The sequence below is a fragment of the Myodes glareolus genome, chromosome 17, assembly GCF_982192425.1.
Source record: "Myodes glareolus chromosome 17, mMyoGla1.1, whole genome shotgun sequence".
NCBI lineage: Eukaryota > Metazoa > Chordata > Mammalia > Rodentia > Cricetidae > Myodes > Myodes glareolus.
The window spans coordinates 55,647,939-55,791,000 of NC_142042.1; the positions used below are offsets into that span (position 1 = coordinate 55,647,939).

Genomic DNA, 143,062 nt, shown 5'->3' on the forward strand with positions numbered 1-143,062 from the left:
ACCTGAGACTAGGTAGGTCAAAGGCCTAGGGGCAACCTAATACTATCATTCTGTTATAGGAATATAATGATAAAATGATCCCTAATGACATGCCCATAGAGTGGTGCCTGGCTCTGACCTCATCAGAGAAGCTTCTTCTTGCAGTACATTGAAATTAACACAGAGCCTGCAACTGGACCATGTGCATAGAGTAAGAGACATCGGAGCACTCAATCCGAAGTGTGATGTCTTCAACAAAGACCTCCCTTCAGAGCTCAGGGATCCATGCACAAGAGGAGGCAGAAAGATTTTAAGAACCCAAGGTGATGGTTGACTCCAAGGATACAGTGTATTCCAGACAACAGGGCTGATGCACACATGAACTCACAAAGACTGGGGACACCTACAAGGCCTGCACAGACTCAAGACAGATAGGGTCCCAGCACTGAGAATGGGGTATACCCGATGGCAAAGGAAAAATCAGTTGCCTCCAGTTGAGTCTCACTGAGTATATTAAACATATTCTGGGCAGGCCTCACACCCAGGCATAGTTGGCCAACCCCAAACAAACTCAATAGTATTTTTGTAGACTTTTTGTTTCATTTTGCTTTGCTTAGACATTTTTTTTTGTATTATTGGTCTTTTGCTTGTTTGATTCCCATTTTTGTGGGGTCTGTGTATGTGTTTTTGTTTGTTTGTTTAAAAGAGAGGGGTGAGGAAAAATATGAAGTTGGGTGGATAGAAAGGTAAGAAGGATCTGGGAGGATTTGGGGGAGGGAAAATCATAATCAAAATATACTATATAGAAAGAATTCAATAAAGAAAGAATGTTGGCTATGGCAGGTTATCTGTGGGACTGAAAAATGGCACTGCAAATATTCAAAGTTGTTGGTTGGAGGAGAGAAGTTACAGGAGATTTGATTTGCTCCCTTTGGTTGAGAGCAAGTTGCCCTTCTTATGTAAATGAAGACTGAGAAAGACAATGAGTTTGTATTATTTAAAATACAATATGATCTTTTGGCTCAAATTTACTGTAAGGCAGTAAATTAAGGATTAATTTGGTTCGGAAAATCATGTAAATTCTCTTTGTGAATTTGTGTATTAATATAACTTTATAGTACAACTTCCACCATAGGGGGAACTTCATTCTTCTGTGGCAGATAACCCTAGGGAACAGAGCCATTGGACCAAAGAGGACTTAATGGGTACCATCCTTTTTTACAATCTGCTTTGGCTGCTGTTTTGATTTAGGATTGATTTCATGTTCAGATAACAGAGAAACTCTGTAGTTCTCCTAAGCTACAACTTCTTCTTCCTCCTCCTTGCTCTCAACCCTCTATCCCATTCAGCACTGCCAGGAAGAGGAGGTCCTAACCAGGAGTCTAAGTGAGCTCTGTAGTCAGAGACTGCTCATTTGTTTCCTGGCCTCCCAGACCCAAACAGTCACACAGAAACTATATTAATTGCAATGCTGCTTGGTCAATGAATGTCTCAGGTGTATTTCTTGTTAGCTCTTATATCTTTAATTAGCCCATTTCTATTAATCTGTGTATCGCCATGAGGCTGTGGCCTACCGGTAAGTTTCTGGCGTTCCAGCATCTTTCTCCCTCAGCTGCTACATGGTGTCTCCTTGACTCCACCTACTCTATCTATCTATCTATCTATCTATCTATCTATCTATCTATCTATCTATCTATCTTTCTATCTATCTCTGTTTAAGATTTCCTGCCTGGCTTTACTCTGCTAAGCCACTGGCTGAAACAGCTTCTTTATTAACCGATGGTCATAAGGCATATTCACAGCCTACAGAGGGGAATCCCACATCAGAGCTCAACAAGATAAGGATTTTACCTGGTTGAACACTTTTGTTACTACCAGAGCAGACCAGCTTTTACTGAGTGGGCCATCAGCAAGGCTGCAATGATGGGAAAACGTGGGAGATTTTCAGAATCATGACACTTTATTTCTGATCCTGAGTAGACCAAGCATATTAAACTCCATCCTCTGAAACCTACAGAAAGTTCTGTTTCCCAAAAGCATTAACATTGCTGTTCTCGATTTATAAACCGAGGGTGGTCAGCTCAGTGACAGGTGGGTTATTTTCACCCTTGTGCCATACTCCACCAGCTGTGCTGGCTTGGGGTAATTCCAGTAAGTCTCCACATTTGATACTGAGAAACTGTGAAGCATTTACTTCTATACGGGGCAAATTTTTCATCCATCCAATTGAATCATAGCCTCAATTTATGGAGCCCATGAGTATAACAAATTCGTCATTTCAGTCTCTTTCCCCTAGTTATAGAACTCTTCGATGCAAGAAACAGCAGCAGCAGCAGCAGTAACAGAAACAGCAGCAACTCTGACGTTCTCGTTAAAGATGGGCACTCAGGGATGAATCTGGTGAATTAAATGAATACCCTATTATCTGGGCTCCGTGCCTCTTGGACAACATGTAAAATTAGACTCTTAGCAAGCAAAACACTCTACTATCTAAATTCAAGCATAATTAATGACTAATTTCTCTCATATTTCATCTCTCTCCCGTAACCTCCTGGATCTCAGCATAGCTCTGTTTACACTCTGATTTTACTGCTAAGGCTAGAGACCCAGAAATGGCCAGATTCTCCATATTAATTGGGGGGGTCTGTTTTAAGGTTTTTCACCCATTGGACAGTGGCTTGTGAATGAAGGCTGCTGCTTCAAGAGCCTAGACAACAGAGGCACCCATCCCACTGGAAATCCTGCTTTCTTCTTTTTCCCTTGTTTTCCTGCCTTTTCCTCGTAGACATCCTAGACATCTATCTGGGAATACTATGACTCCCTTGTGGCCTGTTCCCTTCTATCATTTATGCTATATGGATTTTGGGGGTCAGTTTACTGCTGACACAGATATGTGTAGACTCACTGTCTTTATCAAGGTAAGTTGCTACGGCATACTGCTCACAATACAGTGTTATCTCCGCGTGAATGAAGGTTTGGTCCCCCACCTCCCCAGAGGAAAATGTTCTTCAGATGAAAGACAGACAGTTGTACCCCTGGGTATATGTAGCTCGCTTGGAATACTCACCATACACTAAATCTGTTATCTCATAGACCAAACTTCAGTAGTCATCTGGGACACCAAATTGCCACTGAGACAAAAGGCAGGCCAGTGTTTAGCAGCACAGGTTCACAACTGAAGAAGCCAATGATAGATTACATTTGCTTCAAAGCTGATCTCTTTCTTTCCTCTCATGAACCAAAGGGTATTTAATAGACACTATATTCCAAACACTGTTCAAATTTTTTAATTATTAAAAAAAACCACATTGTGTATTGTTCCTGATTTATAAACAGAAGATACAGGTATTATAAAATGATGGTAGAAAAAGAAAGACTTACGGAAAATCAAAATGAGATGGGGGACTGAAGGTCAGAGGGGGAAAATGTGTGCTCAAAATGGAACTCATCGCTGAGAGCCACAGATGCAATACCTTGAACCTCAGGAGAGCGTTAATTAGTCTGGCTCTTTCCTGGGCGCATGCGCAGAAGCTCTTCCGCTAACTGTAAATTAGGGCATGGAAACACAGCAGGGGCCTGGCTGGGTTAAGGGGGGGGGAGGGCAGCATCTTAAAGGGACAACATTCATTTAACAGAGCATTGGCCTTTGGTCCTACCGACTGCCAGAAACCTACCCCGCAGTTTGGGTTCCTCCCTCAGTTGACAGCACCCCAATCTTTGAGTCTGGCTTTCAGGGCCCAGTGTGGAGGTGATGTGTGGTCTCACCCGGGCTGAATTTGCAAATGTCATCTCTATCGGTTTTGGCTGACCACTTTAGGTTTGACTTTGTTTCTCCATTCTGTCCTTCTGCACAGCTAAGATCTCCAATGGGTCTTGCTTTCATTTTCCCATTGCTCTTACATGTATTCTCCAGCTCACTGCTGCCAAATTTAGATTACTGAAATCAGGTCTCTCCAATGTAGAGCAGTACCACAACCGGCTTCACAGGTAGGGCAGTGCCCAGCTTCTGAGCTCTGACTGTTGGCCTTTCATCAGCCCAGGAAGTCTTGCTGCTACTGTTTTCAGAAGACTTTTTCTTCTTCTGGCCTGTGTGTCCATATATATATGATTTAAAACAGGGACTCTACAGAACAGGCTTTAGTCAATTTAAAATGTTTCAATATTTGGGTATAGGATACAAGAGTCCACCTTCTACATAAAAATATAGTAATTTAACTATATGTCATATATAATGTTAATTTTAATTTTTTTAACTTAAACATTTCATGATGTCAGAGAAAAAGGATTTAAAGTTAAATGCACATTACTTCTGGATTTCTGAGTCTGAGGCTAGCCTGGTCTACAGAGCTAGTTCCAGGACAGACCCAGCTACACAGAGAAACCCTGTCTTGAAAATCCATCCCCTCTGAGAGAGAGAGAGAGAGAGAGAGAGAGAGAGAGAGAGGATGTCTTGTTAAGACTTCGTGTAACTTGAGCACGGATGAGGGAACAGGAGGGAGACAAAGATGGCCCCGCAGCATTTGAATGAACGCTTGCACACAAAGCATGAACGTCAGAGAGCTGTTGCTAGATTAGACACCGCGTGAATTAATATCCCACAGGGCAACACAATCACAGATCATCTTTCCTGTTAAGTATAATCATTCTCCTCTCTCCACACACACACAATCTGTAAGCCGGCCCATCGCTTCCTGGTTTGTTATTAAGAGAGTGTGGGCTAGGCCTGTTAAGTAACACACCATCATTACAATGAAAAAATAGTTGTTTTTCCCTTATTATTTCTATGTTAAGGATAATTAGTAATAAAAATTCCTGTTTTTCCTAACCTAAACCCTTCACATAAACCTTGAGTCACTGGGTTAGAGATTCAGGAGTAGAGAGACGGAGACTATTACACAATGCTCTCTGCTCTCCCTCCATCCTGAGGCGGAGCCCACATTGGCTAAACATGGTGTTCTCTGCTCTCCCTCCATCCTGAGGTGGAGCCCACATTCGCTAAACATTCACTTCTGTTAAGTCTTCCTAGAAATAACCTCACAGATATATCCAGAAGGTTGTCTCCTAGGTAATTTTAAAACTTGTCAAGCTGAGAATATTTATCAAACATTTCCAGAACCTGACATGGTTATGTTCTCCAGAGTTTTCTCAGACACAGATTCCTGAAGCCTTGTATAGTTTTTAGTCACTTTGCAAAGAGGATATACAGATTCTATCTATATAGAATGTATAGATATAAACATTGTGGAAAAGTGCACGGTTATGTAGGTGTTAAAAATGTAGATGTAACTTCCAAAACATTAACAGTGATGTGACCCATAACTCCCAGAGTAGCAAAAGGAAGATGGATTACAAAAGTAGATATAATCCCAGCACTCAGGAGGCAGAAACAGGTGCATTTCTGAGTTGAAATCCATCCTGGTCTACAAAGTGAGTTCTACACCAGCCAGGGATACATAGTGAGACCTTGTCTTAAATATAATAATCCAACCGATGGTAGAGAAAGTTAAAAAGAAACACAGAATGGAATGGCAGAAATAATTTTGACTATATACTTCACAATAAATATAGAGGATTTATTCTCCTACTAAAAGGCCAGCAGCAGTGGTATATGTCTTTAATCCCAGCACTCAGGAGGCAGAGGTAGGCGGGTCTGATCTACATCTCAAGTTTCAGGTCAGCAAAGGCTAAATAGGAAGACCCTGTCTTCCTATTACTAGCTGCTAAAGTTCCTGGTGCCTTGACTTCCCCTCAACAATAGACTGTAACTGGAAATGTAAGCCAAATAAACTTTCTTCCCTTGGTTGCATCTGTCACGGTATTTTATAGCATCAACAGGCAAGTTGAGTTATGGTTTTGATCAGTGGTTCTCAACATTCTTAATGCTGCGACCCTTTAACACAGTTCCTTCGCGTTGTGGTGACCCCCAACCATACAACTATTTCGTTGCAACTTCACAACTGTAATTTTACTACAGCTATGAACTGCAATGCAAATATCTGATACGTGATCCTTGTCCAAGGGCCTTTCAACCCTTGAAGGTTGTGACCCACAGGTTGAGAACGGATTGTTTAGCTACTTTGACTAGTAAACAATTGCTAAAAACAAAACAGGATTAGGAGTAGGGGCATGAGGGGACAAACACTGGTAATCTGTCCCCACACCTCTCCATCCAAACTCCACTGACAGACCTTGGCGACCGTGACCACCTGCCCTGTCTGTCCCTTGTCCGTGGCCTTCCTCTGCTTCGTGCGAAAGGGCGAACCCCGCGGGACGCGGCGTGGAGCTCCCAGCCCCTCCCGTGAATCCCCGTGGCCGCCCGCGCCGCACCCACTTCCTCTTTCCCTTCCGCGCGCCAGCCAACCGCTCGCCCCAAAAATTCCTGTCACTTCTGACAGGAAGCGGGGAGGCCGCGCCCGAGAAACCAGTCGAGCATCTCCGGGGCGCCCCGGGACGGGACGTGGTCGGTCGGCGGCAGCGTCCGGCCTGGCCTTGGGCCTGGACCTGAACCCCGCCGGGTCCTCCACGCCAGTCGGCCCGGTCCTCGGTCACCACTTGGGCACCGGTTGATCCGGTGCTCCCTCCCTCCCTCTTGGCCAGGTCCTCCCGCCCCTATCCTCCCTCCCTCTCTCCCCTCCTGGCCCGGTCCTCCCTCCCTCCCCGCCCGGCCTGGTTCTCGGCCCCCTCCCTGCCAGGTCCTCCGGCGCGGTGGCGGCCCTGTCTTCAGCCGCCAGCCCGTCATGGAGGTGGAGGAGGCGTTCCAAGCGGTGGGCGAGATGGGCCTCTACCAGATGTACTTGTGCTTCTTGCTGGCCGTGCTGCTGCAGGTGAGTACCCGGCTCCCCAAGGCCCACCGGGCGTTCCGGCTGGGGCCCAGGTATGGCGGGAGAGTGGGGCGGGAGGGGTCGGGCGCCCCACACTGGCGGGCCAGCCACTATGTTCTCCCAGCCTGTCACTCCGAGCTTCTGTGTCACTAGTGCTGACACACAGGCGCCAGAGCTAGTTAAGGGACAAAAAACATTACCTGCGATCTGCTGCAAAAATGAAAGGGGGTCGATACCCTAAACCATGGCTCTATCACCTTGCAGTCTAAGACAGACGGTGCAGATCCACAAAAGATCGCATCTTGGAGGTCCTCTCTGAGCTGGAGGGGATTTACCACGGGATTCATTTCTCTGTGGTTTAAAGTTCTACTGGGTTATTCAGCGCTGAGGCCAGCTTTGGCCCGATGCTCTAGGGATATAATACCATCTACATATAGTGTGGTTTATCGTATAGAATTCTCACAACCCAATTGCACACCTCAACCTAAAACTTGATTCTAGGGGGCCTTAGAGGTTCTCTCTTGTCATCCCAACACTGTGGAAACTGAGGCAGGAGGATGCCTCTCCTTTCAGGCATATTCAAGGCCAGCATGAGCTATTTAGTCCCTGGGATGCAGGTCATTGGTAAATCCCTAGCATGTGCATGGTTCTGGATTTGATCCCTAGCGCCAGGGCTGAAAGGTGAAGCTAGCTAGCTCCCTGCCCAGGAATCTTGCATTCCTGGCATGAAGTGGGGGTACGATGAGGAAGGCTGATAGCTATGCCAGTGTTAAGGTGTGATGGTGTTGTTCCAAGGGAAGTGCTGGCTGAACACGGATCTAAGCAGAGCCTACCAGTTGCCTTAGAATTTAAGTGATGCTGCTGCAGGAAGGGAGGCAGCGAGGTAAAAGCTGACTTACTCATTCTCTTTTCCCATTGAAGCTCCAAAAACTCAGTCGATTTCACCACCAGCCAGAAAAATGGTTCCAGTGATGATATATGGAAAGCCTTCTCTGAGCAGAATAAAAATTAGTTAATACAGAGAAATAGACTTGTAACTGTGATGTCTGATCTCTGTGTAATGGTTTCTTTGACAATAGTCTGTCTAACCAGGAATTCCAAGTATATACACCCTCTCTGGGCAACCCCTTCGGACCACCTCTCTATCTACCCTCCACTTCCTGTACTAGTATTCTCACCAGCTTAGTCAGGTGTCCACCAACTTAGAACAAAATTTTCTTGAGTGTGGTACTGAAAAGACAGCATTCTGGGTCAGGATCTGTTAACTTTCCAGCACGCTTTACTCCCCAACTGCCAGCTGGAGATCCAACCCCAGAGCCTTGTGCTTTCTATACCAGAGTTTTACTGCTGATCTCTAGCCCACCCCATTCCTCCCATACATACATTAATGATCGACCTAGTTCATTGTAGTTTGTTAAGGAAGAGTTCCAAACCCATGATCTTGATAGCTCACTAACCCATGATTGGCATATAGTCATTATTTGCCAGGTTTCAGAGTGTTACTGGCAGTGGGTGATTGTCTTGTAGGTGTGGGCTGTCTCTGTCACCATGTCCCTTCCTCCAGTTGAGATAACTGGTTCTTCTGAAGTCCTGTTATAAACAGGTGATGAGGGGCATACCATAAGCATCAATGAAACCGTTACTGAACCAGTCTGCAGCAACACAGGGCTTCAGATATGAAGAGAATCTGTTCATAACTAGGGGGTCAGCCATGAAGAAAACCTATTTGTACCTAGCAAGAGCTTTCTAATGGTGACTCCGAAACATAATGGCTCACCAGGGTTCTCTGTGAGTTGGAATAAGTTTTAGGTTGCTTCTGGACTTAGAACTTGGTTGACCCTTGTATTAGTCTGGGTTCTGTAGAGGAACCAAACTTAGAGAATAAATACCTATCTTTATATGTATGATCTTTATGTGTATGTTCAGTTCCTGAGGCTAGATGTCTCAGCTGGCCTTCAGAAGCTCAAAGAAATAGGCTCTAAAGCCAGTAAAGGAATGGACTTGCCAGCAAAAGCAAGAGCAAACAGGCAAAAAGCAAAAACTTCCTCCTTCCGAGTCTTTTATATAGGCTGCTAACAGAAGGTGTGGCCCAGACTAAAGGTGGATCGTCCCAGTTCAAAAGATCTGGATTAAAAGAGGCTCTTTCCACTTCAAATGACTTAATTAAGAGGAAATATGCCTTACCAATGTACCCAGCCACGTGGGTTTTAATTAATTCCAGATGTAGTCAAGTTGACAGCCAAGGATGGCCATTACAGGCCTCCTGAAGGTCATGATGACCTGGGGACTTTTGGCCGATTGTTTATACCTGTTTAAGTGTGTGTGTGTGGGGGGGGTGAACCATACTTGCCTCAGTTACATTCTCAGGAACAATGGTTGCCTTGGCCTGCCCACGCGTGTAGCACAGAAAAAGTTGCAAGTGCTTTAGATACTTTCCTCTTGGGGAGGCAGTGGAGATACAAGAGGCTCCAGGCAGTATAGCGGGCTTCTTAAGAGTCTGGGATATTTCAGGAAGTGGAGTGTGATTTGGAAAGCGTCTAGTCTGATGCTTCCACAGCATTTAGATCTCAAGAGCATGCTTGGCAAGGCCACCCACAGCTCTTGGACAGCGCCCTGCCAGAGCAGGTGTCACCTTCCAGGGAAGCACAGAAGAAGTCATTGCAAATGGGAAAGCAGATGATGTGACTGGAGCAGAAGGAACTCTGGCCCTGGCGTGCTGTCTCTGCTGCAGCAGGGCTGAGTGAGCTTATGCAAATGACCCTCAGTCCACACCCTGCCTTTGGAGGTGGCTGTCCGCAAAAGTTCGCTTTGCAGATTTGGAGGGTATTTCTCTAGTCTTTAGCAGTCAATACTTTATTTGATCAACATGACTATGAGTCCAGTGTAGACCGAATGAATTCATTAAAGAAGAATTTATAGCTGTCCCTGTGGACTCCAGTTTGAAGGTTTTCTTAAAGATGCCCCACACCTAGTAGTAATAATTGGCATAATTCGTAGAGCTCGAGGCTTTTAGAACACTAGACTGTGTCCTCACGACAGTTGGAAGCTATTTTGTGACCAGTAGGTGATCAAACTGAAAGACACACAGGTTGGGGGAAAAAGAGAGGTTGTAGGTAAAAGAAAGAAAAACAAAACAGTTCTTCCAAAGGCCTACCAGGGTCACAGTTTGGTGTATATCCCTTTAGAATTTTTATTAAGTAAATATGCGTATAGCCCTTCTTTTGTAGAAATGTTTATTACCACCAAGTTTTGTCTCTTGGCAATGTTTAGACGCATTACTAGTTTTGAGAGGTAATGCCACCAGGGAACACACACAGACACCCTTAAAACCCAATAGAAAGTCTATATTGCCAGTCGGCAGCTGCACAGGGCACTTACCCAAATCATGACACCCCAAGCCTCAGTGCCCTTTTCCCTTTATGCACAAACCATCACATCCTAGCTGACACACTTTGGTTACCAAGAACAGTTAGCAAGAAGCTCAAAGGCAAGGTTGATACACTTAGGGACTCTACTGGGTCCTGAAACTATGAACTAGGTCTTTGGTGGATTTGGTCTTTGTTCCTGTTTTGGCAGGTGTAGGGGGCCTGGCTGCTGGATTCTAAGGTCAGATGGTGCTTTCCACATGGCGTCGGTTGTGCTAAGGTTGGAAATCTGTTGCAGTAGTCACAAGTCAACAGCTTCCTATTTTATTGTTAACAACTGCAGCATACGATCCTTGTTATAGGACCATACCTTAGCCTGCTTATCAGTTTCTCGCTTTCAGTTCAGAACCACACCCTGTGGTGCTGGGCCCTTCTTTGTTCTGGACTTTACCTCTTGCTTGTTGGTGGACACCCTTCTTCTCAAACAGGGAGAAAACATCACCTAATAATACTCCTTTATTTCACCGTATTTGTTATTCATTCTGTTTAAATATTTTAAAATAATTTTAAAGCACTTCAAATAATGTAGAGAGTAATTCACAAACACCCATGGACTTATTTTCAGGTTGAATGTTACTAATATTCTTCCATATTTGTTTAAGATTGTACTGTAGTTTAGCATGTAAGGCAGGACAAATAACACCTAAGATGAGAAAGCATGCACTAACTAATGAATGCCTGCCCTGTTGGGATCTGACCATGCATTGTTATAGGAGCTGGTGTGTGTGGTGTTGGGGCTCAGACTTGGCAGGGCAGGCTGTAGGGAATGGAGGAGATGGTGAGAAGCCCGTCAGAACTGATGGGAGTCTGTGCCATTCCCACTGCCTGCCTTCTCAATGAAAAGGATGCCTCTGCTCATAGACGTAAACATTTGCCTGGCCAGGAAATCAGCACAGGTAAAGGCAGATCTGGGTGAAGGAGTGCTTGCAGGCCCAGCTGCTGTGCTGGGCGACTTGAACCAACTAACGCATGACAGTGAATGTGAAACACAGAAGCACCCACACCCAATTCAGCACAAAAACAAAAAATAGCTGCCCTTCACATCCATACCTCCTCCCTCGATCTTGCTTGTAATATCTCTTTGCCGTCATCCTCGACAAGAACATCCTAGACAGCACTTGGCTTTGTGACACTGTCTGTGTCTTTGGGAGTTCCGTCTGTCAAATGACAGCTGTATTGATAACAAATTGTGCTTTTATGTTGATTTACTTGCAAACACATTTGAATTGAGGGCTGGTAAGTTAGCTCAGTCAGGTGAGGTGCCTAGTACCAAGCCTGAAGCCCCGAGTTCGAGTCCCTGGACTCACACGGTAAGAAGAAGAGAACCAAATTGCCTAACAGCTTGTCCTCTGACCTCCATACTCATACTCTTCCCGCAGAATAAATACAAATGGGGTAAAATTGTAGAAATTGAATTGATGTAGAAGAAACTTATGAATATAGCACATAGAAAACAGACCAAGGGCACTTGCAGGGACATCGCATGATGGAGTCTGGAAGAAACTTGAGTTAGCTCTAGGATGTTTTCCTGGAAGATAAGCAGTGTTCTCTTAGCTCTCCCTCCTCTGATTGGCCTAGTGCCTTTGCCAAGGATTCCTTCCCCCAAGCTTTAATTCACCCTGCAGCAGTCCAATCCTTATACACTACGGCATACACTTTCTCTGACCACCATCATTTGACTTGAAAGAGAGAAATAGTTACCGATAAGAGAATTTCCCCAGAATCTTAGTAAGTAGTAGGATAAAAAAACGAAATGTTGGGACCAGTTTTGTTGAATTGTTTTAATCTATTCGGTTTTTTTATGCTTATTTTTCAGACAAGGTCTCAGTATGTAGCCTTGGCTGACCTCAAACTCACAGAGATCCTCCTGCCTCTGCCCCACCTAGTGTTGTGATTAAAGGCATGTGCCAACACGCCTGGCCCAGATCACTGGGTTTGATTACTTTTCTGCCATACCATTCTGTAAGGAATTAGTTTGAACATATATATGTATGCTTTTCTACGCAGAGTGTTTAGAGGGATACAGATGGGCATGAATGTTACAGTTTTTGGGTTTTTTGTTTGTTTGTTTGTTTGTTTGTTTTCCTGGTTTTTCAAGACAGGGTTTCTCTGTAGCTTTGGAGCCTGTCCTGGAACTAGCTCTTGTAGACCAGGCTGGCCTTGAACTCACAGAGATCTGCCTGCCTCCGCCTCCCAAGTGCTGGGATTAAAGGCGTACGTCACCACTGCCTGGTGAATGTTACTTTCTTTACAGGTCTTTAAAACATTTACACTTAATCTATACACATGGTCATGCAGAACACCAATTCCCCAGTAAGTAATGCAACGAGCCATTGACAGGAGGAGACTGAGCTTTACCGCAGCCTTCAGAAGGACAAAGCTTAGGTTTAGAGAGAAATGTGAAGGTCATTTTAGATGGAAAGACACCATTGCAGAAGTGGAGAATACCTCATACCCGTGCTGCAGTGCATCTCGGATGGAGCTGGAGAGGTGGCTCAAAAGTTAGGAGCCCTCGCTGTTCCTCCAGGGAAAAGTTGTGTATGTCACTCTGGGAGAGGTACAGGCCGGCTGCTGGGGAGTTAGTTAAAGCCTGGAGGGGGGAACTCTTGGCACAAGCAATAGTCCAGTCAGAGGAGGGTAAGCAGATAGCACACTTCCTAGCAATCCTTGAAAATATCCTAGAATAAACTCAGTTTCTTCCAAACTCTGTCATGTGTTGTCCCTGCAAGTGTTGAACCTAAGTTTGCTTCTCAGCACCCATATCAGACAGCTCACAGCTACCTCTTCTGGTCTCCACTGACACCTACCTGCACACACACACACACACACACACACACACACACACACACACACACCACGTGGCATACATTCACAAAGACGCGTGTACACATACACTCCATTAAAACAAACAAATAACCAAGTGACACAGAGTCTATTTTTGGAGCTGGTAAGAGACTGTTTGTCTTCGCCCTGACCAGGCAGTCTCTGCTGATTAAAGTCTGGGAAGTCCTGGGTCGCACTGCTGACATAGTACTGTACTGCTTTGCTGTTCAGAAGAGAAGCATCCCGTCGGACCCTCCGGAGAGGCTGGTTAGATGGGAGTGCATGGGCAAAGACATACCATTAAGATCCAGTTGTCCTTCAGAAAGTCATGAAGTTTAGAGAGCGTGACTGTGGCTAAGCCTCAGGCTCAGGTTAAGACCTGTGTGCTCTCACGGCACACGGTAAGTCACGCCTGGGAGTGAGTAGGCCAGTGCAGACCACTTGTGTGTGAGATAGTTAGCAAGTGGGTCATAGGAAGATAATCCTGCACCCATTGATTTGAGCAGAGCAGTTTGCTGAGGAGTCTGGGGAATCTGAGCTAGTGATGCAGTGTAGATGGATGAGAGGAGAGAGGAGAGGCACCGGTGATCTAGGATGTGTGCATTCCACACTTTAAACCTCTCAAATACATCCCCTCAGCAAGTCCCTCAGTCAATAGCTAATAATGCTCTCTGCTCCAGACACCGGGCATGTGGTCTTGCTTTCACAAGTAGGGGCTTATCCACACAGTGCTTCTGACTGACCAGTTAAACAACCGAGTCCTAAGTGCATAAAATGCCAGCAATGAAATCAACTTTGATTTTTGTCTTTTCTGCTCCCCTGAAAAGGATCTGCCACTAAAGTTAGGTGAAGCCACTCTCATCTTGGTTTTGTGGCTAGAGGAACCCTTGAATGGTTTTTAATTGCCCTGTCTCTTGTTCCGACTCACAAAGTAAATGCCAGACATAACTATGACTTCACAGTCTAGTGTTGGGATGGTTTCCTGAGAGATATTATGAAAGTCCATAATGGTGTTGCTACAAAATTACTTTAGAAACCTTCACTTTGAGAAACTTAAATTTTCAATGCCCTTGAGTCATTTTTGTAGTTGTAATTACACTGGGGTGAGGGGCAGGATGGGAGGAATCCAGCCATCTGTGGCACTTGTTCTTCCCCGGAGCTGGAGCCGGAGGAGATAATGATTTATGTGAGATGTTATTCGTCCCACATGGAAGGAGAATAGATGGCGGTTTCTTTACTGCGGCTTTAAAGCACCTTCACAGATAGGTGTGATTTCATTAGACAAAAATGTCGGTGAGTCTGCACGTGGTAGTGGCCGAGTGATAGTAAAGAACCAGAGATGGCTTTTGTTCTGGGGTGGTGGGGCAGAGTCAGATGTGTGAACTGTGGGAAAGTGTCACAGTCAAAAATGGTAAACCGAGGAAAGGCATCCTCAACGTTCCGTGTGGGTGATACACCTCAGGGCTGCTTATGTCACCTTTGACTTCCTATGACCATGTAACCCCAGGATGTACCGCAGGATGGAAGACCAACATTAATATAGCTATGGGTTTGGGACTTCACTTCGCTGACCTAATCTCATGGTGCTCTTGTATCATGTCTATCACACAGCATGGCTGCCACCCTGCCTGCTGTGTCTCCCTGGTGAATAACAAAACCAAGCATGACCACCGACTGCCACTGCGTAGAAGAGCTGCATAGATTTTTAACATAAGATGATGAACCCATGTATTAAGGACCGTGAACATATATGTCTGCATGTATGCATGCACACTCGTGCTTGTTCATAAAAGGGGCCAAGACAACATTGTGAGTCGTGGGAGGAGGGCAGAGAGGATGAGAAAGATAGAAAGTGCTTATTCTGCTTACAGACAGCTAGGAATGAGGTGGGGGTCACAGTACTTCAGACATGCTGACTAGCTGGTTTCCATGGTTCCCTGTTACTAAAGCAATATAATAGCACCCCTTCATTTTGAACTGCTTTCCCCAAATTGTAGTATATACCCTGAACAGTGACCTTCATAATGAGGCACACCTCAGATGAGCGATCCCTTTAGAACATTTTCTCTTTTCTCTAGAATATTGCTTATCCTAGAACAATCCAGATAAAAATATTATGTGCTAATATATACTCAGCAGAGACCTATCTTAGGAATGGAACATAGCCAGCATTATAAAAGCGCATGCTGGTGTCCTTCTTGGTCACTTCTGCATCCTCCTGTTGAATATGGGGACCCTGGATTATTTACTTTGGAGGCCAAAAGGTGAATCCGACAGAACAAATGTGCGTGAGCACAGCTTCTGGGCCACTGGAGAGGAAGCTGAGTTGGTGAGGAAACCAGTCAATGAGGCTGACTTTCAGAGGATGGGAAGCATTTTAGCATTGCTGACAGGAGATGGTGCCTCCAGGGAGAAGAGCGGAATCCACAGCCATAGAAGGGGGCACAGGAGAGAGGGAACGTGGCTAGTTTGTTTTGCCTGATGAAAGGCTGCACTTTGAGTCATCTCTTGTGTTCCCCTGGCCCATGTTTTTCATTTCTTTATACCCATCAATTAGATTTCAGCAGAGTGTAATCAGAGGGGCAGTCACTAAATGGATGAAAGTGGCTTTGTAATTATAGCTACTGCTAGATGTGCAATCTATTTGTTCTTGTGATTATTAAGGTTTTTATTTTTATAAGCTGATTGCCTCCTCTTCTAAAATGTCCTTAATAGTATGCAAATAAGGTCCAGGAAGCATGGAAGCCTAGGAACATATTTTCCTTTGCGCTTTGTAATAATCTCACAGTGTATGGACCCATGGAAGCTTTGCCCTTCTCCCAAAACATCCACAGTCCATCCACTCAGAATAGTTTGGGACTGCTTTATGTCCCCTCAGCCTTACCAGGAGGGGAAGAGTCATAACCCTGACTTTGCATTAGCTTCTAAGAAATGCACAAAATGTCATAACTCCTTTTCTCTTCTGGACTAATTCCATTGCCTACCACTGATACATGACTCCACTGTGGCCTTCTCTTTGTCTACTGAGCAGAACATGCCCCTGACAAACAATGTGCAAAAAGCCCCCAGCTAGAGTTTTCGGTGAACTCAACAGGAATCTTCTGACGGACTGACTGTCTTCATGTGCCTCGGTAGCTCTTACAGTGAGTTGACTCATGGCTGTACCCTGATACACTGATAGGAGTCACATACTTTGTATTCTTTAGACACTCTGTTTAGTAGTATTTTAAGACCAAGTTCAAAGTTCAAAGTTATCAGTAATCTTTTGTTTTTTCTTCCTTCCTTCCTTCCTTCCTTTTTTTTGTTTTTTTTTTTTGTTTTTTGGTTTTTTTTGTTGTTTTTTTTTTTTTCAAGGCAAGGTTTCTCTGTAGCTTTGGGCTCTATCCTGGAAATCACTCTGTAGACCATGCTGGCCTCTAACTCACAGAGATCCGCCTGTCTCTGCCTTTTAAGTGCTGGGATTAAAGGTGTGCACCACCACTGCCCGGCTTTGAAGAATCTTATTTTCTTAGAATAAGATTGTCGTAATTTCCACACTAACTGTGTATTTTCTTAGTGAATTTTAAATCTGAAACAATCATCCAACAGTGAGAGCTAAATAAACAAATATCCATATCAGTAAAGTAAAAAATGGCCTCAACACTCCACAAACCCAACTGTGAGAAGTCCCCAGATCTATAGCAATTGGTAGATGGCTTATGTAGTCAATAAATATTTCTTAAATGAATTGGTGCTTTATTTTTTCTGCTAGTGAAAGTTATGGTTAGATTAAACCAAGATTATACAGCTACAAGCTGTAATCTGAATATGCCTGAGATTCTGAATCCTTCTATATGAGTTGCATGTAACATTTTAACACATGTCCTGTTTCGGTTATGAGTCCAAAGCCAAGAGCTCCAGGTAAGTGATTATTTGAGCAGAAAACACTGTGCTGAGAAGGAAATAACTGGAATATCAGTCTTGTAAACCAGAGCCAGTGATGCGGCCTTTGCTGCCAGTGTTTACAGTATCACACAGAGCCTGCAGCATCAGACACATCCCAGACGTGGAAGGAAAACTGACTGAAGAAAGACAAAGTGCTCCCCAGTGGACTGCTGATGACCTCTCGTAGCATGGGATGCTGCTTCTTCACGCTTTTCTTCCTGGCTTCTTCTATAGTCCATTTCTAGCTAACACAAAACAAAACACAGAAGCAAGACATCCCTCTTTCCTCCTCCTCTCCTCTCTCTTCCCCCTCTCTTCTTTCTCTTCCTCCTCATCTTCTTCAGTTACTTATTTCTACTTTATGTGTGTGCATGTTTTGCCTGCATGTGTTTTTGTATACTACATGCATGTCTGATGCCTGTGGAAGTCAGAAAGGGGCATAGGATTCTGTAACATGAGGGCCAGCTTGTTGGGGTTTCTGTCCCACCCAGTACCCCAACTAGCCGGCAAGTCCCAAGGAAAATCACACGGAGCCTACATTAGATTATGAACTGATTGGCCCATTAGGTCAGGCTACTTATTAGTTCTTATAACTTATGTTACCCCATTATCCTTATCTACATTAGCCGCATGGCTCAGTACCTTTCTCAGCTGGGCAGCTTACATCTTTCCTCTCTGGTGGTCTGGGCAGAACTGCAGAGGGAGCTTCCTGCTTTCCAGAATACTCCCAGTCTCTTTGTTCCACCTCTACTTCCTGTCTGGCTTTTCTGCCCGTACTGCCTGCCTGGCCAATCAGTGTTTTATTAAAATATGATTGACAGAATACAGACAATTCTCCCACACCAGGATTCCCTGGAACTGGGGTTGTGGATGTTTCTGAGCTGCCCTGTGGGTGCTGGGAATGATATCTGGGTCCTCTGGAAGAAGACCTAGCACTCTTAACTGCTGAGCTACCTCTCCATCCATTTCCCCCTCTTCCTCTGTCTTCTTCCTTTTCTTCTCTGCCTATCTAAGTTAGGGTATCATGTATTTTAAGCTTTCTTGGACACACTGTGTAACTGGATGAACTTGGACTTTGGATCCTTCTGCTTCCACCTCCTAAGTTCTGGAATACAGAAGTGATGTACCAGGCATGGTTTATGCAGCGGTAGGCAAGCACTCTATCAACTAAGCTACATCCCTAGCCCAATCACTGTATCTTTCAAGGTTTACAGGCTTCCCAAGTTTTTCACACAAATGCCCAGCATTGGATTCTATGTGTTTACTTTCAGCTCTATGTGGCCACAGAAGCCATCCTCATTGCCCTGATTGGAGCTACACCATCGTATCACTGGGACATGGCCGAGCTCCTGCCCAACCAGAGCCACGGCAATCAGTCGGCTAGCAAAGAACAGGCCTTTGGGGACTGGCTCCTGACCGCCAACGGCAGTGAGATCCATAAGCATGTGCATTTCAGCAGCAGCTTCACCTCCATCGCCTCCGAGGTAAGCAGGCCACCAGCAGGCTGGCGCACTAGCCAGGTGACGTGGGGAAAAGTTCCCAAGAATCCTCTTTTGGTTGTAGAAGTCCTTTAAAAGTGAATTAAAACGTGTGTCTCTCCTACTACAAAGCAAGAGGGCTACAAGTGACCGGGCTGTGCCTCCAGAATGTGTGTTTCGGTCCCGTACTGTATGTAGACACCTTGACCACGGAAGAGAAAGTACAGATGGCTCCCCAGGTATATGCAGGAAACCCTGCTCTGGGGGACCACTGCTGACCAAGAGACTCTGGTGCAGCATAGCCAACCAGAGATGAAGCAGTTGAGAACAGTCTGCTGAGGGTAGCCTTAAGAAATCCTGCTTTGAGCTTTTTGTCTCCATGGCCCAGTAGCAACTGGTAGCCACCCCGCCACTGGCCTCTTAAAAAGACAAGTAGCATCATTGATTGTTTACTATAGAGCAGGCATTGTGACAATTTTTAGGTTTGTCCTATTTACTCAGAGTAATTTTATGGGGTGGGCCGTTTTCTCCATTTTGCAAATAGAGAAACCAAGGCTGAGGTCAAGCTTGAATCATAAGGACAGTGTTGGTATTTAAATGTAGGTTTGTGCTGAGAAGCCTGTGTTCTTCCTTCCGTTTCCAAGAAAGAACATGCCGTCTGCACCCAGACTGGGTACACGTCGCTTAGGTTCTTTTCAACTGGTAACAGCAGCCAAATATTTTTTCTTCTTACCTGAGAATAATTTCAAACTGACAGAGCCGAGAATGTAGCTCAGTGGTAACACGCTTGCCTGTCATTTGTGAAGCCCTAGGTTCTATTTTTAGAACTCTTCTCTTCTTGGGGGAGATTCAGGAAGACATAACAGGCCTCTTCTGCCTTACATTTTCAGCATGGTATTGCTTATTTTTCCCAAAGACTCTGCGTCTGCCCTGTGTACGCTGTCTCCTCATCCAGAGTGCGTGAGTCACACGTGAGCTGTCAGGCTGCTCCTGCCTGGCACCTCCGAGGTCTGTCAGGGTTGTTTGAATTGGTCGGTAGAGATGTCTTCCAGCCTCCCTGTTGTTCTGCAAAGCACCATTCAGCCAAGAACTGGCAACAGAGCAGATTAATGCTTGGTGAATAAGGCTGGGAGCAGGGCTGGGAGCACAGGTGGAAGGCATGCTGGCCACTCACAGGTTTGTGCATCACATTGGATTCATCCTAATTGCAGTTGAAATGCAGCTCCCAGCCAACCCCCACTCCACTTCTTAGCACGGATTCATTTTTGGTTCCCCCTCCACTTTTCAATTGTTTCCACAGTCTTCATTTTGGCAGTGTTGGTATATGCATAGTCCACGACATGACTCTTGTTGAAATTATTTAGTCTAAAAGTCAAAGTTTAAAAGCAAGGTCTTGGGCCAGCATGGTAATGACTCGGAGGGTAAAGGCACTTGTTGCCTCGCCTGATGGCCTGAGCTTGAGACCCCAGCCCACATGGTAGAATGAGAAAGCCAACTCCTGCCAACTGTCCTCTGACTTTGGCAAATGCTGTGTGGCATACATGTCCCCCACCCCACTAAATAAATGCAAATAAAATAAAATAAGAACTCTCATTTGCCTGTGCAGAGAGATACCAAGCTAGTGTTTATAGAACTCTACAGACAAGGATAATGTGTTAAAACCCATAGGTTATAGCTTCTACCAACATTTTATTGTACTTGATCTTAAGGAACTGTTTTATGGGGGGCTTGCGAAGGGTGAATAAAGGGTTATGTGATTAACACGGTATTTAATTTTTTAAAATTCCTCTAATCCAGGAGTCTTGACTATTCTCAAATGAGCTAATAGCCATTGGGGTGGATTTATGTAGCAAATTGCTGTCTGCTGTATTCAAATTATTCCCTGAGCTCTGAATCCTACAGAAAACACCAAATATCATGGAGACACACAATTATCATGCTTAATTAATGTTTGCAACCAAAAAGCGCAAGGTTGGAATCTTTAATATCATTGTGGATATTGAAGAGCTGAAGTTGACTGACTATTATCTTGAGATTAATATATTTTTCCTCAAGCAGGACCCTGGGGTCAAAAGACAGAGTATTAAAACTATTTGAAAAATTCACTGCAATTAATTGCTGCAGGGGCTAATTTTTTTTTAATGTCTTGCTTCCTTACGCCTGTGCCACTGATTGTTCTCGCCTGCACACTTCACCCATTAAGTGGTAATTCAGAGTGACAACTACATGGAAATGAGGCGAGTTAGTTAATCACCATGAAACTGCTCTGGAAATGCCCTGTCCAAGTACTCTCCAGTCGCGGGAGCGCTCACTGCCTGATTGGCTCCCGGAGGGAGGCTCCCTGTGCAAGGCCATTTGTGATTTTTTTTTTATTATTATGGAGAAGACAAGGGCAAAGGGTTTGGTAAGGATGTTTGTGTGGACTTGTTATCAGTGCCCGCTCAAGGTCCTGTAGAGCCCTCAAGGTCATTCTTCGGGGTGTTAGGGAGCTGCTGTTGGTTCCAGCAATGCAGTCTTGAGAAACCCACAAGATAGGAGTCTGACCTGCAAACGGGGTCGCTGTAGTTTGGTTTTTCCCAAAGTGTGACTTCACGCCGCAGGGAGCTGGATCAGTGGGCATAGGCCAGTCTGGTTTATTCTTGCTTAGGTGGCCTGCCATAGCAACCAGGGACATAGCTACCTTTGTCTTCCTTTGCGTTTTTGACCTGGTGGGCTGAACAGCCATGGCTCTGCCCCCATTTCTTGGAATGCTGACGTGGTGCTTGTGAAATATACTGGGCCCCAGCACAATCCACCAGAGAGCCATGCCACCATCAGCTGAGGGGTGGCATGGCTTGTGGCCTGCTGGAGTCACTGCCTGTCTCACAGATTCACTGATTCAGTGTGTACCACACATTGCTTGTTACATGCCCATGGGCATTGTTCTTAGTAGAAATCCTTGTTCGCTAACAAACAGGCTTTCATCAGCTAACCTTCAAACACAGTGTTCTTTAGGTGTCAGATCGGCTATTGAAAGGATAGCCCCTTGAATTCTAAACGTCCCCCATACTTCGTTTGGTGAAAATGCCACCCAGTGGTTCTGAAGTAAAGATAGTCAGGTAGTCTCTGGGTACTCATAAACCCTAGCGTAAGGCTTGACGTAATGACACCACAGTGCTGTCGGTGTGAGGCCGGGTAGCACAGGTTGGAATCCCAGCAGTCAGGGAGCAGAGGCAGGAGGAGCACCGCTGGTTCAAGGTCAGCCAGAAACAAGAATCTACTGTTTGTGAAGATGCTCATTCATTGCATCCATAATTCAGTGAGTGTTAATTAGTGCTGGCAGGCGCTGTAAGATTAGCACGTGGGTTACAAATGTGCCCTCAGGAAGTGCAGTGTCACTTGGGAGAGACCAGGGAACACATGGCTCACTGCGCATCATGCAGAAGACAGTGTCGGACGGCATGGCAGGGAGGAGAGAGGGTCAGCTCCACCGAGGAGTGTCCGACCAAGTCGGGATGTGGACATGTGTTACAGAGGATGAGCAGAAGTTCAGCGGGAGGAAGCTGGGTCGGTGGGGAGAGGGAGGCGGGGGGCCTGCCCATGTACAAGTAAAGGAGTCAGACTTCCTGGCAAAAAATAGAAATGTTTGCTTCCCTCTGGATGGCCATACTCTCACCTGGGCGCCTGCTAAGCAGGTCATGCATCATTCATATGTGGGTGATAGAGTCATTACCTGCCCTGGGCCAAAACAAGGAGAACAAGAGAGAGCCAGGCCTCCTTGGGGGAGGGAAATGACTTAATACTTGTAAAAACCTACTATGCATAGCTTTTACTTACCACATACGGCTCCTGTGTTGAGATCCTGAAATGTCACCATAAACTAGGAGGATAAGTAGGAGAGAATAGGTAATTTAGGCCGCAAGGGGAACACTAAGCAGATGGACCTGTGACTTTCCTGATTGGCTGAGAGTCAGGCTGCCCACACTGAAGTTCTCAAAGCTAGCAGAGAGGTCCTTCTGCTCCCCCAGATCTCTAGGAGTATTCTCGCTGGAGGGGCATGTGCTGCTGTGTCTGTGCTCTGGGGCGGTCCGGGAGCATGGGGTGGTTGGGGACCGTGGGATGGTCGGGAAGCGTGGAGTGGTTCGAGAGTGTGGGGTGGTCCAGGAGCATGGGGCAGTCGGGGAGGATGGGGCAGCCCAGCCATATGCAATGTGGAAGGAAAAGCCGGCATCTGGGGCTGGTGTCATGTGGGGGCCGTGGCACACAGACTGCAAGTCAGTGACACAAACCCAGCTTAAAACCAGAAACTGTATTGGGCATTTGCATTTAAGACATACACACCATGGACTGAGACACACCCTGGGGCATAATCCTAGCCGAATATGAAAACTTACAGTAACAACTGCTATGGAATGTGACTCTAAACCATTGTCATCTTTGCCCCCCATCAGTCTTCTGTTTTCTAAGCACAGACAGCACAGAGAATTTACTTCCTTTTCTCTCTCTTCCTTTCCAGCAATACTTGATACTTTTCCTCTAAGTCAATGGTTCTCAGCCTGTAGGTCGCGACCCCTTTGAGGTCAACTGACCCTTTTACAGGGGTCATCTAAGATCACCAGGAAACACAAATATTTGCATCATGATTCATAACAGTAGCAAAATTACAGTTATGAAGTAGCAATTAAAACAATTTTATGGTTGGGGGTCACCGCAACATGAGGAACTGTATATTGAAGGATCGCGGCCCTAGGGAGGTGGAGACCACTGCTCTGAGTTAAAGGATCTGCTTATTCCTACTTCCCTTCCAAGGGCTGATTTTCCTGCATGTTTCCTGAGTAGAACAAACGCTGAGGGCTAAAAATAGAAAGTCTTTCCCCAGTATATTGTCGTGTCTGTGCAAAGGGTGGCTGTGGGGACAGGAGGAGAATAATGTGTAAAGTCGGTTGGTTAATTATCTAGCTGTAAAGTGTGCAGCCTGCCCGTTTGACAGCTCTTTGATGTCTGTATTTCTCATTACTTGGCTGCTGGCTTTGCTTTTAGAATCATGCCTTAGCGCAGAGTCCATTTTAGGGAAGTGCATTGCTTTTTTTCCCCCAGATGATCATATTTCTGCCATGTCAGAGAAATCATTGATTCAACTTGACACCCCCATAAAGATGAAGGCTTGATGAATTGAGGACATGTTGAAGACACAACTTATGGCTCCCTTTAAAACTCACCTCTAAGCTTTCTTCCATGTTTGGTTGGCGTAATCCGTTCCAGTAGGCATCAGTAATTCCTATTCCGATAACACAGCCTCTCTGGACACCAGGTCTCCATGGCTAACTTGAGTCTGTTCTCGTCTAGAAGCCCCCATTCTGCCCAGGTCAGCCTGGCTCGCTTGTAGCCTTGGATGAGCCTTCCCACTGTCCGCTGACCATCTCCATTCCACACTTGGTTGCAGCCAGGGCAGGTTTGTCCTCCATGTGTCCGTACTTCAGTCCCGTATTGGGCCATCCCATTTATTCTCAGCCTTTGAACAAGTAAGACTGAAGTCTGAACAAAAACCTCCCTCAAATATGTCAGTGATAGCCGGCCAAGAGCCAGTCTGTCTTCATTCTCATCACCTTTCCTCCCCTTTAAAGAGCTGGACGGCTCTGCTGAGCACCTGTGCTGGGCTCGCACCTGTGCTGGGCTCGCACCTGTGCTGGGCTCGCACCTGTGCTGGGCTCGCACCTGTGCTGGCCATATTTATTTTCCTTTCAGCTTTTATGGTGGAGGCACCTGCTCTTGTTTCTGCCCTGAATTGTGCTGATTTCCTCTCAGACCCGTTTTCCATAGAGTGAAAGATGATATCTGTTTTTACCGCTAGGCCCTTCCAGTCCGTTTTGAAATAGAATATAATAAATACTCATAGGGTCTAGTTAGTGATTCGAGAAGACATATCTATAAAAGTAGATGTCTGTTTGCTTAGTCAGGTAACTTGAGAGGCTAAAAAGATTTGTCTTTATAGTCTTCCTTTCCTACTAACATATGTGGAAAGAAAGTGGGATTTTGCATTTTGATTTGCAAGTGATTTTTTCAATTTGAAATGAATTAGTATAAAAAGAACATTCACTCTGATTGCTTTAGAATTTGGCCTACAACTAACAAAGAATAATAGGAGAATCACCACTTTATAATCTCTAGCCAATAAGAATTTGAGTGACTTACACATTTTGATTTTTCAAATCTGAAGATTCATGAAAATGTTTCTTGAGAATGTCAGAGTCACAATTATATTTTGATTGTTATAGTTTAATTTCTTACGTCCTGGCGATTTCCTGATTTGAATATTACCTTGGCACTAAATAACAACCACAGGGTAAAAAAATGAGCTAGCAACTGATGGTCTTCCAAGCCACTCCTCGCATTGTGTTAAGATACAAGGACCATGTCTTACTGCATCTTAGATGAGTTTGGACAAAGTAAACCTTCTAATCACATGATATCTAAGTAATAAGAAGTTAAGTGATGCTTTAGAGGAGTTGAAAACAAAAAAATGTAAAACAGAGTCAGGGTAGAGCTGTGGAAAACTTCCTGTCAGCTGATGTTCCTAAACACTCACGCCCCCGTGCCTCAGCACTGAATTCATGCAGCTCTGCTCGGGAGAGACCCCAGACTCTAGCTCGCCATTCTTGAGTTAGCTTTGCAAAAATCTGCTTTTCCGTTTTAATGCTCGTTCCTGAATGTATTCCAGGAGAAATGGGAGGGTGCGTTAGCCTAACCAGCATTGACTTGAAGAAAAATTAATAGAAATTACTTTGACGCTTGGAACGGGCAGCCTGAGAAACAAGATTTGGAATTTGCTGGTTAGCCATCCCTTGGGCCATTTCTTCCTAAATCCTTGTCCAAGCTGACAGCTATTCAGTTGCGGAGGGATGCCACTGCAGCCTTCTTAGTGGCTATGAGAAGTTTGGTAAATACAGTCAGTCGGCTAGTCATTGCCTCCTGACTGACAGGCCTGACTCGCTGCCCAGCTGAGTATCTTGACCGTGGAAACAGACTGGAATTCCTAAAGCACAGAGAAATTAAGACTAAACTTTCAGGCCAGTTTTTAAAAGCGTGTAAGCATTAAGAGCAGGATGGACACAGCAAGTGTTTGAATTAAGAGGTTAACTGTCCTTAAGAGCAATTCCATTCGGTCCTATTTCGCCTGTCACGGGAGCAGGGCTGTCCCTGAGACGGATGCTGAGCTGGCTTCCCTAGGACAACATGGCAGCTAACATCTCATTTTTCCACTTCAGAATATGTCACCATAGTTATTCCTTCTGCATTAAACATTCGTCTACAGAACTGCCAGTGTATCCAAAACGAATTAACTTTCCACAAAACAAAATTCTTCTTCAAATGCCAGCCAGAGCTCTCTTCATCTCTCTTATATGAAATTCTAGCACGTATTATAACCCTGTCTGTCATGATCCTTAGAATGGACTTGTCGAGACCTTCATCAACCCAGGCTTAGAGGAGACACAGAGCTAGGAGAGAGATTAGATGTGCTTCTGAGGCCCCAGAGAGTCATCAAAGCCGGGGGAAGGGGTAAAGTAAAAAACACAGGCACCCAGAAAAGTGCCACCTTGAGCCTTCTCAGTGAGAAGGGCTCTTGGGTGGCTCGGCAAGGGGGCTAGGAAGAGAAAAGGCACATCTCTGTGTCCTCTGAGGTCCACCTCGGTGACAGGCCTTCCTGCTCTTCACTGGCGAGCATCACTGGACAGGATGTCAGAAAATGGTGCTGGGCAGAGTGAGTTTGCCTTGTGCTGAAGTAGATCATAGCCCTCTAGGAAGTTTTCACTGTGCTAAATCAAGATGCATGGCACAAAGGTTGCCATTTTAGTGTTTAAGTGTGCAATTCTGTGGCCTTAATATAGTCACATCACCATGGTCTGTCTCCAGAATGTTTCCCTCATTCTACATGGAAAGTCTGTTCTCATTAAACAGTGACTCCCTTGCCCCTCCTCCCCTAGCCCCTGGAGCCACTATTCTCTGTGAAGCTAACTCTTGCAGATACCTCAGATGGCTGAAGTCATGCAATGCTTATTCCTTCTGGTCTGGCTTGTTTCTGTAACGTCTGAAGTTCATCCAGGCTGTAGCACGAATCAGATTGCATTATTTTTAAAGGTTGAGTAATATTTTATTTACATGAGTAGGGCATTCTACTGGTCTATTGATCTGTTGATTGACACCGGTTACTTTCACTTTGATTATTGGAAAGATGATGTGTTAACCTGGGTGTTGACAGAGGACCTGAATTTAGAATATGCTGCTCATGGATACTCACCCATAAGAGAATTGCAGGATCTAAATTTGTATTATTTTCTGTGCCTGAATGTTTTGTCTGCATTCATGTCTGTGCAGAGCCCTCAGAAACAGAAGACGGCATTGGATCCCCTGGAACTAGAGATACAGACAGTTGTCAGCCATCGCGTAGGCCCTGGGAAGCAAACCTCTGTCCTCTGCAAGAGTAACCAAGTGCTCTTAACCTTTGAGTCATCTCTCCACCTCTCTCTCCCATTTTAATATTTTGAGGAATGTGTTCAAGGAATTTTAAATATACTAATCTGCTAAACAAAAGATTTATTTGTTGACTACTTCATATGTGCCATGTGATGTGTAGGCATCAGAAAAATGGAAATAGAACAAGGCTTCTCCTCTCTGGACACTGCCAAGGAGGACTCAGGATAAGGCCATAGTCAGCAGTCACATGTGTAATTAGCACCTGTGTGCTTTGTTTAGTTCTGTTAGGAGTATATGAAGAATATTCTGGAAGTATACTGTAGCATCAGTGGTTCCCAGTGTTTCTGAAGCTGTCTCCTTGGATGTTGTCTATGGTGAATACTGGCTAACGGTGACGGATGCAGTGGAGTTCCAGTGTCCGAGTCTGTGTTGGATACTAGGCTTATTTAGTTCAGTGTATATATTGTTCTCTGTGGCCTAAATGGACCCCTCATGTTTTTTTTTCTTCTAGTGGTTTTTAATTGCCAACCGATCTTATAAAGTCAGTGCGGCCAGCTCGTTTTTCTTCAGTGGTGTGTTTGTTGGCGTTATCTCCTTTGGTCAGCTTTCAGATCGCTTCGGGAGGAAAAAGGTCTATCTCACAGGTAACCTGCCACCACGTCCTACACTGAATAAGAGGTTTCGCTTCCCTGATACTCTTAGGATACTTCTTAGAGTTAGGAAAACTCTAAGGTTTCCTTCAAGTTCTCTGAGGCCGCAGGTGGACAGAGCTTCTGTTAATACACTGGCGAGAGGCCACACTGCGGCTAGCCATGGCTCTGGCCAAGTGGTTTTCCTGAACGACCTTATTTCTGTTAAAATACACTTTTTTGACAGTGCTTTCTACAACCCCCAAATCTAAGCACTGCCCTGCTTCTAAGGAGAGCAGTGGAAGATTGCCGCAGCTCCCCTTCCTTTGCTCTGCATCTCCCTGTGTTGGTTTTATTTCAAATGAGCTCTATAGGATTTGACGTAGCGGTCTTGACGGGCCGAGTATGAGTGAGGATTTTCACTTTCTAGCATTATTATGAATAACCGAAGAGGGTGTGTGATTGACAGAAATTGTAAAACAAAGAAAGCAAGCCTTGGTTTTTCTTCATAGTTTTCAGGGCAAATTGTTAGGGAGGAAATGAACAACCTAGCTCAGGACATTTACGTTTGCGAAGGTTTGTTTTACAAACTGATGAATAGAATTTATTTTTTTTTTTCAAATGCTGCTTTGCTTCTGGGTCACTGAATATTGTTCCTCTCTCCCCAGGTTTTGCCCTTGACATCTTATTTGCTATCGCAAATGGATTTTCCCCCTCATATGAATTTTTTGCAGTGACTCGCTTCTTGGTGGGCATGATGAATGGAGGAATGTCCCTGGTGGCCTTTGTCTTGCTAAATGAATGCGTGGGCACCGCCTACTGGGCACTTGCAGGTACTGCGTCACTTGGTGCCGCTCTGGGTGTGAGTGCCTCTGGGAAGCCATGCTGGGAACCAGCTTAACCCAAGTCTGAAAACACACTTGGACTTGAGGCATTTCATATCTACAGGTTGAGTATTCCTTACCCTAATGCTGGGAGCCAGAAGTGTTCCACATTCCACATTTTTATGCATAACGAAATACCTTGGAGATGTGGCCCAATTCTAAACACAAAATGCATTTACAATTCATAGCTGCTTTATGCACATAGCCTGAAGGTGATGTGGTGCAGTATTTTTAGGTCTCTATTTTGGGTTCAGACCATCGCAACCAAGGTAAAGTATGGATTTTTCCACTTGAGGGATGGTGTTGACTCTCAAAATGTTTCAGATTTTGTATCATTTGGAATTTGGGTTTTTTGCGCTAGGGATGCGCAACCCGTTGAGACTTGCTTTCTCCAGTGGGTTCTCAGGATGCCAGCAATCATGTTCACATTCACTGGGCCTGCCTCACAGACAGTTTGGTGGCTACCACCTCACAGCCTGTCTACAGATGACTGTGGGTGTGTCCCATTTCTCCTTCCCCTGGGAAACAGTGCAGGGCAGGAAACACTGGGTGTTTTCCGCATCCTGCTCTTTATTTCATGGATTTCCTCGTTTTCACGCCTCTCTCCGGTCACTAGAGGGCATTGGTGTAGCATTTCTTATTGAGGCTAAGTTTCTAAATTGAGGCCATATTCTGTATTATTTCTAACAATTCCAGCATACTCTCAACAGCACACATACACCAAAAAGAATTATTTGAAATTTTTATATTTATTTATTTTACATGTGTATATGTGTTCACTCGCACGCATGTGTGAGCACATGGACTCGTGTGCACATGGTCAGAGAACAACTTCAGGAGTCAGTTCTCTCTCTCCACCCCGTGTGGGACTTGGGATTGAACTCAGATCCTCAAGCCTGGACAGCAAGCGCCTTTACCCACTGAGCCATCTCACTAGCCCCAGTAATTGCTCTGAGAGGTCGTCTTAGGTAGAGTTTCTATTCCTGTGATAAAACACCATGACCAAAATCAACTTGGGGAGGAAAGGGTTTTTCTTTCACCTTATTACTTATAATCTATCATCCAGGGAAGCCAGGGCTGGAACTCAAGGCAGGAAGGAACTGAGGAAGAGCCCATGGAGGAATGATGCTTATTGGCTTGCTTTTCATAGCTTGCTCAAGCTGCTTGCTCACAGCACCCAAGACCACCGGCCTGGGGGGTGGATGTCATGTCCCACGGTGAGCTGGGACTCCTCATATCAATCATCAATCAAGAAAATGCACCGCAGGCTTGCCCATAGTCTTTTGGGATATTTTCATTGTTGAGGTTCCCTCTTTCAAAATGACTCTAATCTGTGTCAGGTTGACATAACAACTGGCAAGAATAGAGGTTGGGGACTGGAGAGATGGCCCAGTGAGTAAAATGTTTGCTGACTTCAGATTCCCCAGCCAGGTATGACAGAGTCTGTCCCCTCTTCTAGAGAAATGGGAACAGTAGATCCCTGGGGCTCGCTGACCGAGACTAACAGAAATGCCAAGGTCCTGATTTAGTGAGAGCCCCTGTTCTGGATGATAATGTGGAGAGCAGTAGAGGAAGACATGTCAGCCTCTGACCTCCACATGCACAGGGACATGCACCTGCACACACACATCCCTGCACTACACACACACTCACACATATGCACACAGACACACATGTTATGTGACTTCAAATATTGTCTTATGAGAGTGCCTGTCTAAACATCTACATTTTAGATTGTAGATTTGCACTGATAATTTTTTGAGACTTCTTTTTTTAAAAAAAAAAACTTTCATTGACTTGACAATCATTAGTACAAACAATATTTTTGTACCATTATAGGAACAAAATTGGCCTTATGATCAATAAAAATGTATCTAAATGACAATATTATGAGAAAATACCATTGTCACTCTTTAGAACTAATTCACTTATTTAAAAAAATTTCAGATTATAATTACATTTTTTCCTTCCCTCCAAACTGTTTCATGTGTTCCTCCTTACCCTTCTTCAAATTCATGCCCTCTATTTTATTAGTTGTTATTGTATGCGTGTGTGTGTGTGCGTGTGTATGCATGCATATATATTGGATTTTTATTCAAAATGCAGAGGAAGGTCTTGGAGCCTATGTTGCAAAGAGGAAAGTTGGGACCTCATACAGAAAGATTATTCTCATGGGTCTGTGACACCGGAGAAGAGAAATAAACACTGGAGGGGTCTTTCGGGGGCTGTGTGAGCCCAGTGGTGCTTCAGGCAAGGTGGGGGCTGTAGCAGAGAAGGAGGAGGAAGACTGAGTTGGATTTGGGTGGCCATGACCTGGAGAGGAGTCGGCAGAGAGAGGGAGAGAGGCCTAAGGGAGACTTTAGGGTTTGGGTCTGGAAACTGGGACAGTCACTGGTGCCTTTCACACAGTAAAGTGAGAACTAAACAGTATTTTCTCATCTGCCGACATTTAGCCAGGTTCTCACTGAGCAGGGACAGGAGACTTGAAATGCATAAGAAGTAAGTGCAAACCAATGTGAATGGAAGCATAAAGGCCCCGAGGTACATAACATGGCATTCCAGAATTATAATAAAGGACTTGAAATACCAAATTTTTCATGGTTTTCTCCAAATTTCCCAGGAGGCACTTCTTAGCTGCAGCTCTTTGCCTTGTGCCTGCATTGACGCCACCGTCGGGACCCCTCCCTCTGTTGTCATCACACTGTGTAAGGTCGCCAAGCGACAACATGTCTATGAGTCATCTGCTCTTGTCCACCGTGTCCTTCTGGTGGTACCTTCTTCCAATAGCTGTGGCAGAGTTTAAAGAGTGCAGATACAGGGCAAGCATTTGCTCAACATCTCACGACAGCGCAGCTGTGCTCCGGAGGTTTCTGAAAACCGGGAAGTCTGGTGTTTCTCACCTCTGCTCTTCATTCTCTCCGAAAACTTTCTCAGCCAGAGATGAGACCCAGCAGTTCCAAGGCAGTGTTTGAAATTACAAGTTCTGATTGGTCAAGCTAAGGTTACTCTTACAGCTAAGGGAACTGTGATTGGTTCCCTTGAGCTACACAGTCAGTTCTCCAGGATAGTGTGGTTGAGATGTTCTTGACAGAAAGGAAAGGAAAGCAGAACATCTTCTAAAGTGGATGCTCATAACCAGAGGCTTCCAGATGTCCTCCCTGCCCCCGCCCTGATTAATGGAGAGAGCGTGTAAACCCAAGCCCACACTGTGATAAGATGCTGTGGTAGCTAATGCAATTGTCAGCTTGGTGTGTCAGGAAATACTTTAGTGAGCACACTCTGGGGCACGTCAGAGACTAACTGAGGAGCTATGACCCACCCTGAAGAAGGTGGCACCAGCCCATGGGCAAAGGGTGCAGGCTGAATAAAGAGAAAAGCAAAAAAGAAATGAATGCCAGCATTCACCTCTCTGTTTCCTGCCGTGCCCAGCTGTGAGCAAACAGCCTTACATTCCCAGGGCCATGCTTCTCCACGTGACGGACTCCAACCCTCTCAGAGTTACTGCTTCCTGTCAAACCCATCACCACAGTGAGGAGAAAGGCAGAGAGACCACAAGTATACCATTGTGTAACAAGCATTAATTTGAGGAAATATTGGTAACGAAAACTACCTTTTGAGATCACTATTGTACCATTTCAGTGATGGGAAGATGGAAGTTCAGGAAGACAGCAGCTTGTTCAAAACCACACTGCTGCACAGTGAATCTCAACCTTCAGAACAGTTCCTCACGCTGTGATGCCCTCCAACCATAAAATTGTCTTTGTTGCTACTGACTGACTAATTCATGACTGAAATTTTGCTACTTTACGAGTCATAATGTAGATATCTGATAATGCAGGATATGTGACCCTTGTGAAAGGGTCGTTCGACCCTAAAGGGGTCTTGACCCATAGGTTGAGAACCACTGCTGTAGTATTTGGTAAAGCTCAGGTTTAAACTTGATCCCTCTGAAACCAGCCTATCCTGTCCCCTGACTGTGTTCCTTTTGTGTGTGTGTCATCATAGGTGAATACTGCGTGGCTGGGAAGCCTTGTCCTTGGAAACCAGCCAGGTGCTATTTGATGCAGTATAATGAATCCAAACAGCTATTGATTGTCTTAAATCTCCAGAGGACTCCATACTGTCTCTATTCCCTTACCTGCTGACTCGTGCTCTCAGAATGCTAAACACACACACACACACACACACACACACATACACACACACACACACACACACACACACACACACAAACACACCTTTGGCTCTTTCTTTTCCTAGATAGGGCAAACAGTATATTAGTCATCTTGCTGTGTCATAAAGTGATAAGCTCTGAGCGGTGATCAAAGAAAACATTTGTTTATAAGATTGTCATAGAAAAATTAAGACGAAGACAAGCAAAGCCCATCTGAAAGCTGCCTTTCCACAGAAACAAGAGAGGAGAAGGGAGTGGCTCAGAATGCCAGTGGACCTTGCACAGAGCCGGGCTTTGCCACTTACAGCACACTGTGTCGCAGGCACCTGCCCTAACCCTCACGCTGTTCTATTGCTTGCTCTGACTCTCAGAGTTTGAGCTGTGGAACCCACATGGTGGGAAGAAGGAGCCAGCTACCACAAGTTGTCTTCTGACCTACTGAAGTCACCGTGGAAGCATGGCGCACCGTGGAAGCCTGACACACATAAGCCACACACAGAGAGACACACGTACAATACATACAAATAGAATAAAACCTTTAAAAAATAAAAAAAGAATAAGACCAGCATTGCCAGAACTGCATGACTTGAAAGTCCCATCACCCACACTGAAAAATACCTTCAGCTTCAGCCACAGATGCAGGCAGAAGTCAGGGCAGCAACCAGTCCAGACAGCATCTGACAGAAGCCTTGCTCCATCCTGTCCACACCAGCTGCCCTTCCTCCAGTTCATAGGTTTCTGGCCCCTCTTGGTGTTATAAATTGAAGCTGGGCGCTTGCATAGCCTTTCCCTGTGTTCTGCCCCACACATTAGTAGGGCAGGGCTGATGACTCATAGGAAGGCCTGCACACTGATCAGGGCGGGAAAGGGTGCTGTTGGTGGTCTTCGCCAGTGACAATTCTCTTTCCCTGCTTTAGGATCCATCGGCGGTCTCTTCTTCGCTGTTGGCATCGCGCAATATGCCCTGTTAGGATACTTCATCCGCTCCTGGAGGGCCCTAGCTGTTCTGGTCAACCTTCAGGGAACAGTCGTCTTCCTCTTATCTTTGTAAGTAGACTTTTCTCCTGGAATTCTGGAGTTTTTGTCCCACAAACTGAAGTATCTTAGAAGGATATGAGCAAGCAAGTATGCAGCGTCACTCCTTTCCAGACTTTGTCCGCAGTGAATTCTGGGAAGAGCTAAACTGCAAATGCTCAGTTCTTGTCAGCTCCTTGGAAGAGAGAGATGCTATTTAGTTATCTTAAGATGCAGGTGTCTCGTGTTTAGAGTCATCACCTGCATTTGGCCTTCAGGTGATGGACATTTCTTTCTTTTCTCCTTCCTTTCTTCCTTTCTCCCTTTCTCCCTCTCTCTTTCTCTCGCTCTCTCTTTTTTTCTCCCCCTCCCCTTTCTCTCATTCTCCCAGTGTCTTAATCTTAAAGCTCTTCCATCCGGATCTGGCCATGTGTGCAGCCAAGGTCTGACGCTGCTGTGGAGCTGAACATGTGGCAACAGCTGTTGTTGCTCTTATAGGAGTCTCAGTTCAGGGCCTCTAATGTAAAGTCCACATGAGATCCCTTGTCTGCAGGAGAGTTCAGAGCAGTACCAGAATAATTCCCAAGCCAGGGTGGGTGCCATAAACAATCACCCAAGTGTCACATCATGGTGCTTGACCCCACCTTCAGCCTATCTAACCAGCTTTAATGTGGCCAGTGAGAGCTGTTTCTTCCCTAAGATATCAGACTGAAATCTTTTGTGTAAACAAGAATTTCATTCAGTGGTATCTGGGGTTTCTTTCTTTTGTGACTTAAAGTAAAACAGACCCGTGGTAGTATCTTAATTTCAGTTGCTCTGCAATTTAATAGCTCTTCATTCAGTTTCTAAATTGAGGTTTGGTGGACTCTGAACTGAAATTCGCTTCCACGGTGTCTTGGAAAACATCGCTTCCATGATGTCTTGGAAAACAAGAGAACAGTTAAATGCAGAAATGAACATATCAGAATAGTTAACCTGTATTAAAGAAAAAAAATCCATTAAAGAATTAAGTTGTGTGAGCTGTGGTGAGGGAGTTTTATTATTATAAAGGGAAATAACAACATTTTATTAGCTTGCACACTGAGCATTTTTGAAAGTAATAAAAGTGTGCTTCACATAGTACATGAAGTTAATAAGCAGTCATGTAAATATTGGTGAGTAAATGAGTTTTCTTTTCAAATATTTAACAAAGCTCATGCTCCTGCTCCTAGCCTGGCTCTCACGACTACTTCAGTCCAGGCAAATTCAATGCATGATGTGAGCCATTGGGCCTTTCTCTCTGAGTCTGCAGTCTAAGTTAGTTACTGCTTAGTGCTAGATGAGGAAGTGTTCTCACTGAGAGATGAGTTCAGGACGTGAATAATAGAAAGGAGGGAAATGGACTCATGAGTTCTAAAAGTATTCTCACTCTCAAATATCTTTTCAGTGTGATTGGTGAAGTCTTGGGTATTTATTGCTAATTAATATGCTGAAAACACAAAGGCCGGGGAGTATAGGACCACTGTTAGCCACAGACAGTCATGTCAGGATTTTGATATGCTTCCTGCTGGTTCTTTTTCACTTCTTCCAGTTCTGCCCCATTTAAATTTTGTTTTCATATGTTTCTGTATATAGGCAGGTCAGCTGACTTCTTCAAATCCTTTTTATTTATATTTAGACTAAATTAAATTACTGTACACGGTAGCTCTATATTGTATACAGTAGCTCTATATTGTACACAGTAGCTCTATATTATATACAGTGGCTCTATATTGTACACATAGCTCTACATTATATACAGTGACTCTGTATTGTACACAGTGGCTCTATATTGTGCACAGTTGCTCTGTATTGTACACAGTGGTTCTATATTGTATACAGTGGCTCTATATTGTGCACAGTAGCTCTATATTATGCACAGTAGTTCTATATTGTGTACAGTAGATTCCAAAAGAACAGTGTAGACTTGGTTGTGTACTTACTAGTCAATAACAGTAATTAAATGGCAACAAGGTGACTAAAGGATTTTACAAGACATTGTAGATGACTTTGATTAACAGTCCAGTGTTTTGCATGAGTGTCCTTGTCCCCAGTGGATAAGCTCCTTTTTGTCCCAGCACCTTTCCTCTCAGCACCTATTACTGCTCTGTATAAAATGGAAATGCTCACTGAGTGGCTATTGACAGAACAGCTGTCTAATAAGCTTCTGGATCCTGCAGTTTTATTGCTCACTATCCTTTTTGAGAAGTATCAGGAATTTGATAAAACAACAATCTTTTTCTTCAGATTTTTACTTAAGACGGAGTGTCAGATTAGACTTTTTAAAAATAATGTGATTTGGTTTTGTGTTTAGTGAGGAAGAAAGACTTGTAGGCTGCAAAGATGGCTCAGTAAGTAAGAGTGCTTGCTTTGCAAACTTGAAGACAAGTTCAGATCCTAGTACCACGTAAAAAGCTGAATGTGGCCACATGCCCTGGTAACCCAGCACTGAGGAAGGCAGAGAAAGGAGAAACCACACTAATTCTGGGTTCGATGAGAGACTCTGTCTTAAAGGAATAAGACAAAGAATGAACAGATTAGGGAACCTGACATCCTCCTCTGGCCTCTAAGAGCACAGCATATTAACTAGCATGCATGCACAGGCACACACATGCACACAGGTGCACACATGCACACTCTAATTTTTTTTTTAAAAAAAGGTTTCATTCTGTCATGGTTTTGTCTTTGGGACTAAACCTCTTTAAATGCCTGCAGAATGGTGAAGCAAACTCTACGTAATATCTAAATTTTGAAACTGTGAAGACGCTAATGGCATACCACAAAGTGGTTGAACACTTGGTGGCTGTGTTAAGAAACCCCTGTTGTTCTGTAACTAGAAGTTACCCTGGAAGTAATTTTATTCTTTACAGTCTTGGTGAGACAGAAAAGGTCCTCAGGACACTCTGAAGTTGGCACATTGGATTACAGAAGTGGCAAAGATATGTTATGCCGTTTCGTGCTTCTTTGTAGTCTTAAACTAACATCTCCCTCCTAAATAACATGCCATTAGGTTAAAAATACCTTTGAAATGTTTTGTTTGATTAGATAATAAAAATTTCTTTCTTTGTTTTTTGGGGTTTTTTGTTTTTTGTTTGCTTTTGGTTTATCAAGACAGGGTTTCTCTGTGTATATTTGACTGTCCTGGAACTCACTCTGTAGAGTAGACTGGCCTCGAACTCACAGAGAGCTGCCTGCCCCAGCCTCATGAGTGCTGGGTTTAAAGGCGTGCGCCATCATGCCTGGCTGATAATGAAGACTTCTGTCTCAGTGTGAGGTTTTCCAGAGTTTAAGAACCCAGTTGATTAGGCATGGTGGTGCATGTCTGTAATCCCAGCGCTCTGGAATGTCTTAAATTCAGGACTACCCTGGGCTATGTAGCTAAGACAAAACTGTTCTACATAGTGAGACCATCTCAGGAAAAGAAAAAGACAAAAACATAAAGCAAGGCTGTGCTTACTGCTGTGTAGCATGAGGGCTGGCTTGTTGGGGTTTCTGTCCCAGCCGGTACCCCACAACCGGCATACCCCAAAGAAAATCACTCACAAGACTCCATAAGATTATAAGCTGATTGGCCCTTAGCTCTGGCTACTTATTAGCTCTTATAACATATATTACACCATTATCCTTACCTATGTTAGCCACATGGCTCAGTACCTTATTCAGCTGAGCAGGTTACATGCTGCCTCTTCGGTGGTCTGGGCAGGAATGGAGGAATGCGCTTCCTCCTTCCTAGCCTTCTCCTGTTCTCATCGCCCCGCCTCTACTTCCTGTCTGGTTGACCTGCCTATACTTCCTGCCTGGCCAATCAGCGTTTTATTAAAATACATGATTGACAGAATACAGACAATTCTCCCTCACCACTGCTGTATTGTCTACCAGCATGTAATGGGGACTCAGAGTGTGCCTGACCTCTGACCTATGCACTGTAGAGGCAGGTAGATCTCTGTGAGTTCGAGGCCAGCCTGGTCTATGAGAGCTAGTTCCAGGACAGCCAGGACTGTTACACAGAGAAACCCTGTCTCGAAAAAACAACAAGAACAAAACAAAAACAAACAAAGGTTTGCCATTCACTTACTGAAACTTAATTAAACAGAAATGGAAACTATTTACTGTAGTGATATTTTGTTTGTGTTGTAACAAACAAAGCTTGCGTGAAGATCAGAGTGCAACAGTAAGCCACTAGAGGCCAGGGAGTGGTGGCTCACACCTTTAATCCCAGCGCTTGGGAGCCCCACACATTTAACACTATCACGAGGAAGGTGGAGACAGTAGTGATATGGCTGGGTGGAGAGAGAAATATAAGGCAAGAGGAGACAGGAGCTCATTGAGTCTCAGGTTTGGTGGAGACAGTCGCAGTCTGAGGATGGAGTCTGAGGTGGCAGTCTGAGGATGCGGTAGAGGTAAAAGGTCTCTAGTGGGTGGCTGCGCTGCTTCTCTGATCTCTCAGCTTTCACCCCCGATAGCTGACAATTAGAATTGTTCTTAATAATAAAATTTACCTTTATTAAAGTAATATTTGAAATGCATGTTCTCAGTTCCAACTAATAAAAGGAGCCACCATTTACCACCGTCCCCCTTGTTCTCCCTCCTGTGTCCCTGGGGAAGCCATACTTCAGGCTTGTGATGGAACTGAGCTGTGTGAGAGACGCCACCTACAGAGGGGGGCTTTGTCTCCTTCCTCTGCATGCACACCTGTATGAATATCCAGCCTTTAATGACGTCTCTTTCAGATTCATTCCTGAATCACCTCGTTGGTTATACTCCCAGGGTCGACTGAGAGAGGCAGAAGAGGCTCTCTACCTCATCGCCAAGAGGAACCGCAAGCTCAAGTGCACGTTCTCACTCACATGCCCGGCCAACAGGAGCTGCAGGGAAACCGGAAGCCTCCTGGATCTCTTCCGTTACCGGGTCCTCCTGGGACACACTCTGATCCTGATGTTCATCTGGTAATTCTGGGAGATGTTGGGGAACCTTCAGTTTGAATGCTAACGGGTTCCTGACAGCCTGGTTCTTCCACCAGGCTGTGGGAGGAGTGACCTCTTGTCACTATGAGGCTTGTCTTGTTAAAACCCAAAGCAGACAAGGCCCCTATGCCTCAGTGCTTTCTGGGAAATGTTATCTCTGACACTGATAGGCTTACAGGCGGTTGAAGGAATGGACAGAACCACACATCAAATCAGTTGATGAAGGGTTGCCACTCTGAGCCTGATACTCAGTTGCTTAGCGTCTTCCAGCCTGCCTCTCAGAATGCTTCTGAGTTGGATAAGCTGCATCCAGGATTATGGGTAACTCCTTTTAAAGAATGAAGTTTCAGGGAGACAGTTGAGAATGTTCGTGTCCCAGGGTATAAGTGCACCATGAATGTCAAACATGGAGCTTAAGAGAACCTCTGAAAAGCAAACCCGCAGTATAGTGTAGATGTCACTAACTGGAGGTTCTTACTAGTTAGCAGCAGATGCCAAGTGCACAGGAACCCGGAGCTCTAGCCAGCTCTGAGTCCACTCATCACATGGCCCGTCAGTTGCTTTGGAGGAAGTACTCACTTGTAAAGCTCCCTTTTGTGGTCTAAGGGAGTGAACCTAGCGTGTTATACATGTCAGGCCAGATGTTCTACGGCTTTGTCTCTGAACTGTGTCCGTAGTCCACCATAGCCCGTCCTTCACAGCCCAGGACACTTGGCCCACTGCTGTATTTTCAAGCCGAGGGAAAAATAGTGTTCCCTTTGCCATTTGACCCCGAAGCAGCCACAACATGCCAGGAGTTTTCCAGCAAGAACAAAATAGAAGCAGACGAGGAACCTCTTTAGCAGGCAATGGCCACGGTCAACTGCAAAAGACGAACTAGTGGAAAGCCGAGGTAGGAACCTGTGGGCTATCAGCTGGCTGCCTTTACTAGTCAAGACCAGGCTTATGGTCCTAGAACCAACTCTTGCTGTGACTTTAACACAGCGGCTGATGCTCCTCTTACCACCGCACTGAGATTTGGAGCTTCAGGTTGGTACACAGTTGAACTGAACTTTTTGGCACATCATTCCCCACTGCAGGACACAGACATGTGCCTGGCACAATGCCAGAGCTAGGAGGTGCTTCCTAAGTGTGAATTTCGATGATGGTGTGCAGAAATGAGTTACCATCTCTTAAGAGCCTCGCTCCCTGTTGATCTTCCCCAAAGGTCCTGGTCTTCCGTGACAGTGGCCATTTCTTCTCGCTCTGGTTTCTGTAGTACGTGGGCCTGTTGAAGATCTTGGATGGGAAGTGACTAAGATCCTAGAGGCACAGAGAGCTTGGCATCTGTGGCCTGCAGTTGACCTACCTGAGGATCCAGCCCATTCTCTAGACGTCCCCTGTTGGCTTTCCCCATAGGAGGCTTAGTCCAGCCCTCCTGATAATATCAAAAGACACAAGCCAGTGTTCCCTAGATTGTTGAACCCAATAAAGTAAGAATAGGGCCATTGTTTCCACTTCAGTGCAGAAATGCTTGAGGAGGCAAGAACAATGTCTTTCCTCCAGCAGGAACTGTCCATTCATTTGTTTTATATAACACACGGACATAAATCACTCCCAAAGCCCCATTATGCCTTTGTTTCTTAATAGGATGAAAGTTTAGATCAAGACAGAAAAGGAAGCTCAGTGGGAGAGTAAAACTCATTACTCGCAGCAGAGGGTTTTATATTGAACGGGACTGTTTAATCTCCTGGAAAATCTTGTTTCTGCCCCGTGGACTTTTCTCTCACCTCTCAGTCCTTCTATCCCCAATGCAGGTTTGTGTGCAGCTTGGTGTACTACGGCCTCACCCTGAGTGCCGGTGACCTAGGGGGCAGTATTTATGCCAACCTGGCCTTATCTGGTCTCATAGAGATTCCATCCTACCCTCTCTGCATCTACCTGATTAACCAAAGATGGTGAGTATGGGTGGCAACGAGGCAGACCTAGGGATTCTGCACTGTAGCACACACACCGTCCTCCGTATGTGCTTACCTACTTGTTATGCTCTCTGGCAGTAGACAGGGGGTACCCAGCACTGTTCATCGGTTTCTCTCAGGCTAAATGCAGCTAAGCTCACATTTTATTGGAGTTGCTCTTGAGTTTTGTGTGTGTAAATCTTCGTGTAGGCTTGAACTCAGTGTAAAAGGCACTACCATCTGGGGGGTGTTGAGTAGTCTACGCAGATTCATAGGCCTGAACAATGTGGTTGTTACTCCATGTAGATAGAATCCCATCAACTCAGAATCCAGAAGACCTTATAAGCAGGAAGACAAAACTTGACAGGACTAGAAAGACTTCCTTCCTCCTGAGAACTACTTAGAAGGGGCAGAGTAAACCCTGCTTTTGCTGCTTGTGAGCAAGGGAGTGAAATTTCAACTGTTATTTTGCAGCGACCTGCATCCTGGTCTGTTTATCCCTCCTGTTGTTTAGTGAGCTAAGGAACCAGTAGATTTGGGCCATTTCATACTCCTAGACATTGCACATCACGATTAATGAGGAAACCAAGGTTCTTTTAGGGTTATGTAAACTCATTAATAAAAGAGTTTAGGAACAGATTTGGAGTTTGAGGACAATTTTCATAGAGTTTAAAAGAAAAATAACAGCCCAGGCAGGCTGGAAATCCAGGCAGAAGGGAGAAGATAGAGAGAATGCAACACCTTTTGAGGATAGGGAAACAGTGCTATCCGGAGTGTCAAGGAAAGTGTGCTTAGCCTTAGCCTCAGTATCTGAGGGAGAGATGAAGAGAAGAATCAAGAAACAAATGCTACTGGGCGGTGGTGGCGCACGTCTTTAATCCCAGCACTCAGGAAGCAGACGCATGCAGATCTCTGTGAGTTAGAGGCCAGCCTGGTCTACAAGAGCTAGTTCCAATACAGCCACCAAAGCTACAGAGAAACCCTGTCTCTAAAAACCCAAATAAAATAAAATAAAAAAGAAACAAATGCTAAGTGCCAGGTCAGGTTGCTGTTTATTTTATTTTTAAAAAGCAGAGAGTAAAGCATTACTGAGTATAGGAGTGGGCTAGTGAGCAGAAGGAAGAAACCAGGGAAGCACTGGGCCGTGAGCTGTAATATCCCGACTCTCCTGCCACATCTGCCAGCATGTTCCAGCTGAGAGTCCTGCAGCCCAAATGCAGGACTCTGTTCAGTTGGAGGTTTTTCTCCTAGACAGCATTGCAGTTGCCTTGTCTGAGTCTTCTGCTAGTGACCATCACTTACTCTCATCACGGTCCCAGAAGCAGATGAGCCATCACACCCAGCATCCCTCTAAGAGTGCATCTACCTCTTTTGCAGCTAGCTACAGGCTCCTCTGTGTGCCTCTGGTGGCCACTTCAAGCATCGCCAGGAAACTGTTCACCAATAGCCTTTGCCTGGGGTCTGCCTCTCATGTCCATTCCATGCTGGATGCTAAACATAGCCTGGAAATAGCTGTCAAAAAGACACCAGACCTTTCCTGCTTTCCAGCAGCTGCTGCCTCAAGGCGGGGCTGGAATACGCAGGGGACAAGGTCGGTGCCTCTGGGGTCAAGCAGACCTAGGCTTCATTCTAGTCTGAGCCATGTGTTAGCTTTCCGACTGCAGTAAGCTCCCCCACTAGGCTTCCATTTATAATTATTCTAAAACCAGCCATCCTAAAGTTACCCTGACAGATTAGCTACCAGAAGTACAACACTGAAGTTTCTAGCAAAGGACCTGACCTTTTGCGGTCCCTTGGAAAGTGGAGATGAACGTAGCATCTTTCTTCTAAGCCTGAACCTCTTACTTGGAAATTAAAGTGTGTAGTACACTTTACTTAAATAGAAGCCACAAACAAGAATTTTTTTCCTGTTTATATTTCTAAACGATTGGAACAAATACAGACAAACAAAAAAGGCTCCCCAAACCCTGTATTTAAGATTTCCAACCCCATAAGAGTTGGGTAACCAGAGACTAAACAAACTAGAGGACTCCATTCTCTTCATCGGTCTCCATCTCTAAAAGATGGGGTGTGGAACAGCTCATGCTGCACGGTTGTTATTGGGACTGAGGGAGGTAACGGGTGGTGTGCGGTAAGATAGTCCGCCGCAGCCTGCACTCTGGGAATACAATGGTTCTTTCCCTGTGGACAGGATCTGACCCGCCATGTACCGGATTCCCTTTTTGTGCTCATGTCTATGCTGGTCTGTCTCCTGACCAGCTGCATTTGCCACCTACTCAAAAAAAAAAAAAAAAAAAAAAAAAAAAGATTAAGTCAAGAAGGACACTTAAATAGGAAGTTGGAGGATGGAGAAAAGGGAAGATGAGTTTCTAAGATTCTTTAGAGAACTATGCGATTTCCTTCTATTATTTAGGTTTGGTCGGAAGCGGACACTAGCAGCGTTTCTGTGCCTCGGAGGACTGGCCTGTCTTATTGTGATGTTTCTTCCCGAAAAGAAAGGTATGCCTCTCACATTTCCATGAAGACTTTGAACAGCACTTTTATTACAATGAATCTCAATGTAGTAAAGAGATTACCATATGCCATGCTTCATTTCTATGATTGCATATTATTTAGCAATTGTATGGGCTATAATGGGCCAGATTCTTTGCATTGCCTGAACCATTCTCTGGGTGAATAATGTGCTTAGAGGTGTGCTATTAATTCTTTCAGGCTATTAAGCTACCATCTGGGGTGTCTGGGATGCAGCACTGGGGACGTTAGAGTTGTCTAGTTTATGATAGGGAAGCCAAAGCCTCTTGTGCACTGAAACTCCTTCCTGGCTGCAAACGAAACTCACACGCCAGCCGATCTCAAGACTGGAGATTGGACACTGATTCTCAAAGGCAGCTTTGGAACCCCTACATGTCTCCATCTGGTACCCCAAGGTTGATAAGTGTAACAGCAACACCATAAGAGTAGCATTCCTTATCCATCACAGTGGTTGTGCTCTTGGCCATTTTAAAGTGTGAATGAGGGCTGCCGAAATGACGCGGGTGGTAACGGCCCTTGCCACCGAGCCCTGTGACCTGATCTGACCATGAGTGCCTGTATAATGAAGGTGAGAACAGTGTCCACAAGTTGTTATCTGACTTCCACACACGTGCTGTGGTACACACATGTGCAGACACACACACACACAGAGAGAGAGGGGGGGGAGGGAGGGGGAGGGAGGGAGAAAGAGGGAAACAAACGGGTGGACATAATTTTAAAAATCAAGTGCAAATCAAGTATATTTGTATGAAGCTTTGGTATTTTTCTAACTCTAGCTTTACTGCACGACACAGCTTTAGATGCTCCTCTGGGAGGTCATGTAGGTCAGTTTGGTAGAGCGCTCATCTAGAAGCCCTAGGTTCAGTCCTCAGGACCAAATAAAATGTAGGCACGGTAACAACTCTGTAATCCTGGCACTGTGGAGATGTAGGCAGGAGGCTCAGAAGTTCAAGACCATCCTTGGCTACATAACAAATTTGAGATCAGCCTGGGATACATAAGACCATCCATTTAACATTGTTACCCCTAAATAGGAGCTCTGTAAACCCAGATATGGCGGAGTGTGCTAGCAGTTCCAGCACTCAAGAAACTGAAGCAGCAGGATCCCAAATTTAAGGTCAACCTGGGTTATGTTGCAAATCAGAGGCAGGCCCGGGCTACATAGCAAGATGCTCTCTCCACAATAACAAAGAAAGAGATTCTGCAGATACATAGGTACTTGCAAGTTTCCAAGCTTTTTTGCTTCGTGTTCCTTTTTTGGTACTTGCACATTGGCAGCATGACTGTTCCTGCACAGGGGGGTGTGGTTTTCAGTGAGGGGGGTCCTAACAGCTTTGCTACAAGGGCACATGGACCGGTAGCACCCTGCGCTTTGTTTGAGAATGTGATTGCTGTCGTGTGACTCTTGTGCTCCGGGTGAGAGTCATGGAGCTAGTCTGGCATAGCTTGGTAACTTCTGGAAAGCATTGTTATTTCCCCATCAGAGTGGCCTGCATGCTAAGAGCCCCTCACCGAGTTGCTACTTCCTGGAGTTTCAGCTGCTCCAGGGTCTTCTCCGGAGCCTTCCAGGGTGTCTGTCCTCACTTCCTGACCCTGCAGTGGCCTGCTCCACTGTCACCCGCCTGCTGAAGTTCTGTGCTGGGAGCCCAGAGACTGCGCCTCAGCTTTAGCAGTGATCTAGGCCGGGATGTACCGCAGCTGGACAGGGAGCTTTACCAGTTCATGGAAACTAGAGAATTCAGAATGTTTGCCCATCTCTTACCATTTGCCAGCGTCAGCATCCTTGTGCTGTTTGTCAAGGGGAAAGATAAAGGGCTTCCAATTGTGGTGGCTTTATGCTCGGCGGAGCTTCTTTTGTATAGGCAACTTGGGAATGTCATGTTCTACCCACACAGTCCTGGTCTACACATCATCTCAAAGAGCAAAGTTGTGGTCTGTTACCATAAACATTGCTGTGTCCCATCCCACCTCTGGAAGCCAGGCCAAAGATATCTTTTCCCCCTTACTTCTTTGCACATTCAGGTAGCCCACCTGTAGGACTCTACACATGACCCTCCCTAACACACACAAGTGATCTCCTATCTAGATCAGCCACACGTCTTCATCTCCATCTGTCCGGAAAGTTGCTAGATCCCTGCGTAGCTTGTGGGAAGGAGTAACATGAATGGGGAGGACCGCCAGACAGGAGTGAGGGAGGTCATGAGATAGGACTGGGTAGCATGGCCAAACAGGCAGGGAGGACCACCAGAAAGGAATGGGGAGGACTGAGAACCATGAATGGGGAGGATCATGAGATAGAACTGAGTAGAACCACCAGATAGGAGTAGGGAAAATCAGACAGTAGCAGGCAGAGCCATCCCTAGAACCCAAGGCCAGCAATGATTTGTGCATTCTTTAGCTAGACATTAAGCATTAGAGGAGACAGCCCGGACCAAAATAGCCCTAAGTAAAAGGCTGTTATCCCTAAAAGTGCTCAACACAAACACTGCAGGATCAGCTGGTTCTGAGTAGCTGAGCTGTATCACAGAGCAAAATCAGGGCAGCATTCAGAAGACACTAACGGAACGCAACACCTGGCCAGGGAACGGTCACACATGGCTTTCAGTCAGAATTTCCAGCCACACATGTAAGTGGGAGAAAACCTCAACACAAGGAGATAGATAAACAGAAATAGTCCAGAGGTGCACAACGAGGTGCTGTAACTATGCCCTGTGTGCTTAAGTAGGTGAGTGTCAGAGCAGCTACTGTAACTATGTTCCATGTGCCTAGGTAGTCAAAAGTCCAAACAGTTAATATAACTATGTTCCATGTGCCTAAGTAGCCAAAAGTCCAAACAGCTACTGTAACTATGTTTCATGTGCTTAAGTAGACAAATGTATTCTTGGAATGAGTAGAAAAATAAGGCTATAAAGAAGACATGCATAGAAAATCTAAAGAGGAAGCATGCAGCATGCAAAAGCAATAGTGATGGGACCCACAACAGGCTGGATACCATGGAAAAAGAGATCCATGAATTGCAGACATAGCAAAGAAACTGTTCACCATGAAATATAATTCAAATAAAAACAAAATAAAATCTAATGAGCACCAGTGAATTGTGGGAAAATATCAGGCAACCTGACATGTAACTCTTGTCTCATGGGAAAAAATATTATCTGCAGAAACAATGACTAAAAGCTTCATAAATTGATAAAACTTTAAACACAAAACTGAAGAGTAGCCAACTAATGACCATGTAAGTATGTTGAAATAAGGCCACATTGTTGGTTCTTGGCTGCTCAGCCCCAAAATAATCACACAGAAATTGTGTTAATTAAATCACTCCTTGGCCCACTAGCTGTAGCTTCTTATTGGCTAACTCTTACATCTTAATTTATCCCATCTCCATTAATCTGTGTATCTTACCGTAAAAGTTCTGGCATCTGTCTCTAGTGGGTCTCCATGGCTTCTCTCTGACTCCACCTTCTTTCTCCCAGCATTCAGTTTAGTTTTCCCTGCCTACCTAAGTTCTGCTCTATCAACAGGCCAAGGCAGTTTCTTTATTCACCAATGGTATTCACAGCATACAGAGGGGAATCCCATGTCATAAGTATCCTAAATGTGTGTGTCTCTCATAAACCATTCAGAGAACCCAAAGCAACTGTGCAGAACGAGTCTTGATCCTTCAATAGCGGACACAGTGACTGACTGAAAAAGGAGAAAATGAAGACACAGCCAGCATGACACAGCTGATTTGTCCACACCTTACCCTACTGCAGGGGAACAGGACTTTTATTTGAAGAGCCACAGAACATCTGTGGTGAGATGCTGTATGTAGTCTGGGCTATAAAACATAAATAAATAGAATTAAAAGGATTGAAAACTTATAAAAGTATTACCTGACCAGAATGGAATTAAACTAGAAATTACTAACAAAAAGATATCTTGAATACTAAACAAGAAAGCACATAGGTCAAATAAAGTAACAAAAAGTAGTTAAAAGATATTTTAATTAATCCATAAATTAACTATTCAGTATTATGTTTAGGAGGCCACTTGTTTGTTCCCAGCTGCTCAGCCCTGAAATAATCACACAGAAACCATATTATTTGCAATACTGTTTGGCCAATAGCTTAAGCGTATTTCTGTCTCACTCACATCTTAAATTAACCCATCTCCATTAGTCTATTTATTGCCATGAGGCTGTGGCTTACCAGGTAAAGTTCCAGTGTCTGTCTCTGGCAGGGCTACATGACTTCTCTCCGACTCTGCCTTCTTTCTCCCAGCATTCAGTTTAGTTTTCCCAGCCTAGCTAAGTTCTACCTTGCTATAGGCCAAAGCAGTTTCTTTATTCATTAACCAATAAAAGCAACACATAGACAGAAGGACCTCCCTCACCAATATTAAAACTCAATGTGTAGAAAAAGTGAGGCTTAAGTATCAACATTTACATAATTATCAATGATCAAGAGAACAGATTAGTAATCTCAACTTCTGTCTCTAAAAGATAAACTTTAAAAATGAAAGCCAAGTTAAATAAAGCAATCAGATGAATGAAAATTAAAAGAAATATAAGAAAAAATGAGGAATGAAAACAGAAAAATGATCAATAAAATCAAGAAAACCAAAAACCTGGTGTTTAGAACCAACTAAAATTATTAATAAACTTCCAAACTAATAAAAAATAAGGAGACATGGATCACAAATATCAGAACCACCGTTAAAGAAATTTTAGGCATTAATGGGAAAATGTGGTGAATATTCTTATACTAGTAAATCCAATTTAGGTACAGTCTTTATAGAAACAAACTAAGAAGGCTTATGTGAAAGCAAGCAGATGAGGTTTGTAGCCCTTTGTCTGCTAGAGAAACTGAATGTGTGGTTAGAAACGTTCCCACAGAGGACTGCAAGCCCTGTTGGCTTTGCTCCTGGGTTCTATAAAGCACATGATTTCTGAGCAGGTCCCATTAGGCCAGCCATTACCCTGAGGCCTACGCCAAACAAAAGCAGGCTTTGCCCCTCAAATGCAGCACCCACCAATGTCATTCACCATATTAAAATATCCAGAAAGAAAAATAAAAGTTACATGATAATTCAGTAGAAGCAGAAAAGACACTTTTTAGAGTTTATCAATATAGGCAATGTAGTGGTAAACCATTCACTATAAGCAATATTAGCAGCTGGAAGCAGAGGGAATTTCTTTAACTTGGCAAGCAGAGTCAAGGGAGGATCTAACCAATGCTTCGTTTCCCACTAAAAGAGTGACTAATACTCTCTTGATCAGGATGCCCTTTCTCCGTGGCACATTGTCAAGAACATACCAGTAAATGCAAACACAGCAGCGGGAAGAAGGAAAAGGGACCCCTGCTGAGACAGAGTGAAACAAAAGAGAAGTCTGAACAGTAAGCAAGATACCTACTAGAGTTAACAAATGAGGGCTGGCAAGATGGTTCGGCAGGTAAAAGTGATTTGAGCTTAGTCCTTGGGACCTACATGATCAAAGGGGAGAACCAAATCCACAGAGATATCCTCTGACTACCACACGCGTGCCATGCTATACATACGCGTAAATTTTAAACATAGAATTAATCAATGAGCTTGTCAGAATAATGTGACACACAGTTTTATTTCTATATATTATTAGCAAGTAATCTAACATGCAATTAAATAATGGTACTGGTAATGAAATTTAAAATTGTTTAAAGATAAAATTTCTATAACATTTGCAACATAAAAACCATGAAAGTTTGCTAGGAAGAACTAAAGAGGGCTAAATAACTGAATTGCCAATAGTAATATTCACTGATAAGGGGGTCACCATGCTCAAAGGTCAGGGCTTACTTAAGCTGTCATCTCTTACTACACTAATTTATCGTCAACATAATATCAAATGTCCAGGAAGATTATTTTAGTCATAGGATAAATTTGTGCAATAAACATGAATGCTCAAAGGATTCTAGAGCAGCCAAAATAATTAATATCAAGAAAAGCATAGTTGTAGATCTGCTTTTACATATTCTACAGTCATAGTAATCAAGGTCATGTGTTATTGATGGGATAGATCAGAGAAAAGAATTGAATATTAAAAATAACCACAACTATGAACAACAGAGTGCAATATTGTATGCAGAAATATGCTCGAAATGGATGCCAGGCCTCGGTGCTGAAACTACACAACTTCTCAAAGAGCAGACAGGGGAGCAGAGTAGTGACTAGGTTAGTCAAAATTTCTTTGTATTTTTTTTAAAGATACTTTTAGTCCTTTTAAAAATGAATTCATTTACTTATTTTATGTGTATGGATGTTTTATCTGTATGTATTTCTGTATACCATGTGCATGCCTAGTGCCCAGAGAGACCAGAAATAGGTTTTGGATCCCTCAGGACAGTAATTACAGACTGTTGTGAGCTACCATGTGCTGCTGGGAATAGAACCTGGGTCCTCTGGAATGGCAGCCAGTGCTCTTAACCAAAGAGCCACCTCTCCAACCAGGCAAAGATTTACTAACTAGTACATTAAAGGCACTAAAAGAGAAAAGAAATATAACTTAGACTTGATCAAATCACAGACTTTGGCTTTATAAAAAATTCTACTGACCCGTGATTATGGTGTACGTCTTTAATCCCAGCACTTGGGAAGCAGAGCCAGATGGATCTCTGGGTTTGAGGCCAGCCTGGTCTACAGAGTGAGTTCGAGGACAGCCAAGGTTACATGGTGAGCTGTCTCAAAAACAAAAGAGACTTTGTTGGGCCTGAGATGTAGCTCAGTGGTTAGAGTCTTTGCCCAGCACACACAAAACCCTGGGTTTAATCCCCCAAACCCAGCACCACATAAAAACCAAGTGCGGAGGCAAGGCACACACCTGTAATCGCGGCACTTGGGGGGTAGAGGCAGGAGGACCAGAAGGTCAGTGTCCTCTTCAGCTGTATAGTAAGTTCAAGGTTAGCCCTAGAGTACATGACATCTTGTCATAAACAAACAAAATAAACAAATAACCACAAAAGTTTCTGTTGCCAGGTATGATGGTGTGTGCCTGCAGTCACACCTATTTAGAGGCTGAGGAGGTCAGGGCCGACTAAGGCAATATAGGGAGACAGGTCTCTTCAAACAAAGGAAAAGTATCCTTAAAGAGATGAAAAGTAATGCACGGGCCAAAAGAAAACACTCTTAAAATAATGCATAATTAAGGATCAAATCCAAAATAAGGAAAGGAATCTTAAAACTCAATAATAATAATAATAATAACTTATGACAAAATATTTAATGAGATAATTCTACACAAAGTCGTTAGAATGGCAATTGAGTATGGAAAGAGATTCTTAGACCCATCTGACATTAGGAAAATGACAAATCTGTGCTGAGATACCAGTGTACACATCAGAACAGCCAGAAATGGAAAACCTGGTCACACACAGCGAGGGCGGTGAGGGACAGACAGTGCCACCGTCTCGTGTTCGAAGTGAAGCAGGGAAAGCAAAGGCTCCGCTGTAAGTACTCGTGGTGTGACTGACACTAGACCCAGGCTGGAAGGAGCCCAGATGCCCACCAGTTGATGAACAAATAAGCAACCGTTACCCACCCACATTGGACATTACTCAACAAGAAGACATGACCTGTGACCTACACGACATGAGTGCCTCTCATTATGCCAAGTGAAAGAAGTCAGACACAAAAGTCCACAGACTGTTAGTTTGTTCAGGTGGAATTCTAGAAAAGCTGAGACTGTGATGACAGAACTATGTTGTTGCTTTTAAGAAGCAAATTGGGGCTAACAAGATGGCTCTGCAAGATAAAGGCACTTGCTACAGAGCCTGGTAACCCCAAGTTCAGTCCCCACGACCCATATTGTAGAAGAAGGAGAGAACCAACTCCCAACAGTTTTCTTCCAACCTCCGCACGTACCCAGGCACTGTGTACACACACTAAATAAATGTAATCAAACAACAAATGGGCTTGCTGCGTGACTCTGTAGCAGAGTACATTCCTGAGACCCCAGGTTCAGTGTTCAGTACCTGAAAAAGAAGAGGCAAAGGTAAAGCAGAGGAGCTGTGTCTCCTGTGGTGCTATACTACCATGTCCTGGATGTGCACGTAGTGTTGTACTGTTCGTACTGTATGTACTGTTTATAAACATGAGCAGCCAAAAGTCTGCATGCAGAGATACCTGCAATCCCAGCAGTCAGGAGGAGGAGGGGGATACCACCAGGAGTTCAAGGTCAGCCTTGACCACACAGCAAGTTCAAGGACAGCCTGGGCTCCCTGTAACCACATCTGTCTCACAACACAGCAAAGCAAAACAAATTTGCTTACCACCATCCCGTGAAAGAAGAGAACGCCTGAGGACTGAGCTGGGGTTCTGTATTAGGAACCAAAAAACTCCTGGTTCGGGGCCAACCTGGGCAGCCAAGGGAGCATGCGTCGCTGAAAACACCCTTAAAGAAAAAACATAGGGCACAGAGTAGAAGAAAATATTCATAAAATATATACACGATGAAAGATTGAATCAGAAATAGAGAATGGGATCTTACAACCCAGTAATAAATGGACAAAAGAGCCATTTATTCCGATGGCCACAAAAGGACTTCTGAAAAGTTTGGTACATGGAAAGATACATGTGTTATGCAAATCCACTTTTTTAAAATCATAATTTCATTTTGATTTTCCTTTTAAATCACTTGCTTTTTTTCCCCACACATACTTTGATCACTCATCGGTAATGACTGGCAATGTAGGTCAGGAAGGCAGGAGACTGGCTCAGTGGCTGCAGAGCCTTCCGGAACAAAGCCAGCAGAGCAGCAGCTGCACAGGCAGGAATCCTAACAAAGAAAGCTGTCTGCTGTTGACATACGCCGTCTTGGGGGAGAGGTGGAGTCCCCGCAAGAGGTGACTGCAGGTGTGTTGGCAGGAGCAGAGGAGAGAAGGTTCAAGCAGCAGATGGGGTTGCTTTGGCCTGTGGCCAGAGCCAGTCTCCCCAGATGAGCTATGGCTGGAGGTGTCTTCCACCTCACGTGGGAATCCTCTTGCAGCTTTGGACCCTGTGGGGTTTAGATGACAGTCTCTGTGTCCTCTGTGTGAATTTAAATTTCCAGATGGCAATCTTCAGTCCTGTTAGTAAAGATGTAGGGTGTCTCCATGTGGTTTTGAAAGATGCCACTGTGCCTGGGGCAGGGTGTGAGGGAATTCCATCCCTATCAAAAGCCATTTGCACGTCAAAAGGAATAAGAGATATTTTATTCTTGAGCCAAATATAAATGACCATGGTCCAGGAACCTATGTAGATGCAGGGTGCCCAGGATAACATGTTCTATTAAGGAAGCAGTTGCATAGGCTTTTCTTAGTCACAGAATAAAAGAAGTAGTAAATATATCTACCATTTGAATTTGTGGGGACCACAGGAAGATGGGTTATAGCAGAGCAATTAAAACAACAGCAATTCTGTTACAGGATTAGCTCCCTGGTGGCATTCTTGTCCTTGGAGTTGGTAGGAGACATTGGTCCACTGGAATACGTTTCAGAGACTTTTCTTTATAGTCAGGAGGTGTTGCATCAAACACAGGGGTGGGGATCCGTGACTAGTAAAGGCACCGAAGGAAGCCTGATGATTGGACTGCGCACCTGCACCATTCTAACCCATTGCTCCTAACGTGTAGAGTCTACATGGGTGTCTTGTTTGTTTTCTGTGAACTTCGGTTTACACAAACAATTAGACATGTGTGTTTTGGTCAGTGCTTCTCAGTACCTTTTCCTGACTCCGTTTTCTAGAAAATAGCGATGAGGCTCATAATCCTCATTATTGGTTTACATGAAGTATATAATCTCTTTAAATTGTTACCAGAAGTGAGATCTGGTGATCTCAGAATCCCAGACACATGTCTTGGAGCAAAGGCTTATCTTTCTAGAAAGACCTTGTAGCTTAAATATATACTGCTTACACTAGCAAAAATCATTCTCAAATATCTTGGCAGCATTGAATGCAGCCCACATGGTTAAGGTGCCTGGTCGTGGTCTGATGGCGCCATGTTAAAGTAGATGAAGCTTGGTCTCACAGTTAAGCAGGAGAGGAGCCTGGTTTTGAATGAGGTATGTGATAGGCCCTCCTCGCTGGCCACCGAGGCAGCATAGACACAAACTATTCCCACAACATTCACGCCAGCTAGAGTCCCAGTGTCTTTTAGCTCAACAGACGCTTAGTAATCAGCTCTGTGGCCTATTCTACAGGGAATTCTGGAGTCAGACCAGTATAAATAAGATGCCAACTTTGGCATGAAATATTGTGAGATATCTTTTTGGCAAACAGAAAGATGGAAAGTGAGTAACAAGAGGAGTGCCTGAGGCATGTTGGTCTGTGGACTGGCAAGTAGAGGCAGCGGTAGGCGCAGGAGGAGTGGCTGTCTCATTGAGTTAGTGAGGGAAGAGGGGCTCACATGAGCCACGGAGTCACAAGGAAGGGACAAGCTCTTGTGTTTGGCAGGAATGTCAAGAAGAGAGAGGTGACGACATTGGTAATCAGGACAGTGTGCTGGGGAGAGGAGGGCGGCAGGCCAGAGGCTGCAGCTAGGGAGGAAGTGCAGGGGCAAGGTTGACAGTGACAGAGGAAATGCAAAGGGCATGAACATTGCTTTCTTTCACAAGGAGAAAACTGCACTTTGAAGGCAGAGTTGCGTGGATTTTTGAAAGGGAGACATTCGGTATGTTAGGTAACAACTGTAGAATCCAGTTAATAAAGGAAAGAATCAGGATACTAATATTTTAGTAAAGAAGTGAAACTGAATTAATTTTTGCATTTTTTATAAATAGATTAAGGAATTCAAATCTAATTACCAGTTAATAACCCAAGCAAGAAATTGAGGAGAAAAGAAAATTAGGAGTTTTTCCAAATTTCTTTTATCTTTGTTTCCTCTACAGTATACTGTTATATCTCTCAAAACTCTAATGAGATATTCCTCACCTCAATGGAATATTTGCATATTTTAGATTTTGAATATCCCACAAAACCCACAAGAACAGTGTGCTCACAGTTTGATCTCCATGTACAGAGGTCTCTCAGGAGGTCCTCACCATTGGGAGGAAGTGAGGTCTCTGGAAAACAAACCCTTGAAGGGGATCTCTAGACCCCACTGCCTTTCCCTCTCCTGCTTCCTGGCCACCACGAGGTGAACAAGTCTATCATACATTTCCACCGCCATGTTTTCGCCGCCTCAGGGTTAAAGCAGCAAGGCCAGCCAGCCATGGAGAAACCCCTAAAATCTTGAACCCAAATAAATCTTCCCTCTCAAGCTGACCACTTTAGCTGTTGTTGTAATGAGTAAAGCTAACAAACACAAATAGCCGGGTAGAAGAACTGCGGACAAAGGTGCTCAGGCTTCCTGAGTATGAGGTCAGGGGCAATAGCACCTGTGGCAAGTACGCTTACTTCCCGTCGGCACAGACGTATTCGGGGCTTCTCGTGAATAAGTGAACCTCACATGCTCCTGAATGACAGTCAGTGTGTCAAATCACAGGGGTAGCACTGTGTGTGAGCATGAGTGCCTGTGTGTGTGCGTGTGCACACATGCATGCATGCATGTATGCGAGTGTGTGTGTTGGGTAAAACCTTGCGGGTAGGCCTGTGGAGATGAATCTGAATGTTTCATGCTCCTTCACAGTAAAATGTGTCGTTTGAAAGGCCTGTTCTTATTGTCGTCTTCACAAGCGTTATCCGTCCTCCTCAGACACAGGTGTGTTTGCCGTGATCAACAGCCACTCCTTGTCCTTGCTGGGGAAGCTGACCATCAGTGCTGCCTTCAACATTGTTTACATCTACACCTCTGAGCTGTACCCCACTGTCATCAGGTACGGGGCTCGTGTTGCCGCATCCCATTCATGCCTTCTTGGCTTTGTTGACTGTGCTTCTGTGGGCAGAGATGGCCTTCCTGACCTTCGCATGGGCATCTGTCAGTCATGAGAATATTTAATCACCCATTGTCTAGTCACTGTTCTAACACTGTGAGAGACACCGTGACCAAGGCAACTCTTACAAAAGAACACATTTACTGGGGAGCTTGTTTACAGTTTCAGAGGGTCAGTTGTTTTAGATGGGCAATGTATGCTTATATAAGAAAGAACATCTTCTATCCTAATGTCCCAGATTCAAGATGAGGCTGTAGCCTCAGCTCTGCTCCCTGTGCCCTGGGCTGGTCCTCCCTCTGCCAGTCCTGTGCCAGTCTCCTGAGGGATCATTTGAACGAGCCCCTTCTGTTTCCTCATTCAAGAGCCCTAGGGTGCTTTCCACCTGTTGACTTGAGGTCTCTTGCCAGAAACAGCTGGGTCTGCAGTTGTCTGCTTGTTCCTGATGGTTTCTGCAGCCTGTCGTGGAACTTGGGTACCACGCGGTCCTCAAAGGCGCACCTTTCATGCTGGCAGTGGGCTGAGACAGAAGTGGGTGGCCACCCTAGCTGGAAACAGTTCCCTTCTCTCTGCTCCCTCTCTACCTTTTCCGCCTAAACGGTCCGTGATAATCTGGGTTACCTGACAGTGTGCACACATCATTTTCTGTTTACACACCTGGCTTCCAATAGTTAGCTGGGTTTTTAACAAATGGGCTGAGTTTTTGGATCACAGAGCCCTGGTCCTCTGGCCGTATTATCTGATGGAACTAAAGTCTGTCTTTATCATGAGACATGCTCAGGTGCTCATTCCATGTCATGTTCTGTCTAATATGGCAGTTACTATCCTTGTGACTATTTCAGTCCGTTAAAATTGCAGAAATCAGAAGATTTCTATGGTTAAGAGTCCTGGCTGCTCTTGCAGAGGACCCAGGTTCAATCCCCATCACCCACATGGTGGCTCACCACTGTCTGTAAGTCTAGTTTCAGGGGATCCAACACTTTCTTCCACCTGCCAGGAGTACCAGGCATGCACGTGGACCGCATACGTTCAGTCAAAACATTCATACACATAAAAATAAATATAAATCTTTTAAAAATAAATCAGTTTCTGCTGAATATGGTGGTTCATATCTTGAATTCCAAAAGTTGGGGGCAGAGGCAAAAGGATTGTCACAGTTCAAGACCAACCAGGGTCACCATAGCAAGACTTGTTTTTTAAACAAAACTTCATTTCCTTATCCTCATGAGTCACATTTCAAGGCCTGAGAGGCCTCGTATGTCTAGTGAGCTCATCCTGGTGGTGACCCCACAACTCTTTGGCCTCAGAGCAAGGTCCAGCAGGCGGCACTGTACCCTCTATTTAGGAATTATTTATGATTTTGAGCTCATTGTATTCTTCCAATCCATAATATTTAAACTATCCCCCTGACACTTAAAGATTTTATTTAATTAGTTAATTTGTTTTTTGTTTCTTATGCCTCCCAGGAATGTTGGCCTTGGAGCGTGTTCCATGTTCTCCCGAGTGGGCGGGATCATTGCCCCCTTCATACCCTCACTGGTTGGTTTGTACCTCCTGGTTCTGCTCTTCCTGGTTCTCTGCTTTGGAACGCATGTGTGCTTTTGTGTAGAGAGAGGTAGTGAACAGGTTCAACCAAGAGCAGCTGCACAAACGTGAATCTTGTGCCTTTCCCGTGAAGAGCCCAGTATTCTGTCAGGCAGATGGACTGGGACATTTCCCCACATGGGTCTGGCTTTTTGTTCCTCTGGACTCACTGTAGGATCTGATGAGACCAGCAAGCCCCTTCCCATAGACATTCAGAACTAGTTAATCAATACTTACGACGTTCTGCGGTGTGCTGGGCTCTCTGTGAAATACTCCACACATGTTACTGCTTGTAACCCGCACAGCAGCTGTGAGAGGTAGGCGTTGCCATCCGCTCTAAAGATGAGACGTGCTTTAAAAGCAGGTTGAATATATGCTCACCACTGGGAAAGAAAACTGGAGGAGAGACATGCCTAGCAGCACGTGTGCCCCTATCTTCTTTGGCATTTGGGGATCAGGAGAAACAGTGACCACTTTAAAATCCTCACAGCCTTAAAATGCTCAAGTTCTGTGAAAGCCCTGGGGCCCCTGCCGGTCTCTTCTTGGTTTTGCTAGGTAGAGGATAGACATGATCAGTGGAGCTGGGAAAGCATCCTACAGGGTCCTGTTTGTGAAGGGGAGCTGGGAAAGGGTCCTACAGGGTCCTGTTTGTGAAGGGGAGCTGGGAAAGGGTCCTACAGGGTCCTGTTTGTGAAGGGGAGCTGGGAAGGGATCCTACAGGGTCCTGTTTGTGAAGGGGAGCTGGGAAGGGGTCCTACAGGGTCCTGTTTGTGAAGGGGAGCTGGGAAAGGGTCCTACAGGGTCCTGTTTGTGAAGGGGAACTAGGAAAAGCATCCTACAAATAATCCAAGCCCTGTTTGTGACGCCTGACCAGCTGTTATAGAACCCAGCTTTCATGATAAAGACTTAAAAAAAAAATAACAGACTCTCTTCGTCCTGGAACAATAAATGTCTTAACTGATAGACGGTCATGAGATCAATCACGGGCCCTTGAGCTGTCTCAGGAAGGACTCAGACACGTGATAACCAAGAACACTACCACTGCCTCCCGGAATTGTGTCTTCTGAGGGTCAGAATGGCCCTTTGCTATTAAATGTCCTTGGGGCTGCAGTTCAGGTTTTCCTGTCACAGAAATGACTAAAGGCCCAGACCATTTCCTCACTTATACTAACAAAGACCCTGAATCCTAAACCGTTTATACAAGGGACTGGAGAAGTGACTCAGTGGTTTAAAGCAAGCTTGCTGTTCACCCGTGTCAGGTCGCTCCAACTTCCCATAACTTCAGGGACCCAACACTGCCATGGGCGCTCGCACACCCACATCTGCTCACACACCCACATACACAGAGTTAAAAATCCAGAAATATTTTTAAAATATATCACAATGTTATTATATAATAAAATACCATTAAAACATTACTTACACTATGGTTTTGACACCACCTTTGAGGGATTTTCTAGAGGATCTTGATAAGAAATAAACTAAAAGGTAGAGCCAGCCCATTGTTGGGAGCCTGTGCATTGAGAGAAAACATTAACTTGCCCTAAGAATACCTGTGAATCTCTGAAGCAATTGCTGGTAGCACCATATTCAACTCAAATAGTTTAAAACTCTGTGTACCGTAGGGCTTTTTCTTTCAGTTTGTGTTCCTTTAATCTTGGGCCTGTCAGTGGTAATGTTACCACCCACTTGACAACTTCCAAGTTCATTTACAGCACATAGTTCAGGGTCATCTTACTATGAAGAGAACATGGAGCTCACTGAGGAGCAGACTTCTCCTTCAGGTGGCACCTGGACTCAAGTTCCTATGAACTCTGCCTGTGAGGGCCTCTCAAGCTCACAGAGAGCCATGGCTGTGCCTGTGATGTCTGGTCCAAGGCTGCTAGTCCATATTCTCATGCAGCCCTTTGGCTCACTCTGATCCATCTCTGCGTGCCTGAGGAAATATTCACTGACTCCTGGGGATAATTGTTTTAGAGTACTAAAAAGCAAAACCATGGTGCATGGTGTTGTCTAGCTGGAAGGTGCTGACTAGGCAGTAAGCATGGCAGTCCCCGTCACAAGACTGCTGATGTCACCGACCGAAAGACTGATAGGTTTGTTTGTTTTTATTCCACTCCCTGTGCCCACAGAAGGACGTGCAGTGGTCTCTGCCCTTCGTCGTGTTTGGAGCCACCGGCCTGACCTCAGGCCTCCTGAGCCTGCTGTTGCCAGAGACTCTGAACAGCCCTTTGCTGGAGACGTTTTCTGACCTTCAGATGTACTCCTATAGGAGGTTAGGGGAGGAAGCCTTGTCTCTGCAGACCTTGGACCCTCCACAGGTAGAGAGACACTTGCTGTAACCATCCAGGTCTTCCACTTGGGCAAAAAGAGTTTCTGAAAAAAGGCAAAACAAAACATAAAGTTTAGATTGAAAATAGACGAAAAATCGAAGGTGAACTCAACAGCAGATGTTTTAATAAATAAAGATGGTAATGGATTCATTAGCTTTCTTAGAACCCTCTATGGATAATTCCTTAGGAAAATAGCTGTCATCAAGATACATTTGTCGGGGCGGGTGTATAGTTCAGCTGGAAGAGTTTTTGTGCTGAATGCATAAGGTGCTCTGGGGTTTGACCCCTGGAACTGGGAGTGGCGGTTCAGACCTGTAAACCCAGCCCTGGGGAGGTAGAGGCAGAAGGGTGAGAACTGAAGGCTAGCTAACTTCATCTATGTGAGACCCTGTCCTAAAACAAGGGCGACAACAAAGCTGTCACGTGAGCACACGGGTGTAATTCTCATTTAGGCATGTCATGACATCATTTCACTGCCTCTCCAAGATCTGCTTTGCCATTTCAGGCCCTGGACAAGGCCAGCCCCCTGGGGAGCGAGAGCGAGGAGGAGGAAGAGTTCTATGATGCGGATGAGGAGACCCAGATGATCAAGTGAAGAGCCCCACATTCCTGCGCAGAAGCCAAGCATCATCATCACGAGTGCCTCGGGGTCGGCTTCGACACCAGTGAGATCCTCAGCCCACTGACGCCTTCCAGACACAGAGGAGGCTGGAGGAGAGAGTCTAAAAGGGAGAACCTTGGCACACCGAGAGAATCATTGCTAACTGTTGAGAATTGAGGCTGAGCTCACTCAGCACCATGCCTCTGGTCACACAGTTTCAGTTTACTGTCTAGGTGGCTGACTATCCCACGCTGCTTCCCATCCTTGGGGTTCAGAGCAGATGTGTGAAATTGCTCGCAGTTTTACTAGCATTAGCCAGAACTGCCCCCAAGATGTCATCCTCCTAGTAAACTTGATGTCTGTCCCTGTCACTTGCTGCTCTCCACCAGGAATCTTCTGGCGCAGGGTGACGTGTCCAGAGTCCCCAACTTTCTATCAGCTGGCCAAATGAGTCTTCAGCTGCTCCCCGCCCACTGACTGACAGACAGCGCAGTTTGTGCCTTTAGTCTGAGATCATTCGCTAGTGAACGCCAGAATCAACAGAGCGGTTTACTGCCACCAGAGGCCTGGCTGTGACTTGGTGGCCCCCTTTGACACTTGTGTTGTGCAGTGTTTCCAGGTCCCATTCGGAAACACTTGGGAAATTTTTCTTTGTGAGATTCTAGGGTCAGCAATGACTTCAAAATCATGCACAGTCCGTAATGAAACTCCACAAGCCGGGGGAAGTCAGCAAGCGATGTGCTGACTCTCTTTACACGTGGCTTAACCCAGAGTGTTTGCTGTCTTCACGTGCAGGGAGGGATCTGGACAGCACGCCAGGCCTTGAACTCTGCCCACGTGAGCCGCTACTTGTTTACTCAAAAGGTGTGGCGACTTTTAAAGAAAATATTGAGTTTTCATTAAGTGCTTCCACTGATTTCCAAATAAATCTAAATCACACTTAATATCTGTTTCTCGTAAAACTTGAACGCTCTCAGAGAGGCGGATAAGCTGAGTCCACATGTGGACAGCTGATCACTTTCCCAACCTGGGAAACTGCTATGTTTAGAAAGTTTGTTTATGCTCATCTTCTGGGAAGAGAAAGCGTAAACATGAAAGGAAGGTGCCCGATGGATGCTTCTGGAAATCATGGAGACCTGCATCCTGTGGCCTCCTCCATGTTGTCTTGGCTTCCTCTGACACTATACCTGCCTGCTCCTTCGTTGTTTTCCTTTACACCTTGCTGATGAGGGAGCCATTTCTACCACTGTAGAGAACATTGGCTATGATGCAGTGAAGGCCCTGATAGCTGTCAGGGAGGTTATGGAATCATCGTGTCTGCAGATCTCAGCAAAGTGTGCCCCACACCCCCAAACTGTAGAGCCCCTCTTCTCTCTTCTCTAGAAAATGGAGGTCAGCTCTCCTTAGGAAAGGAAGAAAAGGGCTTCCAAAAACATTTGATTCTTGTCAAATAAAGTGTTTAAAATAAAGCAGTAAATTAATATATAGATATAATTTTGATTGGTTTAATCTCTCTTTATAAGAATAACATAACCCATTACAGAAAATTTCATATTAGAAGTTGGAAATTGTATCCATCATCCAGCCCCCAAGGAAAGCAGTGCTATGGCTTCACTTCCCACGTACGTTTTCCGGCTCTCTGTTCTCACAGAGGTTCCTGTTGCTTCTGGCTGAGTAAGAGAAGGTCCTGTAATTCTGACATTGTGTTTGTTTTTCCCCAACTAGAAGGCAGGAGAGACCTCAGTTTGAATTATGTGTTGTGTAGTAAGGCTGGCCTGGCTTTTGGCTACTCTTGTTAGATTATTTTTTTTTCTTCTCCCTGGACAGTTCTCTAGCATGGCTTAATAATTATTTCCACTGCCTTCAAAGATGGATTTTATTCTCTGTGATAGCTGTGAATACATATTGATGGAACAGAGTGTGCACATGTATATACGTGTGCATTGATACAAGCACTGGAAATCTTCCTTGGTAGGTAACATGTCTTGTTTGTGTAGATAGTCCACTAAAAGCATCTTTAAAATAACAGTAAGGGTATCTGAAAAGATCATAAGGAATCTACTATTAACTATCTACCTAAAAATACCTATAATACTAATACATGTAAGTCAGTGTATAAATAAACATAAATAGTTTAAATAAAAATTTCCCATCTGAGCTGACAATGCTTCCACCAAGAACCATTGACTAACAAAAACCCTAACATTAGGCTGACAAGTCCTCTTCTGAGTGGGTCAAGGCTGTCCAAGAGACTCCTAAAATATTATGGGCTGTTACTGTTACTTTTTGTTGCCCCCACCCCCTAAAGTGGAAGGTAAGTCCCTGTTGCTGAAGACATCATGCACCTTGGATGCAGAGCCGTGTGTGTGTGTGTGTGTGTGTGTGTGTGTGTGCGCGCGCGCGTGTGTGTGTTACACATATGTAACAATAAAAAGATGCCATGAATTTGGGGGGAACCAAAATTAAGAAGTTTTTCCCTCACAAGTGACAAGCAAAATGTAGGACACGTAGGACAACTCCAGGTTTCAGGCCCACAGATCTAATGGCTTGTGCGGTTGCCGCACTGTGCGGTCCACTGAAGACCCTGTGCTCACTTTCCGAGTCTTCGTTTAAACCACGGCCCCTGAAGCACCTGCCAGAGCTTAGCTATTCTGAAGCAAGGGAGGTTTTCTTCACCTCTCAACAGGGCACATGAACAAAATACAAGAAGAAGGGTTTCTGGACATTATTGAAGTAACTTTGGCCCAAACAGGCACTGTCATTGCTGTCACCAATGAAGATACTTTTAGTATATGGTTTATATTCTTTGCACATAAATGTTAAGTAACTGTCACTTAAGGTTGGAATTGAAACCCCACCTGTCAGTAGCCCTTCTTCATACAGCCATTTTATCATTGGTCCTTAAGTTGCAAAGGTAACAAAGATGAAGGGATTTTTTAATTTCCTTTCTTTATTTCTTCCTTCCTTTCTTTTTCTTCTTTTATTCCTTTCTTTCTTTATTACAACAGTTTTTTTTAATTCTTTGGAAATTTCACGTCATTTATCTCAAGTCCACTCATTCCCCACACCCCCATATCCACCCTTCACCTTTGCGGCATCCATCCAAAAAAGGAAAATTAAAAAATCAAACAAGACACACACAAAAAAAACCCCTCTTCACTCCTCCATCTTTCTCCACCTCTCCAAACACTTCATTCATCTTAGTGATACTGGGAGCCTCAGTGTGTCACACAGCGTACACTTTTGTCCAGTCAGCTTTACTCACAAATGTTCATTGCACTAAGTCGTTGATCTGGTTCAAGGCCTCTGGTTTCTGGTACACCATCGTCACTGGATCCTCACTGGAACTCCTCCCAGATATCCTGTGGCCGCCCTGAGTCATGACAATCCTGATGGCATCCACAGGACCAGTCCCTTCATGTGCTCCAGCAGGTCATAAATGGGGTAGATGTTAGGGCGGGACAACACAAGGCCCTAGATGTAGGCTTGGGTGATAGATGAGTGGGTCATTCCCGGCCACTGGGGCTACCCTCCCTCAGACAAAGGGCAGAGCAAGATCACCCATGCCTGAGCCATTGGGGCCATTTCTTCATTCCTGTGGTGAGAGGTAGGACCATCTTTCCCAAGAGTGGAGGGGGGCAGCTCTCTTCCTGCAGTATCCAGTGAGGATCATGGCCAGCTTTTCCAGGGCCACCGAAGGGCGGGGCCAGCCCAGCATGGTCCTCATATTTTTCATCACACATGATTGCATAAGAACTCCTGTGTAACATAAGGGCCCCCTGTGGTAACATGGACCACAGACATCAACATACACCCCAGTTACAGCAGGACCATGGACCTAGACATGGCCCTTGGCAGCAGCTTGGGTCCCTGTGGCATCTCAGGTCACCCAACTCAGTATAGCCCCATCAGCAACATGGCTCTTAGACACCAACACGGCCTCAGCTGGCTCTCCAAACCCCAGACATCTGCATAGCAGGAGCCATGGGCATCAACTCAGACCCTGGCTGCTGTAGGGCTATGGGAAGGGAAGTATTAACTGCCTTCCTCTTGTGAATTTATTAAGGGACCACAGAATACAGGCCTTTTGTTCATACAGAGTGCATTAGGAATACAGTAGCAACTTTAACAAACACAGAACCTGCTAGAAATTGTGAGTGCTGTATGAGATGGATTGTAAGTAACACGAGAACCCCAGGAGAACAGCGTTAAAGAATACAAAGATGATACATTGTGGGAAATCCAGTGGCACATTAGAGGAGAAAGACTTGTAACCACTTCCATGGGTAAGGCATTCAGTACTCATTCCAAATTAAAGCGCTAGCAAGATGGCTCAGGCTGAACCTCAGTTCAATGCCTGGGACCCATCTAAAGGAAGCAGAGAACTGGTTCATGCAGTCTGTCTTAGGGTTTCCCCATGTGCACACGCATGCACAGCGGTACACGTAGACATGCAAAGTAAAAATACAGAAGGCTATACTAGTAAAATAAAGGATATTGTCGTAGATATGATGAGCGGCACACAGCACCTGTGTCCCCTGGTACCTCGGTCTTCAGACTTTCTTGATCCTAAACCACAATAAAAAAACTGTTATGGGGCCAACAGGATGGCTCAGTGCCTAAAGGCACTTGCGGCGCCAGCCTAGTGCCTGACTTTGGTCCCCAGAACCCACGTAAAAGTGGAAGGAAAGAACTGACTCCACAAAGCTGTCTTCTGATATCCACATGTACACTGTGGTATGCACACACCCACACACAAACCACAGCACATGCACAATTAAAGACATGTATGTACTCGTGTGTGCAAATGTGCACACATATGTGTTTCTGTGTGTGGAGCCCAGAGGCTGATGTGGAGGCTCCCCCTCTCTCAGAGTGTCTCACTGAACTGGAGCTCCCCACTCTGGCTAGACTGGCTGACTAGTGAGGCTCCGGGGCCCACCTGTTTCCACCTCTGAGCAGAGCAGCTACAGATGCACACAGCTGCTGCTGCGTTCGGCTTTGACACAGACGCTTGGGATCCTAATTCGGTTTCTTATATTTGCAGGGCGTGCACTTTACACATTGAGCTACCTACCACCCCAGCCCAAGAAATGCTCTTATATATTCTCTCCTGTCTCCTTAAAGATACATAAATGTGCACAAAATGGAAAATAAATTGGCGTATAGCTTTTATAAAAGATATTTCACCAACAGTTTTGTTTCTCCTTTTTGTCTTTTGTGACATAAGTCAATTTCAAGATCCATTAATAAGTTGTAACACTATTTGAAAACACTATTATCTTTGTATTGCAGAAGCTCTGAGGCTAAAAATGTACACTGCCTGGACTCGCAGCTCTGCTTCTTGATGCAGTCTAGCTCCAGCCAATCAAACACAGAATTTAAAATATTGACGTGAGCGAGAGATCTGCTTTTTATGGCTGTGCTCCATAGTGGTGGAGCCATTTGGTTTTTTTCAGGCACTATTACCAGAGATGTTAATAGTCAGTGTCCGTGATAATTAAAATAATTTTTATATAGACTGAGATAATATCAGAATTCACATTGAAAATTAAAGATAAAAAATAAAGACAATCCTTAACAAGTAGTAAATAACCAGACTTCCCAGATATCAAAATTTGAATGGTAATCTTGATCAAAGAAGATGAGTAACACAAAAAAAATTCCAGAAAAATTAGTCAAATACTGAAACTGAAGAAAAAGGAATTTACTGGCATCCTGATAGAAGCATAAATTTGTTCAATTGGATTTTTAACAAGTCAGGTTGAAAGTGTGTATATTCCATAATTATGGACACTTTTTCCCCTCAGTTTCTTAACACGACTCGCTGCAAGAAACATAATTTTGCACAGTGATAAACAGCATATTTGAACACACACGCAAACATAATTCTATAAAATAACTACCTCTGTCTTCACACTGTTCTGTGCTTTCTGCTTCACCTTAAAGAGCAAAGAATACTGGTGACGATTCTGAGACAATTCATGACACGTGAGGTCAGAGCATGCAGCTGTAGAAAGCAGACATGCTGTCTTAGCTGCCGTGGTTCTTGCCTAGTGCACATACATGCAAGGAGACGTGTGCAAAAGAAGTCCCATTGTGCCGTGATTAGTTGTTGCAAACCAACGAACGTATATATGGACATGGATAGCTCGGAGAATGCATCCGCGCCATTTTATATGCCCATGATGGAATAATAACAGAAGTTTAAATACCGAGGTGAGAAGGTATCAAGAGTGAGTGACTCTGGGCTAAGGAGGATCAGTTTTCTTTATGGCTGTGGATCCTGGTAGATCAACCATGTTTGAGTGCATCCCCTCCCCACAAGTATATAAATAGCACAAACTATAGTGGCTGGGCTATCAAATTTTTTAAAGGGGACATGAAGTTGGGAGGGGGATAGAGAGGATCTGGGAGGAGTGGGGGGTGAATATGATCGACACACACTGTATGAAATTCTCAATAAAGTTATTTCTTCACAGAAGAATGCGTGACTGGGGTGCTTACTACGTGAAGAAATTGCTTTCTGTGCCACGCTTACCAATCAGAACAATTACTATTATGTCACACAAATGTAGACGCCTTGTGCTTATTTCTCCCAGACGAAGCGGTATCCCTCTTTGAAGAGAAGTCTGTCCTTCTGGCCACATGATAGCCTAAATTTCTCCTAAAAGGGAGACTTGCTTCTGTAGAAACATCTAGACAATTCTAGCACTTACAAAGGCTAGAAGAGCTTATGTATTAGAAATGGTAAGGGCAGATTTATCCAAAGGACCTCAGTCTAGACCGTGTCGAATACTTGCTTTTGAGTAAAACTGGCGTTCAGAATCTCTGCTTCAGAGCATAAGATGAAGAAATGGAATCAAATGATTGTGTATGATGTGCGTGCACACACACGTGTATGCTCAGTTTAGAGAAGAGTTTAATAATAATAATAATAATAAAGTTTCCGCCAGGTGGTGGTGGCATATGCCTTCAATCCCAGCACTCGGGAGGCAGAGGTAGAGTCAGGTGAATCCCTGTGAGTTCGAGGCCAGTCTGGTCTACAAGAGCTAGTTCCAGGACAGCCAGGACTGTTATACAGGGAAACCCTGTCTCGAAAAAAATCAAATAAATAAATAAATAAATAATTTTAAAAAGCTTTCAATGAAAAGGCAGAGGAGTGGGCAAGGCAGTGAGGAGACACCTTGCAGGACCTGTGAGGCTCCCCTCAGGGAGCAGCATCCAGACTGATGTGTGCCAAGGTACCTCTCCAGACACTCAGAAGTCAGTGAGGAGTGGTCCCCTCGGAAGAGAAGGGCTTCAAAATGACTGAAACTGTGCTGTTCTTGGGGGTTATTCTCATACCAGATGCCCGTTGCTTCCTGGAGCCATGTTCATTATTTTTTTTAATTTACTTATTTATTTATTTATAAGAATTTCCACTTCTTCCCCTCCTCCCAACACCCTCCCGCTCCCCCCACTCCCTCTCCTCCTCCCTCTCCAGTCCCAAGAGCAGTCAGGGTTTCCTGCCCTGTGGGAAGTCCAAGTTCCTCCCCCCTCCCTCCAGGTCCAGGAAGGTGAGCATCCAAACAGACCAGGATCCCAAAAAGCCAGTCCATGCAGACGAAACAAGACCCAGTCCCATTGTCAATGGCTTCTCAGTCAGCCCCCATGTCAGCCACATTCAGAGAATCCAGTTTGATCACATGTTTGTTCAGTCCCAGTCCAGCTGGCCAGCCATGTTCATTATTACAGACGCATTTTAGTAAGCGTGTGGCTGTTTGCATGACTCCACTGTGTGGCAGGTTGACCAGGCCCATGTGTGTCTGAGTCTGAAAGAAGAGGTGCTCAACACTGCCTACAGATGGAGTGCCATCTGCCAGACAACCCCTTCCACAACATCCCAATGCCCTGAGCTTGTCATCAAGGTCCTGAAAAAAAATAAATAACCATGGTAAGCAAATGCTTTAAATTCTCACATGCCACCCCCACTTCCTTGAGAATACAAAATAGCAAGCAAGTGACCTGAAATGGATGGATATGTCTATAATATGTGTGTTCTGATGCAGCAGTTAGAACAGGAATTTAATTCTGGTGTTCCCAGGGAAGAACGGGGTGGGGGAGGGGCAGAGCAGGAGCAGTTAGCCTTCAAACAGTCTTCTCATGATCCGGAAATCAGGGCTGCCATTATAGTTTACTGGGGTAGAGATTATGATCAAGGAGGAGAGGCAGGGACTGGTACAGAAAGACCTGCTGGTTAGGAAGTGCCCGTCACTTGCACATTGCACATCCCATCACATCTAAGGGCTTTACTGGTCTTCGGGAGTGATGTGGAGGTGTGTGCATGCAGACGTCAGGGGGTGGCACCTGTAATGGCTGTTCTGTCTCTTTAAGAGACAAGCCACGCCCACTCCCTCGCCCATCTGCTGAGGCAGGCTGATCTTCAGCTTTTGGCCTGAGCTCACTCTCTTTTTCATCTTCCTCTCAGAGAGGCAGCTTTGCTTCTGCCTCTCTCCCCACTTCTCCACTTCCCCTTTCTCTGTCTCTTTCTCCTTTTCTCTCTCTCTCTCTCTCTCTCTCTCTCTCTCTCTCTTTCTCTGCCCCCTTCTCCCTTCCCTCTCCATAACCCCCTGAATAAATTTTCAACCTCACTCTGCATGTCCTGTCTATTCATGTCTCTGTCTCCTGCCTGGAACCAGCCACTGCTCGGGGACCGGAAGCTGTCTCTACCTGGGACTGTCGCTCCCAGGGCCCGCTGTCTGCCGCCACATGGCCTGCTACCACCATTTGGTACCTACAGCATTTCTGCTCCCTACTGCGGCTGGGGATCTTGCAGCATTTTTTAAAAAAATCATAAAAGCACCTGTTTCCCATTGCTGCTGGAATGAATTACCACACACACCCTGAGTTCAGACTTGATGGTTCTGGAGGTCAGAATACTAGATGAGTTTCAAACTCCTTCAAAATGAAGGTGTCTGACCGCGGGACTGTTTTCTACATTTTCCAGAGAAAAATTCATCTCTTCCCCCTGCTCTGGCTGCTTCCCTCGGTTGCAGCATTTCTCGGCCTGTTGTCATCACTCCTGCTCAGTGAAGTGCCCCTTTGTCCCTCTGACCTCCTGCCTCCCGTGAAGGTGGGCCCCTGTGTATCATTATCAATCTACCCAGGGAATTCAATCTAATCTGCCCATCTGCAGGTCTTAGCCCTAAACACACCCCAGAAGTAGCTGTTGCGATAAAAGATAATGTTCTGGAGTTTTGGAGATTGGAATGTGGATGACTGAGCCATTCACTCAGCCTGTCACCTCTGTGAAATAGACACAGCACATCAGAAGCTCTGGGATGCTGTCAGTTTAGTTCCAGGCATTTGAAGATCAATACATTAAGAAAACAATCACCAGTGTTAAATCAATGTTTAGATTTCTTTTGGTTGTTTGTTTTCTGGTTTTTGTTTGTTCGAGACAGGGTTTCTCTGTAGCTTTGGAGCCTGTCCTGGAACTAGCTCTTGTAGACCAGGCTGGCTTCGAACACAGAGATCCACCTGCCTCTGCCTCCCAAGTGCTAAGATTAAAGACTTGCACCACAACCACCTGGCTCAATGTTTAGATTTCTTTGTTAGGTCTCAAATACTGGCTTTCATAGGCTAGCTTAAATACAGATAACCTTAGGGTAGACAGAAGAAGGAACCAACGTCTGAAAACAGCTGGAATCGAGGCCTGGGAGGACAGCTCTATCTAGACACACCCCAGGGGGAGAAGGAATTATTATTCCTTAGTAAATGGGCCTCAAAACATCTTTGTGACAAAAAAAAATGAATCCATATTCCACTGTGCTGTGGAATTCTACACCGCTGACGTGGCAAGATCCTAGTAGAGGTGCAACTTCTTAAGGAAAGAATTTATGATCCCAGCCATTCTACAGGGCAGGGAAGGGCTGGACCCAAGTCAGCTGATTAGGAGAGGGCAAGGTGGGGCCTGAGGCAGCAGCCACCCTAGGGCATGCTGGAGGGCAGAATTAAAGGGAGGGAGGGCAAAGGCTGCTGTTTAAGTCACACAGAATCAGTAGAACAGGTTATTCTGAGAAGGCACTGGTTAGTCTATGCAATTGGCAAAAGCATCCATCCTATGATGCTGTCTGCAGTGAGGAGGGCATCCATCCCGTGATGCTCTCGGGTAAGCAGTGGGGGGGGCATCCATCCCGTGATGCTCTCGGGTAAGCAGTGGGGGGGGCATCCATCCTGTGGTGCTCTTGGGTGAGCAGTGAGCAGGCAGTCCAGGGGCCATATGTCTTGTCTCCTTTCAGAGCCTCTCAGCCTGCCTCGGGGAGCTGAAAGCTTATTTTTGTAGGGCTGTGTATAAATGATCAGAAGACCCAAGTTGCTTCTAGAACACAGGCCCTTCCAGGAGGAGTCACATTGACTCAATGACTGAGCCAGCGGCAGCCGTGCCCCAGGGCTCCTGGGAACAGGTGCTGGAATTGCCAGATAACATGTACTTGTTTCCCCTTGAACTCGTTTTTCTTTGGACTTTGTTTAGCCAAGAGACCTGACACACTGTTACTACTGTTCAGAGGGTCCCAAGCTTTATGTCACCATGGCAAGAAGATTCAGGCATCTGCCATATTGTCCTCAGAACTGTCAAGTGGGTGCAAACAGGGGACTAGGGACAGCAACCCTCCCAGGGTCACAGCTAGGAGTAACAGTGTGGACTCTGGACCTATTTTTGGAGGGGTGACAAAACTCACGCCCATACTTGCCCCTCCTGCCTCCACGAGTGACAGATTTCAAGAGGGAGCCATGCTGTTTGGAAGACTGTTACCCACATCCCCACCTTGCCCCTGGCTCCTTGAACACGGGGCAGCTGAGCAGAGCAGGCACAGAGAATTCAGATTAGTTAAGGATTCCCATGTTTGTGGGAGGAGTGGAGATTTTTTTCTCTCCAGTATGAAATCAGTGAAAGAAGACATTTGTCATCCAAACATCTGTACCTTTTGTGACAGGTAAGACATCATCATAATGGCAGGCTTTTGGGGTGTCTCTAGAGGTCACTCTTACTAATTGATTTGGGCATACTGTTGACAATGCGTTGCATTGGGGTCCATTCAGAAACCTGAGGGTGAAGGCATTGTAAGTAGGCCTGGGACGATCAGAGATTAGCAAGGCAGGTGTCCCAAGCTGTGAACCTTCTCCATCTTCGACCTGACTCGGGTACTTGTGGCTAAGGAGTGGGGAAGACTGCAGAAGAATCTCTATGTAGTATTTCAAGAGGTAAAAGGCTAACGTGAAACTCCGGGCTCAGGTATTCCAGTCTGGGCAAAGGGCTAGTAACAGCCACGTTTGCTTCCTAAGGAGGATGGATATCTTGAGAAATAAGATCTTGGAAATTTTGGCTAAAATTTTTAAGAATACTGCGACTTCTAATCACCCCTCCCCCAGCACATTCATCTTGACTAAAAACCCCTGCTATGGAGAAGAAACACCAGTAAAAGTGTGGGAACATTTCCTCCTAGAAATGCCCAGGGCAGACCACCCGGCCTGCCAAACACCATCAGATTTTCTTTCATATTCCACAGGAAATCCATTTATTTTCTGGTCAGTATCCTTTAGCCTTAGAATCGTTCAAAAATATCCCCTAAAGACACTGTAGTGCCTCCTAAAGTCTTTGTAACTGATCTGGTATAAATAGCGGCTTTAGCCTCAGAGGGGCACCCTCATTTCCCTCGTCTGCAACCTAACTGTTAGCAGCCTGTGTTGTGAATCTGCTCTGATGAGCGCTAATCGTTTAGTAAAATCTCACTTAGTAGGGCTTTCAGTAAGGTGTGCCGCGTAAGTCCTGTCAAAGAGCTTTCAAAAGGGTTTGAACTCGGAGATACCCCTCGTCGGTGCTGGGATTAAAGGCTTTTGAATATATTTCTCATTTTGACCAGCAGATTGTGCCTACAGTGGCAGTTAATCGGGAAGCTTGAGACAGGATGGTCAGCTGAATCTAGCAGCTGCCATTCTCAGTAAAATCAAATCAAATAAAATAAAAGGCTTAGGGTGCGGCTGGGTGACAGATTCTGTGCTTAGCGTATGAGAGAGGCCCTGGGGCCAATCCCCAGCACTCCTAAAAGAAACCTTGGTGGTTTTTATAAAGATTTCTTCCTAAAATGGCCTCTTACTTTGATTAGAGCCCCTTCGTTTGCCAACTAACAATGTAACTGAGAGAATGTGGCGTTTATGAGGTCATTTCCCTTTTGTTTATGGTCCTAGAAGACCTGTCGTTTTCCACGGAGGAATGCCTGTGGAACTCCCTCCCCTGGGGCAAGCTGACTTCTCCTCCCACTGTTCGGAGGAGGGCCTGGGGAGGAGGCTGCAGCCTTTCAGTGGGAGGAGCGGGAGATGACACAGAAACACACTTGCTCAGTCAAAGGACAGCAGACCTTTGGAAGCAGGTTGAAGGGGTAAGTGTGGATGAGAGGGAGCTGAGGGCTTGTGTGTGTGTGTGTGTGTGTGTGTGTGTGTGTGTGTGTGTTCGTGCATCCATTCATCTGTGCATCCATGCATGTGAGCACGTGCACAGTGGAGGAGGACACCAGGCACCTGGCTGAGGTCTGCTCTACAGAGGGAAAGGCAGCAAATGGTTTTTCTGCCTGCATGTGGCCCCAGAAGAGTGTTGCCCTTGTTCAAATTATGGGAGCCCAAGGGAGCCTTAGGTGATGATCTGGAGACGTTCTCCTGCGTGCTATGATCTGGAGACGTTCTCCTGCATGCTATGGATGTCACTTCTAGGGTGGACGGCAAACCACATCAAAGTTTATTGGCGGGCTGCCACAGCTAGTTTACATGAGCTGGTTCTGCCTTTATCTCTCCCATATGGGTTTTTTATATTTATTTTTTTTTATTTTTGAGACAAGGTTTCTCTGTAGTTTTTGGTACCTGTCCTGGAACTAGCTCTTGTAGATCAGGCTGGCCTTGAACTCACAGAGATCCACCTGCCTCTGCCTCCCGAGTGCTGGGATTAAAGGCGTGTGTGTGCCACCACCTCCTGGCGTCTGTAGGTTTTTTTTTCTTTCTACTTTATATACTCGCTCTGAGCAAGCTTGACACCACCATCGTGGAATATTGAGTTCTGTGATTTGTAATATTCTTTTTTTCCCTCAATTAATTGGTTTTAGAAATATGTTGGGTAATACAAGAGAAGCTAAAATGGAAAACACTAGCAAGGCATGGAGGTGTAAACCACTACTCGTACCTCTGGAGAGACTGAGGCTGGCAGGGGGCGAGTTCAAGCCCGCCTGGCATACTTAAAGAATTTAAGGCAATGGCTCTTAACCTCCCTAATGCTGTGGTGACCCTCATGTTGTGGTGACCCCCCAACCATAAAATTATTTCGTTGCTACTTCATAGCTGCAATTTTGCCACTGTTGTGGATTATAACGTAAAGATCTGTTATGCAGGATGTCTGATAGGTGACCCCTGTGGGGGTTGCGACCCACAGGCTGAGAACCACTGGGTTAAGACCCTCTGTCATTCAGCTAAAAGGGAGACTCCATGCCAACAAAACAAAGAAAAGCTGAGTACAAGCTGAGCAGCTAGCATGTGCGGGTAATGTTTGTGATGCTTCTCACAAGCACTCCCTGTAGTAAATATCTTTCCAATTTACTTCTTAAAGCCTACAGAGTTTTAGGCTGTGTTGTAGTTTACTTAGCCAATGTCCAGCTGCGACTTATTTACTCCTGTCTCATTTTCCTTTGTATAAATGAGGCATGCAGAGAACACTCCTGCTTTTCCTTCTAATAATGTACAGGGTCAAGGCACACAATTTAACAAGTTTTAATGAAAACATCTATATAAGATTATACTGCTACTTGTGATATATGAAGGCTTGGTTCTCACAATCTCTTGAACACTGGAACCTTTTCTGCTTCTTTGTCAAATTATCATCTGTGGTGGGGATGTCTGCCGGGTGGATAAGGGGCTATCTTACTGGTAGGGCTTAACTTTGCACATTAACATAGGTGGCTAGAGAAATGGCCTTTTATATTTATTAATATTTATTAAACATTTCTTTTTCTTCATTTGAGGATTGCTTCTTCAAATTTATGGGTTTCTAATTTTGAAGTTTTAAGGGTTTTTTAGTTTCTTTTTTTTTATTGAGCTATAGATTTTTTTTCCTACTCCCTTCCTTCCTCCCTTCTCCCCTTCCACCCTCCCCTTTGCTTTAAGTTGGTTGTTTTTTGTTTCGTTTTGTTTTGTTTTGATTTGGTTTGGTTTGGTTTGGTTTGGTTTTTCGAGACAGGGTTTCTCTGTAGCTTTGGAGTCTGTCCTGGAACTACTCTTGTAGACCAGGCTGGCCTTGAACTCACAAAGATCTGCCAGCCTCTGCCTCCTGAGTGATGGGATTAAAGGCGTGTGCCATCATTGCCCGGCTTGCTTTAAGTGTTTAACAAAAGTTTCCAGTACCTTCCACAGTAGTTCCTCGTGCGTGTGAGCTCATCTTTGTCTCCTAGTTCCACTGCTATGTTCGACTTTATTAGTTTATTTATTTTTACATATGGAGCAGGGTGATACCACAGTCTGGCATTATGTTTTTCTTTCCCCCAGTTGCTCGCCATTCATTTCATCTCCATCAATTAAATAAGCCATCCCGGGATGGGGCTCATAGCTCAGTAGGACAGAGCATCCCAAACTTAGGCCTTAGGGATCCAAAACTCTTGGATGCTTGTAGCAACTTGGGCAGAAGGGTAAGGGTAAAAGGAAATGGATTGCATGGGAGAGGAGGCAGGAAGCCAGACCTAGGAGGACCGTTGTGTCTGTCATACTTTCTAGGGAAAAAATCAACAGCAAAAAATACAGATGTCTAGAGTCTGGATATAGCCTGGGCGTAGTCTGTTTCTCTGGTGTTTGGTAAAGAATACATACATGTGGATATAAATTATATATATATATATATATATATATATATATATATATATATAAAACCTATGAATTATACACTTCCAGAAAGTTTAAAACAACCATGAGTAAAAGGAGCCAACCCACCATTTTCTGAAGAGTCAAAGCTAACACTCGTGCAGTTTAGAATGGTCCCCTTTACATATGTTTTTGCTGCTTTTGTGCCGGTTTCCTTAATTGCTTTCTGGGACACCACCTAACTCTGGTTTAAAGTCGATCACTGGAAGGTTTTCCAGGGTAACCCCCCCACACACACACACAGCTGTCTCTCTTTCTGGCTCTGTGCACAGTGTCATTTTCTCCTTTTCACTTGTTTAGACCAGTGGACTCGCTTATCTTTTTAAGCTCCTTGTAGGTCCTTTGCTTATCATGTAGAGAGTTTCTTGGCCATTCCTAACTAAGGATATGTGGTTGGCGCATATTTCTCATTTCAGAAGAGTCGGGCTCTTTCCTTATTGATTCTGTCCCATCCATTGCATCGGTTTTGTGCCTTTTATAGACCCCATGATCACAACGTTAGTATCTGTGCCGTGTTCCTCTGTCTTCCACGTGACTGTAACTGTCCACATTTGCTTTTTAAGTCTAAGTTCACCTTTTATTATTCTCACAGAATATCATGTTCCTCTCTTCGTGTTATCAGTTCTGTGATTCCTCCAGTTTCATGTGCCCCGTGAAGGTGAAGCCCCCTAAATATTGGAGAAAACTCTTCAGAAATATCCCCCTGGCCATTTATTTTTTGTGGTGTGAGGGCAGGGGCTGCTGTTTGTCTTTAGTGTTCAAGCAGTTCAGATCAGCAAAGTCACCGATGTCAGCTATGAAAGCAGAGAGCTGAGAACCTCCCTTTCCCTAAGGACATCGTGGAAACTGCCGTGCAGGCCCCCGCGTCCCCCCCAAAGGCGTCTATTTTACCCTGGAGTCAAGTCTTCCTCACTGTTTTGAGTTATGTGTTAAGTTTTCACTCATCTATAGTCTAAAAAAGGCAGATTTGGCCCAAATACTTTCCAAAACTTGTTGGATTCTTGTCGGATTGCCTTACCTGGAAGTTTAGAATTTTACTCCCTGCGTTTTAACTCAGGGAGGTGGTTAATAAAAAAAAAAAAATGTTCTTGACCAGTTAGTTCAGTGTCCTAAGACTTGAGGACTCTGTCCACAGGGGCGGTTTGTTGCCTGTGGGCTTGGAGAAGCATTGGAGCCAAGCTCAGTTTGCCGAGTTTAGTTTCTTTTCTTTTTTTAAATTTTTTTTTATTATTATTATTTAACTTTAATTTATGTGCATTGGTGTGAGATTGTCAGATCCCCTGGAACAGGAGTTACAGACAGTTGTAAGCTTCCATGTGGGTGCTGGGAATTGAACCTGGGTCCTCTGGAAGAGCAGTCAGTGCTCTTAACCGCTGAGCCAGCTCTCCAGCCCGAGTTTAGTTTCTTATTTAGTCTGACTGCCCTACCAGGGTTTGGTGAATAATATCAGGTTCTTATTAGTTTATTCTCACCAAATTATGATTAATATCTATGTTCTGCCCCTTTAACTTCTGAGACACCTGCCCACAACCGTGAGTGGAGAGGAGTGGAGTGTGGATCCCTCCCTCTCTTACTGATGGCTCTGGGCAGAAGTCACATTTACCTAGTCACTTGCTTCCTAGCCTCACTTCTGAAGGTGCTCATTCTTCAAGCTTGTGCCCATGTAATGCCCTCATAGACTGTTTTAATTGAAAGCCTGTGGTCATTCTCTGGCCTCCCACCTTCGTGTCTCTAGTCTTCTGATTTTTCTTCCTGCCACCAGATGAATTTGTTTCTAGACACACGTTAATAACTTGGCTTTCCAGAGTTAAAAGCTCTGTGGGGTGTAGCGACAAATATTTTCCTTTCCGCTGGCCCCCTCGGACCTGTTTCCTCTCTGCCTGCCTGTTCCCTCAGCCGCTTATGAAATAACCATTCTGAGACTTAATATTAATTACATACTCTTTGGCCTATTAGCTCAGGCTTCTTATTAACTAACAATTACATCTTAAATGAACCCACTTCTATTTTGTATTTTATCACGAGGCTTGTGGTTTGTTACCTCTTGCTTCTTGGGCAGCTACATGGTGTCTGCCTGACTCTTCCTCCTCTCCTCTTCTATCTTGACTTGGATTTCCTACCTTACTATATTCTGCCCTGCCATAGGCCAAAGCCGCTTCTTTATTAACCAGTAGTAATAAAAGCTATTCCAAGCATATGGAGGGGAATCCCATATCAGTGGGGAATATTGTTACCCACATATATTTGTATATGTGGATAACAATAAAATGTCAATCTTATAGTCCATGAGCATGGGGACATTTGTATTTATTTATGTTTTAATTTCTGCCAGTGATGTTTCATAATTAAATCTATTCCTATCTGTTTTATTCCCTTGGGAACGACCACGGATTAAATTGTTTCCTTAATTTCATTTTCAAATTGCTCATTGTTAGCATACAGTAACAAAACTGGCTTTGCTTTCTTTTGATGGTTCTATCCCTCCATTTAGCCACTGGACGTGTTTATTGGAACTCATAGGGTTTGTGTGTGTGTGTGTGTGTGTGTGTGTGTGTGTGTGTGTGTGTGTGTAGATTCCTTTCGACTGTCTGTAGGCCAGATAAAGCAAGTGAAAATAGTGCTGCCCTTCCTTCCCAATCCAAATGTCATTCATGTTCTTACCTTGCCTAGTTACCATGGACAGACTCGAGAATGATTTGGAGCAGCAGTGGTGAGAGTGGGCATGACTGTCCTACCCCTGATCATAGGCTGGAAGGCTCCAGCTTTTCATTAGCAAACTTCTTAGCTGGGCTTTTTGAATAGTCACGATCATTTGTTGAATTTGTCTGCTTAGTTTTTGTTTGTTTGTTTGTTTGTTTGTTTTGAGTTTTTGGGGGCTTTTTCTTTTTGAGAGGGTCTCATTGCATAGCTCTGGCTGTCCTGGAACTCACTCTGTAGACCATGCTGGCCTTGAACTCACAGAGAGCAGTCTACCTCTGCTTCCTGAGTGCTGGGATTAAAGGTGTGTACCACCACGCCTGGTTTGAAATTTTTTAATCATGAAAGGGTCTTTTGTTGCTGCCACTTAATTTATTTATTTATTGAATTGTTGACTTATATAATTAGTTATTGAGACACAGTTTCAATATACAGACTAGGCTAACCTAGAATTCACAGAGGCTGTGGTTTGGCCCATGTCTTTAAGAGTATCCAGGATGCTGACAGTTCTGACCCCATTTTCTCCTGCTTGGGCGGAACTGAGAGCTCAGGGCCTCCTTGGATCTCTTTAGCCTTGGGCCTGGGTTCGATTCACACTGCAGGGTCTCTTAAATTCAGAAATAGGTAGATGCTTACTAGAGCCTCTGTGGACAGCCCATCCCCTAACCTGTCTATTTAAGCTCTTTGGTAATGTGTCATCTCTCTTACTGTTCATTTGTTTGGGCAACTATGAAGTTAAGCAATTGTTTATAATTGTTTAGGAAAATCTCCTGACGGAGAAGCTTTTAGCAGGGAGGGCGTCAATGACACTTTTTTGGTTGGTTGGTTTAGGGGGTTTATTTGTTTTAACTATTTTTTGAGAAATTCATACATGACTACCTCCCCCCTTCCCTTCCCTCCAACTCCTCCATGTGCCCCCTACTTAATCTCCAACTCATGACCTCGTCTTCTGCTATTATTGTTGCATATGCATGTAAAGAGGTATGTAGTGTGTGTGTGTGTGTGTGTGTGTGTGTGTGTGCAGACACACAACCCACTGAATCCATTTAGTGTCATTTACGTGCATGTGTTCAGGATTGACCACTGGGGATTACGTAATCTGTCAGTGAGCTTGACCCTAGAGAAGACTGATTCTCCTTTTTTGGTAGGCATTGGGTGCCTGTAGCTCTTCGCCTAGGGGTGGGGCCTTGTGAGACTCCCCCCATCCGTACTGTCACAGCAGTGGATGTTGTCACGCAGGTCCTGTTTACACAACCATATTGTTGAGATGTCACGGCGCAGCTTCTTTGTCATGTCTAGAGGACCCTGTCTCCCAGCAGTCCTCCCGGTCTCCTTGCTCTTACAATCTCCCACGCCCTCTTCTGCAATGTTCCCCGAGCACAGGGATTGGATTATATACGCCTGTCTACCCCCTCAACAATTGTTCTCTGTGTTTTTGACCAGTTGTGGATTTCTGTGATGTTCTCCACCTACGGCAAGAAGAAACTTTCATGAGGGCTGAGAGCTACATGATCAGGCAAGGCTGGGGCACAAGCTGCACACCCAGGCGTAGGGAATGTGGAGAACCTCACCAGGCAAGACTGAGGCAGGAGCTGAGTGACAGGAGCCAGGCCTGGGAGTGTGGAAACGGGGCTTCTGGCTCTGGTAGATGACGCTTTGAAGGAAGGAAATCCCCTTGGTTTCCCTGGGACCCACCGAGATGCTGGTTTTTCACCACGAGTCTGAGTTATTGAAGAGCAGTGCTACAGAAGAACTGGATAGTCAAATATGAATTAAGCTGATGAATAAACCAGAAACATCAAAACACACAAAACTCATTCTCCTTACCCAGAAACAGTCTTTTTTTTCTTGAATAATCCCCCAGATGGTCAAAAATCTTGCGTTTCCTATTTTTAAAATGCATTTTTTCAATGTTTACCAGTTTTTCATTGTTTTGAGAGTGTGATTTTCATTTTTCTTTTTGTGATGTATTCCTATTGGTGTATTTTCATTGTACCTGGGAGTGGGTTGGAGGGCAGCATTTCTATACAGGTCTAGGCGAGCTTTGAGGATTGTTCTCGCCCCTGACACCCATCTACTTCCTCATCGGTCCTCTTGGTTCCCCTAGACAGTTTTGTTTCTACTGACATACCATGTGCTCTTATGTGATTCGGTGTGAAATCACATATTTGTGAAAGAGAACAGGAGCTGAGGCTGAGGCTGGGAACTTTAGAGGTCTTAGTCTTTCCCCGGACACCACTGGCTTTTGTTCTTCAACCTACTTATATCTACAACATCTTTCCTGTCTGAGCTGTCTCACCAGTTTTTCTACCTTTTATGACTAGTGTCAGCTTTCTCCTGTGACTTCCTAATCAATTTATCCCAGCACGTATGTGCATCTGTGACTTCCTAGTCAATATTCCCACACATGTATGTCTGTGACACCCTAGTCAATATCCCAGCACGTGTGTATTTACTTAAATTTGACTGTCCCCCTGCCTTGCAGTTGGGTGTCTCAGCCTTGACCAGACTCTTTCTGTCTCATCTATCAACAACTCTGCTGTGTGGCACCAAGTTCAGTGTAGAGTGTCAGCCATGTCCCCTGGCTGCACACAGATGCCCTCTGCTGCCTTGAGAGACTTACGGCTTTAAAGAGGGAACATGTGAAACTCTTTTGCCAGCAGAATAAAAGCAAGTTACCAGTGGACCTGTGAGTCCAGACAGAGGTGTGATGTATGTATTCTGTTTATCTTAGCTGTAGTCTTTCTGGAAGATCTGGGCTTGTCTGTAACTTAGAGTCATGGTGGAAAGTGATTGTAGCTCCTTAGTAATTTCAGTCATGCCTCAGTGTATCTTTAACTGAATCTTTCCACTAACCTGAAGATGTTATAATAGATATTCTGGTGTGGAAGCTTCTGGAAGTAGTTAATCAAAAGGAGTTATAGAGCCGGCCTGAGCACAGAGCTGGAGGTATGCCTGAGTTGGATTCTCTTTCTTTTGAGGGGTCTTTTGGCTTCCGTGTGTTAGTCAGCTTTCGTGACCATTTTAGTTTCATTTAATGACTACGGCAAAGACTGGGCTGGGAAGTTGAGGTTTATGTAATCTTGCCCTTAATTGAGCATTAAAGAGGAAACCTGAAATCTGAGAAGTCCCTGATGCCAACAGCCCAGAAGCCCTTGGAACCTTCCAGAGTCAGCAACCGGCTCTCCAGTGTTATAATTGGACCAGACCTCACCATGAGACAGATCATTATTTGAAATAAAACCACATGAGCTGGAGATAAGAGCCTCCTTTGTCCTTCTGTTAGATACTGTTGTACTAGTTGCTTGTGATTGATGGGCGTTGCCATAGTGATAGGAGAAAATTCACTGGGAAGTGGCTGTGGTGGAGAGTGCATTACAGAAGAATGAAATGGCCTACACATCATTTGTCGATAGGAGTTTGTCGGTAGCCTTTCATTGGCTAGGTATGAAGTGTCATGTGGCCCTTCTAGACATGAGAGCCACTTTATGACATGTTACATGAAGGTAACACAAGAATCCTACAGCTCTGCGAACCAGCTTGTCCCTGTCTCTACTGCATTCACCTATGATCCCAAGAAGCTTAGGCACCAAGATAGAGACCTGGTCTCGTGTTTTTTACAGTTTAGGAACTAACGTCACTTGGAAATCAGCTATCCCAATTGGTATCTGTCACTAGACCCTGTGTCCTGGTTATTTCTATGAGCAGTTTAATAATGAAGACTGACTGGTGTTGGGCGTCGTAACTCATTTCCCCTCTGTCCTTCCTGCCATTGTCCTTCGCATGGATGGGCTGACCTCGATCGCTTTTATTGAAGGGGCACTTGGCCTTTGGGCCAGTTTTAGTTTTCTTAACATCCATTGTAGCATATATGCTCTGACAAAACTGTGTGGGAATAACCACGCTTTCCTTGGCATTTGATTTTTCTCAATTGTGTGTCAGCATAAACCCTGTGGTTGTGGTCTCTAAGGGTGGAGTGGGGTCTGGGGAGGCCTCCGGCATTACGATTGTTATCTCCACCAGGAAGAACACAATCTGTCCAGGTAGCCTTTGCGGGCCTTCCTAGTTTCTCGAAGTCCAGGGGAAGATGTTAGAATACCTGAATAGTCCACTTGAAACCACTGTGACAAAATACCTGAAGCTGGGTGATTTTTTAAAGACGGTGACTTGTTAAATTCCGGTTCTAGGGTTTCAAGAACATAACCCTTCCTTACTTGGGCCTTATGTTTTGATTTAGTACTCTATGGCAGATGGCGCCAAGACAATCACTAGGTGGAACACAAAGCCAGAATATGGAGAAGAGCCAGGCTTGTTCTTTTGTAAGAGCCACTCATAAAAACCAACCCCAGATGGCATGAGAATGTCCTAAATCCATCCAAAGGCCGTGGTTCCTAAGACTGAGTGACCTCTCTCGGTAGTGTGCACCTCTTCAAGGTCCCTGATGGGTGTGGTCAATCCATAAGTTAGAATTAACCAGACCAGTTTAATGCAAAAGATTTAATAATTGGGGAAAAGGAACATTTACATAACCAAGGATCCAACGAACACCAGGAGCATGGAGAGAACAAAGAGAGCGAGGCCAGGGCACCTGGATGCTTTTATCCTTTTTTCTTCGCCTCAGGGGGCCACACCCTAAACAGAATGTGATTGGCTGAGCTTCCCCATCAGGTCCCCACATCCTCCTAGAATCAGCACGAAGGAGACCATGCTGCTAATACATGAGCTTAATATGTAAGGCCTAGGGGATGCACTCACTCCTTCCTATACCGTAGAGGATGTCTAAGTTTTCTGAAGAGAAATTGTGGAGGGAAGAGCTCTCTGTGGGGAGAGGTATCAGCCACTTTCCTGTGGCCAAAGGGGGAACACAAAGCTGTCCTCAGAGGCTTGTGGGGGTGAGGAAAGTAGCAGAGACATGTTTCCGAAAAATAAAACACCCAAGACAGGCTGGGGATAGAAGTGGCAGAGAGCTTCTCACCTATCATGGGCGAGGCCCACCTAGGGTTAGGGGAACAAAGTCGGACACAAGAGTCCCCGAAGGTGCTGGCTGAAAGGTCAAAGTCTGTGAATGGGGCAACTGATGACGGATGGCTTGGTCGGTGGCAGAGGATGAAGTAACGGGTGGAGCCACTAAGATGCTTTGGCCTAGCCCCGGCCAACACAAGTGGGTGCTTTCACAGAGGAGCACCCCTCTTCTCGTGTGGTCACAGAACGCCACAGGCCGGGCCGGCTAAGGGGCAGAAGCCATTCTTGCACTTCCAGAAGGCAGAAGGCCGAAGCCAAGGTGCGGCTACACTTGGTTTCTCCTGATATTTTTTCTCCTGTGTGTGCACACCTGTTGGCCATCGTGTCCCTTTCGTAATGAATGATGTCACTTCTAAGAACTCTTTGTTTAACCCAAAGGCGCAAGGGTTTACCCCACCTTTCCCTCTACAAGCTTTAGATTTATGCCTTTCACTGAGGTTTATGAGCCATGTCCAATCGATCTTTTAAGAAGACTGACTTCCTTTCCTACGGTGGACCCATTGCTCACACCGCCCGCTGGACATCTTTTCTTCAGTGGGCTGTGTCTATTCTTTGTCAGAGATCAAATGGCCGCATTTGCATAAGTCTAGGATGGGAAATGTTTGTCTCCCGCCACATCCTCATGCTGGTCCCTTTCAAGGAAGCAATCAGATCTGTCATGCTTCGTGAACAACAATGGGTGGGACGGGGGAGGGGGGCTTTCCTCTGAACACCCCAGAGGTAAAACTGTGGATTCCACTCACCAGGTGTTTCCTCCTGACTCAGACATCCCAGAAACTGAGGCGAACAGTTACCAGACGGCATAAAGAATAAAAAAAGAAGGAAAAGCCATTCACTTCCTCAACTGCTGCTCCCCTCTCTCCTCCTCTCACTTTCTCTGGAGATAGCAGCAACTTAAAAATAGCTCAGCCTCACATGACTGGGGTGGCATCCTGGCTTCAGGAGGAGTTTTGAATGTAAATACAGTGTGCTTTCTTTCTTTCCTTTTCCTAAATAGGCAGAGAGATTCTATTTGAAAATCAAGTGTTATCCAAGCTTCATGGCCTTGATGACTGTCCTCTGTTAAAACACCAAGTCCCCAAGCTGGTTTCTGGGCTTAGTCCTCGGGATGAGGACAGCCCAGAAAAGTGTGCTAGCAATCTTGGGCACTTGGATGGACACACAAACCCGCAGGCACAGGCCTGGGAAATGTCCCTGCCCCTGCCCACCGTCCCACCATGAATCATTTCTCATTCTTTCTCTCTTGTTAGACATTTCATCTTTTTAACTTGTGTGTGTGTGTTCATGCTTGTAGGTGCATACCCTTGTGAGAGCAGGTGTCTAGAAGAGGGTATCAGATCTGGAGCTGAAACCACAGGCCATTGTGAGCTGTTGAGTATAGGTGCTAGGGGCCAAACTCAGGTTCCCTCTAAGCATTACATCCTCTTAACTGCTGGGCAGTCTCTCCAGCCCCACTTCTTGGACATTTTGCACCTAAGCCAGATTATCTTTGCCCAGTGAACAGCTTGAGCTCACAGCCTGGCTCCACCCCCCCTCTCACCCAGGGACGAGCCCTGGCGGTTAAGCAGGCACCCTTATCTTTTTCTCTGAGGGGTGCTGTTATTTCTGGGAGAGCTGGGATATCCCAGTAGCTAATAAACAGGACGATGTTCTTTAGCTGGCTAGGTGCAGCCACTGCTTTCACGAAGACTTTAGGGTTCTAGGCTTCTAGCATGTTCTCAACATTGGGCTGTTTTTCAGCATTCCTGCCAGCATTAGGCTGTGAAAAGTGACTTCCTTCAGGTGCAGACACTTCTGCTCCTGCTGCTTTGCTCCTTTTGGGTTGGAGTCAGCTGTGTGTGTGTGTGTGTGTGTGTGTGTGTGTGTGTGTGTGTGTGTGTGTGTATGTGTGTGTGTGTGTTCATGTGAGTGTGGAGGTCAGCCTCAGGCCCGGAGCTCTCTGAGTAGGCTAGCCTGGCTGACCAGCAAGGCCCAGGGAGCCTCCTTTCTCCATCTCCCCAGTACAAGTATAGGATACCACACCTGGCATTTTACATGGGCTCTGGGGAATCCAACTTGTGTCCTCATGCTTGACCCACAGCTACCATTTATTCTCTCTAATTTTTATAATGCAATGCCACAGATTTTCAGGAAGTGTTTGATAATATTTACTGACCAACCTTGTGTGCGGTAGAGGCTTCCCTGGACATGGAGAGCATCCCGGGACACTGTTGAGGATGGTTTGCCATTGTGGCTTTCATCCATCATCCAGTCTCCTGAGCTGCTGGATTTGACTCTTCCTAGATTAAAGCGAATCCGTAAAGGAATGCGTTAGAGTGTGTAGCCCTGGCAATCTTGAGCAAATCTGCACATTTCAGATTGATTTGGGTCAGGCTAAACTTTCCCCTTCTTGCCATGAAATGTTTAGCCACTGGATAAACCAGTAAAAACATTGGGTAAGCCTGGATGGACGTGGTCTTTTCAAGAACCCTCATTGAATGCTAGGTTTGGTTTAAGATTTTTGAAAATCTTGGGCTGGCTCCCTTAGTAAGGTTCTTGCCTTGAAAGCGTGAGGACATGAATTTAGATCCCGGGACCCATGTCAAAAACTGGCTGCGGAGCCACATGCCTGTGCTCCAGCAATGGTGGCATGGGAGGTAAGACCCAGAGGCCCGGAAGCTCGACCTACACAACAAGGTCCCCGGACAGTGAAAGACTCTGTCTCCAGGAAAAGGCAGAAGTCACCTGAGCTTGTCCTCTGGTCTCTGTGTGCATACCATGCTACCAGACCCCAGTACAAAACTATTAGGAAAAATTTTTGACTACTTTGTTTAACAGACATTAAACATGTTATTGGTCCTGATAATCTACTACATTTATCTGTCTAGAATTTGTGTATGTGTGTGGAGGTGTACAGGAGGCAGTGTCCTGGGAGGTGGGGAGAGATGGAACTCAGGTAGTCAGACTCAGTGGCAGATATATCTGCTGAGCCATCTAACCTGCCCAGTCTTCACAGTCTAAATTGAGATAGAGCTGGCTTCCACTTTCAATTTGCCTTGCATGTAAATCATGAAAAATGAGATTTTCTTTTTGTTTTCCAAGGATAAAGGAAAATTTGAATTAACTGGATCCTTCTTGGTGGCCTTAGGTACATCCTTACCCACCAGATATTTTGCTGACCTATTGTCCAATTAACTAGAGATCTGTATCTGCTAGGCAAGCCTGTTTTCATCAGCCTTTCTGCCAGGAGCCGCAAGAGCCGACGTCTGTGCCCAGCCCTGTGCTGTGGAGCAGTCCCAACTAGGAACTGGGCCATGCAGTGAGCCTATGCTGTGTTCACACAACCCACCCACCTGTTGATCGGCGCGTCTCTAGCGGGAAAGTGCCTGCAGGCAGCTGCCCTGGGCTCAAGGTGCCGATCCTTCTCCTGGTTCCTCTCCCATAGCTCAATGATCTGATTTCCCTGTTCATACCTGGCCAGAATCTTTCCCTCTTGGAACAAGAGAAGTTTCCGGATGCAACACTTTAACCTGCAGTATTGGGGTAACAGATGGCTTGGCATCTGAGTGAGAATCGCGGAAGTCGCGGGTGTTTTGATTCCAGAAAACCAGGGCAGCTTTACTGTTATCAGGGAAGGCCTGAGAGGAGAGGGACTGAGGTCACAGTTGCAGCAAAAGCAGAAGCCAAGGGCAAAACCAAAAGTATGCGGGGGAAGAAATGGGGACTTCGTTGCCGTTGAAAGTGACGCGGAAAGAGAATTCCAAAAGGCAGCTTAAGGGGAAGAGGCGCTTGTTTCATTTGTGAAAAAAAAAAAAAAAAACCTCACGTGGTCGATTGGAATGTTGACCAGGGGAACGAAGTCCAGGGAAGAAGAGTCTAGATTGTCTGAGAGCGTGTGCCCTAAAAAGAAGGGGATTTCCATGGCACAGCATAACAGGTGGAAAATCAAGGAAGTGTGGAGGGGATTCTGAGGATCCCGAGCGGAAGCTGTAGCTTTTCAGGACGTGTTAAAGGTTCTGCATTGTCAGATGGAGCCTGAACTGGGCAGCCTAAACACCCAGGAGAAGGAGGTGGGTGGGGTCTGATGTGGCTCTCACCTGGAGCTGTCTGGGAGGCTATGCAAATGCGGGGCCACGGGAGAGAGTAGAAAGGCGGGGTTGGCTGCTGTGGAAGAGTGCTGAGGAGGGTGGTTTGGGGAGCTGCCTGCCTGGAAGCCCAGACGTGAGCTGGGCTGTCAGTCCTTTGGATCACAGGCAGTACACCGTGATTTTAACCAGCTTCAGGAAGATCAGGCTGCTGGGATTTTTTTTTTCCCTGTACTAAAACTATCCCCGGCCAGTCAGACTGGGGGCATACTGCCTGAACTATTGTCTAGAATGAGTTTTACTGGTAAAACTTAATGTGTTCTAGACTCTTAAGGGGACTGTTTATACTGATGTTATTTTGAATGTCAGCCATCAAGTGGGACAAGGAAATCACATTCTGAGGTCAGCAGGTGAGAGGCAGGACTCTGCCCTACTTTCCTCTGCATGTATGTGCCTGTCTGTAAGCCTGCCTCTCTCTCTCTCTCTCTCTCTCTCTCTCTCTCTCTCTCTCTCTCTCTCTCGTGTGTGTGTGTGTGTGTGTGTGTGTGTGTGTGTTCTCTGTCTCTGTTTAAGCTTGCCTCTGTATGCATGAGTTTATCTGTGAGTTCGTGCTTTTTCAAATGCTGATCTTGGCTCTCATCTGATTGACAAGACTTATGCTGGACACGATGGTGAGACACCAGATAGCTTGTTTGCAATTTCTTGTTTGTTTATGGTAAGGAAGTAAATCAATTGCAGAATTTTCTGGATTGGAGGGCAGGGAATATTTACTATCAACAGGATAAGGAAAGGAGATGGAAAGACACTGGGTGCCAAGGTACACCTGGTGTCAGGACAAGAGGATTAAAAAAAAGACAGAATAAACCAACATCGGGTAACGTCAAGTGGGCTCCACTTCATTTCCATCAAGTCTCCATTTTTTAATCTTTCTATAGTTCCCTGAAAGATGGCAGACGGATTCTCTCACGCTGGAAAGGAAAACTGCAGTGAGCAGGCGAGAAGAGGCCAAGTCTCTGGTCCATGCTCACAATTCCAGAGAAGTTTCATCCAGAGAGTAACGCTGCTGGGAAGGCTGCCCACCAGCTTTGTCCTCCATGGTGAAAAGAAGCAGAAGGTTGCTGCTCTACTGGGGATTGACCAAGACACCATGAAGTCTCTTCCAGAGGGAGACTTACAAGATTGCCTGCTGAGTAAGGTAAGCTGGGGCTGGCCTCTCCTGGGCACGCCCTCTTCCTCTCCGTCCCACTAACACTGATACAGAAGGATTCCCCTGCTTCTGGAGATCATAAGATAGTCCTTGGGAACACAGGACCACTAGCCTCGGCATGTTGAGAAGGTCTCTGAGGTTCTAGTGCCCAGAAGAATACTAGGTATAAAATACAGAACAGACCTTTGACTCTGCCCATTGTTGACACTTATGGGGCTGGTTAATCTATCTGAGCCTCAGACTTACTTCCATAAAATGAGGATCTGAATGGGGTCACTGGAAAATGGCCAGTAGGCACAGACACAATGGAACATACCTGTGATACCAGCATTTAAGAAGTGGAGGCAGGAGGATCAGAAGTTGAAGGTTTCCTGGGCTACATAAGACCTTGCCTCAGAGAGAGAGAGAGAGAGAGAGAGAGAGAGAGAGAGAGAGAGAGAGAGAGGAGAAAGAAAACTTTAAAACTGCAAAACTGATAATTTTAAAAAAATATTATTTGGGCACTGGAGGCAGAGCTTGGCAGCTAAGAGCGTTAGCGTCATGGGCACCAGGCACTCTTGTGGTGCACAGACCTGCATGCAGGCCAAACACCCACACATGTAAAATAAGAGTAAAATAAATACATCCTTAAAAGATATTATTTCATTTGTAAGTTGGGCATGTTAGTGCACAGCTTTAGTCCCAACACTCAGCAATTAGAGGCAGGCAGATCTCTGTGAGTTCAAGGCCAGTGTGCTCTACAGAGTGAGACCTTATCTTCAGAAGAGAAAAGAAAGAAAGAAAGAAAGAAAGAAAGAAAGAAAGAAAGAAAGAAAGAAAGAGAAAAGAAAAAGAAAGAAAAGAAAAAAGGAGAGGGAAGAAAAGAACTAATTTCCATCTTAGGTTCTTTTGATGCTGGACTTTGTAGGGACCTTAAATATTATTTAATAAGATGACCCATTGTTCCACTCACCAGGTATGAAGCTTCTAAAGCATGCAGTTAATGTTTAAACGAGAAGGTTTAAGCTGAGAGGTAGGGACAGGTCTCTGGCTTTCAGGCCTTTGTATGTAAACAGAGCAAAGATCGTTATCACAATGAGCCCTGAGTGCACTTTTTAGACAAAACCATCAAGGGAAAAATCTATGTATAAAAAACCAGTAGTGAACAAAGTGACTTCCCATCACTCCTACGCAGAAGCAGTGTTGACTGGCATCTTCCTGGGGTCCTGTGTTTTCTGGAAAAACAACATTCCACCTTTCTTAGCTTGACATTCAAGTGATTTCACTTGCCTGGTTCTCTGACCCTCTGTCTCTGGGCGTTCCCACCAGCGGAAACTGTAAATGATATTCCTGATGTGGAATCCAGCCTGGGCTCGTGCATGGTTTCTTCGGTCTATAAAGCATTTTCTAAAGTTTTCTTTCACAGACATTTCTGACACTTAGCACAGGAATCTGAATTTCTGTCTCCCATGGGGAGTAAGAGTCAGGGTACATGGCAACCACTGGTCTGGTGTCTGGCCTGGAAACCATGGGCTGAGTGTTTGTTAGAAATTGTGTCAGTCAGTTCTCAGAGGCTGGAACGCCTTGCTCCCAGTCTGACAGAGCCTTGCTTGCTCCATCTCTTGTCCCTGAAGGGGAACCCGCCTCCACATCTGCCCTGTAAGAGCCTTGTCCTAAAGGACTTCAGATCTGGATTTTGTTTGTTTGTTTGTTTTTGTTTTTCAAGACAGGGTTTCTCTGTAGCTTTGGAACCTGTCCTGGAACTAGCTCTTGTAGACCAGGCTGGCCTCAAACTCACAGAGATCCACCTGCCTCTGCCTCCCGACTTCTGGAATTAAAGGCGTGTGCCACTGCTGCCCAGCCTTTATTTTTTTTTAATTTTTTAAAAAATTTGTATTTATTATGTATACAATATTCTGTCTGTGTGTTTGCCTGAAGGCCAGAAGAGAGCACCAAACCTCATTACAGATGGTTGTGAGCCACCATGTGGTTGCTGGGAATTGAACTCAGGACCTTTGGAAGAGCAGGCAGTGCTCTTAACTGCTGAGCCATCTCTCCAGCCCATTTTTTTTTTATTTTAATCCTTCTCACACAGCTCAGAGTTGGCTTAAAGGTTCCCCTAACACCTGGGCAGAGAGCACTTTGCCATCCTGGGAACTCTGGAGCTGATACTGTTTATTGATTGAACACTGTCTCCTCCAAGCATGGCTCTGGTTGCTGACTTGTGCCCTGGAAGGTTTAATTCCTTCCACCTTTTTAGAGGGACCAACAATGTCCTGGGTACATTCCTTTCCTTCCATATTCCCAGAGTATCTTGCACAGATGTGGCCTGAATCCCTTTGGAGTACACTGAAGATGAGGAGAAACCGTGATAGGTTGAGGTGCAGGAAACACTTACTTAATGTAGCTGTCAGCGAACCTCCATTTCTACAGAGGAAGAAAGACATTCGTAGAGATGAAAGGTTTTTGCTAGAGTCCAGTGCTATATGGGGAAGGTACTGAGGTCTCAGCACAGTTGCTTGGGCCCAGAGGCCATTTCTCCTCTGTGAAAGTCCTCTATCTCACAGACACATGCAGAAGCCCCTACTTTATGTCAGATCCTGCTCTGTGGTTCGGAGAAGCTCAGGACTAGAGCTGTGGTCTGCTAAATGGGAAAGAAATACTGTGCCTGCCTGAGGGACGGCTGGCTACACCTGCAGATTCTGTTCTTAACTCCCCAGGAAGAAGAGGGCACCCTGTGTAGTCACTGAGTGATGTCTGCAGTACACACAAGACCCAGGGCGGCAAGGGAGAGCCTTGCAGAGCGAAAGGAAGGGGCTTGGCTCTGTTGGGAGAAGTGGTCCACAGAAAGAGGAATGGAGAGGAGGGCTTGGAGGGTGTGTCAGGTTTCCACAGAAGAAGACGTAACTCGTTAGTCAGAATCCAAGGTGGCAAACACGGCCTGTCTGTAACTTCCTAATTTTGGTGCAAGCTGCTTCCTGAGCCTCAATTTCCCCATCTATAAAATGGGAACCACTATCAAATGCTACAATAAAGGAGGCTCCGGTACTCCTGTTCATATGAAGTGCCTGGTACCCCGGAAGGACTGAGTAACCTCAGCTCCACAGTGCTGCTGCAGCTGCAGCATTTGGAGCCACAAACACCATGTGGTCTAAGCATTCCTCACAGAACTGAGCAGAGAAGAAGGATCACTGTTTCCTCTGTGTCTGTCAGTAAATTTATAAGGCTTTCTCTCTTTAAACTGGCAGGCTCTAGAGGACAGGGAGGGTTCCAATTCTGTTTTAACCGATTATTGGATTTAAAGCAATTCTGAGATTAACAACCCAGCTTTCTGCTATCTGGGAGGACATTTTCGGTCATTTGTTCCAAGCTGTCCTCCACCTGGGTGATGATCATATATGTAGACCACCTGTTCTCGGTATAGCCAGGACCCGTACAACTCCCCCCCCCACCCCGCACGCTGCTTAATTGGCCCTCCATGGAGTTCAAGGAAGAGGATTGCGACACCCGTGAGTCAGCATGGTGTTGTTACAGGGAACAGTCTTGGATTCCCAATCATTTATATTTGAAACAGTAAATTATTCGCAAACCTGAACTATTAATAGCAGCAAATGACTTGTGGGTCAACAAGAACCCAGAAGCTCTGGCTGGGAAGGAGGCGAGGGAGCCTCGGATGAGACAGGGACATGTGGGCAGGCACGTAGACACACCTGGAGAGACAAACAAGACGGAGGCCCTGGAAAGTTGCTGCCCCAGGTGACCTTGGAGCATCCAGCCTCACGTGCCTGGTTGATTCAATGTGGCTAAGTTATGCCTGGGATCTGCCACACCTACAAATGCAGCCCTTGAAAAAGAAGAAGGGACCCTTTCCGGTCCATTGAGTTTATCAGCAGAGGTGGTGAATAAAACCTGGATAGGCCCCCAGATTAAGCTCAGATTGGTTACGCCTTTGAGTGCATTTTCTTCACATCCCATTTCCTCCTTCTATTTCTTCTCAAGTTTTTCGTTGCCTGCAAGGCAGTTGGTGATGAGACTGTATGGCTGGCCTGCTGATGTTCCAGAGACTGTAAAGGAAAAGGGTTCTGGGGTGGGGCTTGGAGGGGCCTGCACTTGTAGAAAGGCTTCCATCTTTGATCAAAATGGCTCTGCAGTTAGCCTCAGGCCGCATCTCTGCATTTTCTCACCCAGGCATTGAACCTTCTTGCTCTGTCTCTCTCGGTTCAATCAAGAGAAGTGGAGGGCAATAGTTGAGGGGGGCTGTCAGGGTCTAGGTTGAGGTTACAACCTGAGCCCAGGCCTGGGAACCCCAGCACAGAGCATTTGAGGGCTGTAGAATGTTCAGAGATGCTGTAGTTGTAAGAACCTGTCCCTGTGCATGAGACCAGTAATGTGAGGATAGGGCAGATATCACCTGATGAAAGTTGTACCCAGCTTCAGCAACCTAGGCACTTCAGGGACAGGCGGGCCTGGGGTTCTGGTCCATGCCTGCATCACTGTCTGGCCCCTGCTGTGTTACCCTAGTATGCTTGTGGGATGCAGGAATAGTCTGTAGCACCCACAAGTGGCGGTTCTAGGCTTGCTGTTACATGGAAGAGGGTGTGGCGGAGAGTGCTGGAAAATGGCATTGGAAACCCCGTGCATGCTTGTGGTCTAGTTCTATTAATTGCCAGTGTGACGTAGGAGAGCCACCGGCTGCTCCGGTAACTGTTCTGTTCAGTGACACCAGGTAAGCTGATTTCTGAAGTTGGAACAATTCTAAGTTTAAGGCACCTAAGTGTAAGAAGAGCCCAAGAAGACTTTGTAGTCTTAGCTTCCAGACAGCCCAGTCCTCTGGTCTGACTTTCACGCCTGCGGATCAGAACAAGCGAGGGCGATGAGCTAAGCTCCCGGATAATGAGTGGTGATAGCTACCTTCCAGGGTGTGTTCAGTCTTGCTCTGCCCGGTCACAGTCCAGTTCGTGGTCAAGTTCACCCACAGCGAAGAATCTCTGTTGAATTTTTTGTTCTGAAGAAGGCTGTTCCCTGGCGTGTTTTGCATCCCTGCTCCCAGAACCAACACTCTAATGGATCTTAGTGCTGATTCGGGTTTGCCATCTCGACAGAAGCTTGAGTCCTCCTGTTGCTGTTGTTTTGTTTTTCCAGACAGAATTTCTCTGCCTAGCCCTGGCTACCCTGCAACTCACTCTGTAGACCAGGCTGGCCTCAAATTCAGGGATTTCACTGCCTCTGTCTCCTAAGTGCTGGCAATAAAGGCGTGCACCACCATGCCTGGCCTAGTTAGCGTCATTTTGAAGAGAGAACGTCGACTGAGAAAATGCCTCCATCAGATTGGCTTATAGGCAAGTCTGTGAGGGCCTTTTCTTGGTTGATGATTGGTGTGGGAGGGTGCAGCCCACTGTGGGCAGTGCCTCCCCTGGGCAGGTGGTCCAGGGCTGTATACAACAGATAGCTGAGCCAGCAGTGGAGAGCAAGGCAGTAAGCAGCATCCTTCCAAGGTCTCTGCTTGAGTTCCTGCCTGCAGGTTCCTGCCCTGACTTCCCTGGTGTGGGAATAGGATTGGAATGAGTAAGCCAAATTTACACTTTCCTCCTCCAAGTTATTGGTCCATGTTTTATCATAGCAATAGAAATCAACTTAGGACACTTAGTTTATTAATGTGAGTGTGTGTGTGTGTGTGTGTGTGTGTGTGTGTGTGTGTGTGTCCATTGAGTTTTTCACATTCAAACTCTGTGGAATCGTGGCCATGAGCTCAAAGATTTAGGGAGTTTGGATTGTCAGCCTTGGTACTCCATGCCTTCGGAGAATTTAGCTACTCCGTGCCACACCCTCCCAGCCACCCCTTCCTAGCCACTGATGATCGCAATGCTCTATGGAGTCAGACTATCTTACGTGGCTCCTTTATTGAGGTACTTATAATGATTCTATATAATTTTCCCTCACTACACTCGTTTAGCAGATTCGTCCCTGTTCAGTGCCCTGTAATCTACTAGCCTAGCTATGTGCAATTCATCCTTGGGCTGAAAAATTCAACTCAATGACAGAAACCCCACCAAGCTTCCATGCCTCCAGCTCTTTCCTAGCCTACCCCAAACAGAGAGCCTTGGCCTGACCTGGAGGAATAAGCAGGGCCTCAGACCATCGAACAACTGAGCCCACTCATACCCCACAGCCTCGTGGGCCTCACCATGACTCCAACTCCTTACTTCCCTCTTTACACAAGTACCCAAGTAATCCCTCAACCCTCATCCCTTGGGAAGCCGGTTTAGTCTACTCCCTGGAATCTGGCCCCTGCCCCCTCTCCAGCTTCTTGTTGCATATTGCCTCTCCTACCCTGTGAAGAAAACTTGAAGAAGATTTCAAGCAGGAAATCTCTCCAATTCCCACCACCTCCTCCCTTTCCCCTAGCTCACCTAGACTTCTCGACTAAAGCAAGGCGATGGTGAGTCCCTGGGGATTTATTTGCATGACACTTTCCTCCAGGGAAATCCCTCCTCTCCTCAGTGTGTGGGCCTCTTCCTCCTGTACCGACACTTCCCTCCATGTTTGAACATGCCTAAGCCCCGGTTTCAGTTTGAGAGAACCTGCTGCTGGCCCTCCCGATGTTGCCTAATTTGTTTGCTTCCATGGTCAAGCTTCTTGAAGTGGTGATCTTTGGTTCTCCTGAATTTGTAATGTGTCCCCATTCGCTCCCCTGTTCTGGCTGGGAAACTCTACAGACCTGGGGGGTGGGGGTGAGGTCACTGGCCTCTTCTTTCTTTTTAGGACCTGCCACCCTACACATGCACGCTGAGACAAGGTCCCATGTATCCCAGGATTTGCTGAGAAGCCACAAATGATCTTCCTGCTTCCCCTTCCAAAGTACCAGGACCATAGACTTGCACAGCATGCTCAGTTTCTGCACTGATGGAGGTGGATCCCAGGGCTTCGTGCCAGTGAAACAAGCATTCACTGTACCAGACCCAGACTCCTAGCCCTTTGGCTGACTCCCTCTGATGCGGGGGGCCATCCTGTCCCGCAGGAATGAACGCCACCAAAAACGAGAATTCCTTCTCTGGTCACATCTTTATTTGGAGCATTCCCTTGAGGAAAATTGGGGGAAGGGAAGATAGAGCAGGGACGAGAGAAAGCTTAGAGAGAGGAAGTAGGGTCCCGAGGCATCTGCTTTTAAACGGTGGAGCAGCTTGAACGCTGTCCTGATTGGTTAATGCCATTCTGCTGGTCTGAGCATGTGCAGGCAAGGGTGCAGGCAGGGTTGCTCAGCCCCACGTGGCTACCTCCAAACTGCAGGACCACCTGTGCCTCCAGGTGGCTCCCAACATCTCCCCCTAATTATTGTCTTTAAGAGCAATAAGGCAAAACTATTTTCCAATCTGGTCCCCACCTAGACGCAGCATGCCAAGGATATCTCTGCTCCCACCCATCTCCAAGGAGGGAGAAAGGCAGAATAGAGTCAGTCAGAAAATTGTTAAGAGATAAGAGGTTGCACAGGGTGTTGCTCAAGTCGATGGTGTGAAACAGCTGCTCTTGGCACCGCCCAGAAGGTCATCTCTGCTGTCTCCGCATGAATCTTCCACAGCAGGACACTCAGCATCCACTGGGTCGTCTTCTTTATCTCTCTGGTCGGTCTCGCTGGCATCCAGATGTATGTCAGCATTCCTAGAAAAACATAAACAAAACTCTCCTCCCAAATTAACATTTAAGAGTATTAAAAACTCTCAGTGTAAAAATTCAGCACAATCAGTACTGGAAGTAGGCTGGTTTTGAACTTAGAGATCTGCAGGTCTCTGCTTCAAAAAGCAAATCTTGTTTGCCTGTACCAGCAAAATTTTGAATTAAAAATTAAGTGTATAGAATGCAAGAGAAATCCTTTCTCTGGGGGAAGCTGTCACTGGTAGTGTAGTCCCCCTCTATTGTTTAAAAACCAAAGCAGTTGTCACTGGGAATTGAACTTAGGACCTTTGGAAGAGCAGTCAGTGCTCTTAACCTCTGAGCCATCTCTCCAGCTCCCCTATTCAGATGGAAAAACCTCTAGGTAACATTGTTTATTTCACCCGTTGCCAGGGGCAATAGGTAATGATAACCAGGTTGACGCGCCTTTATTATGATAATTAGGACCAGTTCTTTGAGGGAGAATGGACGTCGATCATCTGGCTACTTCCTGCTGACAAAGGGGCGATGTTTGGGGGATAAATGTTTTTATCTGACTGAATTTTTGGCGACAAATGTTTTTATCTGACTGAATTCTTGGCGACCTTGACTGAGGGCGGCAGCAGCGGAGGCGGCGGCTGCCACAGCTCCGCCTCTGAAGCCCATTATGGCGCGCTCCGCATGGCCCGAAGGCATGGCTCCGCCCCGGGCCGTGGGCGGGCTCGCCGGTTATCCCGTAACTGCGAACTGTACCTCAGCCTCACCTCAGGCATTGAATTCGCACCGCCAAGCTCCGGCGAGGGGGGGCATCCGCCCACCCGTGGGGGGGCTTCTCCTGCCCGGTCCGCCTGCGCGCAGAGCCCCGTTCTCTGGGAACTCACCTCCCGGCTCGCCCATGTTGCTATGGAAACACAGTTTTTCCGCAGAGCCGATTCAGCTCCTCTCTGCCTTCTATGGCGCCGCTGCTCACCATGCAGCTTCCGCCTCAGTCAGGCGAGTCCGCTCAGGTGTTGAAAAAGTCCTCCAAAAACCATAGCCCCGCCAGAAGGCCGGGACATATAGCCTCTGATGTCACACGGACTTTAGCCCGCCCGTCGCCATGGTGACCTGGCTGTTCGTAGGCCTCCAGCAAACTCCCCGCCAGCAACTGGTTGCGTCTCCCTCCTGAGTAGCTGGGATCACAGGTGTGCACCACCGTGCCTGGCCCACTTCCGTGTTTCTAATCAGGCATTACCGCTCAAAGGCGGGCCGGCTGCCGCCAGCACTCTCAGCACGATCAAGCAGCTTGTCTTTCTCAGTCAAAAATTAAAGTTTTTTGTACGTGAGAGCCAGAGACTGAGCTCTCTTATCAAAATTAGGCGAAAATCACCTCAGAAACTCTGTGGCTCTTTAAGAACAGGGAAGGCAGTGATCAAGCTCGCCTCCCTACGAGACTGTTGCCTCCAGTCTCTAACAGCGAGTACGCAGGTGGACGGAGAGGGAGCGGAAGCCGCGGTCTCCCGTACCCCATCGTCCTCAAAGTCCCGCCTTAGTTACCTCGCCTTTTTTGCTGCTGTTTACATTCCTCCTGCACTGAACTTAAGGGATTTTTCTTCCCCGTTGCTTTCTGTACCTTCTTTCAGATACCTTAACTTTGATTTTTTTTGTATTTTTTTTTTCTATTTAGGCCTATCCTTTGAAATTCTTTTCCCTCCCCTTTTTGGGGGATTCACAGACGTCACTCACCGCTCCACGTGTTCAGAGTTCTGAAATTCAAGGCTCTCTGTGTCCTGGTGTCTGATTTCAGCTTTTTTTTCCGGGCTTTCAGGGTCCCCCGGCGTAGTTGTCAGGGTCCCTCAGCGTCCGGGGTTTCGAGCACCAGTTGCGGGGGGCCATCCTGTCCCGCAGGAATGAACGCCACCAAAAACGAGAATTCCTTCTCTGGTCACATCTTTATTTGGAGCATTCCCTTGAGGAAAATTGGGGGAAGGGAAGATAGAGCAGGGACGAGAGAAAGCTTAGAGAGAGGAAGTAGGGTCCCGAGGCATCTGCTTTTAAACGGTGGAGCAGCTTGAACGCTGTCCTGATTGGTTAATGCCATTCTGCTGGTCTGAGCATGTGCAGGCAAGGGTGCAGGCAGGGTTGCTCAGCCCCACGTGGCTACCTCCAAACTGCAGGACCACCTGTGCCTCCAGGTGGCTCCCAACACTCTGACCTTACCTTCTGCCTATAAGAAGGACCCTTGGCCTCCAGTTTAGACAGCTGTCCTTTTGCTGGGCATCCACTGCATTCTGTGCATGTCTTTCCCCAGCTCCTGACCTTGACAATTTTAATTTGTCTCACTTTGACAGCATCTCTGTAAGTCCCTGTAAATCTTTTGCCATGCAGCCAGTACACGGTCCAGCAAGAAGTGGGCATTCAGTGCAAACAGGTACTTGATGTTTCCAGTGAGGTTCGCAGGTCTATAGAGCTGGGGGGCCTCTTTTGTCTTTTGCTACTCAGTGTCGCGTTGGGCATCTGGACAGTACAGATTTGTTTCCCAGAGGTAGCACTTTGTATATGGAATTGTACATATCCAAGAGATCTCTGCATACAGATTAGGGATCCCCTCTCTGCTGTATCCAAGGGCACCCCACTCTTTCTGGGGAGGGAGCCCCCACGCTAGCATTCTCTTCCATACGGCTTCCCCAGCGCTATAAGCACAGACATGTCTGTCTCTCTTGTTTCTAGACCCAGCATGAAGTGGTACCCGGCATACAGTGAATGCCAAATAAATGTTTATCAATGGGCTGACTCTGTGGGCCATGAAACCTGTGCAGATAGGTTTGTTCTCAGCCTTGCATTCTGTCTCTGTGTGGGATGGCTCTGCAGGAACTCTCTGGTGCCTGGAGTGATGGATGACTTAGCATTGATCCAATGTCTTTCTGCCAATTGGGATTTTCTTATCTGGCTGTTTTGAGTAGTTTGGGAATCTGTTTTCCAGATCTCTTTCCATGACTCACTCAAACGTCACCTTCTCTGACCATGCCTTATCCACTTCTCTTTATCCTAACTCGGCATTCCTTATGATGCTTTTCAAAGCTGGTATGTAAGGTATTACAGTCTGCACGGGCAACTGTGTGTTTTCAACCAGAAAACAACATCTGTCTAATCTGTTGCTAAGTTTTTTTTTTGCTTTGTTTTGTTTTTCAAATTTAACTTTTTATTGATTTTTTTATTGGATTTCACATCATGCTCCTCAATTGCACTTGTTGCTAAGTTTTTTGAGACAGGGACTCATGTAGCTCATGCTGACCTTGAACTCACTGCAGAGTCAGGGCTGTTCCAGAACATCAGATCCTCCTGCCTCTATCTCCAATGTGCCAGATTACAGGTGTGCGGCACAAAACCTCCCCTCCCACCTTTGTTGCTGCCTTGATTGCTACTATGTCCCCAGTCTCTACCCAGGAGTTAGTCCTGGATAAATATTGAGTGACCGCGCATGTTTCAGAAGGAAATAGTGTCCCTTCGGTCACTGTCAGGCCTAAATAGCTCAACTCCCTTGGAGGCCTGGGAGGCAAGACTTTTGCCTTGAACTTGAAGTAGGCTTTCCTGTGCTTTTGTCTTGTCCCCTATCCTGGTGCCTCGGGCCCCGTAACTGTTTTGCTGATCCCCTCATACCCAGGTGGACCTGAGGCGCCAGCAGATTTCTCAGAGGGTGGAAGAGGTGCAGAAAATTATCCACCATCTGACGACAGAGATCAGTCACCAGGATAGTCGATTCCAAGCCGTGCCTGCCTCTAAGACATACAACGACAGCATTAAGGTAAGCAGGTCTCTCTGAGGTGCTCCAGGAAGGACCCAGGCCCTGGGATGGGAAGGACTCCATGAGTGACAGGGGCTCACTCCACTGAGAACCCCAGGCACTGTTCTCACACACACACACACACACACACACACACCATGAAGTTTTCCCTCGCGGGAGCCCCCACACTCCTAGACCACAGAGGTTAGGGTGGAGGAAACCAAGGTACTTGACTGAGTCCTACTTGGTCCTTAGGCCATAACTCGAAAGACTCTGATTCTGAAGCATGCTGCCCCATGGTCAAAGCAGGGCTAGGCAGCTGCTCATTTATTAAACACCTACTGAATAGCTAAGGAACTAGGCAGAAGTGGTGAGTGATAGTCTCTAGAGCACAGGTAGGGGAAGCAAGAGGGTAGAGATGGCTCTGAGTCAGAGTGCACAGTAGCCCCTCTCTGCTGAGGGGTCCCACCGAGTCTAAACACCAAGGTCAATGCATGACAGTCAGCAGCAATCAGCCTGTGGGCACACTGTGCGCTCATGTCCACTATGAAACAGGAAGGAGGTTCTGTGTCCCTCTGAATCGTTGCCATTCTTGGTGGCAGTTTTTCTGCAAACAAATCTCTTTCACTTTGCATTAGTTCGACATGTCCTGTTTCCCCACCAGTGAGATCCTTGGTTTTAAGACCATGCTAATTGGTTGCTTCATTCCCAGCATCTGGTCCATGCACATTTGGCCTCTGAAGAACGAGCCTGGCCGCCAAGATCTATACTGGCCCAGTGCGTCCCAGGCTGGTGGATGCAGGGTTCAAAGACTGTGGATTTTGAGACAGAGTCAGATTTCAGGAAACTTATTCTAGGAGGAAGATTGTAAAGCTGGCTTTGATCCTGTCATTTGAGAACACTTGCCCACCTCTTCCTCCCCTGGCTAGTCTCAATCAGGCAGATACAACCCCAAGACTAGAGAGAGCAAGACCACATCACTCTCCCCTGACCTGGACCAAAAAAATTCCCTGCTATGGTCCCAGTTAGAGTGATAGCTCAAAATAGATCCTGTGTTGACTGGCATCTTGTGCTATTTATTAAGCTTTGAAATAGGGTTGGAGATGTGGCTCGGTTGGTAAAGTGCTTGCCTAGCGTGCACGAAGCCCTAAGTTTGATCCCCAGCACACCTATGATCTCGGCGCTTGGGAGGTGGAGGCAGGAGGATGAGAGGTGCACGGTCACCTCTGATTTCTGTATTACTTTGCTGTTTACCATTGCTGTGATAAAATGTTGTAATCAAAGCAAACTGGGAGAAGTAATTCTTGAGCTGATCATGACGGTAACTTGGTAACATGGCGGCAAACAGCAGGAGCAGAAAGCATCTTCAACCACAGATATGACATAGAATGAAGCAGAGGTAGAGCCAGGTTCTGAATTCTCCAAGTCAGCTCCCAGTGGCATGCTTCCTCCACACTACCTTCTCAAAGAGCGCCACCAACTGGGACCAACTGTAAATACCTGAGCCTGTGGGGGATGCTCTCATTCAAACCACTACAGCGCCACATCAAACCTGAGACCAGTCTGAGATAAAGGAGACCCTGAAAAGAGAGAGAGAGAGAGAGAGAGAGAGAGAGAGAGAAAGGAGTACATAAAATGGCTTTAATTTTTATCTTGAACTAAATTTGATAAGTGTGTACTTATTGGACACCATTTATGTAGCTAGCAGTGTCTTTGACGTTGTTGGGGTTGTGGGTGTGGGTAGATGCTTTTGTACCCGTTCAAGTGTGGATATGCTAAGAGAGGCCAGAAGTTATATTAGAGAGTGAACAAGTCCTAGGGATCCACCTGCCTCTGCCTCCCCAGCGCTGTGATTACTGGCATGCGCTACACACCTGACTTTGTGTGCTAGCTGGTGACCAGAACTCAGGTTCCCATGCTTGAGTGGCAAGCGCTGTATGTTTGGGCGGAGTCATCTGGGCAGCTCCACTGCTGGACTCTTGAACCCACGGCAAGTGAATCCAAATGCACCTGTCGTTTAGGGGTTTGTCCCCTCTATTTAATCCAGCCTTGGGATGCCGGAAGGTATACGGTGCCATCGTCTAAACCATCCAATGTTCTCGGAAAGTGAGGCAGGATCAGCTTAATCGGTCACTGCCCAGACCAAAGCAACTATTGTTGCATTCCCCATAACTTTCTTCAAAGAAGAAAGATGAGGCTGAAAGGACAAAGAGGGTGCCAGTTCCCCAGGCCCAGCCAGAATTCAGGGTCCCTCTGGCAGATCTGCAATGCCAACTGGTTTACTGTGTCCTTGGCATTGTGTGCCTGCTGTGTCTGCTCTCTTCCTGGTCACTGCTTAACTGGTTCCCAGAGAGTGGGAGTGGGTGGATTTACATCCATTTTTCCATTAAACACAGAATCAACTCAATGGCTCACATTGTCCAGACAGACAGGCTTTCATTTCACCTTTGATTCTGCAAGGGTTAGTCATTCATACTGACCCTGGGTCATTGTGACAGGCAACGAGCCTGTCACATCGGAGCGTTCAGCTATCCCAGACATCGTTCTTGCTGCAGAACTAGCCCAGGGTAGGACCACTGAACAAGCAGCCAAAAAAACTCAATTAAAATTTCCACTCTTCTGCTTGTTGACAGTGTCCCCAAGGGACCCACAAGCCCCTGAGTCTTGGGTTGCTCACTGAGTAGTGAACAAAGTTATCTCTTATTTGACCTCGGAGAAGGAAGAGGCACAGCCAGAGACCTGAGCTGCGTATGGCTCTGGATACATTTCCCTTCCCTTTCTTCTCTCTTAAACTTCAGGTCCCTCCAGGATTCCGAGTTTTCTTCATACTTAACTTGAGGTCTCACAAAACCCAGAACTCCTTGAGTCACCTTCTCTGCCACAGCCTCAGGTGGGTTAGTGGCAAAACAAACAAGCAAAAAGACGACGTAATTCCCAGTAATCCCTTGGTCTCTTTTCTGCAAGCCTCATCACATTGCTGAGGCTCGGATGGTCACTGAAGCTGCCTGGTGGGATAGGTCAGCACGTCTCTACGTGACCACCCCCACTCCCACGGGTGAACTCATCTTTTCCCTCTTCTTTTCTAACCCCAGGTTTTGGCCCCCAGCCTGTTCCACGTCACAGTCCCACTGAAAGGCCTTGCGGGATACAAGGCGGCCCGGGCACAGCGCTGGCGTTACTACGACCTTCAGGGCACCAAGCTCACCTGCCCTCTGCGGGACCCTGAGGGCCTGCAGCAGTGGTTGGAGACCGAGCAGTTCATGAAGACCCTGTGGCAGTGGCACCAGGCAGACGTGAACATAGAGGGGGACATCGTGCCTGCCAAAGTCCTCCAGGTGTTCCGGATGCTGGTGGAAAACGCAGTGAGAACCTGTCACCTCTCAGGTGAGCTGATCAAGGGAAGGCACAAGGGGCATGGTAGCCAGTTTCCTTTCACACTGTAGCAATGGGGGATGAGGGGCGGGGTGATCTGCTAGTCGGTTAATGAAATCCGCAAGGTAGGGATTCATTCTTAGGAAACACTTCCGGGACTTAGAAATTACCAGAAATTACTGCCCTGGCATACCTTAGGCTGTGGGTTTTGTGCCCTTCCCAAACCTCAGTGTACATATTTATAGCAGCCATTACTCACCCCTCATCCCCACCCCAACCTTGCCCCCACCTTGGTTATGGGGACATTTCTGTACAACTCAGAGCATCTGACTGAACACGGAGTGTGGAGAGCGCATGCTTGGAAATGCCAGCCTCCTACAGCAGAAGCCCTGCAGCCTTAGGACCCATTGACCTCAACAACTGCAAACACAGAAGGCACAGCACAGGGTGACATGTGTACATGCATAAATTCGCAAACATACACACCACGCACACGTATAAAAACTGACTAAATTTCTTAATTACAGAAGTAGTTATCAACCAGGAAGGAAAGAAGATGAGCCGAGCAACAGAAATAATGACACACAATGCAAAACAGACAAAAACAAACAAACAAACAAAAAATCCAGAAACAGGGATTTGGGGAGAAGAATATAAAAGATTTTAAAAAAAGGAAAATGTTGATTTTTAAAAACATTAAAAATTCTAGCAGATTGCCAGGCATGGTGACTGGTGCATGCCGGTAATTCCAGCACTGGAAAAGTTGAGGCAGGAGGATTGCTACATGTTTAAGGCCAGCCTGGGTTACAGAGTCGGGCCCTGTCTTATGAAATTAAACAATCAGCTACCAGGACCGGAGAAATGCCCGGCTGTTAAGAGCCATGGCTGTACTTACAAAGGACCTGAGTTCAGTTCCTAGCTCCCACCTTAAGTAACTCACATCCTCTTGTAACTCCAGTTCCAGGGATCTGACACCACAGCTAACCTCCCTGGGTGCCTGCACGAATATGTACATACATACAGTCACACACACACACACACACACACGCACACCATGTAATTTAATGCAAGTCCAAAACAAAACAGTAACGACAAAGAATCCCAACAACAATAAAAGCGTATTAAAAACGCCTAGCCGATTAGCAGCCATGTGAAGTGTGAGAAGCGTGCTCTTACTGGGTGAAGGGTGGGGCAGGCGAAACAGGCATTTTCATGCTGTTCTTGGGGGCGAAAAAAATCACTGTTTTGTTTTTAAAGCATCATTTGCCTGTTATTTATTCTCTATGATGTGCTTACTTGGCAATTCAACAAATAAACTTTTGGAAACTCACAAAGAAATATGGCCAAGAATATCCTCTGCCCTGGGTTGGAAAATAGTAACTAGCTAGAAAAAAAAAAATCTAAATGACTACCCAAGAAAATTGGCCCAGTAAATGATGGTGCCCTTGCCTGGCAGACCGTGTGCAACCTTTGCTGAGTGAGACATACGCAGGCACGTATGTATTATGACAATTACACAGGCTGCAGAACTCAGTGTCAGATGATATATTTGTAAAGGTTTGCTTGTCCGAACAGAACAGCTCTGAAAGTCTCCATCCTGGTCATGTCTCATGGATGTTTACTTTTAGAAAGTTCTTGGGTGGGTCATTTAATTCCTGTGGCAGTTTTAGGCTGGGGTAACATGCAGCTTAGTTGATAGAATAGTTGCCTGGCAAGCAGAACAGCCCAGATTTGAACCCCAGCACTACATCCATCAGATACATTGGTGCACACTTCTGATCCCTGCACTCTGCCAGGTGGAGACGGGAGGATCAGAAATTCAAGGTCATCCTCTGCCGCAGCAAAATCCTGACTTCAAAGAGTTCTTCCTCTCGCCTGCCTTCTCTCTCAGACCAGTGTTGATGTGTTTGGGTAAAGCAGGGTAGGCCTATAAGTGTTAGACTCCATCTCACAGTAGCCAATACAATCCTTTGCCATGTTTCCTATGGCTTCCCTTCGTTGAGCCTTCTGAAAAGAATCTCTTAAATAGAAAACCTCTGGGCTGGGATTATAGCTCAGAGGCATTATGATCAGCGTGTGTGAGAGACCCTAGGCTCTATCCTCTGCAACACACACACACACACACACACACACACACACACACACACACACAACAATAACATTTGCTGCAAAGCTCTAGAATAGTGAGGAGAAACACTGAAGGCTGCCCAGACCGTCTGCCCTGATGCTAGTGTAAAGCAAAGGCTTGCTTTCTCTTTATCAAGTGTCTCTCTGGTTGCTTCCCATCAGGCAAGGTCAGCGTGCTAACCAACCGAGCTGCTGTTTGGGTTGCCGTGGAAACGTCCACAGGCCAGGTGGAGCTAGAACTGGCCCCTACTGTGGAGATCCCCACGGCCTGGTCTGAGAAAGCCCAGTGGCCTAGGTGTTTGAAGCGGTGGCCTCCCCCAGAGAGAGTGGAGTGTATCAAGGTACAGGTGGCCAGGCGGGGGCTCATTCTGCCCAGTGCTAAGGGCTGTGCTGATCTCATTACTGACCCTCTAAGGGCTCACTGGGGAAGCAGGGGCTTCCTTAGAGCTGCAGCTCCAATGTGTGTGCCCCCCTCAAGCGGCAGCATCACCCACAAGCTTACCAGAAGGGCAGGTTTCTCACCAGGAACCCTGGGCCTGCCAAGGTGAGCATGGGACAGAGCCCCGTGACCCAGGGAAGGCTGCTAAGTCCTCAAGGACTCTGATATGGGCAGAAGTAGCTGCCTAAAGTGGTCTGAGCCTCCCCCTGCCCGCTGTGTGAACTCAAAATGCTTTGTGTTTTTCCACGCTGCTCTTTGGCCTCTGTGCTTTGCCATCCACACGTGAGTGAGAATATCCAGTAAGTGTTTGCCTTTTTCTGCATGACTGCTCTTTACACCCTGGACTCTAATTCCATCCATATTCTTGTGAATGGCTAGATCTGATCCTTTTTTTTGTCGGCTGAATAATATTCCATCACACCGACATACCATACGCTGGGGGTCGTGGGTCCCTCAAGCTGTGCACACTGCTCTCTACTTTGGCCAGCTTCTCCTTTCTCATTTTCTTCCCAATTCTTTTTGCAGTCATTTGGGTTCAACCTGGTGGCCCGGTCCAGCTATCACTGGCAGCTGAGCTTCCCCCAGGCGGAGCAGGTGCTGTTGGAGCAGTTGGATGAGGACGGGGGCTGCCGCAAGCGGTGCTTTCAGGTCCTGAGGCAGCTGAAGGAGGATGTGTGGTGCCCAGGGAAGAGGCCAGTCATCACCACCCACCACCTGCAGGTGAGCGTGGGGTGTGGCGGCGGGGGGGGGGAGTGTCAGGGCGACTGTCTCTAGGTGGGTCCCCATGTGCGATGGGATCGGGATGAGGCCGTGGGAACTGTCTTCAGTCCCAGGGTTTCCACACGGCATGTGTTTCTGCTCAAGGAACCTTGTAAACCCCAGCTGTGTGTCATGCTAGGGCTGACAGCAATTCTGCTCTCTTCCCTTCCTCCCCGACTTCCCTTCCCCTTCCACGCCTTCTCTGCCTCTCTCCTCCCTTCTGGTTTTGATTCAACATTAGGGATGATCTATTGTACAAATTAACACCTTACGTCACCTAATAGTTTGAGACGCACAGAACATCCGCCACAGAAAGAAAGCCACAGTGGTCAGCATGTCTCCTCAAACTTCCATCTTCATGTCAGAGGCCTTTAAACGCCTCTAGGTATTTCAAAACAGAAAGAATCACTGTCTGTCAACCTCAGGCACGTTGACGTGTATCGGCGAATCAATCCCACACCAGTTATGTTTTAAGGGGTTATTTATTTTGGGGGGTAAAACTTACATACACCATAAACCGTCAGGAAGGGAGCCTAGTCGCTGGAGCAGGAGACGGGAGCAGGAGCCGGGACCAAGCACCGGAACCAAGAGCCGGAACCAAGAGAGCCTGATCCGGATCTGCTTCTCTTTAAAAGAGAAATATACCACGCCCCAGTGGGCTGGTATTTCAGCAGCTATTGGCTGACGGAGCGGAAGTCGCTCCCCGCTGCACTGTGGGCTCGTATTTCAGCGACTATTGGTTGAGGCAGCGGAAGTTACTCCCACAACAGACGTGCTGCCGAGGCTTGAACTATCCCCACCACCCAACCTTCCTCTTCCCCCCTCAGACCCTTTCCCCTCCCTTCCTAACTTCTCATAAGTGCTGTTTTCCCCTCTGCTTCTGTGAGACCCTCCATATTAGCGCACACGTGACTGGGAGCACGAAATGTCTGTCTTCCATTTCCAAATGTTTGGGTAAAACAGAGCAGGCCTATAAGTGTTAGACTCCATCTCACAGTAGCCAATACAATCCTTTGCCATCTATCCTGTGGCTTCCCTTTGTCGAGCCTTCTGAAAAGAATCTGTCTCTTAAATAGAAAACCTCTGGGCTGGGATTATAGCTCAGAGGCATTGTGATTTGCGTGTGTGAGAGACCCTGGGCTCTATCTTCTGCAACACACACACACACACACACACACACACACACACACACACACAGCTGCTGCACAGGGTAGGATTCCACTCAGTTTTTTGTGGCTGAGTAGTAGTCTACCATGCAGGCTTACCACATTTTCTCTGTTCTATTGATGAGTACCTAGGTTGCTTTTTTTTTTCTTGGCTACTGTGACTAATACTACAATAACCAGAGTATCGGTATCTCTTTAATATTCTCATTTCATTTTCTCAGTATGAATACCTGAATTTTAAGCTTTGTAGGAACCCCCAATTTGTTTTCCACAAAAGTTACACTAATTTATATGAGTTCCCCTGTTCTTACTGTCTTCTCATTTTGCTCCCTTTTTGCCCCCCCCCTTTTTTTTCTTTTTCGAGGCAGGGTTTCTCTGTGTAGCCCTGGCTGTCCTGGAACTCACTCTGTAGACCAGGTTAGACTGGAACTCAGTGATTCACCTGCCTCTGCTTCCTGAGTGCTGGAATTAAAGGCGTGCACCGCCAACACCCAGCTCATTTTTGTCTTTTAAACAATAAGCTGGCATTTCCCTGAAGACTGACTTTTATACTTGTCCATCTGTGCATTTTCTTTGGAGAAATGGCACTTCCTCTCATTTATCCACTTTTTTTTTTTTTGAGACAGGGTTTCTCTGTAGTTTTTGGTGCCTGTCCTGGAACTAGCTCTTGTAGACCAGGCTGGCCTCGAACTCACAGAGATCCGCCTGCCTCTGCCTCCCGAGTGCTGGGATTAAAGGCCTGCGCCACCACCGCCCGGCTCATTTATCCACTTTTCATGGTGATTTTGTTGTTGTTGTTCTTCTTCGGCTGTTGAGTTCTGTGTTTATTCTGAATATCAACCTCCTTAGGAGTACAAGCTTGCTAACATTCCCTCACACCCTACCTCAGCCTGGTGATGGCTCTGCAGAGAAGACGCCTCTGAGTTCACAAGCATCTATTTTCCCCTTTTCCCCTGTGCTGTTGGGTCTTCACTGAAAAACCACTGCCTGTTATCGGCATTCCCATGAAGCATGACCCTGCTTTATTTACTTCCATAATTTCAAGTCTTATATTTCAGCGCCATGATCTATTTTGAGTTGATTTTGTATCATGTGAGAAATGTGGTCAGTTTTATTCTTTGTGTGTGTGTGTGTGTGTGTGTGTGTGTGTGTGCGCGCACGCACGCTCGTGTGCACACACACAGTATTCTCTCTCTCCCTCCTTCCCTCCTCCCTGCCTCCCTAATTTTCCCAGGTCCACTTTAGTTGATGAGATTATCCACTTTTTAAAATCTCAAATGTGTATTATTATTATATGTGTGTGTCTGTCTGTCTATGTGAGTATATGCCACGTATGTACAGGTGCCTGAGGAGGCCAGGAGAGGGCATCGGATCCTCTAGTGCTGGAGTTACAAGCCATTGCATGCTACCTGAAAAGGGTACTGGGACTTGAACTCACGTCCTCTGAATGAGCAGCAAGTGCTCTTCATTAATCCAGAATATTATATAATATAATTATATATTAATATAATATAATATATTAAATATATATATTTAAATATTTTCTTAAAATTGACAATTTATTTTTGATTGTCGTGTTTAATTGTGCATACTAATTGGGTTTGGCGTGGCATTCTATATATGTGCACAGGGCGCACCAATCACATCCAACCTCCCTTTGCACTGCCCTCCTTTGCCTCAGCCTTTTCCCAATTCCTGGTCCTTAGCACACCACACTCAGATCAACCTTGTCTCTTAGTTTCCACATGTGAGAAGCACCGTGCTGTGTTTGTCTTTCTGTGTCTGGCTCATTTTACTTAACACTTGTCCTTCCATTTTGCTTCCAGCCATTTTGATGTAGAGAGGACAGGGTTTCATCCTTTCTGGACGAACAGTTCTCCATTGTATCTTTGTGTCCTGTGTGCCCCAGCCAGCCACTGTTGCCACTTGGGCTGGCTCCATCTTGTTCTTGATACCTGTGTCTGTCGAAAGGCTGGCAAGCAAGGCAGCGGCCAAGCCTCACAGAGCGTGCTAAGAATTGCATCCTCAGCCAGGCGTGGTGGCACCCACCTTTAAGCCCAGCCCTCAGGAGGCAGAAGCAGGTTATCTGTGAATATGAAGCCAGCCTGGTCTACACAGCTCCAGGCCAACCAGGGCTTCATAGTGAGACCTGTTTTGTATCTTAGTTAACCAAGAGTCAGAGGAACTGTTAATTAGATAAAAAAAAAAAATCATGAAGATTTATACTTTAAACAACAAAAACCCTACAGATTGGCTGGTAACTGGAATAAGCACAGACAGATTAGACTCCTGCCAAAGAGGGTGAGACGCGCGGTGGGGAGGACAGTGGGAGGGGAGCGAAGCTGGGTGGCAGGGCTGAGAGACCAATGAGCAGGAAGATGAGCCAGGTTGAACTGTGAGTGACAGGGAGGATGCCGCCCCAGGTTGTGTCTGGCACAGCGGGCTGGATAAGCAGGTCTAGAGGCAGAGCAGGTTTGTGGGAAAGGCCACGAGTTCAGTCTGGGCATGTTGGAATGGAGATAACTTTTCCATACCCAAGACTAAGCAGGTCAGAAGCAGATTCTGGGCTGGAGAACATGCGGTGTGAGTCCGCCATCTTACTAAGAAGGAGGGAAGCTGGCACTGAGCACCAGGCAGGGGAGGGGCAGGTGGGGAGGAGGGGTCTCCTTAGAAACCCCAAGGCAGAGCAGACATAGGTGGGTGCAAGCAGAGCAGAAGCAGGGATGGGAGGAGAAAGTCTGGAAGAGCATTGTCTTAGGGGTCAAAAGAGCAGCGGTTAGAAAGGCAGGGTGTGGTCAACTGTCTGATCCTCTGGTAGGTGAGGCTGGAAAGGGCCTGCCCTGCTGTTTGATGCTAGGAGATCTTGGGCTAAGAGAGCAGCATTCAGGATTAATGGCAGAAGACTCCTTGCTGTAGGAGTCAATGGAGGCAGGGAGCGAGAGGGGAGGAAGTCAGCAGGCGCCGGAACTTGCTGGAGCAGAGACTGCCATAGGGGAGCAGAAAGGCTATGCCCAGGGCAGGAGGACATCTCCAAAGAGGGGAGTCGATTCTATAGGACTCCTGGGAGGCAGAGGCCCGTGAGAAAGTGGCAGATGCAGAGACGGAAAGAGGAGACCGCCATGATGGCAGAAGTCTCTGGTCCAGGAGAGGAGGACTTCCGGGTTCCCTGTGTGCTAGAAGGCAGAGGGCCTCTACTCGGAGCAGGGTATGACTCCCTGGGAGAGCAGAGAGGAATGGGAGAGAGAGAGCAACTGGGAGGTGTGAGCCAGCTAGTTAAGCCCCAGGCCCGGGTGAGGCAATGGATCATGAATTTCCTGCTGAATCCAGTTTTCCCAGAATGCCTTGCGCCTCCCCCCAGAGCCCCGAAAACTCAACTGGTTCCCACCATTTTTCATCCACAGACCGTGCTCTTCTGGACCTGTGAGAAATACCCAAACCTCAAGGATTGGCAGGTCTTCCATCAAGGGCTCTTGCGCCTGGCCCGGAAGCTGCATAGATGTGTGAGCCAGCACTTCCTGAAGCATTATTTTGTCCCAAAAAGCAACCTCCTTCAGTCAGCCAACCCGAGTGAGCTGGATGCTGTGGCCCAGAAAGTGGCCTTCTTCCTAAAGAACCCGCAGGTCTCTTTGCCCTGAGGTGGCCCAGGGAGCCCTTGCTTCATTCCGTCCTGCTGATCTGGTTCTCAGGGCGGTTCCTCTGCCAGATGCCAGGACCCTGTGCTAACAGAGAGGCCACCAAAGCCGACCAGCAGCTCCCGCATCAGAGGCAAAGGCTCCTGCCCCAGGTCCACGCAAGCATTTCATCTTTCCTACCTCTCCTGGGGACAGCTCCATCCAGCTTCCCCAAGTGATCGATTTTCCTTGCTCTGGTTCTTATTGTCTGACAAGGGGAATGGAGATGGGTTCAGGGAAGGCCAGGTCTTAGCCTGCTGCCCGAGAATATTCCAGCTGGCTGGACCAGGACCCACACACTGCCAGACAGCCCACCCGGTTGCTGGTGTCCCTTCACGAATCTCTGTCCTCCAGCTCCAAGCAGGGCCAGCGGTCCAGGCTCTTGAGCTCTTCTGGTGTTCCTCTATCAATTGTGTGGAGTCATCGTAAGGGTTAGCGGAAATCCAAGAGAAGGGTACAGCTGGAACCTACCTGTCACCTGACTCTAGTTACAGCCCTCTCCTCCATGATCAAGGAACTCGCTTCCTTTCCAGGAATGAGCTCCATGCTGTGGCCGTGCACGGACCCACCTCCATGTCATTCACGTCTGGATGTCTTCCTTAGCTCAATCCATTAATTTACTTGCGGATACATAAATACTCCCTGCGTACGGCGAATGCAGGCGAGCACAAGACAGACTCCCTGGAGAAGACAGGACGTGAACAGCAGATCGGTGACCTCCATCACTACACATAGAAGGAAGTCTGCTAGAATAAGGTCACAGAAAGATCCCAAGGGAACACATGTGGGCAGCTAAAGGGGGCCAGAATGGCAACTCCAGGCAGACTGGGGTGGGTCGGCAGAGGTCCCTGGCTGCGAAAAGCTGGGGAGGAGTCGGTATTACTATGTTCTGGGATCCAAGGTGCAGCGTCTACCTCCAACAAGCACACTTAAAATGATGGCTCTGGTGACAGCACCAGGAGGGACTCCGTGGCCCCTGCACCTCACATTCTGAAGGACACTGAGGCCCACAGCATCACACACCTGCACACTGGCTGGGGATTCCAGGTGCTCTTAGAGTGGATGGCTTCTTTTGGCATTTTTCTTAATGCCTCTCAGCTCCGGGGATCTGTCATGACTTTTGAAACATTCTCTCCAGATGTGCTTAGCAAAGTACTATTTCTAAAAGCACGGGTCTGGGGGGCTTTGAAGAAGCCTGTGTGCTGACATGCTGAGCGTGGGCCCTGCCAATGTGCTAGACTGACTTTATTTTGAGGCTGGATCTCACTAAGTTGCCCAGGTTGGCTCTATTTTTTTATTAGAATATATGAATTATGCTTAACGATTGGTTTCGTTGTGGTATTTTCATGCACACGTGACATTTTGTGTGTGAATGTGTGTGTATGTGTGTATGTGTGTGAATGTGTGTGTATGTGTGTGAATGTGTGTGTATGTGTGTGAATGTGTGTGTATGTGTGTGAATGTGTGTGAATGTGTGTGTATGTGTGTGTGAATGTGTGTGTATGTGTGTGTGAATGTGTGTGTGTGAATGTGTGTGAGTGTATGTGTGTGAATGTGTGTGTATGTGTGTGAATGTGTGTATGTGTGTGAATGTGTGTGAATGTGTGTATGTGTGTGTATGTGTGTGAATGTGTGTGTATGTGGGTAAACAGTGACTTCTGCAAGGGTTCTGCCCAGGAACATGGATAAGGGGTCGGTTGCAGGAGAATGGGTATCTTAGTGGTTCTACCACTGAAGAGAACGCTCCTCTAGTCCCCAACAACCATTAACTGCCTATACATCCTGGGGAGGAGAGGGGCGGACACTTGTGAGCACTTCCTGTCCACGATGGGGTGCTGATGAGCCCCATCTTGTAAGAGTGAGCACAGCTTCTGAGAGCTCAAGAGTACATTGCTCATATTGTAGCTGAAGACAGCAGCCCACAGTGTCCCACCCCTGCCATCTGCTCTTGCCTTCTCGCCCCATTCCATGGCATTTCTCAAGCCTTGCTGGGGGGTGACAGAGATGTCCCATTTAAGGGTAAGCCCTCAGCAGCCACCGCTTCTCAGCACTTGGGCCAGTTCTGAGTCTATGCAGTCGCTGCTGGCCACTGCAGAGGGACGCTTCTCCAGCTACAGCTTGGAGTTCCGACTGGCATCGGAACAGATCTATAGACACCAACACAAACATTTTGAAGGCATTTTGGCAGACCTGTAATGCCAGTTTCACAAAAGCCAGAAAAATCTTCCACACCATGGCCTATCATCTCTCCAACCACAGGATTTTGAGTGGGTTTGCAGTCAAAGATGTGGATTCAATTCCAAGAAGCAGGCCTAGTAAAGCTATTGCCCCCCCCTACACACACACATAACAGTAACACCACTATTACACCAGGGTGGCACACAGATCTTGCCTGGAAGGCAGCACACAGGTCTAGAGTTGGATAATACCATTTATGACAATTGTCTCCAGCAGCCTTCACAGCACCTTCTGGCACCTTAGAAACTAGCCATTAGGGAAGAAACTTCCAGCCAATGCCCAGCTTGATTTTCTACATCTTGATTTCTACATGCAAATAGAGTATGGTGTCTTCAGGGTCTGTCCCTCGAGTTCCGGTGGGCATCCAAACAGTAACGGCAACAGGCGAGGCTGGCTGAACTCTAACTCAGGCAAGCTTTGAATGTTTAGTCCTCCTGTTTCAGTTTCCTAAGTAGCTGGAATTATAGTTCTGTACCCCCACTTCTGAATTTGTTTTGGTGAAAATATTACTTTTAGTACTGTAACCGAATGATGGGGTCCCCCAGTTATTGACCGAGGTTTTTGTCCCTCCCGGTCCTGCAGCCATTAAGTCCCAAAGAATCACACAGAGGTCTACATTAGTTATAAACCCATTAGCTCAGGCTTCTTTTTTTTAAATATTTATTTATTTATTATGTATACAATATTCTGTCCGTGTGTATGTCTGCAAGCCAGAAGAGGGCACCAGACCTCATTACAGATGGTTGTGAGCCATCATGTGGTTGCTGGGAATTGAACTCAGGACCTTTGGAAGAGCAGGCAATGCTCTTAACCACTGAGCCATCTCTCCAGTCCATAGCTCAGGCTTCTTATTAACTAAGTCTTATAATTTACATTAGCCCATAATACTTGTCTGAGTTAGCCACGTGGCTTGGTACCTTTTTCGGTGAGGCAGTCACATCTTGCTTCCTCTGAGGCTGGTTCATGACTGCAGACCAAAACTTCCCTCTTTCCGCAATTCTCATTGCCCTGCCTCTACTTTCTGCCTGGCTACTGGCCAATCAGTATTTTATTAAAAATAATACAAGTGACGGGATAAAAGGCCATTGTCCCATAGCAGGTTATCACACAGTAAATCATATTTTTAAAAGGTTGAAAAACTGTCCTTCTAAAGTAACTGATTTTTTGGGAAGCTTGAAGTGATAGTAAACCAAGATTAGCCATGTTCTCTGACCACGGGAAACTTTTGTTTGTTTGTTTTGAGAAGGCAGCAGCTGAAATAAGATTTTGTTTCTGTTTCTAATATGTAAATGCCTTAAGGAAGTATTAAAACAGCTATTATAGTCCTAGTATACGAAAGTGAAGTGGGCTGAGTGGTTATTTAGCAGTGTGGAGTGTAGAGAGGGTGGACCCATATGCCTGTCAGACCAAGTATTCAGAGAAGTAGCATGCTCAGTTGATTCTTGGTGGTTCCCACAACTGGCCAGCAGAGGGCAGCAGGCACCAACAAATGAAAAGCCAAACACTGGTTCCCTCATTTTCAGAGCCCAACACTTGTTACTGTCTTAGTCTAAGAGCTGTACCCTGTTCCTCCTGAAAAGGGGGTTTTCCTCTGATGCTAAATTGCTGGTCTTTTATCGTGCCTCAGCTAATGCCCCAGTCTTTGTTCAAAGCTGAGCTCTGACAGGGCTCTGAGTAGCACAGGCCAGCCTAGACGCTGCAGACGGACGGTCAGCTCTGGTGACAGATTGCCAGCACAATGTGAGGTCTGATCACGGTGCTCCTTGACTTTGGTCAGTTTCTCGGTTCGTTTTCACTACAAGTCCATAAAGACATGTTTGTGTGTCTCTGTGTGCACGTGCTATATGGATGCAGGTGCCCACGGGTTCCAGAAGGGAGCATTGGATTTCCTGCTGGAGCCCTGTGCAGTTGTGAGCCACTTGACATGGGTGCTGGGAACGGAACTTGGGTCGGCTAAAGTCCTCTTAGTTGCTTACTCGTTCTCCCTGTTTCTTCCCTCCTTCCTTCCCTCCTTCCTTCCTTCCTTTTGTAAAATTCTCCAGAGGACCTTTCCATCTCCCATAACACCCCTGGATGTGGGGCTATGCTCTCTCAGGGAACGGTAGCTCTTCAGTCATTCAGATAGATGGGCCTGGCTGTGTGTGCTCCTCGCCTGTGAAGCTGGCTGAGCACGTGGCCTTCACCAGTTGCTTGACTTCTGAGTTTCCAACTTCCCTCTCTCCCGAGACAGCTGTTGGTGACTAAGTGGTATCTCTCCTCCAGTTTACCTCCAGACCCTTGGAGAAATTATTTAAAATTTACTTAATTAATTAAAAAAATTATCCCCAGCACACTGAAAGCAATAAAGGGACAAATGGATGTGAAAACCTGGGCCTTGGTACAGGGTAGCTGCTATGGAAACTTGTCACGTCGGTGCCTACTCCTCCCTCACAGTCCACCACCCCTCATAGCTAAACACACTCTTTATAGAAACAAGAACCAGCCATGGAATGGCTAGGGCTGTAGCTCACGGGGAGAGCACTTGTCTCAAATGTGTGAGTTGCTTTGAAGTTTTTGCCTATTTTTTTTAACATTAAAATCTACTAAAAAAAAAAATGTAAGCGATCAAAACTACCACTGTAGGAAAGTCTTTCTGCTGCATGACCCCTGTGGTTGCCACCAGAATAGGCCATTCACAGAACTTCAGGGAGCAGTATTAGTCTTATCCAGAGTCATTTTGGCACGAATGGACCTAAAACTGATAGTAGATGCCCAGTGGGTTCCCATGAGTTTTGAAGTTCTCAAAAATGTTATTGTTTGAAAACGTTGAGTTGTGTAGTGGTTTGAATGAGATTGGCTCTTTGGGCCTAGATGTTTGAATACTTGATCCCTGTTTGGTGGAACTGTTTGGAAAGGATCAGGAGGTGTGGTCTAGCTGGAGGAGGTCTGTCACTGGGGACAGCTTTAAGGTTTCCAAAGCTCCCATTCCAAATTAGTTCTCTCTCTGCCCCCTACTTACAGCAAAGGATGGGAATCTCAGCTGCTGCTCCAGTACTGTGCCTGTCTGCCTGCTGCCTTGCTCCCTGCCATGATGGTCATGAACTCCAGCCCTCTATAATTCTGAGGCCCAATTAAGCATCTTTTTTTATACGCTGCCTTGCTCAGGATGCTTTGTCACAGCAATTGGAAAGTAACTAAGTCATCTGACAATAGATGGAGATAGAGACGGAGACCCACATTGGAGTACTGGACTGAGCCCCCAAGGTCCAAATGAGGAACAGAAGGAGGGAGACCATGAAAAAGGAAATCAGGACCGCGAGGGGTGCGTTCACTCACTGATACAAGGGGACTGATTGAATGAGAGCTCACCAAGGCCAGCTGGACTGGGACTGAACGAGCATGTGATCAAACGGGAGTCTCTGAATGTGGCTGACATGGGGGCTGACTGAGAAGCCATTGACAATGGCACTGGGTCTTGTTTTGTCTGCATGTACTGGTTTTTTGGGATCCTAGTCTGGTTGGATGCTCACCTTCCTAGACCTGGAGGGAGAGGGGAGGAACTTGAACTTCCCACAGGGCAGGAAACCCTGACTGCTCTTAGGACTGGAGAGGGAGGAGGAGAGGGAGTGGGGGAATGGGAGGGTATGGGGAGAAGGGGAGGAAGTGGTAATTTTTATAAACAAATAAAAATAAATTTGAAAAAAAAAAGAAAGTAACTAAGGAATGTGGCTTGGTTATATTTGCATTCTTAACCACAGGGGTGGTCTGAAAAACCCCAATCCTTTCACAGTCTATGCAGCCAACTCATTATCCTATGTGCATGTCAAGAAGATATGCAAATATAAATTTGAAGCCCAATAGGTATCAGGTTACCTGGTCACATGCTGATCCACCTTTCTGTATTTCTGATATTTTTTCTCTGCATTTTTCCAACATTTACTGAACAAATTATTTTTAAGTCTCCCATGGTGTCATTAGTTTTTCAGCTTCTTATGGTTTTCATTGAACTTTTGTTAATGTTGAGACTATGTGGTTAGGGGCATATAAGCTCAGTAGTGCTATTATCTGCTAGGTAGCAGATGCATTTAATATTAGAAAATGGCCTTTTCTAACCTTGTAAATACTTTGCTTGTATACATTTTTTTTGGAAAGGCTCCATCTTATTTAGTTAGCATCTCTCAGTGTAGCTTTACCTTCCAATCAGTATACTTTTTCTATTGAATCTTTTGTTTTAAAGTAGACATTATAAAGACACATTTGGTGGCTGAGCTCATCAGCTTGTGCTTGGGGCTGTATGTTTATATATTAATATATGTGGCTTCATTGTTCCTCTACTGTCACATGGCTTACAGCTGATCCATCTTGTCCTCTCCCTATGCCTCCTGGTCCACTTTCTCACCTCTGTTTCTTCCCTTTACTTTTCTTTGCTTATGTTTCTTGCCTGGGAGTTTCTTGCTCTGTCTAATTTCTCTTAATGGCTACCATGGCTATGGACCAAAATCCAGAGCTAGCCAACATCTTCACTCTAATCTGACAAGGATCTTAGTAGGCCTGGGTTCCCATCACTTCCTCTCTGTCTGCTACTGTCAATCAGGATGTTGGTTTTAGCCCATCTGACACTCTGCACACAGGTACATAGACAGAAATGGATATTTTCCTTATATTATTTCTTGAAGTTCTATTTTATTTGATTCACACATTTAGCACTATCTTTACTCTCTGGAATCTCAGACTTTGTGTTATTTCTTTTCTCTCCAAACACACATGCTAGCATTTTCAGTACTAAGAGTATACACACTGCAGGGGCAGCAGACTGAGAGTTTTGTTCTTCAGAGAAGTTTGCAACTTTTGGTTCACACAATTGTTCTTAGCACATTAAAAACATGTCTTCTGATGTTAGCCAGGCTGTGGTTGACACACACCTCAGGAGGCAGAGGCAGGCAGATATCTGTGCATTTGAGGCCAACCTGGTCTACAAGAGCTAGTTCCAGAACAGGCTCCAAAGCTACAGAGAAACTCTGTCTCAACCCCTCCCCCAACAAATGTCTTCTGCTATCTTCTGGCATGCAGGCATGCATTATGACTTTTAACAAGTCTATCAGCTGACCATTTGTCAGAGGGTACATGTCTTTTTTTTTCTGTTTTTAATGTTTTCTCCCCCTGTGTGTGTGTATCTTTCTCCTCTCTTCCTTTGGATTATTAGATTTCTCAAATTTGAAAAATAATTTCCAGTAATTCTCGGGAATGATTAGCATTCAACTCTCAAACTGTCTTCACACATTCTTCCTGTGGGAAATCCAGTGTGGGTGTAAAGGAAATTCAACATTCTACCCTCTGCGACTATCAACTTCTTTCATAATTTATATAATTTTATCTCCCAGAACTACATCCTGGAGGGGTGTGTGTGCGTGTGCGTGCACGTTTGCACCTGTCTTTAAGATGACTAGCTCTCTTTCGCTGCATCTAATCTGGTGTTAGTTGTCCCCGCTGAATATTAATGCTACGTTTTGTTTATTATTTTAAGGGTCTGTTTGGTCATTTCTCAAATCTGTGTGATTATGCTTTAGGGTCTCCTGTTCCTGCTCATGCTCTAAGCCCCTCTTTTGCATCTTTAAATATAATAAATAATTTTATTCCATGTGAGAGCATTCTAATATCTGAAATCACCAGAGTTGTTTCTGGATTTTCTTTTTTGTTTCTGTAATTCTCATTCTCTCTCTCTCTCTCTCTCTCTCTCTCTCTCTCTCCTCTCTCTCTCTCGACAATCAATGGTAGTGTTTGTTTCTTTGTGTGCTTTGTTAATTTTTAGTGTGAATTTTCTCATTTTCCTTTAAACTTCATCTGTTGGAATTGTCTGAGGTCTGGATTGAAGCTGAACCACATAAAAAGATTTGCTTTTAAATCTCCCAGTTATCCAAAAACACACCCAAGGTCATTTAAATTACATTTGATGTTTGTGGCTTTCCAAGCCAACGAACAGACAAGCCCAGAGAGAAAGCAGTCCAAGACACCTTCTGGTCCCAGGTCCCTAGGGGATGTCTGCATGATTTTCACCACTCAGTGCTAAGATCAAGGTGTACAGATGTCCTTTATAGCAAGTCTGTTCTCATTCACCCCTTTCTAGAAATGTTGTCTTATCTATCCAAACTTAATCAGGAGGCTCCAGAATGCTAGATTTCCCTCTCAGGCAAAGCACAGACTTTCTTCTCCACTCACTAGATACCTACAACCCTTGATGAAAGGCTCCAGACCTCTAGGATGCCACACCTGGCTCCAGTGAGCAATGCCAGTCCTGCTGCCTACCTGTCTGCCAAGGTTCTTAGATTTGCTTCATCTTGAGAGCCCAGCGGAGTCCTATTTCTATGTCATGAGTGCATTTAGAAAGATTTCAGAGGCCATACATTCAACCTAGTCAGTTGAGAAGGTGATGTACTGAGGTCCTATTCTGATGTACGATTGTCTGTAATAGCTGATCCAAGCCTACTGGACCCCTGCGTTCTTTTCCTACTTTCTCTGTATGGTCCCAATTCCTCCCATACCTGGGCTAAATCATCGCCTTGCCCCTCTAGGCTGTGCAGATCCAGTCTGGCTTCCGTCCCATCTCAGTCGCGCCCCCAGGCCACCCCAGCCCCAGGAGCGAGGATGCTCTTAAATATTGCATAGTGAGCCACTGCTCTGACCCTTCTAGGAGCCTTGCATCACTTAATTTAAACCCCTGCCCATGGCCTGCAAGGCCAGCACGGTCTCTTTCAAGCTATTCCACCACACGGGCTCCCTTGCGGGGCTTTGGATAGAGCAAGTGCATTCTGCACACCTTGTACCTAGCCATCCCTTGGCTCATGAACCTCCCATCCCATATGATGGCATAGCTCACTCCTCCTGACTTGACACGGCAAGCTCCCCACTACCCTGTTGCCTTCCCACACTGGCTGACTTGTTATCCTCTGTAAAATTACTCTGCATAAATGGTGCTTGTTTTATTTTGTTCACTATGTGTTCTGTACTCAGAACGATGTCTTGTGCTGAGCAGTAGATGCTTACTAAATGCAGCCTCAGATGGAAGGACGGATGGATGAATGGACGGACGGACGGATGGATGGATGGATGGATGGATGGAAGATGGATTTTGCTTCATGACATGTATTTTCTGGGGGTTGGGTGCGGGGGCTAAACTTCAACTCAAGTGAGGTTCTTCCTAAAGCAATTTTGAGATGTTGAAAATCACACTGGGAAAGAAGAATGGCCTCCGGCTCCAGAAGCCGGTCTTCTGTGAAGAGCCTTGCTCCTCCCTCTGTGCAGAGCACAGCCCGGCGCCACTGACCTGAGAAAGCACACTGAGAGCCCAGCATGGCGGCTCCCGACAGCTGGTGTCTGCCCCACTCAACCGTCACAACCGGGGCCCAAGGTGCACTGTGTGGACAAAGCACAGGCTCTCTGCATGTATACAATGCATGTCAGAAAGGAGTTCAGGCTGTCTCCCTTCCTGTCAAGCCTGGGAACAAATAGCAGTGGTCTCGGCAGAAGCTCTCCCTCCCCGTCTCTTTGTTTCTAAGTCTAGACCATTCATTTCCTCTCATTCAACAGCTTTGCTTGGGAGGGAGTCTCTTTCCTTTGCCAGCTTTATATTGTAAAGTTCTCAGACCGTACCTCACGACTCTCCTGTCAGGACACAGCCCACGGGTGTTTGGATACAAAGGGGCAATGGTCTGGTGCTCATTCCTGTAACTGAGCAAATCATCTCCCCTAATAACCGCCTGAACTTCTCAAAGCGCAGAGTGTAGCCTTCTTCTCCCGAGGGGGGATGAGATATTCTACGGGGCACCCAACACTAGCGCTCTCAAGCAAACCTAATCTGTGCTTCAGGCCTAGAGACAATCACGGAAGGGGGACTCATTTGGTGAGCCATGTCTCCTTCACTCAGACCCACACACTTCTCTCACTTTGCTCTTTCCTCTTCTGCCTCCTTCTAGAATGTTCTTCTTCTGTCCCTGTGGTGAGGGTCATCAAGAACGCCTTCTGCTCTTTGTTCTCTCCGCGTTGGATCCATACACGTATCCAGGATATGTGTTCCAAATTGAGTAAGGACCAACAACAAAAGGGGTGGCCTGGGCCATCGCTGCTGGCTGAGAGAGACCCTCTGGCTGCTGCCGACCCTGCCTGTGCTGCGCCGTGGAGGCGTCAGGGGGCGCTCGCGACTCCTTTCTGGCTGACTGCTGACTGCAGCTGGTGGTGGCTCCACCACACTACGGCCCTCACCCATGCAGGCAGACTATTCTGATCCACAGGCTCCCCACAGCCGCCATGGATGCGACTGGCAAAAGGGAATGTTGACTGCGCAGGATCGGTCACCCCCCAGTCCATCCTGGATGCGCAGGGGAAAGCGCTGCCCCGCTCCAGCCCCCACATGCAGAGAACAGATGGATGGAGGGTGAGATTGTTCTGGAAAAGGACAGGACAGGCCCCTAAGATTCAGAGACACGTGTCCTCTCCTGTACATTTCCTTTTTTTTTGTACTTTGCCTCGTTTGATCCCTTCAGCCTTTGAACTAGAGTAGGCATTATCAATTTACCCATGAACACATGAAAAATCACAGACGAAAAAGAACCCAAGGTCATCGCCTGGGTGTGCACGCACGTCATCGCTGGTCGTTCACGGTGCAGGAGACAGAAGAGGCACGTGGAGGAGCAGACCAGGATGGCTCTCCAAGTGGAAGACTCCAAGGTTCCCAGCCAGGCCTGAGGATCGCGGGTGGGGCAGGTGCCTGTCAGAGGCAGAGTGTCCTCCCAGAAGGCGAGTGGGTGGAGTTCTTGAGGTGACAGATTGGGGAGTAAGACTTGCTAGCATTTGCCCTGGACTGAAGTTTTCAGGGCTCCCCTTTGAACCCTGTAAATCTCCTCAAAGCCGACGGCCGCAGAAGCTAATCATTCACTTTCCTCCCTCTGCAGGCACTATGACCTTTGCAATGCAGTTGAAGTTCGTTTGCTTTTCTTAAAAGTCCTGTAGTTTATGATCGGAGCAATGTCCCTTAGGCCAGGAAGAAAGGAACTTGAGGGTTCAGTAAAAGACTTTTTTTCTTTTCCAACCCTCCACCCCTAGGACTGTATTTCCTCAATAACAGTGAATGACGTTAGGACAGGGAGCAGGCGGCAGGGAATTGATCTTTTAGAGCTGTGTGTCTCATGGAGATCCTAGCAACCAAAAATGTTCCAAAAAGAGCAACAATAAACTCCAACCTATCACCAGTGTACCCCGAGGAGGAGGGTTGGTATTTGAAGGTACAACTTCTGAACTAGCTGTACACAAGGAGAGGGAGCGTGTGCAATTGGGAGCGTTCTGATAAAACTGAAGGTCTGATAAAAGCATTGAAATTCAAATCACCCAGAGTTCTCTGGCCTCTTGTCAGTATCGCAGGAACAAAATCTCTGCGTGATCCAGCAAGTCACAGGACTCCCAGCCCCCTTCCCTAGTGGCCTCAGGTCCACCCGTGTCATCCTCGGAGGAATGAGCCTCACAGTCCCTTGTCAGGCCAGCTTTCTACAGGTTGGAGTTCTACAGGCTGTCTCAGAGTTCCCTAGCTGGGGACAACGGTGCACATCATTAATCTGAGCACTCAGGAGGCTGAGGCAGCTGTTTCTCTATGAATTTGGTCTACATAGGGAGACGGCCCTCCTATCTACAACAGCAAAGCAAATTAAAAAGTAAAAAAAAAAAAAAAACAAAAAACAAAAAAAACAAAAAAAACCTCTCCGTTGCCCAGTTGTGTTCCCCTGGCTGTTTAGAGCTCAAGGGTCCAGAAGGGCAAGCTGTACCACGCTGATATTCTGGCATCTAAGGAGCCATTTTCACTAGGCAGTTCCCAAGAGACACTCAAACCTGGGCTGCACAGAGCAAGCACATCACATCGCTATTTATTGCAGTTAGACGTCGCCTACTTTCATTTTGCCCTCCTGGTGCCTGGCCTCAGAACTCCAGGGTCACCTTTGAGGTCTCACAGCCCTTCAGCCTCCATGTTTCTGACACCCAAACATACCATCTGTGACAGGCATTCCTATTAATAGTATCAGCGTCCCTGTCCTACACGTCCTTGTCACCTACAACCTGAGCTCCTGCTACCATCCCCCACCCCCCACCAGCCTCCCAACAGCCACCCTGCCTCTAACATCACCCTCCCACCCCCATCACCTGCCCCTCAGCCATCCACTGGTCTATAGGTCTGGTTTGCCTCTCCTCTGTGGAAGAACTGGGATGGTTTCCCGTTGCCAACTGGACAAGTGATTGTCACCTGGGGTCCTCCATGAACTAGCACATTCTCACACTGCGGCCAGACTTCCTGATGTACCCACACAACCCTGCTTTCTGGCCCTCTCCTCCGTGTTCGGTCTGAAACACGAGTGACCTTCCTCCCAGTCTGTGACATCTCCACCCTTCTCATGAAGGCTCCCTTGTCTCAAATCTGTCTAAGAGGCCGAGGCGAGGTCCCGGGGTTCACTCTCTGCGAACAACGAAACAAACTTTCCAGGAGGTACCCGCTAAAGATACGATTCTCATTTGTTTATTCGGCCAAAAATAGGTATTGGGCACGGACATCATTGCCAGATTCTCTTCCAGGCACCAGGAACTCAGTGGCAAATGAGAGTGAGGAGTTCTGTCTGCCCTTGGGGAGCTTGCTGTTGCTAGGTGACAGAACTAAACAGGTAAACAAACAAAACCCTGAAGGCTGCAGGTGGGCAGTGGAAGAAGCCCTTATGCAGGTTGGCGGTCACCACGGCCTACTTGCACCAAGTCTGTTTGCCTTTATGTTCTCCCTTGGAGCCAGCTAGGAGGGAGCTGAGTCTCACTGATCTAAGAAGCCTCCAGAAACCCAGCTCATTAGATCTCTGCCTCCATGACGGGTACTTCTAACCGTCATCTGGACAGGGGTTGGAACTGCCTATAAGACATGTCTCTGAGGACTGGAGAGATGGCTCAGAGGTTAAGAGCTCTTTCTTCCAAAGGTCCTGAGTTCAATTCCCAGCAACCACATGGTGGCTCACAACCATCCGTAATGGGGTCTGGTGCCCTCTTCTGATCTTCAGGCATACACACAGACAGAATACTGTATACATAATAAATAAAATAAATATTTTTTAAAAAAGACGTGTCTCTGAGCATACCTGGGAAGGATCTTCCAGAAAGGCTTAATCCAGGGAGGAACATGAACCCTGAATGGAGTCCAGAAAACTAGAGAAAGCCACACGAGTGCCAGCATGCCCGTTTCTGATTGCTGATCCACCCAGATGTGAACAAGCCTCCCCTACCATGCCTTCCCTGTCACCGTGGACTGTACCTCCAAACCATGAGCATCAAACAAGCCCTTCCTCCTTTAAGTTGCTTCCAGCAGGTATCAAGACACAGCAGAGAGAGAAGCAACTTAGCTTATGGGCCATGTAATTGTCAAGGGGTTTTAAGTAAGTCCTTTCATCTCTTTAAGGTGCTGAGGTCCTCATTTACAAAACGAGGGACCTAGAGTGAGTGTGTGTGTGTGTGTGTGTGTGTGTGTGTGTGTGTGTGTGTGTGCAGTCAGAGGACAACTTTTGGGGGCCAGTGGTCAAGTCTCTCCTTCCACCCCGTGGGTCCTAGGGATTAAACTCAGCTCATCAGCTTTGGCAGCAAGTACCCTTACCAGCTGAGTCTTTTTGCTGGCCCTGAAATGGTTCTCATAAAACTTGCCTCACTGACCTGGAACTCCGAGTGAGAAAGGGAGCGGGAAAGCTCTAAGCTAACTGGAAAAGGAACTGCCTCTTGGTCAGCCATGAAATCAGATGACCCTAGCTCCCTGGACAGACTGCGCTCTGGGAACAATAAAGTAAGCTAGCCTCCCCCCAAAAACCAAAACCCTTCAGACTCAACAGTCTTTAAAATCTTACATCTAAATCTACCCTTCCAGATTATGAAGGAAGGATCCCGATATTCCCAGGATGCCCTCAGGCTGCCTGAGAGGCAAGGATCTTTTTTATCCTTCCCTGCATCGGTGTCTTCTAGTCTTTAGGGTTTGCTTCTTCACACACAGGAGGCATATGACTACCCTGGCTGGAAGGCATGCCCTTTGCCTTGTGCCCCAGAAAACCGGGCACAATCTGACTGCTAGCGGCGGCAGTGAATGGTGGCTCGCTCCAAACTGCCACTCACCCAGCACAGATTGCAAAGACCCCAAAAGTCTCAATTTTAACAGTCTCAATTTTATGACTTTTATTATTTCATTCTGTGGGTCAGAGTGATGGGGAACAGCTTAGCCTCAGGAAGGGTCAGCTAGCACAGCTCTTGAGACAGTCACTTCAACAAGATGTCATTTCTTCAGTGTCAGGGCCACGCAGGGGATCCCCAGGAAGCAGACTCACCCTTCGGGACTGAAGTTTTCAGGGCTTTGGTAAAAGTTCCGGCAGGATTTTGAGTTCTTTTACAATCAAGTCAGCCTCCTGCTACATGACTCCTGGGTGCTGAGATCTATGGCTCTGACAAAAAAGGGCTATTAGCAGTCGCTCAGGCAAACATCAGGGTTTGGTGAATGTTCATTGAACTGAAAGGAGAGGGAGGATATATACAAATTCAGAGCAGTATGTCAGGACATCCCTCACTACTGTTCTAGCCTATCACCCTCTCCCAACCACCTCAAGCAGGCCCCTGCAGGTATCTAGCAGGACCCCATAGATGCGCTTCTAGATTCTTGCTCTTTGCAAGAAACGAACTTGCTGACTTTGGACACAATTGCTGTCGTGTTCGCTTTCTACTGAGTGACAAGGATTCACTTCCATCAACACCTGGGGGAAGCAGAGAACCAGAGCCCGTTAGTGAGAAAGGGGCTCTCAGGCAGTGGCCTGGATACATTAGTGTGTATATTCGAGTCATTTCCTGTCGCTCTGATAAAATACTCCGGCAGGCTCAGTGAAAAAAGAAGAGGTTTATTTGACTCACAATTCCAGGGTACGGACCATCACTTTGGGGAAGTCGAGGCAACAGGAGTTTGAAGCAGCTGCTCACATCCGAAGTCAGGAGCGTGTGAAATGTCACAGCAGCACACAGTGATTGCAAGCTGTAATTGTCAACCTGGTGGAACCTAGAATCACTGTAGAAATGAGTTCTGAGAGGGGATGTCTTAACAGCCTGGCAGAGGGGCACATTTGTAGGGGATTGTCTGGATGACATTAACTTTGATATGAGAAGACCATTCTGAAAGTGGGAAGTACCTTAGGCCTGGGTCCTGGACCACCTGAGAAGAGGTGAGCAGGGCACACGCAGGCAAGCATGTCTTCTCTCTCTTTGCTCCTTGCTGCCCGAACTGCTGCAGTGGAGAAGAAAATGGATGCCTACCATTGTTTCATAGAAAGTCTAAGACATTTTCCCTGCTGCCAATTAGCTGCCATGTGCCTTGTTGACCACCCAGTGCCCCTGACTGTTAAGAGATGGACCCCACCCATGGCCTGGCACTGTGACAATCAGAAAGCATGTATCCATGGCTGTCTCCCCAGTCTAAAAAATGCCAGGAGGTCAGGACAGGGGCTGCTCACAGCACTCTTGGCCTTCACTCAGGACAGAGGGTGGCCCCAACACCCAGTTGTGTGACTTCAAGGAAAATAGCCACCTTTCTGTGCCCAGCTCCCCTGTCGCCTTCTTCATTATTAAATTTGGTCAGGAGACCCTGCCTCTCACTCTCTCTGGCAAACTAAATGAACTCCTGTGGATGAAGTGTGAGGACCATTCAGGCCTACAGTTCCTCTCAGCCCAGGAACCATTGCTACTTCCGCCAGTGCCCCCGTGCCGCCAGCCCCCGTGCCATCAGCGGCGGGAAGCCACAGAAGTCTGAGCACCCTCTTCCCCCCTCTGTGTGCATGAAGCACCTGGCCACTGTGGTCTTCTTGCCCTGTGACATTGAAGTGAGACCCACACCCTTCGAAGACAGATAAAATGTGTGACCGTGGGTTTCCCACGAGCTAGAGCTGTAGGACCCTGGAAACAGCGAAGGTGTGCTGCAGTAGGCAGGCCTTTAGATAGGACTCTATGTCCAGCAAGTCGGGCGCTCCAGAATGACACCTTTAGGAACACTTCCCTTTTCATCTGAAAGCAAAATACCAAACACGGCCCCGCAGTCGAACGAGGCAATGGGTCTTCTCAGGAGAGCCGCGCTTGGTCTGGGGAAATCTATCGCCCCCAGCATTTGAATTTTGGTCCTAGAACAGAAGCCCCTCTGAAAACGGGATCCACCGGGCAGTAGAGGCTCACAGCCTCCTTCCTGCTCTCCCACCTTCTAGCGGCTCGGCTCAATAGCTCGTGACCTTCTCGGACTCAGCCCGCAAAGGAGGCTGGGAACAAGTACCCGTCTGGAGCAGAGTCTTGCAGAGCCCTCCAGGCCTCCCCATTTCCTGTTGAGTGTAATGGGCAGACAAGGCCCACTCCTTATTGGATTCTTCTCAGACTGACTTTTGTGGTGGTTCCGAAGCGAGTGATCCTTCCGAGTGGGTCCCAGGAGCACTGAAGACGCTGAGTGTGGTGACTCTCTGTGACACCCTTGGCTTCTGCTTTCTCTACTGCAGTGCAAGCCTGGAAAGGGTAGCTGGCAGCCTCGGCCACGGGCCCAAGGCCTGCGAGTTGGGCCCTGAGAAAGCAATCTCTAAGTGCTCTGGACTCCTCTGAGAAGAAGGACATTAGCGCTGATGTTATTATATAGTAATGAGAAAATGTTCCCGTGGCAGCGCTTTCTGGCAGGGCACACTGTACTCTGCAGGGAAATAGAGTTACAGGAATTACGCTCTTATGTATCTCCCCTCCAGGATATCAAAGTTGACAGCCCGGACTCAGGCCTGCGGTCATTTGCAGGTCACCTAACTGGCCCTGCCTCAACCTCCTCTGGCCTCTGCTGCTGGAAGCTCAGATCAGGTACCTTCCCACCTGTCCATCCAGAGAGCTGGGGGTCGGGGTCGTGGTCCAGCAACTGTGCAAACGTTTGGCTCAAATTTCCCTGTTCAGTTCATGTGTCAGAACCAGGGGTTGGGCAAAGATTGCTTTAATTTTACACACAAGAAAACCCAGGCCTGGAGTGGTTAGAGTCAGTTGGTCGGTGGCATAGTCAGGAAGGAGAATCCAGAACATTTGGCTCCATAAATGGGTGACCTGACCCCGTGCTTCCCAGCCCTGGAGTCTGCGATTTCTTCTGTGTGGGTCTGGATACCGAGAAAATTGTAGGCATAGCAGTGCTTGTCATCCTGAGCGTAGGGTGAGCATGGGGTACCGTGGAGCCAAGAAGGGCTATAGATGGCTCCCCAGCTGTGTAAGAGGGGGAGCTCCCAGGCAGGCTGTGGGTCCCACAGAGTGGGCAGAGCTCCTCAGGTCTCTGACATCTCCTTCTTTACCCGCCCACTTCAATCACACGTGGTTCTAAAGGATGGCCTTCCCACTCTATGGCTGAATGTCACTCTAGCACTGAGAAATTGCCTTAGCTTCCTGCACACATCCATTAGCAGGGTTACTGGAGAAGGAACTCAATAGAACTTTAGAGAGAAACTTGAGATGACCAGCTTTATGCTTGAGGTTCTAGAGCTGATAACAGTGACAGCCATTGAGAGGCAGGGGAGGGGGGGGGAGGTCCGATTAGCAGATACATTATTTTCAGGACTCGGAACAGATTATTTGTGTTGCTGAATTTTGTTCCATATTATGGCTTTGTATGAATGCCATTCTGGACAACAATTTAATAAAATAGCGTGTTTCCACATACACAGAAAAACGAGACAGCTGGAGTCTCCTTTGGGTTGCCTCATACAGAGCGTAGTGGTGGGGAGGGAGAAGCTCCCAGTCCGTCATTATGTTTTTTTCTGGCTGAAGCAAACTCTCAGGGATGGTGTGACCAATGCAATGTGTCTTAAACGTTTCCTGCTTTTAATGTGTAGGTTTTCATACCTGTGGATAGACTTGGCATTTATTTTGCTTTCCTTTTGAATTTCGTTAATTTAATTTATCTTGGTTGCCAGAGCCCCCCAGAAGACTCTGTGTGTATGGGCAGCTGAATTAGGAGTGCCAGCCGCTGTGCGCAGGCTCCAGGCCAGCTCCCTGAGTGTGGCCTTTGGCCAAGGAGAATATTCTCGCTTCATTCTGGAGCTCTGATAAAACACTGACCAAAAGCCACTCTGGAGAAGAAAGGTCTTGTTCAGCCTACACTCCCAGGTCACTTTCTGTCCCTGGGGGAAGTCAGGACAGGAAGCTGAAGGCAGACATGTTGCTATCCCACACAGCATTCCCTACAACCAGGAAACTCGGTCCCAGCAGCAGGAACTGAGGAGAAGGCTGCTTGCTAGCTGGCTCACTCTTGGGCTGGTGCTCAGCTAGCTAACTTTCTCCTGTGCCCAGGACCACCTGCCCAGGAAATGGTACTATCTGCAGCGGACTGGGCCCGCCTACTTTATTAAAACAATGAAGAAAATTCCCCACAAACATAACTACAGATCATCCCGATAAAGACAATTATTCATTAGGGTTTTGTTTTTCCCCCTAGATGATTCTAGGTTATGTCAAATTGACAGTCAATACTAATTAGGATAAGGACCTCCCAGGGACACTGGACAAAACGTGCTGGAGGCTGTCCCCACAAACAGATTCCATATCCATGCCCTCAGAGTGCATCTGTCTGGTGATTTGAAGGGGCGCTAGGGTGGCCTTCACCATGTTGCCACATTGTATCTTCACGTCTTCCCACTAGAATATGTGTGTGTGAAGTTGTCCAAACACGGCTGTGCACTAATAGGGGTCAATAGAGTGTGCTAAATGTGTGTGTGTGTGAGAGAGAGAGAGAGAGGTGGGGGCAGGGTAAACTATGTGTCTGCATGTATAAGGAGGTTAGGTAGGGTGAGGTTTATGGTTATATATCCCTGTGGATAGAGGTTTGTTCTGGAAGTTTTAACAGTGGAGACAGACATCGGCCCCTCTGCCTCTGCTCTGAACCCCCAGCAGTGTTCTGCTTGCAGTCCTGGAGGACACAGCCTCCCAGCTCTCCCCACGGCTCCGCCCTGGCTTTGCAGGCCTCCCCCAAGCTGAATCAGGATGAAGCTGGGTATCACGCTGTTTGTTGGAGAGCAGACATTCTTTTTTTTTTAATTAATTAATTAATTAATTTGTTTTTAAAAATTTCCACTTCCTCCCCTCCTCCCTATACCCTTCCATTCCTCCCACTTCCTCTCCCCCCCCCCCACTCCTTCTCCTCCTCCCTCTCCAGTCCAAAGAGCAGTCAGGGTTTCCTGCCCTGTGGGAAGTTCAAGTTCCTCCCCCCTCCCTCCAGGTCTAGGAAGGTGAGCATCCAAACAGACTAGGATCCCAAACAGCCAGTACATGCAGACGAAACAAGACCCAGTGCCATTATCAATAGCTTCTCAGTCAGCCCCCATGTCAGCCACATTCAGAGAATCCGGGTTGATCACATGCTCATCCAGTCCCAGTCCAGCTGGCCTTGGTGAGTTCTCATTCGATCAGTCCCCTTGTATCAGTGGGTGAGCGCACCCCTCGCGGTCCTGATTTCCTTTTTCATGTTCTCCCAGAGAGCAGACATTCTTGAACAGAGAAAGGGACCAGTACTCAGGATCCAGGGAGCCTGGAGGTTGTGACCACAAATCTCCACCAGACCTTACCATCCCCTTCTGACCCAAGTCTCTCTGCTACCCAGGCAGGAGCAGTCTAGGAGAGGGTCCTTCTCCCTTAGTTCCCTATCATCCAGCATCTGGGTGTTTCCCAGGGCAGGGAGAGGGGCTTCACTAGATGCCACCAGAGGCTTCACCAAAGCTTAAAGATTCCAATCCATTCTGCCCTGTCCAGTTGAGAGAGCTGGAGGCTCTGGGCTCCTGACACTGTGTGAAAACTCTCGGAAGCCTTGTCAGGTGAGTAGATGTTGGCACCCATCCTGAGGAACCATGTCATTCCTTCTGTAGCTTCTCTTCCTCCTCCCAGGTCTCAGCATCCCTGGCCCAGGTCTTTCCTGACTGGGGCAGGGTCACCCTCAGCCTTCTTTTCTCAGAGGGCTGGGCAGGGTGCCTCCAAATGTGGGGGATGTTGTTTGGTGAGGGAAGCAACAGAAGTGTGGCTATTTTGCCAAAGCCTTACACGACTTCTTTTGTCTGTCTGCAAAAACGGAAGAGTGAAAATTAAAGGGGACACTCTATGCCAAATGGTTGGACCAGCATCTGGCAGGCGGGAGGCGTTAATGTCTACTGCTAAGGGGTGGTCTCTGCCAGCCATGCTGACTTCTCCGAGTCTGCTGAAGGGAGGAAAGGACACTTATCTTCTGCCGGGCCTAAGATGGGAAGAAGGGAAGAACGTGACTCTGTTAGCCCCAAGAAGTAACAACCCCATAGTTATAGGGAATTCCTCCTGGGTCTGCCTCTCTGTCAAGGCAGGCAAGAACAAAAGCAGGGCACAGACCCACCTTCCCAGGGCACTGTGCCTCACCTGCCTCTGCCTGCCACCTCTGAAATCTTAAAGGTGGGTCAGGGGAGCGCAGCAACCCTCTCTAGACTGCATCTCTTGATAAGGCCAGCAGACACCAGCTCTAAAATTAGGCTTCAATAAGATTTTAAGTAAACATTACCAACAACAATTCTGAGCGCAATTCTTTTCTCTCCTGGAGCCCTGTGACCTATAGGGAGGCTCAGAGGAGGAAATGTCAAAGGCTTCAGAGCGTGGGAGTGGACCCCTGGAAGAAGGCCAGGCTGGGTGCTAGCCTGGTTTGAAGGATCTGCTGCAAGGGCACCTAAGCCACACCCTGGGGGGGGGGGCCTGCAGCCCACCACACCCAAGGCACAACTAAACCCTGATGCTCTGTCTGGTCAGAGCCCAGCAGGGAGGGACAGGTGGCCAATGTTGGCCCCCTTCACTCTTTCAGTGAGTGTGGTGGGCACAGAGCTTGTCAAAAGATGCCCACAGGGGAGGGGGCGGGGTGAGGCGGGGTGGTGGGCAGGGCTGTGCTGGGGGTGGGGAGCACTCGGGAGGCTGGGAGGTTGGGGACACAGATGTCCAAAGGTCCTTCCTGCTCCTTCTCTCTGCTTCTCTCTGCCAGATGAGAAATGGTAAAAGGGCCACTGAACCTGTCTGTAGCTCTAGCCGGGCTGGGGCCTTTCATAAAGGAGGAGGGGCAGTGGGAGGGGAGGAAGGGAAGAGGAACGACCTGGAAAGAGGAGGGGTAACGGGTGTGGGGGGAGGTATCAAGAGAGTGTGACACTCAGTTTTCTCCGCCCTGTGTGTGGGGGGGGGGCGGGGGTACGCTGTTCTCTCACTAGGGTTTCTCTGGATGGGGCGCCCGACCAGCGGGGGCATGGCTGGTGGAGTGGGACGGCCTGAGCATCTTCCAGCCAGAGGGCGTTGCAGTGCGGAAAGCAGGCTGACACCTGCGGAGGATCAGGCATGGCGGTCTGGCTCAGCGGCGCCCGCTGTCAGCCTGAGGGGCAACCAGCTTCCTCCAGCTTCTCATTCTCTCCAGGCCTTCCCTTGACCGGATTGGTTTCCTTCCTGTGATGGCTGTGAATTATCATTGTACGTTCGCCTCTGTTTCTGGTTAGGAATCTGAGGATGGAAATAAAAAAAAAAAAAATCTTTCATAATTAATTCAGATGGCTGTCCCTGTGGCCACAGCTGGCCCCAGGCAAAGAACACTGCTTGAGATAGATATGGCGGTGAGGGAAAGGAAACAGAAACCACAGCCTAGAAGGGGCACAGGTAAACCTAGCTCAGCGTGGCACTGAGTGTAGTCACACCACGACCCTGCCTCAAGCTAGCTCTGCATTGTTATCTTCTGTTTCACGCAGCCCCTCTTGACTTACAGTCCCTAGAGATTCTTTCGTGTGTGTGTGTGTGTGTGTTCTTGTGTGTCTTCCTATCCAGGCGCCTGTGGAAGCCAGAAGCATCTTGGTTTTGGAGACAGGGTCTCTCCCTGAACCTGGAACTCACTGATTTGACTGAACAACCGATCAGTAAACCACGGCCCCCTCCCAACTCCTGTGTCCACTCCACCCCAGCCCTGAATTACAAGGCATGTCTCTGTTATCTGCTTTCTATGTGGGTTCAGGGGGTCTGAACTCTGTTCTCCCACTTGCACAGCGCTTTGCTGGTAGAGCCATCTCCCCAGGGGCAACCAAGCCCCACATAGATTCCTTTCTTCGGAGAGTCTCAATTTTCTCCTAACCTTTCTTAGCCTAACCCTTCCGCTGGCTCCCTCTGCCTCACTGCTATAATATAATGCGTTCAGTGAGAAGGGTCTGGAGGCCGTGCATATTAAGCCTTATGAGAGTTTGAAGTATTCTCTCCCCTCTCAGATTTGTCTTTATGCAGCCAATAAGTGCCTGCGTTAGGATTCAAGCCCATTCATTCCAGCAGCTCCTCGGTTAAGCACATCCATTTATTCTCTATCTAAATACTGTTCCGCCTGTGCTTCTGGGTAGGAAGGGAGATTAACTCTTCCCTCCCTGCCTGCTGGGTTCCCAAGGCCAGGCATACAGATTTGTACGCACCCCGCTGCACTACCAAGTGGCAAGAGAGCAGAAGGGGGTGAAAAGAGACTGGTGGAGACCAACTGTGAATCCAGGCCTCGTCCTCCGCAGGCCTGTGTCCCAGCGGAGGGAGACACCCTGGCTTCTTACGGAGCCCCTTGCAATGTCCCTTGACTGAGCCCTGCTGTGGGCGATCCCATACGGCTCCAGTTTTCCAGGGATTCACAGATTGGTACAAAGGGCCCCACCTTGGATGTATTTGGGTGGAATAAATCCGCAGGAGCCATCATTTTCCTTTGCGCTTCCAGTTCAGCACAAGATGATTTAAAATTAATCTAAACTTGAAGAATAAAGGCTTTTTTATTCTTAGGTAAAAATGGAAAACCGCTGAAACTCGATGCATTTTCAAGGTGTCTTTTTCTGTTTCTATTTTGCAGGTTTTCAAAGCGGGATTGAAGTGTAAAACAGAGGGAAGCTTCTCTGATAGAGCATTTACATAAGAAACACACTCAGAAAAAGGGGCTGTGATTCTGAAAGCGTCCTTATTATACAGTTCTAAAAATTTCCCTTGGGCTGGGGGAGGTTTAAATGAGTTGGAGAGAGGAGGAAATAAAACCCCCTTCTTCAAAATGAAAATTGGTTTCAAACCTAAAACTCCACCTTGAGAAACCGCCATGCTGTGCTCAGGAGCGGGCAGACAGAGCCCTCCTTGTGGAAGGGCTCCACCTTCCTCAGCCTTCATCACCATTGGCCAACTCTTCCTGCATCCTCTTGACAAGCCCCAACCTTGAGCTTGATGCTAAGGCAAGCCTCTGCACAATGCACAAGGAGGCCTTGTTTCCACTGGCGGCGTATTTTGCTGCAGAGGTGTATCTATGGGGGCATTTAATTGGCTGCGGGAATCAAAGTTAGTGGGAATAGTACAAAATGTCACATACCTTCACAAGCCCATACTGTTATCATGTGTTTTGAATCTGTTCCTCTGACATTGGTCAAACATTTGTATGATAAAGTGCGTGAATGTCACACATAAGGCTAATGCTGTTGACAACATGATTCTGATTGCCTATTGCAGCAGAACAAAGTACCCCAAATTCAGTCTCTCAAATAGCAACCCCTGTGTCATGCAATGTGATTTTGTGGGGAGTCAGGGCAGGGCTCAGCTAGGTAATTCTGCTCAACGGTGGCTTTATCTGGAGTCTTCTGATGGTGTTCAGTGTTCAGGCTGCCCTAGAGGATCCCAAACAATTTTAGTCACATGACTGGCACCTTGGCCAGGAAGGCTATGAGACTGGACCCCACAAACTCCTCTTTCTCCATGTAGCCCCTGGGCCTCCCCACACAGTCTCTCTGGCAAGGAGGTCAGAGTTCATACATGGAAGGTTAGGGGTCCAAGACTGAAGATCAGAGTACACAAAGCCTATATTGCAGGTCTCCATTAAAGAACTTTCTTTGGAATCACAGTGTGGCTACCTGGTTTGTACGGTCTCCTCTTAGACCACGGGTTCATGTGACAAGCTGATTATGAAGTGTTGTCAGGGTCTATGTGGCAAGGGCATTGCCTGAGAACTTGTTAGAAATATTAATTTGGGAGTTCCAGAAATTCTAAGCTGAGCTTGATAAGGCCTCGAGGTACAGATTCTGATGTGTATTGCAGTTTGAAAACATCTGTTCCAACACGATGAAATTAGTTACAAAAATCAAACCGGCAACTGAATTCCACTCAGAGACTCCATAGTCACTGTGATGCCTCGGTCAGGATGTTTTCAAGGCCAGTATCCATGACGACATTAACATGCAGTCAGTGTCAAGAGGCAGATGGAGTAGATAAGAAAGCTGACACCAGTCCGACCAGCGAGCTCCCAGTGAGTTAGAAAGATGATCAGAACAACATGGACCCCAGGGCTCTGTGGTAACTGGGTCACAGGGAGTGGATGTCTTAGCTAAGGTTTCTGTTGCTGCAATGAAACACTGCAACCAAAAGCAAGCTGGGGAGGAAAGGGTTTATTTGGTTTACACTTCCGGATCATAGTCCATCAATGAAGGAAGTCAGGACAGGAATTTAAACACGGCAGGAACCTGGAGGCAGGAGCTGATGCAGAGGCCACCAAGGGATGCCGCTTACTGGCTTGTTTCCCAGGGCTTGCTGAACCTGCTTTCTTAGAAGCCAGGATCAGCAGCTCAGGGCTGGCACCATTCATCATGGACTGGGCTGTCCACATCAATCACTAATTAAGAAAATGCCTTAAAGCTTCATCTTGAGGCATTTTCTCATCTGAAGCTCCCTCCCCTCTGATGACTCTAGCTTGTGTCAAGTTGACATAAACTAGCCAGTGCAGTGGAACACAGAGAAGTCTGTCCTCATTCCCCTCCGTGATGTCAAGTAACTTATAAGAGAAAAGGTTTGTGTTGGCTCCAATAGAATCTGTCGTTGTGGGGAAGACATGATGGCAGGAACCTTCCTGCATCTGAATGGGTCAGTAAACCAAAAGATGGGGGTTCTGGTGCTCAGATGATCATCTTCTTTTCCTGATTTTCATTCAGCCTAGCACAGCTCCCCTCCCACTCATGGTGTGGTGCTTTTCACATTCAAGTTAGATCTTACTCCTTCAGTTCATTCTCTCTGGAATAGCCCTCAAGGCATGCCCGAAGATGTCCCTTATTAATGTGCTAGGTGCTTATTACTCCAATGAAGATGATAATTAAAATTGGCTATCACATTGGATCAGCACTAGCGGTATCAAGTGGGAGCTTGTTACACACAAAGAATCCTAGGCTACGGCACGATGTGCCTACTGCTGCAATAGTGGCATGATTGTTAGGGCGTGATCCCTTCCTAATTAGTTATGAGGCCTGCCCTACAGGAGGCATTGCTGGTACTACACACCTGGTCAAAAACCAATGACTTGGGAGATCCTAGATCCCAGAGGGATCTCACGGTGCCAAACTGCCTTCTAAACAAATGCTGTGTTGTTCTCGGCTTTTGTCAGGGAAGCTTCATTTGGAAGTGGATAGGAGATAATGTAGAGATTCAGAACTGGCCAAATGAGGAGGACAAGTAATTGACTGCAAGCGCTCAACTGTGGGTGAACCATCTATAGCACCCCTGCCTCCGTCCAAGGCTCAGGGAACATGGTGAAAGATGTGGCGGAAAGGCTGTAAGAGCTGGCCTGGTGGGGAGAAGAAATGCTGTTTGCTGGCATAGCGGGGCTGATGCACCAACACACAGCAGATGTAGCTATCTGCATGATGCCTGTGCTAGAGCAAGCCAGTCAAATTCCAACACAGATGGGGGTGGACTCTTCTACTGGCCCAGTAGGGTGAAGTTGCTGTTTTGAATTTGGGTTTTGATCATCTTCATTCCATTGCTCTGCCCCCGAATGCACCACCTACCTCGTAGTGCCATACTATGACAACTTTTCTTCCACTTGTCAGTATGGAGAGTTTTACTGATCCCATTTGGAATCCATGACTTGCTTTAAACTAATTCAGCTTGCTGTATGGGTGACAACATTGTGATCAACTGTGGTAAGATAATGAGAGTTCTCCCTGCTGGTTCTGGGCTTAGCTGTGAACCGTTCACTGCCCCAGGAGAGGAGAGTCTGGAGGAAGGGGCAAGCCTATTCAAGAATCATTACCTTAGAAGATGGGGTATGAGTATTGTCCTCTAAGCTCCATTTTGGAGGAGTAAGGGGGTCAAAGGCTTCAGTAGAGAAGAAGAAAGCTAGACAAAGTAGGTACAGTGAGGCAGTGGGCAGAAAGGCCATGTGCTGAGCAATATCTTCATGGTTCAGGACACGCTCTCCTCCCCAGCTCCCGTGACCAGAACATCACAAGTTACCTTGACCTTCTTATTTTTTTGTCCCTGCAAGTTAAATGTTATAGCAATTTCATGCTTTGCTTTCCTTGATGCCTTAGGCAAAGGTCCAAGGAAACTTAGGTATTGCAAGGATCACCATATACTCTGGGTCCTGAAGTATGAGAGAGATTATTTCACATTTAACGTTTCAGCCTCAGGTCTGGTTTCTCCTTAGAACTTACAACGCTGGGGAAAAGAGAGGCTCTGTTATTTACAAAAAGGTTATGGAGGGCAAACAGCCTTGTAGAAGGATAAAGGGAGAGAAGGGAGAAGGAGAATGAAGGAACTCTGCCAAGGACCACTGTCCCTAGAGGAGTGGCTCTTTCACCCTTTCAGCACAAGAGACTCCTTCTTAGCCTCTCGGCCAGTTAGCCCAGTACCATTCCAGTAGGCTGCAGCAGGCGCTTCTGCTTGGGTCCCTTTGTCAACCTCACCATCTCAATCCGAAGGTCATCCCGCCACTTGAAGTGCAATCTTCTCAGAGGAGAAGGCTCTGAAGATGCCTTGAAGGACTTGAAGATGCCCACCAGGTCCCCAGCGTCGCAGGACTATATTCAATGCCCAGCTGGCTGGGCTCCAAGCAAGTCAGTTCCTAATGGAAAATGTTTGCCATTTTCACAGGATGCTGTGTTTTTCTATTTTTAACAAAGAACATTGTCTGGGGGACAAAGAAAAGGTTTTGGCTTTTATGGAAGGAGAAAGTCACATCAATGTCAATGGAAGAGTGATTTGTCCTGATAGAATAATTCATTTCCTTGTTGAGGCACAGGTGGCTGTGCTGTTACCGGACACGACCATCAGGATGACGCTTCCCTAGCTGACTGCACCGCTTTAATGAGGTATGTTGTCTTGTGGGCGGACAGGAGAGGAAGAGCTATGCCAGGTGGGATGAGTTTTCTGGTGTGAACACAAGTAACCAGCTTGGAGAAGGTGTGAAAAAAAAGTGTTGGCAAGCTAGATCCATCGGGGGAGACGTTCTTGTACTGTAGCAAAACCGCAGAGTTGGGGTGATGGCTCAGTGTTTGTGGTAAAAGCAAAAGGACCCCAGTTCAATGCCAAGAGCGCAGAAAAAAATTTAAAGCCAAATTCAGTGGTGCACACTTATAATCCCAGCTCCAAGGAGACAAAGACAGGGAGATGCCTCAGGCTCACCGGTCAACCTACTTGATGAGCCCTGGGCAAATTAGAGACCTTGTCTCCAAAAATGAGGAGGATGGTAGCTGAGAAATGATACCTAAGACTGCCAACTCACCACCACACCAAGACACACACGTGTGCATCTGCACACTCACCAGGAAAAATTTCCCGGTAGGCTTCTTTCAGTATTAAGAGCTCAGAACTTCTCATCTGAGAAGAGACAAAAATGTGTCATGGAAAGATGGCTGGTCTGGCATCCCAGTATGGTAGCAACCCCATGGGTGCCCTAGATGCATGGTCTACTTATTGGTCTGGATATACCTGACAGGACCCTATGGGACTGATTACTACTGACCTAACTCATGTCTAAGGTATAACTTAGTCATCAATATCTTGATTTATGTAGGAACTCCCACTTCCATTAATTAACTCAATGTGTTTGTTTGAAAGGCTAACCCAATCTCAGATTTTCTAGTTGAGATGGCCTCTATTCCCAACAGGGACAAAGACAGTAAAAGATAAGTTGTGTTGGATATGCTCAGGGAATAGCCATGCAGCTATCATGGTGAAGTCCAAAGGGAGTCTTGTTATTTTCTTGCAGGCCATGTGGAGGTCTCTGACTTTTGCTCTGGGATTCTGTGGTGTGGGGTTATAGAACCTGACTAGCATTTAAGTGCAGACTTGGGTTGACTAGGAGAAGAGGCTGCAGATAAGGAAAAAAGGTGGGGAGGCTGGTTCACATGCTTCCATAACATGGGGCCAGAAAATAAGAGAGGTGCCCAGAAAGGGTCAGGTACCGGGTACATCGTGAACTTGAATCCAGAGATTTGTGCTTGTGTTTAGATGTGGTGTCTGCCTGGCTGCCTGTCTGTCTATCTGTGTGCCTATGTGTTTGTGTGTCCTCACGCATGACTGGGAGGAGTAAGGAAGTCAGTCTGAAGGTGCTCACTGTGTAAAGCCTACCATGAAGACGGCAGAAGATAGGAGTGTTGGAAATTCAGTGGCGATGTCTGGCCTGAAGACACAAAATGGGAGTCGTGTCACAGGGGTAGCACTGCAAATTGAGTTGCCAGATATAACTACCTAAACAGACAGTGAGGGCAGCGGAGCTAGCAGTTCTATGAGACGGATGGTGGAACTTCACGGTGAGAGTGAATTAGAATCTTGTAGGCCACAGCCAAATTATCTGAAATTATTTTTAGCCCCTTTGGAAGCCACCCGTTTCCCGCCTCAGTGTCAGACCTAATGCCACTCAGTCTCAGGCACCTTGTTTCAGAGACAACAGCCAAAATTTATGATAATACCTTTGACAAGAACGTTCTTGTGCAGAAGTGAGAATAAAGGTCTAATTGAATGGGACCCAAGACAGGATGGCAGGGAAGGGCTGTGGAAGATGAGAAGGGAGACCCCTAGAGTTCTTCTGCAGAGAAAACAGAGAACGGGGTAATCATTTTGTTGTTTGGATGGGTGTTAATTTTGTGTGCAGGGATAATGGCCCATAGGCAGGGTAGTGTCTAGGAGTGACATCCTTGGGCAGGTGGAGGGGATGCAGTCCAATGGCTGAGGGAGAGATATTCAGAGGGAGCCTAAAATCATCCCCAGCAGCAGAAAGGAACTCACAGTGCAGGGTCAATGAATATGTGATGGTGCGGCTGTTGGGAGAGATTTGATTGCACTGTGTAAAGATTTGTTACCGTAATTGCTTTAATAAAACACTAAATGGTCAATAGCTAGACAGAGGTATAGGCAGGACTTCTGGACTGAGAGAGCTCTGGGAAGAAGAAAGGGGGAGTTCCAAGCTGGACTCAGAGAAAGCAGGACATGCAGGAGGAGAGGAAAAACCACAAACCATGTGGCAACACATAGATGAATAGGAACAGATTAGTTTAAGTTATAAGAACTAGTTAGGAATGAGCCTAAGATAAGGCTGAGCTTTCATAACTAATAAGAAGTCTCCATGTCATTATTTGGGAGCTGGCCAGTGGAACAGAGAGATTCATAGCATGTGACCATGTTTCCTGACTGCTTTTCTCTGTTCCCAGTGAAATGGGCAACAGGATCATCTTGAGATGGAGGAGCTAGTTATGGAGAGATGTGAACTCAAAGGAATGGTGGCTGTCTTGACCAGCTGGAGCATCAATGTCCTCAAGGATTGGTTTCCCAAGTGGAATTCTAGGAATCATGGGATCAGCTTCTCCCGAGGATGGGCTGGCAATGAAGGACCTAGGCCCCACCCCCAACCTCGAAAATCAGGAGCTCTGCTGCTCAGGCCACCATTTTGGGCCTTAATAAATCTAGGTGAGTGTGATATACACGTAAGTGTGAGAGTCACTAGTCTAAACAATGTAGTACAGCAAGGCATAAACGCAAAGTGGCGTGAAGAGCCTTGGGGACATCGGTGACCATAAATTTGCAGAGTACCCAGTCATGGCCTCCATCCAAGCCAGTCCCGCACCTCCTCTGCCCATCCAGTGATTGAACCAAGAATGGATATCAAACCATGTTTAACATAATGCAGACAGGGGAAGAGTGTGCAGGGAGGGCTTTTAGCGAAGGGTTTCTGTCTTCAAAATGAGTCCAATACACTGAGACTGGTGGTTGCCTGGAATCCTCGCACTCCAAAGGCTAAGGTGAGAGGATGGAGCTTGAGGCCAGCCTGGATTACAGAGTTCGATGCTGTCTAAAGCAAGCTAACTAACTAACTAACTAACTAACTAATAAAAGATCCATTTCACTCCCCACCAAGGCAGTCTAGCACTGTGTGCCCATCTTACCGTGGAAGGAGGCAGCCCTGGACCCTTGTCTGTCCCACCATCCTGATGTGTAAGATAGTGTTGAGGAAAAGCTGCCTCCTGCAGGTGTCCAAACTATGTCCTTGAAAGTAGTCTATAACAGAGAGATCCACACCTGTGTCACTTCCAACACTATGTGTATATTTGATTCAAATGTACACATTTTGTTCATACACACCTTTCTATGTCCACACAAAAACACAGCTTTCACTTCAAGGGAAATAAGAAACAGTTGTTTTTTGTTTTTTGTTTTTTTCTGGAGCTGGAGATGAATGACCATGGACCAGGAACATGAATTCAGGATGTTCCCGAAAGACATGTTCCACCGTAGAAATGGTTCGGTGAGGTTTTTATTAGCAGAACAAAGAAAGTCATAAATCCAGGTAATTATTAAACACATTGGTGAGGGCCATAGGTGGGAGGTTGAAGGAGAGTGAGGGCAGCTCTGCTATAGGCCTCAGATGCTATCCATAACGTTTAAAGCTTTCATATACGTGGAAGCTGGAGTATTCTGCTAAGAATTCCTTTTTCAAAAAAAATATTTCTTATGGTTTATTTAACTTTACTTTATGTGCACTGGTGTGAAGGTGTCAGATCCCCTGCAACTGGATCTTCAGATAGTTGTGAGCTGCCATGTGGGTGCTGGGAATTGAACCTGGGTCCTCTGGAAGAACAGTCAGTCCTCTTAACTGCGGAGGCATCTCTCCAGCCCTAAGAATACCTTCTGAAGGTTTTAATGGTCACAAAAACATTAGGTCATACACAGCAGTGAGCCATGAATGGCTTTCCAAAGGTCCTAAAAGTAGCCCAAGATGATGGGGCTCTTGCCTATAACACTTTTCCTGTGATCTTCACTTTCCCTTCACGGGAAGTGAGGTGTTCAGAGGTTGTGAAAACAATGCAGAGACTTTTGTAGGTGGCTCTCCTATCAAATCATCTGTCACTGTACAAACCCCTCAGATGCACCCTTCTGCCCCAGCCTTGGTCCTCATAGAGGTGCTGCTGGGCTGAGCCGAAGGGAGTCTGGCTCACTGAATCAGTGTAACAGAAACCTGAAGCCCAGATAGGCCAAGCAGAACCCAAGAGCTGGCTCAGAAGAGCAGGTCACATGACCTAGAAGAACACACCCTTCAATTCAAGTCTTTCACTTGTGTGTGGACTTTATGGTCCTTTCGGCCCTTCCCTGATATGCTGGCTAGTTCTTGCCAGCTTGACACAAACTGGAGACATCTAGGAAGAGGGCCCCTCAGTGGAGGAATTACCTTCACAGATATGTCTATAGTGTCTTGGAAGGGCATTTTCTTGATGGATAAGGGCTAGCCCACTGAGGGCTGTACCACCTGTGGCAAGTGGTCCTGGAAGGCATAAGAAAGGTAGCTGGAGGTGAGCCCACGGAGCAAATGAGTAAGTAGCATTTCCCCATGGTCTCTTCTTTAGTTCCTGCCTTGGTTTTCCTCTGCGGATTGTGATCTGAAGGTATAACCCAAGTAAAACCTTTCCTTCCCAAGTTGCTTTTGGTCACAGTATTGATCGCAGCAACAGAAAGCAAACTTGGACCCTTGAAAACAGAGTTCATCTTGCCCAATGTGTTTTCCGCAGCTTGCAGGACTCCGTGTGTCATCTGTGATTGTTAATTTGATTGTAGATTTGAGGGGATGTAGGATCACGGTGGAAACGAACCTTTAGGCGTGTGGAAGATCCTCTAGATTATATTAATTGACACAGGAAGGTCCACCGAGAGTGTGGGTGGCACCATGCCATGGGCTGGGGTCCGGGACTGGAAGCTGCCCTCCCTCTCTCTCTGTTCCCAGCTAAAGACACAGTGAGTGATCAGCTGCCCTCTTCGCTGCGATGCCTTCCTCAGCATCCAACCACGAGCCAGAATAAACTCTTCCTTCCTTCCTTGAGTTGTTTTTTTTTTCAGGCATTTTGTTACAACAAAGAGAAAAATAATGCATACATTATCCATCACAACCTTGTAAGAGGCCCGAACCCTACTGAGTCCTCATGCACCCCAACCAGAGTTTATTTCTCCAAAAGGTCATGTCACGTGACCACCCGTTCCTCCTGCAAATTGCTACCTTTGGCACCTTCCCTTGGATCATGTCAAATGCCTGCCTAGTCAACAGTCAACCCAACTTCTACAATGTATTCATTTTAAAAGCCCCGTTAGACTCTCCAATGTTCCTGAACAGTTCATAAATTCCACTGTATATACACCAAATGTTCACCAGGCCTAGATAGAAGCAATGCCCAGTGTTGCTGGGACTGTAAGACCTT

At 46.5% G+C, this 143,062-nt stretch overlaps 2 protein-coding genes and 1 long non-coding RNA gene across 10 annotated transcripts; all 3 read left to right on the top strand.

The window, feature by feature from the left end:
* Nucleotides 1-6,333: 6,333 nt before the first annotated feature.
* Slc22a15 (solute carrier family 22 member 15) lies at nucleotides 6,334-60,916 on the top strand. 3 transcript variants are annotated; one of them, XM_048442208.3, is made up of 12 exons: nucleotides 6,336-6,803; nucleotides 18,244-18,456; nucleotides 27,413-27,545; nucleotides 28,199-28,363; nucleotides 33,506-33,635; nucleotides 38,351-38,566; nucleotides 40,381-40,521; nucleotides 42,935-43,020; nucleotides 54,743-54,863; nucleotides 56,384-56,456; nucleotides 58,637-58,822; nucleotides 59,340-60,916. In XM_048442208.3, the coding sequence occupies exons 1-12, from the start codon at nucleotides 6,717-6,719 to the stop codon at nucleotides 59,427-59,429; spliced, it is 1,641 nt and encodes a 546-aa protein (XP_048298165.3). In that variant the 5' UTR covers nucleotides 6,336-6,716; the 3' UTR covers nucleotides 59,430-60,916. The 3 variants fall into 3 exon arrangements, with proteins under 3 accessions (XP_048298166.3, XP_048298165.3, XP_048298164.3); XM_048442207.3 differs by having other exon boundaries at nucleotides 6,337-6,803; nucleotides 58,634-58,822; XM_048442209.3 differs by lacking the exons at nucleotides 56,384-56,456; nucleotides 59,340-60,916 and having other exon boundaries at nucleotides 6,334-6,803; nucleotides 58,634-58,817.
* A 10,839-nt stretch (nucleotides 60,917-71,755) lies between these two features.
* On the top strand, nucleotides 71,756-111,603 carry Mab21l3 (mab-21 like 3). Of its 6 annotated transcripts, none has more exons than XM_087897697.1 (7): nucleotides 71,756-71,857; nucleotides 87,088-87,347; nucleotides 98,629-98,769; nucleotides 101,841-102,132; nucleotides 104,410-104,588; nucleotides 105,212-105,406; nucleotides 110,013-111,603. In XM_087897697.1, exons 2-7 carry the CDS (start codon nucleotides 87,099-87,101, stop codon nucleotides 110,244-110,246), a joined length of 1,290 nt encoding a protein of 429 aa, XP_087753823.1. In that variant the 5' UTR covers nucleotides 71,756-71,857; nucleotides 87,088-87,098; the 3' UTR covers nucleotides 110,247-111,603. The 6 variants fall into 6 exon arrangements, with proteins under 6 accessions (XP_087753823.1, XP_048298158.3, XP_048298160.3 ...); XM_048442201.3 differs by lacking the exon at nucleotides 71,756-71,857 and adding an exon at nucleotides 85,891-86,137; XM_048442203.3 differs by lacking the exon at nucleotides 71,756-71,857 and adding an exon at nucleotides 86,223-86,562.
* A 30,378-nt stretch (nucleotides 111,604-141,981) lies between these two features.
* LOC148119414 (uncharacterized) lies at nucleotides 141,982-142,684 on the top strand. Its single transcript, XR_015735265.1, has 2 exons — nucleotides 141,982-142,186; nucleotides 142,594-142,684. It is a non-coding gene; the product is annotated as an uncharacterized LOC148119414 (long non-coding RNA).
* The last annotated feature ends 378 nt before the right edge of the window (nucleotides 142,685-143,062 follow it).

Coding starts and splice junctions, on each gene's coding strand:
- Slc22a15 (XM_048442207.3), top strand. CDS start 6,717: ATGGAGGTGGAGGAGGCGTTCCAAGCGGTGGGCGAGATGGGCCTCTAC. Junction 28,364..33,505: donor CGCCTACTGGGCACTTGCAG/GTACTGCGTCAC, acceptor TCCCTGCTTTAG/GATCCATCGGCGGTCTCTTC. Junction 56,457..58,633: donor CCCCCTTCATACCCTCACTG/GTTGGTTTGTAC, acceptor CTGTGCCCACAG/AAGGACGTGCAGTGGTCTCT.
- Mab21l3 (XM_087897697.1), top strand. CDS start 87,099: ATGGCAGACGGATTCTCTCACGCTGGAAAGGAAAACTGCAGTGAGCAG. Junction 87,348..98,628: donor AAGATTGCCTGCTGAGTAAG/GTAAGCTGGGGC, acceptor CCTCATACCCAG/GTGGACCTGAGGCGCCAGCA. Junction 104,589..105,211: donor AGAGAGTGGAGTGTATCAAG/GTACAGGTGGCC, acceptor TTCTTTTTGCAG/TCATTTGGGTTCAACCTGGT.